Source organism: Zingiber officinale, chromosome 1A, assembly GCF_018446385.1.
Source record: "Zingiber officinale cultivar Zhangliang chromosome 1A, Zo_v1.1, whole genome shotgun sequence".
NCBI lineage: Eukaryota > Viridiplantae > Streptophyta > Magnoliopsida > Zingiberales > Zingiberaceae > Zingiber > Zingiber officinale.
The window spans coordinates 125,830,041-125,974,219 of record NC_055987.1 but is presented as its reverse complement, the minus strand read 5'-3'; the positions used below and the strand labels follow the sequence as shown (position 1 = coordinate 125,974,219).

At 38.9% G+C, this 144,179-nt stretch overlaps 6 protein-coding genes and 1 pseudogene across 14 annotated transcripts; 3 read left to right on the top strand and 4 right to left on the bottom strand.

The window, feature by feature from the left end:
- Nucleotides 1-29,142: 29,142 nt before the first annotated feature.
- Nucleotides 29,143-37,941, bottom strand: LOC122002589 (zinc finger AN1 domain-containing stress-associated protein 15-like). Its single transcript, XM_042557812.1, has 2 exons — nucleotides 37,893-37,941; nucleotides 29,143-29,537 (listed from the first exon to the last, which is right to left on the bottom strand). The coding sequence occupies exons 1-2, from the start codon at nucleotides 37,939-37,941 to the stop codon at nucleotides 29,143-29,145; spliced, it is 444 nt and encodes a 147-aa protein (XP_042413746.1).
- A 20,813-nt stretch (nucleotides 37,942-58,754) lies between these two features.
- On the top strand, nucleotides 58,755-65,119 carry LOC122031127 (PP2A regulatory subunit TAP46-like). The gene is made up of 9 exons (XM_042590211.1): nucleotides 58,755-58,951; nucleotides 59,106-59,228; nucleotides 60,367-60,453; nucleotides 60,598-60,702; nucleotides 61,418-61,579; nucleotides 63,057-63,092; nucleotides 63,222-63,293; nucleotides 64,268-64,545; nucleotides 64,701-65,119. Exons 1-9 carry the CDS (start codon nucleotides 58,856-58,858, stop codon nucleotides 64,936-64,938), a joined length of 1,197 nt encoding a protein of 398 aa, XP_042446145.1. The 5' UTR covers nucleotides 58,755-58,855; the 3' UTR covers nucleotides 64,939-65,119.
- Nucleotides 65,120-65,376: 257 nt separating this feature from the next.
- LOC122031135 (nucleolin-like) lies at nucleotides 65,377-67,674 on the top strand. 2 transcript variants are annotated; one of them, XM_042590234.1, is made up of 4 exons: nucleotides 65,377-65,536; nucleotides 65,647-65,771; nucleotides 66,967-67,016; nucleotides 67,085-67,674. In XM_042590234.1, the coding sequence occupies exons 2-4, from the start codon at nucleotides 65,649-65,651 to the stop codon at nucleotides 67,410-67,412; spliced, it is 501 nt and encodes a 166-aa protein (XP_042446168.1). In that variant the 5' UTR covers nucleotides 65,377-65,536; nucleotides 65,647-65,648; the 3' UTR covers nucleotides 67,413-67,674. The 2 variants fall into 2 exon arrangements, with proteins under 2 accessions (XP_042446168.1, XP_042446158.1); XM_042590224.1 differs by lacking the exons at nucleotides 65,377-65,536; nucleotides 65,647-65,771 and adding an exon at nucleotides 66,147-66,341.
- A 930-nt stretch (nucleotides 67,675-68,604) lies between these two features.
- Nucleotides 68,605-71,544, bottom strand: LOC122002581 (annotated as a pseudogene).
- LOC122031089 (pentatricopeptide repeat-containing protein At3g24000, mitochondrial-like) lies at nucleotides 68,605-74,864 on the bottom strand. 7 transcript variants are annotated; one of them, XM_042590193.1, is made up of 3 exons: nucleotides 70,938-74,864; nucleotides 70,777-70,852; nucleotides 68,605-70,700 (listed from the first exon to the last, which is right to left on the bottom strand). In XM_042590193.1, exon 1 carries the CDS (start codon nucleotides 74,822-74,824, stop codon nucleotides 72,230-72,232), a length of 2,595 nt encoding a protein of 864 aa, XP_042446127.1. In that variant the 5' UTR covers nucleotides 74,825-74,864; the 3' UTR covers nucleotides 68,605-70,700; nucleotides 70,777-70,852; nucleotides 70,938-72,229. The 7 variants fall into 7 exon arrangements, with proteins under 7 accessions (XP_042446127.1, XP_042446135.1, XP_042446111.1 ...); XM_042590201.1 differs by having other exon boundaries at nucleotides 68,605-70,697; XM_042590177.1 differs by having other exon boundaries at nucleotides 68,605-70,002; nucleotides 70,268-70,852; nucleotides 70,943-74,864.
- Nucleotides 74,865-102,990: 28,126 nt separating this feature from the next.
- Nucleotides 102,991-105,644, bottom strand: LOC122031083 (protein EDS1L-like). The gene is made up of 3 exons (XM_042590146.1): nucleotides 105,215-105,644; nucleotides 104,097-104,891; nucleotides 102,991-103,903 (listed from the first exon to the last, which is right to left on the bottom strand). Exons 1-3 carry the CDS (start codon nucleotides 105,566-105,568, stop codon nucleotides 103,160-103,162), a joined length of 1,893 nt encoding a protein of 630 aa, XP_042446080.1. The 5' UTR covers nucleotides 105,569-105,644; the 3' UTR covers nucleotides 102,991-103,159.
- Nucleotides 105,645-110,092: 4,448 nt separating this feature from the next.
- On the top strand, nucleotides 110,093-114,360 carry LOC122031069 (probable serine/threonine-protein kinase DDB_G0291350). 2 transcript variants are annotated; one of them, XM_042590136.1, is made up of 6 exons: nucleotides 110,093-110,359; nucleotides 110,633-110,775; nucleotides 111,716-111,850; nucleotides 112,776-112,961; nucleotides 113,356-113,480; nucleotides 113,933-114,360. In XM_042590136.1, exons 1-6 carry the CDS (start codon nucleotides 110,155-110,157, stop codon nucleotides 114,156-114,158), a joined length of 1,020 nt encoding a protein of 339 aa, XP_042446070.1. In that variant the 5' UTR covers nucleotides 110,093-110,154; the 3' UTR covers nucleotides 114,159-114,360. The 2 variants fall into 2 exon arrangements, with proteins under 2 accessions (XP_042446070.1, XP_042446064.1); XM_042590130.1 differs by having other exon boundaries at nucleotides 111,707-111,850.
- The last annotated feature ends 29,819 nt before the right edge of the window (nucleotides 114,361-144,179 follow it).

Genomic DNA, 144,179 nt, shown 5'->3' with positions numbered 1-144,179 from the left:
ATCTGTTTTGAAATATTTTGAAATAAGAATTACTTTGGTCAAATGTTTGTATTTTATATTTATATATATGTCAATGCAGTTGTCCATTTAATTTATATTGTAGATAACATGGTGGGTGGTGTCACACAGAAGATCATGTTATCAGTTCCTTATAAATTATAAGTAGTAGCTCACAACCAAGATGAATTGGGATAAACTATTGAAACGGTTGTAGTGTAATTTGGTATTAGTCTGTCTTGACTATAAAATTACACTAGTACATTATGTGTGTATTGAGCAGGACCATTTGAGGTTGTTCGATTTGTACTGACTACATAAAAGAACAGAACCTCTGTTATTATGGATGTGTGTCCTCTTAATCCCTATATAATAACAAGCACGTATACTTAATTTTTATTTCTTTAACTTATCAATGGGTGAGATTTATTTGTTAAATCAATATGCCCGATTAGTTGGGAAATAGTACTGTTTATATGGTGTGTTGTTAATTATAGAAGGAATTTGTGTCCTAATTATTTAGGTTGATGATGCCCCCTTGAGGAGCTCATAAAGATTATCATGTAAACCCTGCAGGTAGACCTAGTCCGGCATGATAATAAAGTTGAGTGGTACTATTCTTGGAATCAGATGTTAATTAATTGAGTTGTCAGTAACTCATTTAATTAACAGACATACGATATCTTAAACACAAGGAGATTAATGCACTCATGATAAGAAGGAACCTATATTGTAATATGGGATTGGTGCGGTAGTTCAATAATAACCCTTTAGTGGTATGGATTATTATTGATGAACTTGAGTTGAGTGTTTGGGTCGAACACAGGAAGCCCAAGCCCATCAGGAGGCCTAAACCAATTCCTCCTCTAGGTCCCTGTTGTAACCTCTATATAAAGCCTCGCATCCACCCATCCAAATTTTTGTTGGTTTTGGTTTTCGGCGCCACCTCCTCCTCCCTTGCTAGGGTCGGCTCCTCTTCTCTTTGCTAAGGGCCAGCACCACCTCTTCTCCTTGCTAAGGGTCGGCACCACATCTTCTCCTTGCTAAAGGTCGACGCCACCTCTTCTCCTTGCTAAGGGTCGACGCCACCTCCTTGTTAGGGCTGGCGCCTCCTCTTGCATCCTTTGTGGACGACGGCTTAGAAAAGAAGAAGAAGAGAATAAGGTGCCCCATCTTAGCTATTCTCTTGGTGGTTGGTGGTTTGGAAACAACGAAAGGAAGGGTGTTTGTTGTCTTGGTAGATCATCGCCCACACGACGTCCAAGAAGAGGAGAGGAATACAACAGAAGATCAAGAGGTCTTTAGCTATAAAGGAAAGGTACAACTAGTTCTTTAATTCTGCTGCGTAATTAGTTTAGTTTTCTTTGTATCGATTTTGAATACCAACACAAAAGGTCAGGGATCTTGTACTTCGATCAAGGTGTGCTTTGATCTGTCAAGAACTTGCTTGATTGATCAAACACATATCTGATCGAACATGCGGGTTGCTAGGAAAAAGTTTTGTACTTGTACAATTTTTGTACAGGGAAATTGAAACAGAATGGAATTCCAACGCCTTCAGGCAGGTGATTACAACAAGTTCGTGCGAGCCAACAAACAGCTTGTAATTCCATTTTTGACACCTATAACTGGATTGCAGGTTGTGGAGAAGCTTCCCAAATCCGTCCCTTGCTCTAAAATGGCAAGGAGAAAGCTGATCATTGATGTAGACAGGCCCCCAAACCAATCAACATCACAAATTGGCCCCTACTCTGCTGGCGTGGTGCAAGAAACATTAGGTGGTACTGTTGATGACATTTGGCAAGGGTGTGACAATTTTTCCTAATGTGGTTGCTAACTTGAATACTGAGGTGTTACGACAACTGAGGTGGCTATGCCCGCTGCGCCGGATAATGAGTTGGTGCAAGTAGTTGACCCAACAAGGCAAGAGGGTGCAGAGCCTACTGAACAAAGCGAAAATGCAGTGTCGGTGTCGGGTGCAACTGCGAATATGGGCAATAAGGTAAGGGGCAGGCTGCACAAGCGGATCATGGCAAATCACGGGCTAATCCATTCAAAGACAATCGAAATATAAGCTTGGCAACCCTGCTACATCAGTTTGAACAATCGGATTAGCGAATTTAAATTGAGGCTAATGATATTGATATCGTGGACCATTTGATTGGTTATTTGGTAGGATTTTTCATGGGAAGGTTCGTTATAGAGAGCATCAAACGATCGACCCTGTGTTTTGATAATAGTAAAGGGGTTATAAGTTAAGCTGTCTTGTGATCTAACAAGTGTGAATGAGTTTACAAAAAAATTTTAAATAATCTTAGGTAAAGGAAAATTCCAAATTGAGGCTAGACAGGTGAAAAATTCTAGCTATGGTTAGGCAACAAAATTCTGGTCCAGGGGACTAGGTAAAGTCTTGGAGGGTCGAGGACATTGGGTGAAATCCTATAGTCGAGAACGATAGGTGAAAATCCTAGGGGTCGTAGACACCATGTGGAAGACTGGATGGATCAGGGATCGAACGTCCAACATGAAGTCTTGACGTTTCGGATGCTCAGCAAAAGTCCTGACGGTCTGGAGAACCGGTCTGACAAAAGGTAATTTCTCCTGAGAAGAATAGGTGAGGACAAGTTCCCCGAAGAGGGAACAGTAGGCATCGGTCTGACTTAGAATTTTAGCAAAACTCAAAGTCAGGACCGGGCAGTCTAGCGACTATTAAAATCATACTTTATATATATTGTTTATTGTCTGAACTAACTCTTTCTGGTAGGAAAACTTACCTGGACTAACTATGTTTTTGCAGGAAAAGAGTTGTTGGAAAAAGTGGTTCGAGCACCCAGACTTCAGGCGCCTAGGAGTGGTCCGGGCACCTGGGATCGAATCGATCAAGCACCCTTGAGTGGTGAGCTGGCGCACTCCAATTAGTCAGGCTACGTCATAGTCCAAGCGCCCAGAGGTGGTCCGAGCGCTCGGAGGTGGATAAGTTTTGCAGATCAAGTTTTGACTAGAGCATGTCACATCAGCCTTGTGGGGACACCCAGGGGAGGTTCCAGGTGCCCCGAGTGAGCTATAAAAGGAGGATTCTATAGGATTGTTGCGTGCTAGAGGGGGTGAATAGCGCTCATGTTTTTCACGTTTGTTTTAAACCAATCAAAAAGAGATAAAGGCAACATAATAAAGACAGAAAGAAAACAAGACAATGCTAATACTTTGATTTACTTAGTTCGGAGTCTATAACGACTCCTACTCCAAAGCTCGTACATGAGAGTACTTTCGATGGGCAAATACTATCAATTTGAATAAGTTACAAATGTGAATAAGTAATTAAGAGCAAGTAACTTAACAATTAAACAATACCAATGACTTTAGAAACAGATCTTGAATGTAGTCATCGTCGGAGCAGCTTTCAGGCGTCAAACATGCATTTTCTAAGCAGCACGCAGAAGCGAAAGTTATTCAGAATGTTGTGTTTTAGCCTCTGGTTGAAACTTCTATATATAGCCCATTCCGGACGCCTGGACCACCCCCGGGCGCTTGGACCACCCTCGGGCGCTCGGACCACCCTCGGGCGCCCGGACCATGACATAGGCCCTTCCAATCAACACGCTCCAACTTGGCAACCAGATAAACTTCGGCGTTCTAGGCTCCCGGACCAGCTTCGGGTGCCTGGACAACGAAGGCGCCTTCCTAGGCACCTCGCCCAAGCGAAAGCTTCCCGAGTGCTCGGACCACCAATTTCTAACACTTCAATTTCCTGCAAAACAATGTTAGTCCAGGCAATAATATATAACCAAATATAAGTTTTGACAGTCTTCAGACTGTCTAATCCTAACTTTGAGTTTTGCTGAAACTCTAGGTCAGGCCGACGCCTACTGTTCCCTCTTCGGGGAATGCATCCTCACCTACCCCTCTCAGGAGAAATCACCTTTTGTCAGACCGGTCCTCCATATCGTTTAGACTTTTTCTCAGCGTCCAAGACTTCAGGACTTTATGCTGGAAGTCTGCTTCACGACCCGTCCAGTCTTCCACCTGGTGTCCGCGACCACCAGGATTTTCACCTAGAGTCCTCGACTCTAGAATTTCGTCCAAAGTCCTCGATCCGCCAAGACTTCACTCAGTCCCCCGGACTAGGACTTCGTTGCCTAACCGCAACTAGGACTTTCCACCTATCTAACCATAACTAGGGCTTTTCTTTACCTAAAATCACTTAGGAATTTTCTGCACACTTAGTTCAACTTGTTAAATAATAAGATAACTTAACTCTAAACCCCTTTATCATTATCAAAATATAGGTTCGATGGTCTAGTGCACCCTACACCAACAATCTCCCCCTATTTGAATATAACAATCTGGTTCAAAAGTTAAGTAAAATCATACAAAATAGTAAGGCATGAAGAACAAGTAAATTTTCAAATAACATTTTTCAAGGCAAAAATAAAATGTTACTTACTCCTCCTTAAATATTACTTTTTCTCAACATATAGTTTTTAACTTTACTTTTAATACTTTTCTCCTCGTTTGACATATATTAACAATTATTAAGTATAAAGAAAAGTTGCAAAAAAAGCTTTGATTTTGAAAAGTTAACTTTTTAATCCTTTTCTTTTAAGCTCCCCCTAAAAGTAACACTTATTTTTTTTTAAAAAAAAAATATGTTTAGTTTATAAAATCTTAGCTTTAAAAAAATTTATATAAAATTTAGCTAAATACTTAGTTTTGAACATAATTTCTTTAAAAAATAATTGCCTAATTACTTAGCTTTAAAAAGAGTTTTAAAAACTTAGCTAAATAATTAACTTTTGAAGAAGATTTTTTGAAGAATACTTAGCTAAATACTTAGTCTGAAAGGATTTTTCTTATAAAAAAAACTTAATTAAAAACATAGCTAAAAGAATTCTTTTCAAATTTTCAGGAAGCAATTGATTTTGAAAATGCTTAACTTATAAATCTTTTGAAATATCAACCCAAAAGGGAAAAAAAATTAACTCTCTATTCTCTATCTTAAAAAGTTTAAGTAATTTGTAGGGGATAATGAGCTTAAATATTTCAATTAATACCTTGATTAATGACTATGATCTTAACAGTCCAAGTATGAAAAACTTAAGTTTAAAAGTATGAGAGTAATTATCTATTTTCCTAATTTTCCATTTTCCCCATTGTATGTTATCAAACAATTAAGCTTATGAGTTTGTGTGAGATGGAGTTCAGTTAATTTTGAAGTTGAATTTTTAAAAATATATAAGTTTGAAATTTGAAAAAATATTTAAATTTGAATTTTAAAATATCTAAGTTTGAATTTCAAAAATATTTAAATTTGAATAGAATATTAAAGTTTGAATTTCAAAAATATAAGTTTGAATTTTAACATATTTAAGTTTGAATTTTAAAAATATTTAAGTTTGAATAGAATATTTAAGTTTAAATTTGAAAAATATTTAAGTTTGAATAGAATATTTTTAATTTGAATTTCAAAAATATTTAAGTTTAAATTTAAAAAATTATTTAAGTTTGAATAAAATATTTAAGTTTGAGTTTTAAAATATCTAAATTTAAATTTTATTTAAGATTTTAAAATTAAAATTTAAAAATTAATTGTGATTTGAAAAATAATTAACCTTTGAAAATATTTAAGATTTTAAAATTAAAATGTAAAAATTGATTAAGATTCGGTTTAAGTTTGGTTAAGTTTTATTATGTTTAATTTAATTTGAATTATATTTTCGTTGATTAAGGTAGGTTAAAGTTTTAATTAACTAATTTTAAACATAAATCCATCTCTCCCTTCTTCTAGATTGTCAATCAAGGAATCTTATCTGTTTTATGAGATGATTAATTTTATCTTCAATTTAGATTCAAATATAAAGATTGATTTACACATGAGTTAGATTTGTTGGTGCAATATTTCCTAGGTCAAGGTTGACCTGGTTGACCGAGCTTGAATTGGTTCAAGCTCGAGTCTTGATGTTTGGGTTTCGATGTTTGACAATACATGGAGATTGCAGGTGCAATTGTTCATGTGGTTAGTGTTGGTGCAACCTTAGGTCAAGGTTGACCTGGTTGACCTGACTCGAGTTGACCTGATTCGAGTTGTATTTTGATGTTTGACGAGAATAGAAAAGTTGTATTCTGATGTTTGACGAGAATAGAAGAGTTGTATCTTGATGTTTGACAAGAATTATGGAAAACTTGGGAGGTTGTGGGTGCAACCCTTGGTCAAGGTTGACCTGGTTGACCCGACTTGAGTTGATCTATTTCAAGAAGTCCAGGCAGGGAGCTTGGCACGGGAAAAGTCCAAGTATGGAGATTTGGCACGGAAAAGTCCAAGCAGGGAGCTTGACATGGGAAAAGTCCAAGCAGGGACTTGGCACGGAGAAGTCCAAGTATGGAAGCTTGGCATGTGGAAGGGAGAGGTCGTTGGCTTGGCTCGCGAAGTGGGAGAGGGCTTGGTAGCTCGTTCTGGACCGGAAGAAGTCGGAGAGGGCTCGGTTGCTCGCTGATGAAGTCGGAGAGGGCTCGGTGGCTCGTTCTCTAGACCGGAGGAAGAAATCTTGGTGAGTGAAGCCAGTGAAAGTCCCGGTGAGTGAAGCTAGGCGGGAGAAATCCTGGTGAGTGAAGCCGGTGAAAGTCCCGGTGAGTGAAGCCGAGCAAGGAAAAATCCAGATGGATCAAGGATGATCGGACATCACGTGTTGAGAAGTAGGTCAAGGAGTGACCGGATACTTGGCACGAAGAGAAAATCCAAGTGGGTCAAAGGGTTGGACCGGACACTTGGTGGGGAGTCTTAGCAGTCAAGGGTGGCCGGATGCTAAGCATGATGTACCAACAGTCAAGGTTGACCGGATGGTGGGAAACTTGGGACTTGGTATTGGGAAAAACTAAGCTCGGATCGGTCCGGTGACCGATCGGATACAGAATTTGCTGGATTTCGACATGGTCTGCACCGATCGTGAAGCAAAGAGAGAAGAAGGAGAAAGGTCGATCGGTCGGGGACCGATCAGACTCCTCTGGACCGATCAGGACATAGCCCGATCGGTCAAGCTTGATCGGTCCCCAAGACCGATCAAGGATAGGTGGACCGATCGGGTTGGAGCTCGACGGTCGACTCAGCCGCTGAGTGACAACGCAGATCTCGATCGTCTGTGTCTTCTTCGCCTTCACGGGTTTGCGTGTTTAGCTATATAAAGAGTCGGCGACTCTGGGATCTTCTTCTTGCTCGCAAGTTCTTCCGAGTTCCTTTTGCGAGCTTTCGAGCTCATACTTGAAGCTTCGCGCGTGAGCTTCCCTGCCTTGGCATCCGTGAAGCCGCTTCATCAACGGACTCCAGACGAGAAGGCAAGCAAGTGTGTTTACAATTTCTATTGTTCTTGTTTGCTTCCTCTATTGTTGTACTCCTCTGTTTTGCTGTTGCAAAGACTTTGTGGTGAGGTTTCTCCACCCAGAAGGAGTTCATATTAGCCGGTTATCCGGGGTTTCATCCACCGACGGATTGATAGGCTTCGTCCACCTTACGGACACGCCGAGGAATAGGAGTATCATCTCTGAACCTAGTTACATCGCTGCGTCTAAGGTTTGATCTTCTCGTTCTCGTTTCTATTATTTTATTTCCGTTGCACTAACCTAATTCGTAGGAAGAAACGAAAAATTGGGGTCGGCTATTCACACCCCCCCCTCTCTAGCCATCCAAAGGATCCCAACAAGTGGTATCAGAGCGAGGTTGCTCTTTGTCGGATTAACACCCAAGGGAGCACAAGCTAGAGAATGGATGGACTTGGAGAAGACGTCACGATTCCACCCTTCTACGATCGCGAAGACTTCGCGTTTTGGAAGGTAAGAATGAAGTACTTTCTTATGACTAACTTAGTTAATTGGAATTGTGTACAAGTAGGTTTTGTTCCTCCAAGGGATGGAGAAGGAGAAATTCTTGAGAAGAAGAGGTGGACGAAGCAACAAATCCATCAATCCGTAATCAACGACGAGGTAATGAAAATTTTTGAATTCTCATTACCTAACGATATCTTGTGTAAGATAGGTGGTTACAACAATGCCAAGGAATTGTGGAACAACTTGGCCAAGCTCCATGAGGGAAGCTCCAATTCAAGTCATGAAGAGGAGTCAAGTGAGTCAAGTAGCTCACTTCATAGAGGTAAGGAATTAGAAGTTGAGGGCTACTCAACATCTAAGGAAGAGGAGGAGGAGAGTTCTTCTTCAAGATTGGAGCAAGAAGAAGAAGCCTCTACTTCCGGAAGGGATGAAGAAGAAAGCATACAACCATCCTCAACCCTAGGTAACTCAAGCAATTTACTTTCAAGTAAATTACATATAATGTGCTTTGAGTGTAGGGAATTTGGGCATTACAAGAGTAAATGTCCAAGGAGGATTAGGAAGACTCCACCGGCGCCAAAGGTCAAGAAAGCCGGAGTCCCGATACGCAAGGGTAAGGAGCACGTGGTGTGCTTCCAATGCAAGCGAAGGGGACACTATAGGAGCCAATGTCCGAGGGGGAGGCAATCTCACAAGGACAAGAGACCGAGCACGTCTATAGGGGGAGCTAAGGCAAACCCTAAGGTACCCTTTAAGGCACATTATTGCAATTCTAATAAGAAACATGCTAGTAGCTTTATTGCAATTGCTAATGATGATAAGCATGATAACTATAGTAACCGATACACGTGCTTAGGTGCTAAACATGTTAGTCTAGATAAGGACAATACTAGAAAAACCAACCCTAGAATTGACTCATCTAAGGTTAAGGAAAACCTAGGTAGGAATCCCAAAACAACTAGACATATGCCTAGGTATACCTCAAAGAAAAATGACAAATTAAAACTTGAGGTATTAGAAAAGGAAAATCAAGTCTTGAGGTCAAGACTTGACAATTTAGAAAAACCCCTTAAGAATTTGGAGAAGTCAACTCTAGGGTCTAAGGGTCAAAAGCAAAAGCCCAAGGACATGAGAGGTTTGAGTCACAAACCTAAGTCTCAAGTGGTCAAGCCCACTTATCATAATGTTCCATTCGATTATGGAACAAGACCTAGGGCTAAGAAGATCATCACCAAGGTCACAAGGGGAGTCACCCCTAGAGTTGATCTTGATGAGTCCCAAATGGCCAAGGCTTTAAAGCCTAAGAGGGTCATTAGGAGGGTTGCTAGGGAAGTCATCCCTAGTGAATATTTAGTGAACCCAATGAGCTCAAATAGGTATTGGGTTCCTAAGAGCATGATTCCATCACGCTAGATGGATTAGAGTGTGCCAACCTTAATTGAATAGGTAGTTAATCTATTCATGACAAAAGGTGGCACTTTAGGAATTTTCAAGGTGTAATCAAGCCTTGAAGATGAAATTAAAAGTTATTCCTAAGGTGATTAGGATGTGCCAATCATATTTGAGGAATTCTCTAGGGTCAATCTAATTGGCACATAGTGATCTAAAAATCTTTAGTATATGATTTTAGGTCTATTACACTTAGGAATATGGAATTTATGGCAAAATGATCAAAATTATCAAAAATGGCAACTAAGGCTAGAATTAGGTATTTTCTATACCTTTATATATTATTTGCCATGTATTGTTTGCCATATGGCATGTCATGACATCATATTTAATTTATTATCATTTGAAATGTTATGATAATACTTAGGCTAGCTATATGTCATGCTTTATTTAAGTTTCATACTTTATGACATAACATCATGACATTGGCACATGTTTTCACTTATGATATTATTGTATGTCATGTCATCATCTTTTGCATTTATAATCAATTAATTTGATTTAAGGACAAAAACACAATTTGATATGGAGATCAAATTGTTGTTTAGAAAATGCATGAGAACTTAGCCTAAGATGACCTAAACACATATCTCACATCAAAATTGACTTGGATGTGTTTGATACACCTTAGATGTGTGTGAGATATTAGGATCATGAGTTAGGATCAAGGTGCATAGTTCTTGTACCTAGATGAGCCTAATTCGAAATTGAGGATCATAGGGAAAGCTTGTGTACAAGTCATGTACATTTAGCCCTAAGATTGTGGTCCTAAATTAAATGGTTTAAAATCATTTCAAATTTGATTTGAAAAACCTTGATGAAGCTTTTCTAGTGATAGCATTCATCATTGAGTAAGTTGATACAAAGATTGATTAACTTTGAGTTATTTCAAAATCTTTTGAACTTTGTATCAATATTTGAAAATGGAAGTTATTTTCATATAAAACTATTTTTTCTTGATAGTATATGTTATGAGGAATGTATCCTCAAAGTTTTACAATTTTTTGAATTTTCTGGAATTTTCTAGGAGTTTCTGAATTTCGGGAGGAAAATCAGAAATTCTGATATCAGTCTTGTGGACCGATCAGAAAGGATTCTGATCGGTCCAGGTCTGTGTGGATCGGTCACTAGGACCGATCCAGGAGAGTGTGGATCGGTCTGGTGACCGATCCAGTGAAGGCTGATCGGTCTGGTGACCGATCAGAGCGTGCCAAATGCTGATTTTTCGACTGTTGACTGAAATTTCAGCTATGGAAGTTGGTGGTTTAGATTTCTAAAGGTTTGAAACTCTCCAAGACATTGTTGGTGCAATGGTCAAGGGGGAGTTGACCTTTAGGAGGAGTTTTTACTCCTAAAAACTTGAGTGATATGAGATTATCACTAAGTTAATTGTTGACCTTAGTATCAAGGGGGAAATTAAGAGTTTCAATGAAAGGTATGGGACTCTCATTAGGAAGAAACTCTTGACCTTGATTCACTCTTTTTGATGTGTGTCAAAAAGGGGGAGAATGGGAGAATGTCCAAAGAATGTTCAAGGAAGAACATTGGAAAACCTAAGTTAGGTTATCGGTTTAACCTAACTTAATTATGGTTTTGTCAAACATCAAAAAGGGGGAGATTGTTGGTGCAACCTTAGGTCAAGGTTGACCTGGTTGACCTGACTCGAGTTGACCTGACTCGAGTTGTATTTTGATGTTTGACGAGGATAGAAAAGTTGTATTCTGATGTTTGACGAGAATAGAAGAGTTGTATCTTGATGTTTGACAAGAATTATGGAAAACTTGGGAGGTTGTGGGTGCAACCCTTGGTCAAGGTTGACCTGGTTGACCCGACTTGAGTTGATCTATTTCAAGAAGTCCAGGCAGGGAGCTTGGCACGGGAAAAGTCCAAGTATGGAGATTTGGCACGGAAAAGTCCAAGCAGGGAGCTTGACATGGGAAAAGTCCAAGCAGGGACTTGGCACGGAGAAGTCCAAGTATGGAAGCTTGGCATGTGGAAGTCGGAGAGGGCTCGGTAGCTCGTTCTCTGGACTAGGTCAGAGAGGGCTTGGTAGCTCGTTCTCTGGACCGGAAGAAGTCGGAGAGGGCTCGGTAGCTCGTTCTCCGGACTAGGTCAGAGAGGGCTCGGTAGCTCGTTCTCTAGACCAGGAAGGCAGATAGAAAATTCTGGTGAGTGAAGCCAGGTGAAAGTCCTGGTGAGTGAAGCCAGGCAGACGGAGAAATCCTGGTGAGTGAAGCCAGGTGAAAGTCATGGTGAGTGAAGCCGGGCAAGGAAAAATCCAGATGGATCAAGGATGATCGGACATCTGGTGTTGAGAAGGTCAAGTAGGTCAAGGGAGTGACCGGATACTTGGCACGAAGAGAAAAGTCCAAGTGGGTCAAAGGGATTGACCGGACACTTGGTGGGGAGTCTTAGCAGGTCAAGGGAGTGACCGGATGCTAAGCATGATGTATCAACAGGTCAAGGTTGACCAGATGGTGTGGGAAACTTGGGACTTGGTATTGGGAAAAATCAAGCTCTGGATCGGTCTGGTGACCGATCAGTAACCAAACAGAATGCTTCTGTGGATTATCTGATCGGTCTCCAGACCGATCAGGAAGCAAACAGAAGAGAAGAAGGAGAAAGGCTGATCGGTCGTGGGGACCGATCAGACTCCTCCCAAGACTGATCAAGGACAGTGTGGACCGATCAGGTTGGAGCCTGATCGGTCCAGACCTAGCCGTTGTGAGTGACAACGGCTAGATCTCGGTCTTCTGTGTCTTCTTCTGCCTTCACAGGTTTGCAGGTTTAGCTATATAAAGAGTCGAGCGACTCTACAGGATCTTCTTCTTGCTTCTGCAAGTTCTTCCAGGTTCCTTTTGCGAGCTTTGCTGAGCTCATACTTCTTGAAGCTTCGCGTGAGCTTCCCTGCTGCTGGCATCCGTGAAGCTGCTGCTTCATCAACGGACTCCAGACGAGAAGGCAAGCAAGTGTGTTTACAATTTCTATTGTTCTTGTTTGCTTCCTCTATTGTTGTACTCCTCTGTTTTGCTGTTGCAAAGACTTTGTGGTGAGGTTTCTCCACCCAGAAGGAGTTCATATTAACCGGTTATCCGGGGTTTCATCCACCGACGGATTGATAGGCTTCGTCCACCTTACGGACACGCCGAGGAGTAGGAGTATCATCTCCGAACCTCGTTACATCGCTGCGTCTAAGGTTTGATCTTCTCGTTCTCATTTCTATTATTTTATTTCCGCTGCGCTAACCTAATTCGTAGGAAGAAACGAAAAATTAGGGTCGGCTATTCACACCCCCCCTCTCTAGCCATCCAAAGGATCCCAACAGTTAGATTATGAAAGAGAGTCAAGTAGATCAAGGTTGACTGGATACTTGACTGGAAAAACCTAGTGAGTGAAGCTAGGTGAAAGTCCTGGTGAGTGAAGTCATGTAGATAGAAAATCTTAGTGAGTGGAGCTAGGTGAAAGTCCTGGTGAGTGAAGCCAGGCAGAAGGAAAAACCCTAGTAAGTGAAGCTAGGTGAAAGTCCCGGTGAGTGAAGCCTGGCAGCTGGAGAATCCTGGTGAGTGAAGCTAGGTGAAAGACCTAGTGAGTGAAGCTAGGCAGTATGAAAAGTCCTGGTGAGTGAAGCCAGGCACAGGAAATCCAGATGGATCAAGTTTGATCAGACATCTGGTGTTGGGAAGCCCAAGTAGGTCAAAGGGATTGACCGGATACTTGGCACGGGAAATCCAGGTGGATCAAGGTTGATTGTGTTAGAGTGTATACTAAAAGCCTAGCTTTTGGTATAAACATTTATCTAGAAATAAGAATCACATTGGTCAAATGTCTACATTTATGATAAATGTAGTTGTTCAATTAATTTATATTGTAAATAACATGGTATGTGGTGTCACACACAGAGGATCATGTTATCAGTACCTTATAAATTATAAACAGTAGCTCACGACCATAATGGAAAGGAACAAACCATTGGAAGGTCGTAGTGTAATTAGGTGTTAGTTTATCTTAACTATATAATTACACTAGTACACTTAGAGTGTATTGAGTAGGACCATTTGAAGTCGTTCCTTTTATACTGACTTTATAAAGGAACAAAGACCTCAATTATTATGGAAGTGTGTGCTCTTAATCCTAATATAATAACAAGCACATATATTTGATATTTATTTCTTTAATTTATCAATGGGTGAGATTTAGTTCGATAAATCAATAAGCCCGATAAGTTGGGAAATGGTATCACTTATAGTGTGTGTTGTTGATTATAAAAGGAAACTGTGCCCTAGAGATACTAGGTTGATAATGTCATCAAGAGGAGCTCATAAGGATTGTCATGTTAAACCCTGCAGGTGGACTTAGTCCGACATGATAATAAGGTTGAGTGGTACTACTCTTGGACTAAGATATTAATTAAATGAGTTGTCAGTAACTCACTTAATTAGTGGACATTCGATATCTTAAACACAGGGAGACTAACACACTCATAATAAGAAGGAGCCCAAAAATGTAATTTGGGATTGGTGCGGTAGTTCAATAATAGTTCTCTAGTGGAATGAATTATTATTGATAAAATTAAGTTGTGTGTTCGGGGCGAACACGGGATGCTTAATTTTATCGGGAGACCAAAACCAATTCCTCCTCTCGGTCCCTATCGTAGCCTCTTATTTATAGAGTTCTATACCCACCTATACCCACCTTCTATACCCACCAATTGGGGGCCGGCCAAGCTAGCTTGGGAACCAAGCTAGGGCCGGCCTAGGTATAAAATTGGGTGGCCGGCCCTAGCTTGAACCCAAGCTAGTGGGGCCGACCAAATTAAATTAAAAAGGAATTTTAATTTTAATTTTTATTATGTGGAAGAAATAATTTATTAAAGAGAATTAAAATTAAAATATCTCTCTTGTAAAAGATCTACAAAAGATTAAAGAAAGAGATTAGATCTCTTTCCTTATTTGTAGATTGGTGAGATATTTTATTTTCTCTTTAAAATTATCCACATGTTGATAAAATTAAAATTATAGAAATTTCCTTTTATCAACCATGAAGAGATTTTTAAAGAGAAATTTTATTTCCGGAAACAAATTAGGAAGTTTTAATTTGTTGATTAAAACTTGTCTAATTTATTTCCTCTTGATGTGGCCGGCCATTAGAGATTAATTGGGGAAATATTATTTTATTTTTCTCAATTAAATCATGTCAAGGGAATTAAGGAAATTTTATTGTAATTAAATTTCCTAATTTGCCTAGGCCAAGGAATATAAAAGAAGGGGTGAGGGTGCCTTCACAAGATACAACCTCTATTATTCTCCCTCTCCTATTCTTTGGTGTGGCCGGCCAACATCTTCTCCCTTTCTTCCTCTTTGTGGTGGCCGAAATTCTCTATTGCTTGGAGCTCTTGTGGAGGCCGGATACTACTTGGAGAAGAAGAAGAAGGAGAGAAAGCTTGCATCTCTTGAGCTTGGTTGGTGTTTTTCTTCTTCCTTGGTGAAGCTTTTTTGTGGCCGAACCTAGCTAGGAGGAGAAGAAGGTGGTTGGTGGTTTCTCATCTCGGAAGATCGTTGCCCACACAACGTCCGAGGTTAGAAGAGGAATACGGTAGAAGATCAAGAGGTTTTTCTACAAGGTATAACTAGTAATTTTTCTTTCCGCATCATACTAGTTATTTATGGAAATAATACCAAATACAAGAGGCTTACGATTCTAGAATTTCGAATATGTTTTTCGATGTTGTGTTCTTTTGTTTTTTCTTTTCCTTGTGATTTGATTGTTCTTTTCGGTTAACCTAAAGTTATTTTAGGAAATTAAATATTAGCTTTCTATAAAAGGTTTTGTCTAGTCGGTGGTGGTTGCTCCCATATCCAAGAAGGCCATGTGCCTCGCCACGTCAGTACTGGGAACCGATTATGGAAATTAATATTTAATGGAATTAATAACTTAAGGCGATTTGGGTCGAACGTGTTAAGTTCCGCAGGAGACCCAAGTCAAAACCTAAAAGAACGAATAGATTAAGTTTTGGATCAAACGTGTTAAGTTCTGCAGGCAATCCAAAATTTAATTTAAAAGAACACATGGTAGCTAGGAAAAGGTTCAGACCTTTGTACAAAATTTTTGTACAGTGGAACCTCTAGGTTTTCCGAGTAGCAACCAACAGATTGGACATCTGGTGAAGATAAGTCCAAGTGGGTCAAAGATGACCGGACACTTGGCACGAGGAGAAAAGTCCAAGTGGGTCAAAGGGATTCACCGGACACTTGGTGAGAGAGTTCTAGCAGGTCAAGGATGACTAGATGCTAGGCGTGATGTATCAACAAGTCATGGTTGACCGGATGTTGGTTTAGGGGACTTTGAACTTGTTTTTGGGAAAAAAAAACAAAGGCTGGATCGATCAACCGATCGATTGGTTCATGCCTAATCGATCGGCCGATCGATTGGGAGAGTTCCCATGACAAGCCTCCTCCCAATCGATCAGTGGATCGATTGGGGAGAAGTGTCGCACGAACAGAAAGCCTCCCAATCGATCAGCCGATTGATTGGGAGCCTCCGACCGATCAGCCGATGATTGGGAGGTGTGATTCACACGATAAGCCCTGGATCGATCAGCCGATCGATCCAGGCAATTCCTGAGAGCACAGAGGTGCTCTGGATCGATCGACCGATTGATCCAAAGCCTCCTCGATCGATTGGGAGCAATCCAATCGATCGGGATTTGACCGTTGGCACAGGATATAGCTGTTGGCGAGTATTTCTCTCGGTAGAACTTCCACGGTTTCGATTCACTTCTACACAGCAGTTCTCCACAGCCTTCCTCTTCACTCTCATGCCAGTTCTTGAAGGATCTTAGAGGCACGTCCAAGTTAAGAGGCAAGTTACAGCAAGAAGAAAAAGCTAGGGTTAGGGTTTTCATTGCATATCTTGTAAGATATTTCTTGTATTTATTTTCCCTTGCTTTCTTCTTGTATTGAGAGTGTTGTAAGGCTTCTCCGCCTTCGGTAGTTACCGAAAAGGAGTATTTTATTAGTGGAGGGTGCGTGAGTGTGTGGATCCTTGGATTAGTCACCTCTTGTGAGGTGGATACCAAGTAAATCCTCTTGTTAGCGTTGTGTGTATGTTTCTTCGTATTCTCCGCTGCATATCCTTGAAGAAACAAGCAACGACGAGCACGGAATCGCACCGAGCTATTCACCCCCCCCCTCTAGCTACATATTTGGTCCCAACAAGTGGTATCAGAGCGAGACCGCTCTTCACCGGAATCATCGCCAGAAGGGGCAACAAAGCTAGAGGGTGTAGAAGTTGGAGCAAATTCTATCAAGTCAAAGACTTCATCATCAAGCTCAACTTTAAATGGAATTCCAAGATGATTTTGGATTCGATACAAGGGTGTCTCCACCATTCACAATGATGGGCTTCGAGCTTTGGAGATCAAGGATCGAGAATTTCTTAATGGTGGAGATAGAGCAATGGTTTGCTCTAATGGAAGGCTTCGAAGCTCCAAAGAATTCAAAGGGCAAAACTCTCTAGAGGAGCAAGTGGAGCTAAGAACAAATCCAAAGATGTGAGGCCAATGACAAAGTGACCAAGCTTTTGGTCAATTTATTGCCGAGCAACATCTTGGAGCAAATTGGAGAGTTTGAAGATGCCAAAGAGCTATGGAGAAAATTGGTGAATATTCATGAGATCCCCTCCACTATACCATTCCAAGAAAAATCCAAAGAGGGTGACTCATTGGAGCAAGACCAAGAGGAGGAGAATTCCGAAGGTGAGAGATGCTTATCTTCCGAAGAAGAAGTCCGAGAAGCTTCATCTTCAAAGGAATGCAATGAAGAGGGCAAGGAGAGGGCATACTCCTTGTTCCATATACAAGATGAAGATGAAGAAGCCTCCACCTCTAGGATTGAGGGGGAGTGTAGATCATTGACACCGGAGCAAGAAGAAGCTTCCACCTCCACAAGTCAAGCTAAATCAAATGGAGGATCAAGTGTCATCCCTACACATGAAGGTATAAATGTTCCAATTAACAATAAAAATCATATTATATGTTTTGAGTGTAGGGAACATGGGCACTACAAGAGCAAGTGCCCCAAATTGGCCAAGAAGAAGGGCCAAGTGGCACTAAAGGGCAAGGTGAAGCCCAAAGAGACCGCTCCCGGAACAAAGAAGAGCAAGGAGCACATTGTGTGCTTCTCTTGAAATCAAAAAGGACATTACCGGAGCCAATGTCCTAAGGGGAAGAAAGCGGTCAAGGCTCAAGGAGGAGGCATGAGTAAAGGGGGAGCCTCCAAGGTAAAACAAAAGGTATCATTTGTTTAGCCTACTCCTTTAAATAATGATAAAAAGCATGTTAATTCTAATTTTTATCATTTTAATGCTATTTACCACAAAAATAGGGAGCATAATAGTGTTAAAGAAAAACATATGACTCTCCATGCTAAGACTACCACATCTAGGGCTAAAAAGGTAGATAACCAACTAGGAAGTAATCCTAAGGATTTTAGGTATTTACCTAAGAAAAAGAAAAATCAAGGCTTTAGTGAAAAATCCAAGGTTGATGGATTATGGAGAGAAAATCAAGTCAAGGTCAAGACTTGATAAATTGGAGAGGACTCTTAGGAAAATCACAAATGATACACAAGGTTTTAAGAGTCAAAACCTAGGTTTAGGACAACAAAAGTCATCCAATGGTCATAGAGGTTTGGGATATAAACCAAAGGCTAAGAAGGATGTAATTTCTTACCATAGGATTCCATATAGCTATGGAACAGAGTCTAGGTCAAATGGTCAAGTCAAAAATACTAGGAAGGTTATTCCTAAGAGTATTTTTACAACAAAAGTGGCTAAAACTTCTAAGAAGTCCAAGAAAGTCACAAAGAAGGTCACAAGGGAAGAAATCCCTAGAGTTGACCTAGAAAATGTGACCAAGGTTTCTAAGAAGCCTAACAAGGTCACTAGGAAGGTATCTAGGGAAGTTATCCCTAGTGAATACCTAGAGCATCCAAGGAGCACCAATAGGTTTTGGGTTCCTAGGAGCATTTTCTCTACCCCTTAGATGGGTTAGAGAGTGTCAACTCTAATTGAAAGGATAGTTAACCCAATCATGATAAAGTTGACACTCTAAGAGCATTTTCAAGGTTATTGGGAAGTTGAAAATGAAGTGGATTTTCATCTACTCTTGGAAAGAGTAAGATGTGTCATAATTTGAGGATTTGGATATAATTTTAATTGGCACAAGAAATCAAGTGTAAAGAAATGTCAAGTTGGGATGTTGGCATTTTATTGGGAAGTTAAAGGCAAGTCTAAGCCTTATTTCAATTTGTTACTCTTCAAAAGAGTAAAATGTGTCAAAAATTTGAGGAATATGCTAAATTTAAATTGGCACAAATTAGGAAAAGCAAAAGAAATGTCAAAATTGGGTTTTGGCATTCCTTGGGACATTTTGGGCAATTTAGGGTTAAACTTTAATTTAGCTAAGGGTTAAGGATACTTAGAGATATAATCTAGGTATTACTTTTATGCTAATTTGCCATGCTTTATTTGCCCATCATATGTCATGACATCATATTTATTTTTGCATTCATGTCTTATTATGAAAAACACAAAAATACCATGTTATGTCACACATACATCATGTAGTTATAGGAAACTTTCTTTTGAAAAGTATTTCTTTTTGATGTATGCCATAACATATCATGTATTATTTTAATTCCTTGCAATTTAAGAACAAATAACATTTATTAATAAATAACATCCTTGGTGGATGTTCATAACCTCAAAATGCCTAGGTAGATATGCATGATCCCTAGATTAGGGCAAAACCAAACTTTACATCTCACTATGAACTATAAGGTGACTTGTATGTGGTTTAGTACACATTAAATACAAGTGAGATGTTAGGATGATGAACAAAACTCAAGATGTTAATTTTGTTGGGGTTGCAAGGTTACAAACATAGTCCCATATTGGAAACACATGGAAAAGATCATGGGTTTATAAGAGAAAAGATATCTCCATTGACATGAGGCCTTTTGGGGAGAGCCCAAGAGAAAAGCCATGAGGGTCTAGGCCCAAAGTGGACAATATCGTGTCATTGTGGAGATATCTAAATTCTTTTCGATCCAACAATTGGTATCAGAGACTAGACTGTCAGAAGGTTTAATCGCCGACTGTGCACAAGAGCTATGGTCTGATTGAGCCATGTGGGTACAATATTGACCTCGAACAAAGAAAGTAGGGGCTCCTATGTTCGGATCAAGAGGACCAGACATCAGGCAGGAAGTCCTAGTTGCGACTAGGCAAGGAAGTCCTAGTAGGTCGAGTGGACCGAGGGGCAGGAAGACCTGGTGGGTCAAGGATCGGACGTGGGAAGCCTATGGTCCTTTGTTTGAGGGGGGGATTGTTGGGGTTGCAAGGTTGCAAACATAGTCCCATATTGGAAACACATGGAAAAGATCATGGGTTTATAAGAGAAAAGATATCTCCATTGGCATGAGGCCTTTTGGGGAGAGCCCAAGAGCAAAGCCATGAGGGCCTAGGCCTAAAGTGGACAATATCATATCATTGTGGAGATATCTAAATTCTTTTCGATCCTATAAATTTAGTACATTTTTGTGAGTTTTAAGTTCATCGAACACATAGTTATGTGTTTTCCAATCATTGGGAAAGCTAATGTACAAGTCATGTGCATTGAGCCCAAAGAACATGGTTGGAAATTGGTTTTGAAAATGATTTCAAATATGTTTTGGAAAACTTTGGTGAAGACTATCTTTTGATAGTACTCATCATTGAAAAGTTAGACACAAACTAGAAGAAAACACTAAAGTTTTTACAAGTTTTCTAGTTTGTGTCAATCTTGGAAAATATGAAGTATTTTCTTATAAAACTATTTTTCAATGATAATATATGCCCTAAGGAATGTTTACATGAATTTTCATAATTTTTCAAATTTTGTAGAATTTTTGGGGAGTTTCTGAAATTGACTGAAATTGAATTTTAGCCTTTTCAGAGCTTCAATCGATCAACCGATCGATTGGAGTGCCTCAATCGATCGGGCGATCGATTGAGAAGGCATTTCTCGCGAGCAGAAGCTCGCTGGATCGATCAGCCGATCGATCCATGCAGTCTGAATCGATCAGTGGATCGATTCAGCAGAGTTCAATCGATTGTGACCCAACTTCAATCGATTGAGGATGTTGATTTTGGCTGGGAAAGCCTAATTTCAGCATATTAAACCACCTTTAGTCTAGGTAACCACTCCTAACCCCTCAAAATATATTTGTATACATTTAGGGGGAGTTTTCATGATGAAAATAAGGATTGATTGGTTAAGGAAGACTAAGTAGAAGTTTAGGTTGAGGTTTGGCTTCAATATTAAATCTTTGAACCTCAAAACTTCTAAATTTGGGTTTCTTAAAGGTTTAGGGATTCCAAGTCATTGTTGGTATAATGATAAAAGTTACGTGCATGTCTTTAGGGGGAGTTACTCTTTAAGGACATGAAAATTTATTTTTCATACACCTTGGAAGGTGGTTAACCTTCTTTAGCGAAAATGCTCAAGGTTGGGCATTTGAATGTAATGAAGAGTGGATATCTTCATTATTCAGGTGATGTTTGTTCACGGATGAGCGATTGATGACAATGAAGGGTATGAGATCTTCATTTGAATCGTGTGTAAATATACCAAGTGGTATATGCTCAAGGATGAGCGTTTAGAATAATGAAGGGTATGAGACCTTCGTTATTGTGTTGTGAACAACGAGTGAAGTTGTCAACAACGTAGGGTAACTCTTCAGGGGGAGAGTTTTTGATGTGTGCCAATAGGGGGAGAATGTGTGGTTAAGTTAGGTTTTCATTACCTAAGAGGGAGTTTGCCCTCTAGAAAAGGAGGAGAATGAAGGAAACCATCATTCTCATATTGGCATGAAAGGAGTTGAGGCTATGGGATTAGCCTAACTTACAAGTGGTATTGTCAAACATCAAAAAGGGGGAGATTGTTGGTGCAATATTTCCTAGGTCAAGGTTGACCTAGTTGACTGAGCTTGAATTGGTTCAAGCTCGAGTCTTGATGTTTGAGTTTCGATGTTTGACAATACATGGAGACAAGACATGGAGATTGCAGGTGCAATTGTTCATGTGGTTAGATTGTGAAGGAGAGTTAAGTAGGTCAAGGTTGACTGGATACTTGACTGAAAAAACCTAGTGAGTGAAGCTAAGTGAAAGTCCTGGTGAGTGAAGCCAGGCAGATGGAAAATCCTAGTGAGTGAAGCTAGGTGAAAGTCCTGGTGAGTGAAGTCGGGCAGAAGGAAAAACCCTAGTGAGTGAAGCTAGGTGAAGTCCCAGTAAGTGAAGCCGGGCAGCTGGAGAATCCTGGTGAGTGAAACCAGGTGAAAGACCTAGTGAGTGAAGTTAGGCAGTATGGAAAGTCCTGGTGAGTGAAGCCAGGCACAGGAAATCCAGATGGATCAAGTTTGATTAGACATCTGGAGTTAGAAAGCCCAAGTAGGTCAAAGGGATTGACTGGATACTTGGCACGAGAAATCCAGGTGGATCAAGGTTGATCGGACATCTGGTGAAGATAAGTCCAAGTGGGTCAAAGATGACCGGACACTTGGCACGAGGAGAAAAGTCCAAGTGGGTCAAAGGGATTGACCAGACACTTGGTGAGGGAGTTCTAGCAGGTCAAGGATGACTGGATGCTAGGCGTGGTGTACCAACAAGTCATGGTTGACCGGATGTTGGTTTAGGGGACTTTGGACTTATTTTTGGGCAAAAACAAGGGCTGGATCGATCAGCTGATCGATTGGCTCATGCCTAATCGATCGGCCGATCGATTGGGAGAGTCCCCGCGACAAGCCTCCTCCCAATCGATTAGTGGGTTGATTGGGGAGAAGTGTCGCGTGAACAAAAAGCCTCCCAATCGATCAGTCGATCGATTGGGAGCCTCCGATCGATCAGTCGATCGATTGGGAGGTGCGATTCACACGATAAACCCTAGATCGATCAGCCGATCGATCTAGGCAATTCCCGAGAGCACAGAGGCGCTTTGGGTCAATCGACCGATCGATCCAAAGCCTCCCCGATCGATTGGGAGAAATCTAATCGATCAGGATTTGACTGTTGGCGCAGGATATAGCTGTTGGCGAGTATTTCTCTCGGTAGAACTTCCACGGTTTCGATTCACTTCTACACAGCAGTTCTCCACAGCCTTCCTCTTCACTCTCACGCCAGTTCTTGAAGGATCTTGGAGGCACGTCCAAGTCAAGAGGCAAGTTATAGCAAGAAGAAAAAGCTAGGGTTAGGGTTTTCATTACATATCTTGTAAGATATTTCTTGTATTGAGAGTGTTGTAAGGCTTCTCCGCCTTCGGTAGTTATCGAAAAGGAGTGTTTTATTAGTGGAGGGTGCGTAAGTGTGTGGATCCTTGGATTAGTCACCTCTTGTGAGGTGGATACCAAGTAAATCCTCTTGTTAGCGTTGTGTGTATGTTTCTTCGTATTCTCCGCTGCATATCCTTGAAGAAACAAGCAACGACGAGCACGGAATTGCACCGAGCTATTCACCCCCCCCCCCCCTCTAGCTACACATTTGGTCCCAACAAGATTAAGGTTTAATAATTAGTCAATTAAACATTCATTTCAATAATTGACTTTCAGGATGTGGCGAGACACTATGCTTTCTTGGATATTGAAACAACAACCACTTCTAAACAAAATCTTTTAAAGAAATTGAATGTTTAATTTTCTTTCTGAAAATCCTTGGTCTAACTAAACAAGTATCGATCAAGCCTAAGTCTTTATTTATCCTAATCTAAGCATGTATAAGGAAAAACAATAAATCAAGCATAAATAAGGTTTATTTATAAACACTACAACAAAAACTGCAAACGACAACGGATATTATCCGTTGTCGTAGGGTCAAAAAACCGTTGTAACTGAGGGTGTTGTAGAATGTATTGCCCTACGACAATGATTTTGAATCCGTTGTCTTTGTAGACATTTGACAACGGTTTTTATCCGTTGTTGTTTATATGCCCAAAATTTTGCTACGAAGGATACGACAACGTTTTAAAACCGTTGTGGTAGATAATTTCAACAACAGAAATAAACCGTTGTGGTAGACATTTTTTACAACAAATATAAACTGTTGTAGTAGATAATATTTGACACGTTTTGTTTTTTTTACAACAGTTTTAATATATTTTACAACGGATAAAACCGTTGTCTTTTATCACTTTTTACAAAAAAATTCTGTTGTGGTTTACCTAGTTTTTACAACATTTTTAACTGTTGTCTTTAATGTTCATTAATACCAAACTGTTGGTGCAATCGACTTCAAAATTTTTAATGTCAGACAAATATGTTTAAGTATGCTTAAGTATGTTTAAGTATGGAGTTTGATTTAGGGAAGTCCTAGTTGTAGGCTAGGCAAGGGAAGTCCTAGTTGGAGGCTAGGCAAGGTGAGAAATCTCGGTATATCGTGGAAGCCAGGTGGATAGGTCTGGAGGACTTGATCCCTGGGTAGCCGAATACTGAGTCCTAGTTGTAGGCTAGGTAAGGGAAATCTCGGTATGTCGTGGAAGTCAAGTGGATAGGTCTGGAGGACTTGATCCCTGGGTAGCCGAATACTGAGTCTTGGTGAGTGAAGGCAAGTTGAGAAAACCCTAGGGTGTGGTAACCTTAGGTAACGAGAAGTCTTGGAGTAATGAACTCCAAGCAAGGTTGATCGGATGATTTCTGGTCGACCGCGCGCGGTCGACCGGACCAGCAGATCTCGGTAAATCTAGGTTTAGGTTTACCATTGTTTTCTATATTACTATTATTGTTGTTGGCTAATATGGTATTGCAGGAAAAGTCTTAGTGGATCAGGCGATCAGACACTGAGCAGACAAAAGACCAAACATGTCTGGAGAATCATGTTTGGCAGCTAAGTTGAGGTATGCAACTGGAAGAGCGATAGTGAGGTCGGGTTCCTAAAGGGAACAACCTAAGGTCGCTGATCCAACTAAAGAAACGGGGAAGGTTTCCAAGTTGATATCAAGACAGTCCTAACTGTCATACTCATGCATTATATATTACTGTGCTAACCTTTGTGTTGCAGGGATACTTTGCTTAATACTGTGTTGCAGGTTTGGCCGGATCGGTCGACCGAACCAGAGGATCGGTCGACCGAACCAAGATGGCTCAGCACATATCAGTTTAATCAGCAACGATCAGATGCCGAAGGAAACTACAATGATCGGTCGACCGAACCCGAGGATCGGTCGACGAAACCATCAATATTAAAGGCACAGTAAATGCATATCACGATAAATCTCGACGAACAGGGAAGGAGCCAATTCGGTCGACCGAACAGAGGGATCGGTCGACCGAACCATTAAAGATCAGTAAATGCAAAAGATCGAGCCAGCTTCGGACTTCAGCCAGAATGGAAGGGAGCAGGTTCGGTCGACCGAACGTCCAAGATTCTTATAAAATGTGCTCGAAGTCAGAATCTAAAGAACAATGATCTGATCAGAAATTCCTGCTCTGCGAACAACTCGTCTTCATTAGCTCAGCAAGCTACTGCATCCTAAAGCGCCGACCTAAGCTCCATCTACAATTTCGTTGTCGGTATATTTTAATTAAAGCTTGCATTGTAATTTCTTTTAAAGCAAGATAGTAGTGTGTCACTATCTTGCTCCATTGTACGATTCACTTCTTTCCGAGAATTTCGGAAAAAAGGATTATAGTGCCTTGCTCACTTGTGCAGTCAAGGACCGCGAGCCTTCGAGTAGGAGTCGAGCTAAACTCCGAACGAAGTAAATAACCTTGTCTCATTTATTATTTCCGCTGCACGACTTTGATATAAAAGAAAAGAAATAGTTTTTAAAAGGAGCGATATTCACCCCCCCCCTCTATCGCTTCAAACGATCTATCACAAACAACCAATCTTATTTTACTATGAGCAAACCACCATTACAAAACTAAATATTTACTACATTAAATCCAAAATAAACATCCATATATAATTCATCTTGTAGCCACATATACAAAAATATACAAAATGAGTTGTTACTCATCAAAATACACATGTTTTCCATTACTCTCCATATACATTAAATCACATGTTTTCCATTTGTTGTTCTCCATATGGCTTTTAATTTACAAATTAGCAAGGCAAGCTACATCCTAACAAATCTCACTTCTTGCATCAAAAAAACTCAAGCCTCACGAATTGTCAGACCTGCAAGAGAAAAATTTAACAAAATTTATCAAATTCCAGAATTCCAAAAGGAGAATGTAATTAACCAATTTGTAGTGCATAGAAGGCAAAAACAAACCAAATGAAGGAAACAAAAAGAGGTGTTTATTAGAGAATAACAGTACATGGAATCTACTAGGAGCAGTGATACCTAGCTTAGCATAGTTTACTAAATAATTAGCACTGCATGCAGCTAACATTATTTAAGTGAACTATCATCCAAGATCAATAGAATCCATGCAAAGCGTATTACATCCATTAACATCTTGAAACAAAATATTCATGTAATTTTCTGTGCCATTTTCCAGACTACATTACCATTGAGACCTGGTAGGCACAATATGCTTTTCCATTTTGCAAGTAACAAGTTGCCAGGAGCTGCAAATTGATCTGCAATAAACAGACCCATCACAAAAGCATAAGTGAAAGTAAAAAAACATGGGTTCAAAATCTTCCAATTAAAACTTGAACCAAAAGAATTGGATCATCATGATGAGTTATGGTAGGGTGAATTGTTTGTAGAGCTAAAAACAATTCCACAAATTTCTCAAAATAGAAATCGCATACGCACAGCTTTAATAATTACATAGGACACCTAAAAGAATCAAAGTGTCAATCAAATAAGTGTAGATTAAGAGCTATAACATTCACTACATTCCAGCTGGAAAAATAGATTTTTCATTCCCATTTCATCAATACAAAGAGAAAATCTAACAAATTTAGCTGCAATGCACGTGCAATTCACAAGTAATTTACACTGCTCATCCAAGCAAAAGTATATAGAGCAAACTATTAAGAAATCAAACTGCAGTATATAGATGTTTTGTATATCAATATATTATGGATCATACACGAAATGCCTTTACAAGCTCTTCATTTCATTATTCTCAAGCAATCACTAACATGCATATAGATTAACATAGTTGTGCTTGCAGAAGCATCATAATTGTCATTCGCGATGTTACTTGCAAGGTCCAACAAGATGGAAGTAGGAAATAAAAATTTGTCATCAACAATGAATTTCGAATGTACTTTTGCCACAGTAGTATTATGCTCAAGGAGTCATCAACAAAGTATGTAGTTCAACATAGTAAAAATTTAAATGTGATTGTAAAAAGAAAAAAAAAATTATAAGAGGAAAAATAAGATTAAGTCATGGCATATACACGAAAACCATAAGGAGAGTACAAACAAGAAATTTGTAGAGCAACTCATAAGATACAAAAGGTCATCATCTAACAATTCACAAAGAGATAACTTCCACATTGTCAGTCCTTGCATAATTCGGAAACAACTAAATAAGCTACTCACACAACCCAGCCATTATTAATTTTGGACCACAAAGAGAGGCAATAAATAAGGGAAATGTCAGCTAATTCTGCTCATGGTAGAAATGCAAGAATAAAGTATTGAGCAAAGGAGATAGCTAGCTGTGAATAAACAAATTATTGGCAGTAAGGAATCAAAATCAATAAGTCATGGAGTCACAAACAAAGTGTTTAACCATCTTTTGAAGTCTAGTAATTTATACCTAGTAATGAATATAGTCTAGTACGCAATCCGCCCATTCGGATCGCACTTCGTCTATTTCTTCGTTGGAGTAAATTGTTTTCTTGAACGGTTAACATACCCAAATTAATTTAGTAAAAAAAATCAGTAATGAAGAAGCAAAGTCAAATAAAAGAAATTATTTGAGAAAATTGAGAATATGTCAAATATTACCATTGAGATAAGTGAATCCTTCGCGCTGGTAATATTTCCTTCAATAATTTCTCTCCTAAATTTCATCACATAAAATTCTCTAGCTTTCATCGTGGAAATTATATAAAAAAAACATTAAAAAGTAATTTGGCACTTGGGTCATAACTAGGCCTATTGGGTTTAACAGATGGCTCAATCCATCTTTTATATATTTCATTCATTTTATCAACAATTTATCAATTCAGGCACTTAACTTTAAGAAATACTCAAACAGTGCACCTAATTTCCATATTTATTAAAAAGTACACTTAATTTTCAAAATTCCTTTTAACCCATTACAGTCGTAAACCAAAGTAAACAAATTTAATTTTCTTACTTGAACTAAACCAAACCAAGGCAAAAAAAAAAATTTAATTATTTTATCAATCACTTTCATCTAAAAGTCATTAATGATCCTAAAAATAATTATAAATGCGACCCTAAAAATTTTATATTCACGTCATATTAACACTGTTACACTCCTAGTGATACCCTTAATCTATCCATTTTTTTCCTTCAAAATTTTGTGTCTTTTAAGTTCACTAACTTTTGACCAAAAAGTCATATATGACCTTAAAAAGCTCATATTTATTTTAAATTTACACCATTGCACTCCTAGTGGTCTCATGGACCCATCTATATATAAAGAAATGAGGCTTCTTTTGTGTTAATAATGAGTAGACAGTGTGGTGCCCGAATGAGTAGGAAATTTACCTCATTTTTCATCACTACCTAATGTGTAGGCCAAACAACACGGGTCCCTATAACGTCACCAATAGTATCACATTCATCACATAAAATCCTCATTTGGACTTGGATCAAAAGGGAACAAAGAGAGCATTGGTGTGGGGTTGTGAGCTTTCTCTACTAACCATTGAGCTAAGTTACCAATTGATAGCACTGAGGGGTAATCTGGAGATCACTGACACAATGAAGGATTTCTTACACTTGGGGGGTTTTGGAGTTTGGTAGTAGCCCTACTATCCCAACTAAAATTTAACTGCTCCAAAAATGAAAGAGATAAAACAATTATACATGGCACGTACCACATCCATTAGTAGCAGTTAGTAGTTGGTCAGAATGATTGGAGTTTGTCCTCAAGGTCACAGTATCACCAGTGGAGTCTATTCTGTAAATGAGACTACTATTAGCCACATTTCAGAAAAGAACAACAATATTTCCTGCATTTTATAACCGATTGTTGACTGTCAGAGTGAAACTACAATGTGTATTGAAAAGAAAGGTTATATGATGAATTACTTTCATTGGCAAGACCATTGATGTAGGTTTGCTTTATGCTTTACAACTTGGACAATAGATCTTTCGATGTACTATTTGGGTTGGAGAGATTCATCCAGCTTTTGCTCATTAGATAAGATGTCGATGACTGATTTTATTGAAGCAACTCAAGGTGGAAAACATGCACATTAGATTGGGATGAGCTTGAAATGGTGGAAGTTTATCAACCTTAACATCATCTCCACTCTGATAAAGACCAACCATGGATCAGCTCAGTGTAGTAGCATTAGGTCTTCAATCTCAAATTCAACAGTAGGGAAATAAAAACAAACCCCTTCAAATTGCAGCTTCCCCTCTCTTTTTTGTTGCACGTAATCATCCTGAAATGCCCAAACAAACAAAATAGTTACTAACAACAAAATTAGTCAATAAAAAATAACTATTCTTTCATGTATCACATACAATCTTTTTTGTTATCATTTTGAGAAAAAAAACAGTAGGTGCTTTCATGTATCTCAAGCACCCGTGGGTCCGTGTATCTGATGACACATATAAAGTTGGACAAATCTCTAAAAAAAAAATTCAGAGACAATGCAATTCAATCAGACTACAAGATGAAGTAGCTAGACCCAGTTAACTTCAAGAAATGTTGAGTAAAAGCAGGAAAAGAAACACTCATATTTTAATGATCTTCGCAGCTCTTATGAGAGGATTGGCCTTGGCGATTTGTTCTCTTCCAACCGCCTTGTAATCGAATGAGCAGTCATGGGAATTGGAGTACCGGTGAAGTTTGCAGAAGAGATCGCCGCAGCGGCACTGGAAGCCGGTCAAGCCCACCCTTTTCCTGCAGATCAAGCAACGCTTAATGGACTGAATGGTCGGGGATGGACGACAGTCTTCCTCGTTCTTCGGCGGGCAGGAAATCGGAACAGTAGGTGCCTGGAATCTCTCAGGCCTCTCCGGAGCTTCAAATCCTTGAGGGGGAAGCTGCGGCAAAATAGAAGGGGAAGAGGAAGAAGGTTTGAGAATCTCCGCTTTGTCCTTGTTAAGATCACACCTTTCCCCTGCATCTGTTTCAATTTCGGGACCAAATCGAAACAAAAATCAACAAAATCTTTTGATTAATTCAACGAAAAAGAAACCATCTTTGCAAGGGTAACAAACAGACTCAATAAGTAGGGAGATGATGAGATCGACGAGCTGAAATAGAACAAATCCGAGATTTTTCTCCAGTAAATCAGAAAAATAAAAAAAAAACTATACTTGGGGCACAAATAAATCGAGAGACGGCGGGCGGCTTTGTACGATCAAAGGGCCTCGTCGAGCTCAGAAATCCGCTCACCAAGAAATGAGAGGAGAGCACACCGCGCGTCGTGGAGGAAGATCCAGCGGAGGTGGACGGTCGGTCGACAAGATGGCGTGAAGAGATTGTATGAGGAGAGGGAAAGAAATATGGCTAGGGTTCGGGAACGTGAAGGGGAAGACACGACGCCGAAAAGATATTCAGAGAGAGGGAAAGCAAAAACTGCGCGCGAGGGGAAAAAAGACCAAAGTCAAATACAACGGTTTTATCAAAACTGTTGTTGTAACCCCTAAAAACGCGGATAAAGACAACGGTTTATAAAATCATTGTAAAAAGTGTTGTCGTTTTAAAAAGAAGTCTCTCAATGACAACAGTTTTCACAAAACCGTTGTCTTTTATATTTAATGGGGAGTTCAAAGACAATGATTTTGGCAAAAATCGTTGTCTTTGAGCAAATACGCAACGCTTTCTCTTAAAACCGTTGTCATAGGGGTGTTGTCTTTTAACATTTTTGTTGTAGTGAAAGATGGTCTTTCTATTGGCTCCGCCTGGATCATATCCTCGATAAGGTCTATCAAGGTAGTGGATTTGATCCTTGGGGATCAAATATTGATCAAGTCCAACTTGATTAGTTAGATTAGACTTGAGGGTCATGCTTAGACTAGGATCTTAGTTGATCGATTCACTAAAGACAAGTAAGATTTGAATCAATTTCTAGCCTTGTACTCAAGTTCAGTTGTATACGACCTTTGTTTTTCAAAAATCAGATCAAGATTCTTGGAACCCAAGGTGAACCGTTCTAACGTGTCCTTAAGTCCTTTGATTTAAGTTTTCAAATTGAAATTTTCTTCCTCAAGTTGTTGGACTTGTGTTAATTTCCACTTTGAACTAGCTCAGTCAAAGGACTTGGGTTAGCGTTCTCCTTAAGGGGTTCAATCTCCTTTTAGAGGATCTTAACTTGAATATTAGACTTAGCTAATTTTCTTAATAAGTAAGAAATTAAATTATGAGATTTAGAAAACTAGGCTTTTGAGACAAATATTTTAAGACAGTGACAAAATTCATCTCAAATACTACGTAATTAAGACATTAATAATAGATGTCTCAAAATTTTACATGGGGGCATTAAATTTAAGACATTATTTAAGATTTTGTCTCAAATTCAACTAAATAAGACACTTAATAAAGACGGTTGAAAATATAATTATATAAGATAAGACGGTAAAAAAAATATTTGTCTCAAATTATCTTGATTATGATTCGTCGGAACGGTCGCAGTATCTGTCACGGACTTTACTGTTCTAGGTCCAATATCATTTCACAGAATGGTCATAGCTCGGATTTATATATATATAATATATAATTATTATACAATAATAACATAGAAAAATATATTTTCAAATTTAACTTAATGAAAATTTTTAATTTATAATTTGTGTTTAGGTACCATTGATAATTTATGAATAATGAAAAACAAACATATTAAATATTTAATTTATTACTTACTGATATAATAAAACATATTGATAATTTAAGAATTATGAGCATATGCCTAAACACTAAATAACATAATAATAAGAATAAATAATAAATTTATTATATCTAGAGAGAGAGGATGATATTAATTAAAACTAATTAAAATTTAATTAAATTAAATTTATTTAGGAAAATAAAAATAATATAATTAATAGTTAATATGAAAATAAATTTATATGATTATATAGAATTTTTTAGTTTTTTTAAACATTTAAAATGAATTTTTATTATATATTATATATTATATATTTAAATCAGTATATTTTAGAAAATTAATTTTATTATCAAAACTAAGTTATAAGTTCTAAATTTGTATAAATTAAATTAAATTAAATTTATTTAGGAAAAAATAATATAATTAATAGTTAATAAGAAAATAAATTTATATGATTATATATAATTTTTTAGATTTTTTAAAAATTTAAAATGAATTTTTATTATATTTTATTATATTATGTATTTAAATCAGTATATTTTAGAAAATTAATTTTATTATCAAAACTAAGGTATAAGTTCTAAATTTGTATAATTAAATTTATTTAGGAAAATAAAAATAATATAATTAATGGTTAATAAGAAAATAAATTTATATGATTATATAGAATTTTTTAGATTTTTAAAAAATTTAAAATGACTTTTTATTATATTTTATTATATTATATATTTAAATCAGTATATTTTAGAAAATTAATTTTATTTATCAAAACTAAGTTATACGTTCTAAATTTGTATAAATTTAATTTAATTAAATTTATTTAGGAAAATAAAAATAATCTAATTAATAGTTAATATGAAAATAAATTTATATGATTATATAGAACTTTTTTTTTTAATTTTAAAAAATTTAAAATGAATTTTTATTATATTTTATTATATTATATATTTAAATTAGTATATTTTAGAAAATTGATTTTATTTATAAACTAAGTTATAAGTTGTAAATTTTTATTAACGTTGTTTTCTAATTTCTCTTCTCTTCTCAACTTCTTTTCTCACGCACCTGAGCCCTAAATCACATCGTCGTTGCTCTTGTCGCTGTCATCGCTGCCGCCGCCGTCGCCGTCGTCGTTGATTTCGCCGCCACTTCCGTCTTCTTCGTCTTCTTCTTCTCACCCTGTCGTGCCCGCCCTGTGATCTGCCCGATCAGGCCACGCCGGTAAATCAATTTACATGGTATATCTCTTATTGCCTTTGATTTGATTTTAGGAGTATTTTGTCACGACGCTAGTTGAAAAAATTTCTGGATGCGGTGGTGAAATTAACCTAATTTTAATTGCGATAAATTACAAGTCATAAAAAGAAAATTATCTGTTGGTGATGCTGGGAGTGATAGGAAATTAATCACACCACTCCAAAATTTGACAAGTTTTAGCGTGTTGTTCGAGTTTTGCTTCTATTTTGGGTTCCCCATCCTATTGAAATTAAGATGTTCAATAAAAGGTTAATATAATTACTTTTAGAACTCAACAATTTTAAGATTATTACTTACTGTATACCAAACAAATCAAGCATACTTTTACAAGATTCACTCATACACTCACTTCTATAATCTATTCATAAGGTTTTAGATTTGGTGATGATTTTTTGTGTTATAATTGAAGATGGGTGGTCAATCCTTTGATGTCATGATGCACATTTAATTTTTTTACAATTTCGTTTGTAGGCATTGAATATCGACAGTTCTGAAGTTAGAGCTTTATCACATTGAAGAGAACTTCTAGAAAAGGTGTTGTTCTTTTCTAAATGATTGTCAAATAGATTATTTTTCATAAATATATAAATTTGACGAGCTACTTTTTCTTTTATAAATGATTGTTTTTATCAGTAAACTATAAATGATTATTTTTATCGTGTTGAACCTGAGCAATGGAGGATTCTTATCGAGTACTGGAGTACAAACAAATTTCAAGTAATTTCTTGTCTCAAGTAACATTGTTTATGATTTTTTTATTATCGTCATTATAACCTGTTCAAAAAATCTCTATTTTTTTCTTCTTCTGTTTTAAAGGAAATTTTAAAGAAAAATGCACTTAATAGAGAACTTGTGGGGCCAATACATAGGACTGGAAGGACTTCGATGCCTAACTTCAAAATAAAAGTATGTATAATTATAATATGCTTTGTTTTTTTTTTTGTAACAAATGTATAAGGATTTGTCATTTTTATATAGTTGCCAGCTGATGGACGGTCAACCGATCCCTTAACAACGTACATTGAGGCTCGTTGCAAAAATGGAGTTCCAGCTCATGTCGAGGTTGCAAATTTAATAGTAAACACATGCATTTATAATTCTTATATTGTTAAGATATTATCATTCTGTTTACTTGTGAAAGATCTATATTTATTGATGTTAATAAACATCTAGGGTCAAATGCAAGAAAAATTATCAGCGATACCTGTTGAGGATCAAACACCTGAGTTGCGACAGAAGATTTTCAATAGTTTCACGGGAAATGAAAGTCATGGTTATGTTCGCACTATGGGTTTAGGTCCTAGTCCTTCTGACATGCGTACTCACCCCTTGTCATCCAATGAACATTCAAATGCGTTAATCAAAATGACTACGGAGAAAGTTGTAGCAGAGTGTATGAAAGTAATGACTCCTATTCTAAATCAAATGAAATCTCAAATAGATGCACTTCAATCAAAGTTAGAGAATCATGAATCCCCATTGACTCATCTTCGCATGGAATCTAGTGACTTTAGTAATCAAAAGGTATCTTGACTTTATTTAAATAACTACTTTTTTGATGAATTTTGATAGTTTTGTGATACATACATTATTTTTATTTAGACTGCAAATAATACTATTTCACATGTATAAGGATTGGGTAACCAACAAGTACAAATATCTAAAATTATTCATGTTACTTCATTCTATTCCTCCATCGTTCTTTTTGTCCATGTACAACCTTAACATCTAGGAGTGTAATACATTTTCAGTCAGCTCTTTTTGTCTTCTTAATTGTAAAGGTTAAAAAAAACTCAGTTCAACTTATATTAGATGGTTAACATGTAATACATGTAATATCAATGCTTAGAAATTAGTATTAATTTTTCAACTTTTAAAGTTTGTTTGGTGTTTTCTAAAATAAAACATGAGCAATCGTGCATACCGTACATACTTTTGTCATGCTTCATATTTCCTTTTCTTCCTCCCATCTTAAATTTTTGTGCATTCCAGGACTAGACTACTTCATGCAAACTTGTTGTAGCATCTGAAAGATGCAGAAACTATAAATGCTCAATTAGATTGCTTGGGTTATTTGTTTTATTTATATACATAGTTGCAAGAAAAAGGATTACGTGTTAGATGATGAGATTTCTTATTGAAAAGTTTTGTTTATTAATTTTTTTTAACAGTGTATATTATAAATCATTTTTATGATATCTAATAAGAGATTTTTTATGTTCAGGATTCTGATGAAGAAGGATTATAGAAGTTATTTCCAGATCACGAGGAGTTGTTCTTTAGGCTTTCTTTTGTGTAACTTTCATGGGAATAGTAATTTTTTTTCTTATCAAATTAATGATGAATATATAGATATTTCTATTATTGGATGAATGTTGGCATGGAACTTATGTACTGACTAGCTTGTAAGTTAAAAAATATTTGAATTTTATATTATGTATATCACTTTTAATTTTTAAAGAGAGTTTTTCCTTTTGTTTTGAAATGACAATTCAATTAATCTGATCTAGATTAATTTGTATAGTAAATGTTCTTTTAAGGTTATTAATTTTTGTCACAAATGGTGCATTAACAAATCAAAACATTAGGGGCAGTAATTTACTGTCTTCACTTTTATTTGAGATGTCACATTACCATCTTAATTTAGTGTCTTTAATTTTTCACAAGATAAGACATAACATTTGTGACAAAAAAATAACTGTCTTAAATATTTTTGAGACAATTGAACAACCGTCTCATCATCGTCTTAAATAGCATTTGAGACAGTATAACTATCTCAATATTTTTTTGAGACGCTTGTATTAGAGACGGCTACATTATTGTCTCATCACCGTCTCAAAAATATTTTGAGACACCAAATTTACAATTTAAAACATATTTTGTTGTGTCTCAAAAGGTTTTTTTATCTAGTAGTGACTGGTTCAGTTAAAGAACTTGGGTTAGCCTTCTCCTTAAGGGATTCAATCTCCTTTTGGAGTATCTTAACCCGAATATTAGACTTAGCAAATTTTCTTAATAAGTAAGAAATTAAATTATGAGATCTAATTAAGGAAATACTTACAGTGGATTTAGAACCTTCTGAACCGAACACAGATTCGTAGCTTTGCTCGGACTCAGATTTCGATTCTGTCTTAAACTCAAATTCAGTCTCGGTAATATGAACTTGTACGGGTAGAGCAAGGAAGTTTGCTTCAGTTTGTTCTTTTTCGTCTGACTCTTCCGATGACTCAGACCACGTTGCCTTCAACGCCTTCCTTCTTCCTCGCTTCTAGTTTGGACATTCCGGCTTGTAGTGTCCCTTCTGGTTGCAGCAATAGTAGGTAACTTCGAATTTAGCCTTTGTGTTCGATTGAGTCACCTTCTTGATCTTGTTTGGTGAAGCCCTTCTTCTTCTTGTATAGTTTTTGTACCATTTTCACTAACTCGGTGGTGATTTCATCATCATCTTCTGAGTCTAATTTGTCTTTGGGCCCAGGTTCGATTCTATTGGAACCTTGTGGTAGTTTTGATGTGATTAACCAAGTTAAGTTAGGTCCTGTTGTATTTGACCCTTGTATCTAAGTGTGCAGGAGCTTAGGAATACAAGAAGTCGAGCATAAGACGCAACTAGCAAGAAGAATGGCACGAGAGGAGAGCCGACGGGCTCGGTGCATCCGAGGGACGAGATGCTGCGAAAGAGTACACTGGTGGACGAGAAGGACATGCACGACATTCCGAGGGATAAGAAGCCGAAGCGGAAGCCTACTCTAGGAGAAAGCCAGAAAATGGGTCCAGGTGAGTCCTATTTCGGACGGTCGCGATCACCCAGGTGATCAAAGCAATAGAAGAGCGAAAGGAGGTTAGAATTGCCGCTAGAGGCGCCTTCAAAGTGAATTGAAGGTGTCCTCGCACCTTCACTGTGGAAGGCGCCTTCCATGGCTGGAAGGCGCATTCGATGAGCAGTACAAAGGTGCCTTCCAGCCCTATGGAAGGAGCCTTCGACCAAGTTGATTTTAGCCATTGCCAATAGATAAAACTTTATCCTTTAACGCCTCACTGGAGACGCCTTCCAGCCCTATGGAAGGCGCCTTCAAGCCACCGATAAGATTTTCTAAGGGCTATAAAAAGACCCCTGGATCTAGGAAATAAACAACAACTCCTATATTCTTTTCCTAGCAATAATCTGAGCAATTAACGAGTATAAGAGGCTTCTCCGCCTTCACCGAAGGAGACTTTTAGAGCTTTCATTTATCCTTGGATTAACAACCACCTAGGTTGTAACCAAGTAAACCCTACGCCTCTTCTTTCATTTTCTTGTTGTTTATTTTAATTATACTATTGTTGCTAATTTGAGTTGAACGGTCGAGAAAGATGTTTGTTTTACTTTTTGATAGATAAACTCAACCCCCTCTTGTCGGCCCTAACTGGTCCAACAAGTGGTTCAGAGCCAGGACGCCTAAGAAGGACTAACCGTCGACTGAAACAATGAGACGATGGCCGGTGCAAGCATTCACCCACCAAAATTTGAGGGAGACTTCGTGTAATGGATACGTCGGATGGAGGTATTCTTTAAAACGAATTTTGAAATTTTATTAATCATGAAATATGGTTTTGCAGTTCTGAAAGACAAAGAAGAATATCAGTGGACGAAGAAGGAGCAAGTCGACTTCGTGACGAATGGTAAAGCAGAATTCCATCTACTCAGTGTTCTTCCGCCCCAGGAAGTCGATCGAATCGGCAGTTATGACTTCGCCAAAGAGCTCTGGGAGAAGTTCCTAGAACTCTATGAAGGCACTTCGGAAGCAAAGTTAGCAAGGCGAGACATCCTCCGAACCCAGCTAACAAACCTGCGGATGAACAATGGAGAAAATGTAGCGCAATTCCAAGCACGAATCAAAGAACTCATCACTCAGCTCAACAATCTCAGAGAATCAGCAACGAACAGAGATTCAATTTGGTATGTGCTCAACGCCTTCCCAAGAATTCCAAAATGGTCATCCTTAGTAGATGCATATTACATCTCTAATGACTTCGAGGTAAGTACATTAGAAAATTTGTTTTCCACTTTTGAATTTCACGAACTCGATGTGCAGATTCTAAAGAAATTGAAAAGTCAAACAACAATCTTGCCTTGAGAGCCAAGAAGAAAGGTCCTGACTCCGAAGCGTCGATCGACGAAGATGAAGCGATGCTACTAGTAAGAAAATTTAATAAATTTATTAAATCTAATAAATTTAAATCGCAGATGAGAAAGCATTATCAAAACAAAAAGGACGGTCCAATGCTACAACGAGCTCTGAGAGATTAGAGTCCGTTGAGGATGCCCTTGATCCTTGTGTGTAGTTGACTTGCAGTCTTCCTTCCTGTATTTTGATATTAAATGTCCTATTTGAAAAAAAAATCTCTTTTAGTTACCTTTTGCATCGTTGGTCCCTTCGAGTAGTTCTATGAGCTTGTCCCACATCTCCTCTGCATTCTTGTGTGGTCCGACACAGTTCGGCTCCTCCTTCGTTAGACCACATTGAATTATGTTGAGGGCCTTAAAGTCGATTTGGGTATTCTTCTTTATCTCCGGATTCTAATTTTTCAGATCAATTGAAATTCCGGTGTTGTGGTCAACTGGCCCCTTATATCCTTTGGTGACACTGAACCATTGATCAAAGTCGGTCTTCATATATACTTTCATTCGTCTCTTCCAGTAGGTAAAGTCATCTCCTTTGAATAGCGAGGGATGAACAGTGCTAGATCCCTTGGTTTGTGTAAGTACCCCATGTTAGTTTTGATGTGATCAATCAAGTCAAGTTAGATTATGTTATGTTTTGATGCCCTGTGTCTAAGTGTGCAGGAGCTTAGGAGCACAGGAGCGAAAGACGCAGCTAGTGAGAAGGATGGTATGGGAGAGAATTGATGGGCTCGGTGAGTCCGAGGGACTAGGTGCTGTTAAAGAGTACACTGGTGGAAGAGAAGGAAGCACGCCGTAATTCTAAGGAACGAGAAGATGAAGCGGAAGGTTGCTCGGGAAGACTAGAAAATGGATTTGGGTGAGCCCTATTCTGGATGGCTGAAATCACCCAAGCGAGAGCCAGATCGAAGAGTCAATAGGGAAGTTGACTTCGGTCCAGGCGCCCGGATCACCTAGGCGCCTTGCCCAGCTAGGGTTGTATCGATACCATCCGGGTGCCTTTAACTGTTGTAAGGGCTATAACAATATAGAAGTAAGTACAGTAGAAGAATTATTTTCTACATTTGAAGTGCATGAAACTAGATGTGCAGATTTGAAGAAGGAGCCTAAGCATAACGTTGCCTTAAGGGCAAAAATGGATGAATCGGAATCTGAAATGACTCTCGATGATGATGAAACAATCTTTATGGTAAGAAAATTCAAAAAATTTATTAAAACTAATAAGTTTAATCAATTGCAGGGTAATAGAAGGAAAAGAAAGGTAAGATGCTACAATTGCAATGAAGAAGTGCATGCCAAGAACAAATGTCCAAAACTAAAGAACAAGAACAAGGATAAGGAAAAAGACAAAGGCGACCCAGGCAACCTAGAAAAGGCACAAGAACTTAAAGGCGACATGGGACGAAACTTCATCAGAATCAGAAATCGAAGCCTACGCCGGACTTGCACTGATGGCAAGCCACGAAGAAGGTGATAAAGCAAACTCATCAGAAATGAACATCGAGAGTATCGATAAAGGGGAAGCAATGTCAGAGGAAAGCAGTTCATTAAGGGGAGTGTCTGAGATCGACAAGGTAAGTCAGGTACGATCTCTACCTCCGGGTAAATTGTTTAAATTTATAAAAATGTTGTCAAAAAGTTCTTGCAAATTAGAAATAAAAAATAAAAAATTATTAAAAGAAAATAATGAGTTAAAAGGAACTTTAGAAACATCTTATCGATTAGAGGATTTTGACCAGATAAAAATAAAAAATAGAAACAAAAAATGTTGCATGCTCGCATATTCAACAAGCTCGAATTTATAATAGATTAAATTGGCATTTTATATATCATCAGGCCAAATTAGAAAATTGTCAATAAAGTATACTCCTAAAAATTTTTTAATTAACTCAGTTGGAAGAAACCTATTTTGGGTTCCAAAATCATGTATAAATTATTTTTTTTGTGCATATCGTACTTTTTATTTGCTTAAAATTATCAAATAAATTTCTTTGCATGATTTCTGTTAGAAATTAATTATAATTTAATTTTTTCTGAGAAAAAAAATTATTACTCATCTATGAAAAAATTTTCAATTTTTTTTTTTACTGTTGTATTATTTTTCTATGATTTTTTTTAACAAAATTGGTATTTTTCAATTTAAAAATATCTTGTAGTGCGATTTTTTTGTAAAATTTCTTTCTATGTAACTTTATTATTTTCTCTATTAAGAAAATATTTTCAAAATTTTTTTACTTTGGTAAATTTTCTATGAATTATTTATTCAAATATAAATTTTTAATATTAAAAATTCTTAAAAATTAAATTTTTGAAAGTTCATTTTTTTTGTAAAAATACTTACTCTATTCCATTATTAGAAAATTCTTTATGATTTTTTTAGCTCAGAAACCATTTTAAAGAAAATTTTAGCGAAAATAAATCTTTATATAGAAAAGAATTTATTATAGCTTAAATTTAATTCAATTTTTCTTGAAAACTTTTCAACTTTGGATATTTAAGCTTAACAATTAGAAAAATTCTCAGAATTTTTTAATAATTAAAAAAAAATGTTTTTTTTATAAATAGTTGTAAAAAATTGAGATTTTTGAAATTTAAATGTTTATGATTTTTCTGGATAAAATCGCCTTATTTTTATCCCTTAGACACTGATTTAAATTTGTTTACAAGTTATTTTCATGAAATATTCTATTTTTTTATGTGATTAAAAGAGGAGAACTAGAGGTTAAGTCTAGGGGGAGGGTACATTAATTTTTACATATTATTTTCTTAAATGCAAAATATATACTTGTCATTTCTATTTGTTTTTGGTTTACTCTAACTTAACTTGGGGTTATTCACATCAAAAAGGGAGAGATTGTAAGTTCTTTGTGGTAGTTTTGATGTGATCAACCAAGTCAAGTTAAATCCTATTATGTTTTGATGCACTGTGTCTAAGTGTGTAGGAACTTAGGAGCACATGAAGTCGAGCGAAAGACGCATTTGGCGAGAAGGACGGCCTGGGAGAGAGTCGACAGGCTCGGTACGTCCGAGGGACGAGGTGCTGTGGAAGAGTATGATGGCCGACGAGAATGAAGCGTGTGGCGGTTCTGAGGGACAAGAAGTCGGAGCTGAAGGTTGCTCAAGAAGGCCGAAAAATGAGTTCGGGTGAGTCATATTCTGGATGGCTGAAATCACTCAAGCGAGTGGAGACGGAGCAAGAGTCTAAACCAAAAAGTCAACAGGGAAGTTGACTTCGGTCTGGGCACCCAGATCACCTGGGTGCCCCTGAGGTGCCTCGCCCAATGGGGGTTGTATCGACACTGTTCGGGTGCCTGAAACCCTTCTGGGCACCCAAAACTCTTTCGGGTCCCCGGACCAGAAAGTTTATCGAAACTCAACGTGTCGGAATCCGTTGCAACCTGGATATAACCAGGCACCCCGATAAGAGATATAAATACAACCATGATCCTAGAAGCTAAAAACAACACTTATAAACGATCTATTTTCAATTTAGCTTTGTAATTATGTGTGTTAACTGCTATAAGAGGCTTCTCCACCTAAAGTAGACTTTAGTGTGTTTTTTCAACATCTTGGATTAGTAATCTTCTAATTGTAAACTAAGTAAAATCTATGTGTCCCTCTTTTTTTAATTTACTTACTATTTTTGTACAAGTATTTATGTTAATTAAGCTGTAAAGTTCAAGAAAGGCATTTACTTTTTATTTTAGGCTATTCACCCTCTTTTAATTACTAGTAGCTAAGGGAGCAACAAGTGGTATTAGAGTGAGGACGCTTCAGAAGGACTAACCGTCAATCGAAGTATAAAAGATGACCAGACCAAATATATACCCACCGAAGTGTTAGTTAGAGCCCTAGAGCCAATCATTTGATGATTGTATGGACTCATGTATATCATATTCTTGTATAGTAATAAAGGCATTTGTTTGGTTATTATACTTATTTATATTAGTGCCAAATAGACTAAGTATAATAGCGTCCTTGAGTAGAAGGTTCATACCTATATCAATCGATTAGTTGAATCGATAGTGAGATGATATAGGGAACACTACTCTAAATCATTCCTAGTCGAGTATTAGCATTCAGGGACAATGTTAATACAATAAGACTAGCATGTAGGTCAGCTCGATGACTTGATCTCACAAGTCATGGATATAGAGATATCAAGCTGACACAAGGGTATGCATTAGAGAATGTATACTGAATGACCTGCCATGAGAAAGTATCATGGATCGTTATATGAGTGTCATATACTTTCTCATGTGGCTATTAGTATGACTATTAGTCCTTAGACCTGAAGTCACCATGGATCCCTACATAAGGAGTTATGTACTTTAGTTTCGTCAAACGTCACCCGTAACTGGGTGGACTATAAAGGCGATTACTGGGTATGTAACGAATTATGCAGAGGGATGTGAGTGATGTAGATGGGATCTATCCCTCCCATATGACGGGAGCGACATCGCTATTCTTGATAGAATGAGACCACTAAGCGCATGGTCATGCTCAAATGAGTCAACATTAGATGTTGAGCTCATTTGATCGAGTGAGTCTACTTGGAGTTCAAGATTTAGATTGATTAGAGGATGACACGGTCTATGCCTCACATTGATCAATCTAGATGTCTAGGATAGAAGGACACTTGTCATTATTTTGTGAGTAGTCACAATTGGTAGTCACAAGGTGATGTCGGATCTCGACATTCTTGTAACTTGGGTAGTAATGATGTGTTGCTAGATACCGCTCATTACTTATGCTCCTAAATGGGTTTAGGGCATTGCCAACGTTACAAGAACATATAGGGTCACACACTTAGGACAAATAGATGGAGATTAGGTTCATATGATGAACCAAGAGGATTAGATTTATTTGATAAATCAAATTGGATTAAGAGTAATCCTAATTGGGCTAACTTGGGTTCGACTCAAGTTGATTCATGTATTTAATGAGTCTAATTTAGATTATGACTTATTAAATCAATTTAATTTAATGAATTAGATTCATTATATTAAGTTGGCTTGAATCAAATGGTTGGATTAGATCAACCATGGTAGAGATTGGGTCAAGTTTGACTTGACTAGAGATGGAAGACCAAAGGTCAATTTTGACTTGACCTTTTGCCACCTCATTGGTGAGTTGGCATTAGGTGGACCAATGATGATGTTCCACATCATCATGGTGTGCCACCTCATGGAAGTTACAAAGCCGTTTTCTTATTAACTCCACATTAATTGCATTTAATGGGGAGTTATTCTTGTGAAGAAAGTGGTCGGCCACTTTGTGATTGTGTGAGAATTCAATTTCATTCAAGTGTGGTTTTTCTTCCTCCTTCTTCCTCTCAAGCTCTCCCTCTCCCTCTCCTCCTTGCTTGGCCGAATCTCACCAAGGTGCTAGCACACCTTTGTGTGAGGTTTTCTCCACCTACGTGTCCGTGTGGATACTTCTAGAGGACCGGCGCTTGACGGTCTTGAGATCCGGCAACACCTTGGAAGAGCGGGATTCGCGTAGGGCGCGCATCAAGGGTAAACACTTTTTCCTCATAGATCTAAGTAGTAGATCAGTTTTGAACTCGTACAAGAAATAGTTTTTTGAATTTTATATACGAATCTTTGCACGGATCTACGGCTTTTGGGTCCTTCGGGGTTTCCGCGACGCGAAAAAGCGGTTTTCGCGGCTCGAAGAACCCAACAGTGGTATCAGAGCCACGTGCAAAGACTTGTACGAGTTAGTTTTGGTTTTTGGAAAACAAAAAGCTTCTGTAATTTTCTGTAAAAATTCAATTTTTATGTTTTTATGTGTAATTTTTCCTTATAGGCGAAGCACAAGTGTCTCGGCACTTGTAGGCTTCGGCTATCGGGAAGAATTTTCCCAAACGGCTTGGTTTCGACCCAAAATCTTTTGGGACAGCGGACTCGGGTGCCTTTAGATCACAACGGAGCAACTCACGATGGTTAGATCGTGGGTAGGGGCGCTGCCCCTAACCCCGCAAGGGGATTTGCTCCACGATCGCACCCGAAATCGTTAAAAACGAATCCGTCGGGAAGATTTTTCCGAAACGGTAATGTCTCGGCCCAAATCGTTTTGGGACAGCGGGTTTAGGCACTGTTGGATCGCAATGGAACCCTCGCGATGGTTAGATCGCGGGTAGGGGCGCTGCCTCCGTTCCGCGATTGCGCCCGAAACCGCTAAACGGGACCGCCGGAAAATTTTACTCGTAAAAATTTTAAAAATTAATTTTAAAATTATAGAAAATTATGAAAATATATAATTTTGGATTATATATTAAATTTGTGATAGTCATGGCCCAAAGACCCAATTTGATTGGACAATGTGTTGTAATTCATAATACGGTTATGTGATGTGCGTGCTTGTAATTTTATTTTATTTTCACGACCTGCGAGTCGTGCCTCTCTCTTATATTCTAGTTGTAAATTAGATTTAGACTCGAATGTAACTCGAGTTTCAAATTGTAATGTACAAATTGGAGCGGTGGAGGGTCCACACGAGACGGAGTACCGAGGCGGGCACGAGCAACACAAGGTGGTCAAAGGGAGGAGCTTGGAGAAGCTGTTGACCCTAGGTTGACCATTCGATCTTCTCATTGGCTTGAGAAGATCGTAGTAGGGCCATGACTAAATCACAAATAGATTAATTAATTAATTATTATGTATCTGATGCATGTTTAATAGTTAATTAATTAATAAGTGCCTTAACGTTTAGATTAGATCTAAGTCGTGCACATGATGCACCCTTGCGATTAGATTAGATCTAAGTCGTGCACAAGATGCATCCTTCTCGATTAGATTAGATCTAGATCGAACCAACTCTAAAATGTCTAACCGTGCCGTGATACCTATCACTACCTCGATCACATGTATTGTTGAATCTGCCAAAGCAGAGCAATACATATTATCTTGGTAGGGTACGGAGGGACAATCTTGGTCCCGTCTATCAACGCATGGGTGAATAAAAACTCAATTAGATTGAGTATTCATAGTTACTCGGTTGGATCGAGTCAACTATAGGCATTCTTCCAATAGTTGGAAAGATAGGTCAATATCACATCTATATTAACTCTCGGGCGTATTAGCCAAAGCTAACTCGAGTTTTAATATAAATGCGGATATTGATTCTATAAACAAGAGTTGCATAGAGATGTAATTGGTAATTGTTACCTACCGATCATACTAAGCCTTGGTATAGCCAAAGCTAACTCAAGGGTTAGTATGATGTGGATCTTGTCCCACAAGAATTATAGAATTCAGGAGCATCATTTAATTAAAAGGCCTAATTAAATGATTTTTAAAGAATATGATATTTATTTCGCAAATTTTCTGTTGTAGATAACCATGACGTCGAACACGAATTCCTTCTCCTGCGATCCGTCCTTGAGAAGGACAAGCTCAATGGAGCGAATTTCCTGGACTACGGGAACTTGAGAATAGTTCTCACCCGGAGCGTAAGTACGTCCTGGAGCAGCCCATTCGAGGCTCCTCCTGCCAATGCCCCGTGAGCCGACAAAGATGCTTACAAGAAGCATCAAGACGACGATTAGATGTGTCCTGTCTAATGCTCGCGACCATGAACTCGAGCTTGGAAGCAACATGAGTTGATGGGCGCTTTTGATATGGTTGAGCATCTTCGCTAACTATATCGGGGACAAGCGAGGCATGAGAGATTTGAGATCTCGAAGTCATATCATTGCATGTCAAGATCATGTGAGGTCCTTATGTACTCAAGATGATTGGGTACATAGAGAACCTACAAAGACTGGGTTCCCACTTGGCCAAGAGCTGGCCACTAACTTGATCTTGCAATCCTTGCCGGATAGCTATAGTCAATTCGTTCTCAACTATAACATGAACGAGATTGACAAGCCACCGCCGAGCTCCTTAGTATGTTATGAACTGCTGAGATTAACCTTGAGAAGGTTAAGCCCATTCGATGGTCCGAAGCATAAGGGCAAAGGCAAGCCCAAAGGCAAAGGAAAGTCCCAAGCCAAGGGCAAAGGCAAGGCATTGAAGCCTAAAGGAGGGGTCGCCAGGATGATACCTGCTTCCACTGCGGCCGGGCACTGGAAGAGGAACCGCAAGGTATACTTGAAGATCTTAAGAAGAAGCGAAGTGAGACTTCCACTTCGTATATATGTCATGAAGTCAATCTATCTATTTCTACATCATGGGTATTAGATAATCGGATGTGCTTCTCACATTTGTCTTGATGGGCGCCGAGAAATAGCAGAGCATTGGCAAAGGGCGAGGTGGACCTACGAGTAGGCAATGGAGCACGGTGTTATTGCTGTAGGAACTTATCAGCTATCTCGCCCTCTGGGCTTGTACTAGATTTAGATGATTGTTGTTATGTGCCCGCTCTTACTAAGAACATAGTTTCGGTTTCTTGTTTAGACAAGAAAGGATACTTTATAATAAAAGACAAATGTTGTTACATTTATTTGAAAGATATGTTCTATTGTAGTGCACCACTAATAAGCGGACTCTATATTCTAGATCTTGAGAGCCCTATCTATAACATTAGTACCAAGAGGTTCAAGTCAAATGACATAAACCAAACATACCTCTGGCACTGTCGCTTAGGTCATATAAATGACAAGCGCTTATCCCAGCTCCATAAGGATGGTTTGCTGGACTCATTTGATTTAGAATCATATGAGATATGCGAGTCATGCCTACGAGGCAAGATGACCAAGACTCCCTTTAGTGGGCACAGCGAGAGAGCGACTGATTTGTTAGGACTCATACATAGTGATGTATGTGGCCCTTTCAATGTCGCTGCTAGAGGCGGTTATAGGTACTTCATCACATTTACTGATGATTTCAGTAGATATGGTTATGTGTACTTGATGACACATAAGTCTGAATCCTTTGAAAAGTTCAAAGAATTCAAGAATGAAGTACAGAACCAGCTTGGCAAGAGTATTAAGGTACTTCGATCAGATCGAGGTGGTGAATACTTAAGCCATGAGTTTCGTGACTACTTAGCTGAGTGTGGGATTTTATCTCAACTCACTCCTCCTGGAACACCACAGTGGAATGGTGTATCCGAAAGGAGGAATCATACCTTATTAGATATGGTGCGATCTATGATGAGTCACACAGATCTTCCGACATATCTATGGGGATATGCTCTAGACACGGCAGCTTTCATACTCAACCGAGTTCCATCAAAGGCCGTGATAAAGACACCATATAGGATATGGACTGGGAGAAATGCCCAGGTGTCTTTCATGAGGATTTGGGGTTGTGAGGCTTACGTATGACGTCAAGTCTCAGACAAATTAGGACCCAAATCCGACAAGTGCTATTTCATCGGATATCCCAAGGAAACTAAGGGATATTACTTCTACATTCCCAGTCAGCACAAGGTAGTTGTGGCAAAGACTGGGGTCTTTCTAGAAAGAGACTTTGTTTCTAGAAAGACTAGTGGGAGCACGTTCAATCTTGAAGAAGTTCAAGATGCGAACAATAGCACTAATGCTCGATGGAAATTGAACTGGAACCACAAAGTGTTGTGGATGATGTTGTTCCACAAGGAGTTGAGGAACAACAACTGGTTCAAGTAGACATACCTCTTCGCAGGTCTGATAGGGTACGTCGTCAGCCTGAGAGATACTCTTTTCTCTTGTCTGACCATGATGACATTGTGCTCATAGAGGATGAGCCTACCACCTATCAAGAAGCTGTGATGAGACCAGATTCTGAGAAATGGCTAGAAGCCATGAGATCCGAGATGGAATCCATGTACACCAACCAAGTATGGACTTTGGTTGATCCACCAAGGGTAAAACTCATTGGGTGCAAGTGGGTCTTTAAGAGAAAGACCGACATGGATGGACTTATCTATAAGGGCCACTTGGTAGCTAAAGGTTTCAAGCGATTCATGGTATTGACTATGATGAAACTTTTCTCCAATGGCGATGTTTAAGTCCATTCGGATCATGCTTGCTATTACACCATACCATGAGATATGACAGATGGATGTCAAAACCGCTTTCGAATGGAAACCTACTCGAGAATGTGTACATGACACAACCCGAGAGTTTTGTAGATCCACACATACTAGTAGTAAGTAGCATAGGTCCATTTATGGACTAAAGCAAGCTTCTCGGAGTGGAATCTTCGATTTGATGATGCGATCAAACATTTTGGTTTCATCAAGAACGAAGATGAGCCTTGTGTCTACAAGAAGGTTGTAGGGATATAGTTGTCTTCCTCATATTGTATGTGGATGACATACTACTCATTGGGAAGGACATCCCTATGCTTCATCTGTCAAGACCTGGCTAGGTAGTTGCTTCTCAATGAAGGACTTAGGTGAGGCATCTCGCATTCTTGGGATACAGATCTATAGAGATAGATCTAAGAGATTGCTTGGCCTAAGTCGAGTACATATATTGATAAGGTACTCCTTCGGTTTGCCATGCAGAACTCCAAGAAGGATTTACCGATGTCACATGGCGTGAGTCTTCGAAGACTCAAGGTCCCTCTTCTAGAGAGAGAGACCGCATGGATCGATCCCTTATGCCTCGGCCATAGGATCGATCATGTACGCCATGTTATGTACTCGACCGATGTCTCGTATGCTTTGAGCATGACGAGCAGATACGATCAGATCAAAGTCATCGATAGCGGTCAAGAATATTCTTAAGTACTTACGAAGGACTAAAGAATATTTCTTGATATATGGAGGCAATGATGAGCTAACTGTAAAGGGTTACGGTGATGCGAGCTTCCAAACCGATCGGGATGATTACCGATCGCAGTCAAGGTTCGTGTTTTGCTTAAATGGTGGTGTGATGGAAGGTAGAGCAGGACATGATGTCGATTCTACAACAGAGGTGAGTATATTGCTCGCAGCAAAGGAGGCGTTTGGATCCGCAAGTTTATCACCGAACTTGGGGTGGTTCCTAGCATACGACCCGGTTGAGCTCTATTGTGACAACAATGGAGCTATAGCACAGGCGAAGGAACCTCACGATCAAGACCATATACTACTCCATCTCATTCAAGAGATTATCGAGAGGAGATGTGAAGATTTGCAGATACCTATAGAGGCTAACATCGCAGATCCCTCGACCAAGGCTTTGGCACGGAGGAAGCATGATGGTCACACTAGGTCTTTAGGCCTTAGAGCCTATCTGATTGGCACTAGTGCTAGTGGAGATTGTTAGTTAGAGCCCTAGAGCCAATCATTTGATGATTGTATGGACTCATGTATATCATATTCATGTATATTAATAAAGGCATTTGTTTGGTTATTATACTTATTTATATTAGTGCCAAATAGACTAAGTATAATAGCGTCCTTGAGTAGAAGGTTCATACCTATATCAATCGATTAGTTGAATCGATAGTGAGATGATATAGGGAACACTACTCTAAATCATTCCTAGTCGAGTATTAGCATTCGTGACAATGTTAATACAATAAGACTAGCATGTAGGTCAGCTCGATGACTTGATCTCACAAGTCATGGATATAGAGATATCAGTTGACACATGGGTATGCATTAGAGAATGTATATCGAATGACCCGCCATGAGAAAGTATCATGGATCGTTATATGAGTGTCATATACTTTCTCATGTGGCTATTAGTATGACTATTAGTCCTTAGACCTGAAGTCACCATGGATCCCTACATAAGGAGTTATGTACTTTAGTTTCGTCAAACGTCACCCGTAACTGGGTGGACTATAAAGGCGATTACTGGGTATGTAACGAATTATGCAGAGGGATGTGAGTGATGTAGATGGGATCTATCCCTCCCATATGACGGGAGCGACATCGCTATTCTTGATAGAGTGAGACCACTAAGCGCATGACCATGCTCAAATGAGTCAACATTAGATGTTGAGCTCATTTGATCGAGTGAGTCTACTTGGAGTTCAAGATTTAGATTGATTAGAGGATGACACGGTCTATGCCTCACATTGATCAATCTAGATGTCTAGGATAGAAGGACACTTGTCATTATTTTGTAAGTAGTCACAATTGGTAGTCACAAGGTGATGTCGGATCTCGACATTCTTGTAACTTGGGTAGTAATGATGTGTTGCTAGATACCGCTCATTACTTATGCTCCTAAATGGGTTTAGGGCATTGCCAACGTTACAAGAACCTATAGGGTCACACACTTAGGACAAATAGATGGAGATTAGGTTCATATGATGAACCAAGAGGATTAGATTTATTTGATAAATCAAATTGGATTAAAAGTAATCCTAATTGGGCTAACTTGGGTTCGACTCAAGTTGATTCATGTATTTAATGAGTCTAATTTAGATTATGACTTATTAAATCAATTTAATTTAATGAATTAGATTCATTATATTAAGTTGGCTTGAATCAAATGGTTGGATCAGATCAACCATGGTAGAGATTGGGTCAAGTTTGACTTGACTAGAGATGGAAGACCAAAGGTCAATTTTGACTTGACCTTTTGCCACCTCATTGGTGAGTTGGCATTAGGTGGACCAATGATGATGTTCCACATCATCATGGTGTGCCACCTCATGGAAGTTACAAAGCCGTTTTCTTATTAACTCCACATTAATTGCATTTAATGGGGAGTTATTCTTGTGAAGAAAGTGGTCGGCCACTTTGTGATTGTGTGAGAATTCAATTTCATTCAAGTGTGGTTTTTCTTCCTCCTTCTTCCTCTCAAGCTCTCCCTCTCCCTCTCCTCCTTGCTTGGCCGAATCTCACCAAGGTGCTAGCACACCTTTGTGTGAGGTTTTCTCCACCTACGTGTCCGTGTGGATACTTCTAGAGGACCGGCGCTTGACGGTCTTGAGATCCGGCAACACCTTGGAAGAGCGGGATTCGCGTAGGGCGCGCATCAAGGGTAAACACTTTTTCCTCGTAGATCTAAGTAGTAGATCAGTTTCGAACTCGTACAAGAAATAGTTTTTCGAATTTTGTATACGAATCTTTGCACGGATCTACGGCTTTTGGGTCCTTCGGGGTTTCCGCGACGCGAAAAAGCGGTTTTCGCGGCTCGAAGAACCCAACACGAAGTTCAAGGGGGAGTTCGTGATTTGGAAAAGAAAGATGAAGGTATTCTTCAAAACGGATTTTGATTTATTACTAATATTAAAATATGATTTTGTAGATTTAAAAGACAAAGAAGAATATCAATGGACCAAGAAGGAGCAAGCAGATTTCGTAGCAAATAGACAAGTCGAATTCCATCTACTAAGCGTGCTACCTCGGCAGGAAGTCAACAGAATTGACGCCTATGAATCAGTAAAAGAGCTTTGGGATAAGTTCCTGGAGCTACACGAAGGTACGTCCGAAGCCAAACTCGTGAGATAAGACCTACTTCAGAACCAAATTAGCAACCTTTGGCTAGAAGAAGGCGAAATCATCGCACACCTTCACTCAAGGATCAAGGAACTCATAACTGGATTCATGAATCTCGGAGAAAAGGTAACTAACTGATATTCACTAAGGTACGTGCTTAACGCATTTCCTAGGAATCCCGAATGGTCAACCTTAGTAGATGTTTATTACATCTCTAACGATCTAGAAGTAAGTATAGTAGAAGAATTATTTTCTACACTTGAAGTGCATGAAACTAAATGTACAGATTTAAAGAAGGAGTCCAAGCACAACATTACTTTAAGGGTAAAAATGGATGAATCAAAATCTGAAATGATTCTCGATGATGATGGAACGATCTTTATGGTAAGAAAATTCAAAAAATTTATTAAAACTAATAAGTTTAATAAAGTGCAGGGTAATAGAAGGAAAAGAAAGGTAAGATGCTATAATTGCAATGAAGAAGGGCACGTCAAGAACAAATGTCCAAAATTGAAGAACAAGAACAAGGGCACGGAAAAAGACAAGGGCGACAACCTAGAAAAGGCACAAGAACCTAAAGGCGGCATGGGATGAAACTTCATCAGAATCAGAAATCGAAGCATACGCCGGACTCGCACTGATGGCAAGTCACGAAGAAGGTGATGAAGCAAGCTCATCAGAAATGAGCATCGAGAGTATCGATAAAAGAGAAGCAATGTCAGAGGAAAGTAGATCTTTAAGGGGAGCATCTGAGATTGACAAGGTAAGTCAGATACGATCTCTACCTCTAGATAAATTGTTTAAATTTATAAAAATGTTGTCAAAAAGTTCTTGCAAATTATAAATAAAAAATTAAAAATTATTAAAAGAAAATAATGAGTTAAAAAGAATTTTAGAAACATCTTGTCGATTAGAGGATTTCGACAAGATAAAATAAAAACTAAAAAAATAAAAAATAGAAATAAAAAATCTTGCATGCTTATATATTCAACAAGCTTGAATTTATAATAGACTAAATTAGCATTTTAGATATCATCAGGGTCAAATTAGAAAATTGTCATTAAAGTATATTCCTAAAAAAATTTTAATTAACCCAGTTGGAAGAAACCCATTTTGGGTTCCAAAATCATGAATAAATTATTTTTTTGCATATCGTACTTTTTATTTGATTAGAATTATCAAATAAATTTCTTTGCATGATTTTTGTTATAAATTAATTATAATTTATTTTTTTAAAAAAAAATCATTACTCAACTATTAAAAAACTTTCATAACTTTTGACCGTTGTACTATTTTTCTATGATTTTTTTTAATAAAATTCATATTTTTCAATTTAAAAATATCTTGTAGTGCTATTTTTTTATAAAATTTATTTTTCTATGTAACTTTATTATTTTCTCTATTAAGAAAATAATTTTAAAATTTTTCGACTGTTGGTGAATTTTCTATGAATTATTTATCTAAATATAAATTTTAATATTAAAAATTCTTGAAAATTTAATTTTTGAAAGTTCATTTTTAAAAAAAAAAACACTTCCTCTATTCCATTATTAGAAAATTCCTTATGATTTTTTAGCTCAGAAACCATTTTAAAGAAAATATTAGCGAAAATAAATCTTTATATAAAAAAGAATTTATTATAGCTTAAATTTAATTCAATTTTTCTTGAAATTTTTTAGCTTTAGATATTTAAGCTTAACAGTTAGAAAAATTCTCAGAATTTTTTAAAAATTAAAAATAATTTTTAAAATAATTTTAAAATTAATTTTAATTTTTTATAAATGGTAGTAAAAAATCCAAATATTTAAAATTTAAAAGTTCATGATTTTGCTGGATAATAATCACCTTATTTTTATCCCTTACACTTTGATTTAAATTTGTTTAAAAGTTATTTTCATGGAATATTCCATTTTTTATGTGATTAAAGGAGGAAAACTAGAGGTTAAGTCTAGGCGGAGGTTACATTAATTTTTACACCTTTTTTTCTTAAATGCAAAATATGTACTTATCATTTCTATTTATTTTTTGTTTACCCTAACTTAACTTGGGGTTGTCACATCAAAAAGGGAGATATTGTAAATTTCTCGTGGTAGTTTTGATGTGATCAATCAAGTCAAGTTAAACCCTATTATATTTTGATACCTTGTGTCTAAGTGTGCAGGAACTTAGGAGCACATGAAGTCGAGCGAAAGACGCAGCTGGCGAGAAGGACGGCATGGGAGAGACTCGATAGGCTCAGTGTATCTGATGGACGAGGTGCTGTGGAAGAGTACGCTGACCGACGAGAAAGAAGTGCGCGACGGTTCTGAGGGACAAGAAGCCGGAGTAGAAGGTTGTTCGAGAAGGTCGGAAAATGGGTTCGAGTGAGCCCTATTTTGGATGGCTGAAATCACCCAAGTGAGTGGAGTTGGAGCAAGAGAATGAACCGAAAAGTCAATAGGCAAGTTGACTTCGGTCTAGGCACCCAGATCACCTGGGCGCCCTCGAGGCGCCTCGCCCAATGGGGGTCGTATCGACACTGTTCGTGTGTCCGAAACCCTTTCTGGGTGTCTGGATCAGAAAGTTTATCGAAACTCAATGTGTCGTAATCCGTTGCGACCTAAATAAAATTTTATTTAGGTGGGTGGAACCCTTCCAAGTGCTCCGATCAGGGCTATAAATATAGCTCTGATCCTAGAAGTTAGAAACAACAACTGTAAACAATCTATTTTTAGTTTAGCTTTGAAATTGAGTGCGTTAACTGCTGTAAGAGACTTCTCCGCCTGAAGGAGACTTTAGTGGGGTTTTCAACGTCTTGGATTAGCAATCTTCTGATTGTAAACCAAGTAAAATCTCTGCGCCTCTCTTCTTTTAATTTGCTTACTATTTTTTTGTACAAGTGTTTATATTAATTAAGCTGTAAAGTTTGAGAAAGATATTTGTTTTTGATTTCAAGCTATTCACCCCCTCTTTTCGGTCTCCAAGGGACCAACAGTTTGGGCCATTAATTTTCTGAAAGGAGAACTTAAGATAGATACCAAAACTTGGTCTTGAGGTAAGTAGTGTGGGAACAAGACAGAGATTGTAGTTATAAGTAAGTGACAGAAATCGAAAAATAAAAAAAACAATGATCCCCTTGCTCGATCGGTGGTTGCACCAATGCAGAGTTAACTAGACTCTAATACCACTTGTTAGATCGAGACACACATGAGGAGGGGGGAGGGGGTGAATCACATGGTTTTTAAAAACTTCAATTTTTTTTATTTTGAAAAGTGAGTATGCAGCGGAATTAAAATATAGAACAAAAAGCCAAAACACAAGTACGCAAGCAGTTTATTTGGTTCGGAGCCTTCAGCGGCTCCTACTCCAAAATTCAGGTCCCGCAGACCTATCAATGGGTAATTCACTAATAACCTCTTACAAAACTTTCAGAAGAGGGATCGAACACAAAAAAGAATAGGAACAAGTGTAACATGTTACATTTTTCCTTTTGCTATAATGAAATACAAAACTGAATTTCATTACCCAACACTTTCGAAGTTGATCAACTTAGGCTTGGTGTTAGACAACTTCTCAGTAGTAGTCGGATACAACAACGTCGTAGCGGAGCAATAGCAGGAAACCAGAGCAGCTGGAACGTCAAACGAATGCATAAAAGCTTGTAGAAGAATTGATGATAAAGCCTTGGTCGAGCAGCTCTTTTATAGAGTGTGGAAGGCGTTTTCTATCGCGCTAAAAGCACTTTCCATATGCAACCTTTTATCCTAACAAAACTATTCCTTATCAACAATGAAGCCTTCTACCTTATCTTACTGAAGGCGCCTTCTAAGCTCCCAAAGGTGTCTTTTATGAACAGTACTCAAAGCTCCTAAAGCCACCTTGGATATTGTTCACTCGAGGTACTTTGTGCTTCTTTTTCCCTATAAAATGTGTTAGTCCAGTACAAAAATATTTAACCTACAAAATAATATTAGCACAATAATAATAAGCAGTAATAATTAGTTCCTATCCTTTTAAGATCAGGAACTAGTCAATGTCTCAGTTCAGAGATCCAAAATTAACCTAAACTGGACCAGCGACTAAAGTCCAAACATGGACTCGTCCTCACTGGAACTCTTTCCTTCAATGACTTACCTTCACTTACCAAATTGTAGTATATTGACTAGCCTCTCGACCCACCAGGTCTTCTCACCAGTTGTCAAGTCTGTAGACCTAACTGGACTTCAGTCAGTTGTCAGGCCCGCGAGCCGGACTTCCTGCCAGATATCAGGTCGACCGTTTGATCTATCTGAGCTTCGCGCCAACTATCGGATTCTTAAATCTAGTTGGGTTTCATCCTAGTGTCAGGTCCCCTAGATCCGTCAATCCTTGCACGCTCGGTAAATACATTAGATTATAAAAATACCTAACTTAACTCATTTGTCATTCATCAAAGTCTGAATTAAACCGTTAGTGCAAATTGCACCAAACATGCATGAAATAGTGATTTACTATGCCAAACTTTGTGGAACATTCAAACCAAGAAGGATTCTGTTGGTCCCTTACAACCTGCAAGAGGAGATGAATTGCCTTGCATAATATAAAATAGTAAACACCTTTCTCAAACAATCAAGCTTTATCAATTACACACTTAAACAAAATATAAAGGAATTAAATAAAGGTATGAGACATAAATTTTTACTTGATTTGTAATTAGAGGATTGCTATTCCAAGGAAAGTTGACTCGATAGAAAAATCTCTTTCTTGAACAAAACATCGAAGGTGGAGAAGCCTCATACACGAAAATGACGCTCAGAAATGAAAGACAGAAAGAATACTTAAAGTATAAAGTGTGTTGTCGAAAAGGAGAAGATCAGGGCTCTATTTATAACCCACTGGTCAAAAAGGACTGTTTGCTGATGTGGCATAGTCCGGACGCCCCCAGCGTGGCAAATTTTATCTTCTCAAAATGGCTACACAACGGGTGCAGGATAAAACTTTATCTCGCTTTGGCCGCTAGGAACCGCTCCAGGCGCCCAGACTCTAGGCGCTCGGACTCCAGGCAGCTCTGAGTTAACTTTTGTGTTCGGGCTTCTGCTCTAGTTCCTCTCGCTTGAGTGATTTCGGCCATCCGGAATAGGGCTCGCCCGAACCTATTTTCCGGCCTTCTCCTCGAGCAAGCTTCTGCTCCGGCTTCTCATCCTTAGGAAACGTCGTGCGCATCCTTCTCATTCACCAGCGTACTCTTCCACAGCACCTTGTCTCTCGGATGCACCGAGCCCGTAGACTCTCTCCCATGTCATCCTTCTCGCTAGTTGCATCTTTCGCTCGACTTCCTGTGCTCCTAAGTTTCATGTACACTAGATACAAGGATTAAAACACGACATGACCTAACTTGACTTGATTGATTACATCAAAACTACCATAGGGTACTTACATATTCACTTTGGGTTCGTTGGGTGCTCAACAATTACCTAGGGGATCAAAATTTTGGCAATAACAATGCAAAGTTTCGAACTCACCTTTGATCAAGCGGTTGGTCCACACCCATGGCCAACTTGTATAGCGAGTAGGAGGTCATGAGGTAGCCAATATAAACTTGTTGGAGTGGTTTGCAGCAGAAAAGCATGGCACAACTAATGCTTACATGTTTTTCCAGACACGAGGAGTTTCTATACCTTGGCTACCGGTTGTCTTGAAGGCCGACCTACTTGTTGATACAATCAGGCTCCAGGATTTTGATACGGGTCGAGATTTACCCTCTCTCAACAGCACTGATCCTACCACTACTATCCAAGCATTGGTTTACCTTTTGTTTGCTTGCTCATCGACGATTACAGATAGTGAACAAGTTGCCTTATGTCCCTCACAACCAGTGCTCACTGTGCTAGCAAGCTATGGAGTCAAATAATCACATATTCTTTCAATACCCCATCACAAAGGTTGTTTGGGATAAAGTTTGGGACTGACTAAGTATTCGATCAGCTATCTACATGATAGGTAGCTTGATTCGAGCCTTCTAGAGGAAATTCCGAGGCAAAGAAAGGTTGATGAAGTCTGCTACTTAGCAACGACTTGTGTGATTTTTCTTGTATGCCAAGCTCGAAACCGATCTTGCTTTGAGGGTGAGGTGTCTTATATTAAGAGGATGTTTCTCAAAGTCTGGATCATGTTTATCATTTTGTAGATATTTAGTACTCATAAGTTTCTTTGATCTATATATTATTTTACCATTCCAAAAAAAAAAAAAAACTATAGAAAATGATGATCATTTAAAAAGAGATTTCCTCACTCTCATAGAATCAATTATTCTTTAATTTTTTTCAAGCATACTAAGAGTTTTACTAAGAGAAAACTAGTAGCATCCTGCCTTGACTTTAAATAGAAAATCATTTTGGATATGATGAATATTAAATATGGCAAAAGACGATTCAATCACCTAATATCTCTGTTAATTTATCTTTGGGTTAATCCAGAGATAAATTATTAATGACTATTAGCTATTGGTATAGTGGCTAAGGTAAAAAAAAGACATGCTCAAATACGCCAAGTTGATATGATGAATATAAAAGCACTTGGCAGTGATAGACATTCTAATTCTATCATGTATACATGTCATCCCTCTATATACATAGAAGTGTTATGGTGTTTGACTCATTTTCACATCTTATTTTCGTGATTCAAATGAATCAGGGAGTTTAAAAATCACTCGGGCTCTTGAAAGTTACTTGGAGTGTCTGAATTATTTTTGGGAGCTTCGATTTATTTCAGTTGAAAAAATTGAGGTGCGGAAGTGAATCTGACATCATAATAATTTCTTTTATATATCTTGTTATTTTATTAAAATATTAAACCCTTTATTACCTAATTTTAGTGAATCTTAAAATGAAATTACTTTAATATATTTTTTTTCTTTTACACTAATAATCATTATTTTAAGACTTATTAATAATTTTTTCTAATTATTTTTTATGTAAACATATGTATTGTCAAGATTCTTTTTATGTTACATCTTAGAACACGAATAAATTTTTTTTTATAAATATATTGACACAACATTAGAAAACATACTTATATGTTCTTATCCGTTTAACATTTAATATAAAAAATTAACTTATTTTTTAATAAGGAAGAGTATGTTACAATGAGTTGTAGTTGGAAAGTGTGAAGAAGACTTTGTTTTCTTAGTTTTGTCCAGATAAATCTTTACCATATGATAGTAATTCTGTCCCACACTAGCTAATTTAATCCTTTCTTAGAGTGAGATATGTCTATAAAAAAAAATAAACTCAGTCTCATTGAATTGTTTTGGGAGTGACTAATTCAATCCTATAAAATTTTTTTTATCGATCATCAGGATAAATCGAAAAGTACGAATGATGAACAACCTAAAAGTTCAATACCTTTTTATTATGCATTATATTTGAAGGAAAAATTTCTATAAATAAATTATAACTGAAGATTAAATTGAAAGTGATACGTGATAACTTAAATATAGGACGAGATATGCTTATAAATATTATATAAAATAGATATTAAATTTTTTTATTGAGAAATATTATTTTTATTTCGACCGACTTCCGCTTCCGGTCAAGTTGCCAGGTCATCAATCGACTTCCAACCGGTTATAGCTCTTCCGAAATCCGTCTCGGGAATTCTAGTCCATGGGCCATTGCTCCAAATTAACTAATCTATATATTTTCCACCCTTAAAATTCGACTTATTGGCGCGTTAAAGACTAATCAGGCCATTGCATGCTATTCTTGAACATTCAAGGTGAAATACGCAAAAGTCGCATCCACCGCCTCGCTCGCTTTCTCTTTTCCTCCTTGTTGTCGGCTCCTTCCAATCGATCGAGTCTAGCTCTCTTTCTTCTCGTGGTTACCTAGGGTTTGCAGCAAGCATAGTTGGATTTGATCCGATGGGTGAATGGAAGGTGGATGACATACCTCTGCCGGCTCTGTTCGAAGAGGCCTCGAAGATCCATTCCGTGGCATCGGGATCTTCTGTCGATCAGGTTCCTCTTCTGTTTCCCTGCCTGAGGCATTTTTTATTTGGTCCGGAGGACTCTCCGATTTGTTTTTGTTGTTATGAGTTCTCTGTTCTCTTTGAGATTAAGCACTTGTGATGTATGTCTTTTTTGGTTAAAAGTTTGCAGTTTTGATTTGCAGGATGTTGTACGGAAGGGAATCCAGGCGCTGCGGCGCTGCGATGAGATGATAAGTAAACTGGGGTTGTTCTCGTCGAATGAGACGAAGGACGATGTTAGCACGGTCAATTTGAAGTATTTGTTGGTTAGTGTTTCTTTTCTTCGTGCTATGTCTTCGTTATTCGATGCTTTCTTTCTTTAGTATGGGTGCGTCCTAGTGATGTCTCAGGGCCTATGATTTGCAAATCCTTGTACGTTTTGCAATATTGACGGTTATGTAAGATTTGAATAAATATGTTTCTTTTTGACAATTGGTAGGTTGCTGAGATTTAATGCTTTCATGTGTATATATATATATATATATATATATATACTTCTTTGCGCATTTCTTGTTTTTAATATTGATCTCCAACTCTGATTTTTGTACCTTCTTAATACTTATGCATACTGGATTTTTGACTTTGTGGTGAACAATGTACACTGTAGTAGGAGCTTAAAAAGAAAAATTTGAACTCTGGAATTCCATGTTATCCAGGAAACATAGTGTAAATCATATACATTGATATGCTTATTATTGCTTCTCCTCCTTGCTTGGTTGACTTGTATATGTTCTTTTTTTTGTCATCTTCTTTCATTTTAAGTTATTCTCTATCTATTCTTGAAACCAGTTGTAAATATCTCTTTTTTTTGTCGCCATATATTTATGATTATTACTGTAGGGAGCTGTAGCTGGTTGCCATAACCAGCAATAGATTTACTTGCATTATGAATTTGACTGTGTTGGCTATAGTCAGGGGTGCTTTACTGAGATCATATAGAATGGTGAGTTGCAAGTTGGTGGACCCTGCAAACCTGCTTGTATTTTCTACTTTGTTTTTCTTCCAACAGTTATTATCTCAATTAGTGATCGTTTTGAAATTATAGTCTGAAACTCCTTACTGAATCATGCATCTAATGCAATTTGAGTCACTATGCTTTCCCCAATTTATGGTTCTCTAAGAATCACGTCCTGCAGCCTAAGCATAGCAAGAGCATGTGGGTTACATGTGGGGAGTGACAGTATGCCAACTAAGGTGGCTGATGTTGTGATGCAACCATTTTCACTCACGTTGAAAATGTGTGTTTTGATTTAATTTTAGTTGTCATCCTTCAAGATCAAAATATTTATAATGCTTCTTCCTCTCCATCATCTGCTGCATGTGATTTTGCTTGTAGATATTATTTTACTATTTTCCTTTATAGCTAATTTATCTCATGCTGCATGAACTTTGTATATTCTCTAGGTTCCGTATTATATTGGGGAATTAACAGAAAAGGCTGTTGAAGATGACAGAATAAAAGTTCTTAAAATTTCTCAGGATCACCTGAAGGTAAAATGTAATTCACTGATTCTATAGAATTTATCAGCAAACATTAAGCCAAAGTATCAATTTCCTATGCTTCTCTGTAATCTGCTAGTCGAGTACTTGTATGGTTTGATCTTCTGACTCTCATTTTCTTGCAATGTGTAAAAGGAGTTCATTTCAATTTGTGAAACTTTGGAGCTTGTTCCTGAAGCGGAGTTGGAAAGTTCTAGCCAAGGAGGGCCAGATAATTTTGCAACACGAAGAGCAAGAAAGGTGGATCTTCACTATTTCAATAAAGAGATAAACACACTCTTAACTGTTGCATACAGGAAACTATGATCTGTCAGCCTTGGGTTTCATATTTCTTATCTTCTTGCCAGTCATTTGCTTTTGCAGTGTTGCTTTCACTTATCATTTTATTGACTTTGAACTTTTGAAGCTTTGTGAAGTTTATTCTTTTGTTGAGTCTTGTTTTCTTTATTTTGTAGGTAAACAATGAAATTTTGATAATTACAGAATACAGGTTTTTTCATTTTATTCTTTCACAGCCACTTGTGCATGGTTTTGACAAGCCTCAACTTGGCCTGTAACTCTTAAACCACCCATACTTCATGTTGCGCATAAGTTTAGTTGGAGCTGTTTTCTCTTTGTATTTGTTGTTGATTTGGCCTTTCAATCAGCAAATAATTCTAAAATATTTATACCATATTGCTATTAAAGGTAGAGATATATAAGGGATATGCCAAACCGGTTGATATTCTTGGCCAGTTTGCCTCTCATCTTGCTAGTGATGTAACACTATTGATTAGTGTTAGAAGTCGTCTCCATCCATCAACTCAAGCTTTTGGGATAAGAAGTTGACTAATCAACTTTAACAATCTTTGTATTGGTGTATTAATTTGTTTATACATGGATGAAGAGACCCTCTATTTCCTCCAGTTTGTCTGATGTTACTTTTTTTTTTCTATGTTGATCAAATTATTACTAGATTGCCAGATTCAAGTGGCAGAGAGCTGCAGAAGCGAAGCTGCAAGAGATTAAAGAAAAAAAAGAAAGGCGTCATCGGTCATTGAGGGCAGCCGCTCTCTCTTCACCAGTTGAAGTTGGGGAGGAAGATGTACTTGATGATGATGGAGAGGAAGAAAGAGAGGTTTGGAAAATGAAACATCAAATGATCTCTTTAATTCTATCTTAAGCCACTTCGCTCTTTTGTTATTCTGGGTGTTGAATCACTATTGCACAGGTTTTAGCAAGATCAAGATTGTCTCCTTTCAGTCATCACTGGCTGCACACTCTTCCTCAAAAACTGATTGAATTGATTGTTAAATTGTTTTTATGATATCTTTTATGGTTTGTTGGACAGTTTTGTATCATGTTGTACTTTGAACCGCTTCATTGGCAATGCATCTGCAATGTTGGTACAGAAACAAGTCTCAAGTGGTAGCGACAAGTTGCTATAGATTTAGAGATCTAATGGATTGGTTCTTTTTGTTTAATTTGTTCAACCAGTTTTAGAACAGAATCTTGGCATACAAAGAAATAATATAGCTAGATGAAATTTAAAATGAAAATTCTACTCTTAGGAGCAACTAAGTCTAGCTTCAAGAGATGATAAAATGATTGATAATAGATTTGAGATGATTTATAGTTACAGGAATTTAATCAATTGAAGGTATAAAGGATAGAGGGCAACCAAAAAAACTATAGTTTCATGGATTTCTCCAGTCAAGCTAAGGTTTAAAGTTTCAGCGTTGGAACTTCATTCAGTTTCAAAATTAAATAAACGTAGAGGGTGAAAGAAACTCTGGTTAGATAATGGAAATGATTTAATTTATTTGGATATTACTAGTGATGGAACCATGGTATAAAGTTTGGCGTTAACAAGAAGCGGCAGTTGACTGAGCAAGTGACAAAAGCAACAGTAGGGAGAGGAGGAAAAGGCCAGAGGATACTAAAGATGTTAGAGAAGAGCCAGAGAAAACTTAACTAGGGAAGATGCTAGAGATGTTCTGATGTATTCCTTTGTCAATGCTGCTGCAACTGTGGAATCCATGTAGCCAACCGTAAGTAGATGGGTTGGCTTGATGATGGTGGTGCTTTTAAGAAAATTACATGTCGACCCTTCTGTGACTAAAATTACTAACTGCAATTTAGTTCGCATCATCTTTAACTTTGGAGGTGGAATCAAACTGGATCTTCTTCTCCCAGGATTCATTCACATTTATCAAAATGGTCACGCTTACCAAGGATTTATAGTTGTCATTGTTGATCAGCTCTTAGCAGTATTTAAATTATGTTTATTTATTTTACCATAGAATTTCTTAGCATTTTACTCTGTAGCAATCCCTACTAATGGTGAACAGATTTAGATTTATCATTATATAGTGTTGATTCTGTGTATTTATATTGTATAGCTCTCTTTAGTTATTCTATTGCAGCCAGCATTTGCCTATGTCATACTCAACCACTTTCATTTTCAAAATTGTACTAGTAAATAAACTCTTTTCCAAAGCATTTTTGTTAATTTGTTTTATCATTTTACATCAGTGTAAGAAAAATTGCATGACTTTGGTTGTACTATTGTGGCCGAAACTTGCAATAATTCATTTTTTGGCTATATATTACAGGCATGGCTTACAACAATTTCCTTATCTATTTGTAAGGTCAGTTTGTCCATATCTGAAACTTGTTTATCTATGTTCAGATTCATTCCAGTGCATATTTATGGGAATTTTCTTTTGTATTTGTATTAGATAGCTGATCTTGTATTTATTTTTCCCCTTCTCTGTCAGGCATTTGATCTCTTGGACATGCTAAAGAAAGAAGAAGAAATGCTCATTGCTGTGAAGGACAGACAGTCAAAGGTAAAATCATTCAATGTCCTCGTCATTTAAGGCAGCATTTTAGTGACATTCTTTGTATTTGCATAGATCGCATAGATCATAATTTTACATGTAACATGAACAGTATAGATCTTGGTGCCATCTTTATTGTGCAACACACCACGCATTTCTATTTTGGAAAACTTATTTTCTCCATCTTTTGAAATGGCTGATTTTGATTAGTTTTCAAACAAAAAAAAAAGTTGATTTTTGATATCGAATCTCAGAGTCGTTTTGTGTTTTTGGGTTTCACATATCAACAAACCATTACTATCACAAACACTAACATCATGCACGCCAATGCCATGACAAAGCTCTTCATTTAACTAGGTGTTCTTCTAGTGTTTCTAAAATTGTGTGTTTTACTAAAAAAAATCTGCTATTAAATTTGAGGCCGCTCATTTACTGATTAAATGACATAGAAGCTCTCTCCCTTAGAGCCAAGCATGGCAGGCACTGCTCCATCTTTCAAGTAAATTACTAAATCAGAATTTAAATTTTCAAAATGAAACTGCACCAAAACCTGAAATTGCTAAGCTTTCAAATCAAACCAAAATGACCCATTTGGTTTTGGATTTGTTTGGTTCAGATTGTTCTCATCATTTTTATAAGTGTATGAATATGTACATATATCCTTATTGGTCTATTGGTGTGGTTTTTGTGTCGGTTTTAGATGCTGCCCACTTCTACAAATCTTGTTTCTCTTTGTCCTCTAAATTCTGTCCGCTGCATAACTAATCTTCCACTCATACTCTCAACAGCTGCACTACTATCTTTAAGTATATTGTTTCTCATCAGGCATATATGTCTGTACAGCTGCACTACTATCTTTAAGTATATTGTTTCTCATCAGGCATATATGTCTGTTACTTATCGGTACTAAGTTCACCAGTCTATTTTGTTATTTCTCCTCCTTTAATAACTGATTATTCAAAGCTTTGGATGTAACTGTGCAGGAAGGAGAAGATTTTACTCAAGAGATGCTTGATGAGCGAGCCAACCGGGCTGAAACTTGGCATAGAAATGCAGCGAGTCGAGCAGTTTTCTCCAAGCCAGCAGAGCCTATCACTTGCGCCACCTTTGCTCAGGATGTCATCGAAGGCAGGGCAAAAGTTTCACAAGCGCATGAACACAAGCACCAACCAATGATATTTGGACCGGCAAGCCTCGTTGGTGGAAGGATAACAAGTGAGAGGGAAAGAATACAGGCACAAGTCTTCCAACCTGGTCACAGGTTAAACATATTTTTAAATTTCTGCTACTGATCTTTTTTATATATTTTTATTTACTCATTCTTTTATCTGAAGCTAAATCAATTTTTTTGGGCATATTAGTCGAGCTCCATGTCTAGTCTGGAACACTAATCATGCAATTCTGTTTGGAATATAGACTGCCTACGATGAGTATAGAGGAAGCTGGATTGCGCGAAATGGAAATAATGCAGAAATGGCAGGAGAGGAACGCTAAGATGATGGAGGAAGCAAGCTCTTCTTGGCACAAGGACATCACTGCATCAACAACTGACGACGACGACGATGCTGAGGTGGAGAAGGCAAGAGCATGGGATGATTGGAAAGACGAAAATCCTCGCGGTGCCGGCAACAAGAAATTAACACCTTGCGGCTAATGGATTTCAGGCCTTGCATTGTATCCCAGAAGCCAACTTATAGTTATGTTTCAGTGAGATTTTGAAGCCCAAAACCTCTCTAAGAAGCCATTAGATTCTATCATCACCTTATTTGCTCAATTAGTATATTTAAAGTTTATATGTTAATATTTTCGATAGTTTTAAAATATTTGTTCAATAAGTGGTTTAATTTAATTTAAAGAAAATTTTATATTAACCTACGAATATAAATTTGGAATATCGTAGATGCGCAAGCATTTCAACTAGATTCCGATTGGATTCAACGCGAGTTCAGTTGTTGGACGATCGTATAGCGAGGATCTTGTTCAAGATTACGTTTCTTTCATCTCTTGCAATACCCAGTGGAAGCCGTAAAAGAATAGATTCCTCGTGATGAAATCCTAAGTGCACAGATCGCTCAAACGACTGCTTGGACAGGATCCATACTGGGACTCGTATCCCTCAAAACCCTAAATCGGAAGCATCGAATCCATACGCAAACGGTGAGAAGGAGGGCAACGAGAGATCTCACGCTGTTGCATTGAAGCTGAATCGAAGGTGCTCTCTTTTCCACCGTTCCTCATCGTCTTCGACCACGGTACGAATCTTTAGTACTGGGCTGGTGTTTTGCCGCAATTAGGGTTGCAGATTGTTTCTTATCCCCGCTTTTGTCTCTTCTCCTTATGGATTTAACTGCTTGGTCGGTAGATATGGAGGCATTATGTCGAATCAAGAGTGATGGAGCTACTGCCTTTTTCTCCATGGTGGAGTTGCTGGTGGCGAGGTCCGTATTGGTAACAGAACGGCTTTTTCTCCTTTGGCTTCTTCTGACGGTAGGGTTTCTTCCCCTCTTCTCTCTTTTCTTCGGTTTTAATTGAAGTTGGGTATTTGATGACGGACGAAGCTGAAATTTTGCTTGTCCTTGGTCGAGCTACATAAAGATGTGAAATTTAGCTTCTCGCGCATTTTTTTTCACGGCGATCTAGGGTTTCTTTTAATCGTGTCGGCGTCACTCAGGAGGATGTGGAGCTTATCAGGATGTATTTTGTTGACGGATTAGGAATGCGATTTTGACTACCTCCAGTTAGATTGATCGTCTCTTTTGAAAGCTTTCTAGATCATTGTTCCCCTTTTCAAGTTGTTTGCTCAATGTACCAAAGTAGAATGCCTTATTGCTCAACGGATGAAGTGAACTAGGTTAATCTCTTCTTTATAAGCTGTTTTATCTGTGATGGATTAGCTTTTGTAGGTGGGCGCACTTTTATCTGAGCATGAGAATAGTTTTGTTCTCGGAGTTATCGGTTGTAGTGTCTCAGCTTGAAGGCTACCTTCTCATCGCCATGTTGCATTGTTGCACTATCGTGGAGTTTGCTGCTTACCCAGCTTGTGGTCACATGATATGTGTATGCCTAACTTGCTACAAGTACCTTGTCTCTGATTAGTATATTAGTACAGCTTGTAGGGCTAAATGTAGGATTCATATGATATTGGTCCTCCGTCCTCATAAGTTAGATTGCTATCTCCTGAAATAAGCTGGAAATGATTTGTCTTGGGTGTTTAGTTTTCAATCCTGAGCATATCACTAATGATTTTTTCTTCTTCTTTTGTGGTTTCATGTTTCATGATTACGAGTGTCCGATGTTCAACTTTCTTAGGTAAGAATTCTTAGGATCCCCATGTTTCCTTCCTAGGCACAACGAATTTATTCCTAGAAGCCTGATTGAAGTGTTTATTCTCTTCTTTTTGATGTTTTAAAATTCTATACTGTTTTTCTTTTTTTCAGATAAATACTCTCTCGGTACCATTCAATCATGTTCACTGAGCATATCAATGAAAATGGATGCTACTGATATGATCATCTGCTGAACTTCTCGATAATGATGTGCACTTTTTAGAGTTTAATCTGAGAACTATGGATCTATAATTCTAGATGTTTCTTCTGCATAGAAGACAGTGTTTTTAGTTTCCATTTCCTTGACATTGTGGATCATATTCCTTCTGCTGCACTTAAAATTGGACCTGTTTCAGGTATCAGTTGAAGCTGCCCCCGTCAGTGAAGAGGTGAAAGCTATTTTTGGGTAGGTCCTCCTAACATACTCTAGTCTTTTAGTTATAGTGCCACTTACTGTGTGTTTTTCCCATGAAGAATGATTCGAAGAGGCAAACATGAAGCTGTCCTGGAGAACAAGGATGACGATTATTCAGATGTCAATGACGATGAGGATGAGAATGATGAGGATGGAGATGATCCAGAAGACGATGGAGGCGACGATGATTTCTCCGGAGAAGAGAACGACAATGAAGGAGATGGGGAAGATGGACCCGAGGCCAAAGGTGGAGGAAGTGAAGAGGAAGATGCCGACGATGATGATAATGACGATGATGAAGAAGAGGAAGACGATGAAGACGAAGAAGAGGAAGACGATGAAGAAGACGAGGAGCTGCAGCAGCCACCGACAAAGAAGAGGAAGTGAGGTGCCTTGCTGCATTTTTTGGGAGGTATCTGGTGATTCTGGTCCTTGTAGGGGTTTTCTTTCTTTCTTTCTTTCTATTTTTGCTAATGTTGACATGGAAGAAGATTTAGTGTTTGGGTGGGAGTAGATGCAGTTGGATATTAGGTAGATAGGGATGACCTCCTGTGTACTAAATTTGATCTTATTCTGTCTTTTATGGTAAACATGCTACTTACTACCTGTAGACATTTGTGATTCTTGGCGTTTGGTTTGTGTTTTTTGACCTCCCTTGCCATTTTTTTTTTTTTGATAATTTAGGCGTTCAAGTGTAGGCCTCTAAAATATTGGTCATAAAATTTAAATCTCTATGGAATATGACAGTAAACAATGCATTCCAACAAATACCTTGTCATTAAAAAGCAATCAAGATCAATCGAGCAACAAGAGCATACAATGCGTGATTCCAGGGCCTAAAAAAACAAAAATCTATTTATCATTTTCTTCCACGATCACTCACTGCAGGGTGAACACATCTGAAGCTCACAAGGCATTAACATAAGATGGAGGTGCGACAAGTCTACACACATGGCAAAATGACAATCCTAATAACAATGTTGTGGTTGATTTGCTAAAACTAGCTCTATTGTGATTCTTTTGCACTCGATCACTCCCTGCAATTATTAACACATCTCAAACAAATTTGTATAAGAAATTAACTAAAATGATATTCTTGTATACATTTAACTCAAGATTGTTAAAGTGCCTTTACACTCGTATAACTTGGTGAAGGTTATTGTGGGATGAAATGATTGACAAACATGAACAGGTCGCTATCAAAGATAGTGATGCTTTGGGGTTGAGAAATGAGAAATGAGAAATGAGAAATTTTTAAGGTAAGTTTTCAATATAAAGCTGTAAAAATAAAGGGAATATAATTTTTTACAACTCAGCAAAAGAATTGCAACTAATACTAACAAAAAAAAACAAGAAAATGTTTGCTCAAATAACCAAATAGAATCAAGAAATTTCAGCAGTAAGAAGATGGTATATTATAAATTTTATACCAACCCACATAAATATAAAATAGCTTACACCAGGACCAGTTAGCCCAGCTCAATAGGCATGCTAAAATAACACTGGGTTCGCATGGTTGCACCAAAAATGTTCAATAACTAATGAAAAAATTCAATTGCCAATGCTAAGTTCCTTCAAATAAATGGAAACTCAATAACATATAGGTTAGATAAACACATGAAAGTTCTGAAACATATATTGCAATTTTAGACATTACAAAATCTTACAAAGTACCAGTTAAATCAAAAGAGATTACGCTTGACGTCGTTCAGGCAGCAGAGTGTGCTGTTGACTTGATTGCTCAAGTTTCTGCCTAGTAAGGGCTTTGAGTTGCTTAAAAACCTGAAGATCTTGCCACTTTTGCCCATCAATTGTCTGGGCCGGTTTACTGGAATCCTGTTTCCTCAGAAATGGAAAACTAGAAACATTTGTAAACGCAGTAGTAATGTTGATCAAGTGAGTTTACAGTCCCTATGCTCTTAAAAGATGAAGATTGATAGCCATCTAGCCAGCTGTAATCATCAAGCTCTGGCTGCTGTTCCCTTGGATAAGAATTAGCAATTGCTTCCTCCTGCTGCTTTGAAGGAATATGGCCAAATCCAGGAGGTGGCCCCAACTGACTAACTGGACGATTTACATAATCTTTTCTAAGTGATGGTAAGGGTGCCGAATGTTTTAAGGTCCTTCCATCGGATGCTGCTCCTGAATGCAAGAGAGCATCAAGTGGGGACGAAAAGAAAATCTCTGATGATTTAGTTTGACTAGAGTGTGCGCTGTTAGCATTTAGAATGGCAGGAAAACAAACTCCGGGTAAAAGTGTATTTTGCTGTAAGTTACTTGAACATTCTTGCAACATCTGGCTATTCATATATAAATTTCCATTCGTGTTCATATTTCTTAGTCCATCTGAAAGGAATTCATCTTGCTTTGCAAACCATCTCAAAGAAGGGTTAAAATGCTGCAAAGGAAGCTGCATGATAGGATCGATAGATGGATGCAGATTCAAACTCACATTTGAAACAGTTGATGTTGGTGCACCATCAAAAGGAACAGAAAATGGATGAGCATGTGTCATCCAACCACCTGCAGATGATACATGTTGGGGGTTGAATATATCAAAAGTACTCAATCTGAAAGCATTCAGATCTTCGTATTTGTCAGAAACTGTAGGAATGAAAACAATTTCTTCTTCCTCTTCTTCTCCTTCCACACAAGATCATGTCTTAGTTTGTGAAAACCCTAGACCAGATGGATTTGGCACTATCCCAATATCACCAATGCTCTCAATTTGACTTCCCTCCTCTTCCATAACAGTTGGATGAGACGAGCTTGAAAGGGTAGAGTCAATACGGCCACCATCGCTCTTTGCACATTACAAATTTCCTCAGGCTTGGATCAATATTTATTCTCTGCTGATTAACTGCAACAATATTTGCAATAGCTCTACCAGCAGCTAGAATCCTCTGGACACGAGATAATTTGTCCTTGCCCCCATCATTTCCATAGGCATGTTTCCTTGAGAATTCCATAGTTGTAACTTGCAAGAAGTAAAAAAAAAAAACTTCTCAAAAGCGATGATCATGTTATCTCGGGCTGTTGAAAATGGAATATCAATGGACAGACTTCTAAAGTAATGGTAGATTGCCAATAACTCATCACCCGAGTAGGAAGCAAGTATTGCCAACTGGTGTAAGTTTACAAGATCCAAAAAAATTAATTGCTCTATGCAATGATAAGCCAAGGGCGACGATAATAAAAGTGCTCACGAATTAACAATGATCTTAACTTGGTATGTGGATTACCATTTGAAGGACGCATGCAAGTTGCCTGCATATAATAACTAGCAGCAGCTGCAAAATCACAACCAACGGAGTCTCCCTCCCCATATAGTCCTTTGTAACGTGCAAGGTCTCCTAAGTATATCAGACAACGGTGACAAGACATAAGTCCTTTCTTCATCTCAGCCAATTTCTTCTCATCTTTTGTCAAAACAATTTCGCTGTCAGTTCTCTCATTAAAAAAGCTCAAAGGTAGGTCATATTTTACCCTGATTTTCAATATCAGATCATGGTAAAATCCAGTTGCTTCCATCAGGAAGCTTTTGAAGACAACATGGATTTTCTTCACTTTATCAGAACAAACAATAGGTTTTGCACTGGAAGAGGTAGTAGATCCAGCAGATTCTGCAGCATTTATGTGGTGCCTAAACTCTTCAATCCTTTTGTAGTGAAGCTGCTAAAGGATATACTCAATATCACGCTTTTCCGAAAAATCATGATCTTCAAAAATTATAGTTTCATAGTTCTCTCACATTAGAAGCCATGCATTGGGGTTTGAAGGAACATTGACTGAACTGATCTTTGCAATCCTTTCTCTAGCTCAATATTCTGCATGGAGAATTTGCACAAAAAAAAAATTGTAACATATATACAAAGAACATTAATTTGATACTAGCAACAATTTAGTAAGGACCTGACTTTGAGAGTCTTGGTGCAACCGTAAAGTTGTTGCTATGTGACTTAGACGTCACGGGTTCGAATCAAGGACATAGCCTCTTGCAAATAGAGGTAAGACTGCATACAATATACTCTTCCCTGGACCCTGCATCGACAGTAGCTTCATTCACCGGGCTGCCCTTTTTATACTTGTATATTTGATGTTCAACTTAAGATGTCAAAGAATCTAATGTAAATGGTCAAATATAGAGATGACGAGGTACATAAATACAAGTCAACGTAAGATCATACCTGGAAGGGGGCTATGTGAAGAATCTTAACAAGCATGCATGATCAAAGAGAAAATTAGAACAAGGTATTACTTAGGTCAGATGAAGAGAAAGAACAGACATTCAGCAACATAGACAATGCAGTAAGACTAGATAAATTTTAGCATGCTTCATTTTGAAAACTATCGAGATTGATAACAGTAGCAGCTGGAGCAAATATTAGTGCAATTGCTAAACCTAAAAACCACGAGCCAAACAAGGTATCGAGATGCAAGTTTATAGCTTTTTAAGAAGCCATTGTGCAAGCTCCCAAGATGAGGGAGCCGATGGCCTGTCCATTGGAACAATTATCATCCATCAAATATGTACACTATGTTCTTCCTGCAGCAGTAATAATAATAATGAAAAAAATAAAGATCTAGTACACATGAAATTTTAAGTCACTAAATTCATCAAAGAAGATACGTTTATAGGAGTCGATTAAAAGTCGTAATTTCTTGGCATTTGCCCCCTATTCAAAATAAAAAACTAAGGACATGCCACCCAATTTTGAAATCCCAAATCTACGTTTGACCCCCTAATAAAATGCACTAAACTCTAACTCTACATCTATGAACACAACTCCAAGAAATTCCCCAACACCGTAAGTTTTCGCAAAACCAAAACCCGGAAAGGGATTCGCAGCAAGGAAGATCCCATCCGAAGTTCCCGACACAGATTCGACCCCTTCCCTTGCGCATTGTAGTAATATATACTTGCAGTAGCAATACAATATTCGGATGGCCCAATAACAATCAAGTACACCGGATCTCACCCTCAGATACTATTGGGCCGACCTAATAATTGTATCATATAAGCTGCATTGATGCAAAAACAAAATAATAATAAATAAATAAATTAATTAATTAAAATATTTTCAAAAATCAATAGTTGATTTAAGTTCTTCTCCTTCCCTCTTTTTTCTTTGGTATGACCACAAAGGCTGGATTTCTATTGTTGTTGCACTTCCTTGAATACTATGAAAGCTCAATCCGCATAGTTACCAATAATTGCCACAAGAACATTTTCCTTCTATGAAAGAATGAAACCTTCTCGAATCTCTTAGGACTATCTCTACGCCCTCAACTTTGCTAGCAAACTTCATCCAATTATGGCAATCCTCACACACGCGGAGATTCTTAATCACACGGACGACTCCTTTCGTCTTTGCTGAGGATAGCAATGCAAACGATACAGCCAATCTCTCGCTATGGTTTCTTAGGATTGCCTCTTTCTGAAGCTTGTCGACATCATGGAGAACATATTTCGTTGCGGGGACATACCCGATTCTTCTACACTTATTGTCCAACTCGTCAAGCTTCTCATAGATCTCCTTCCTGTTCTCATGGAAATCATCAGCAGCTACGAAAACATGCTTCCTGTTTCCGGTCTCTACCCAACTACATCCGGCCTCCTTCTTTAGCCCTTTTTCCTTCATCAGCCTCCGTATCGATATTGCATCGTGCCACAAGCCAAACGCGGCATACAGATTGGAAAGAAGAACATGAGTAGTTTCATCGTCCGGGTTGGAATCCAAAATCCTTGATCCAATGCTAATGCCAAGATCAAGTTGCCTATGCGAGTGGCAAGCCCCAAGCAACACTTTCCATAGTCGTAAACAAGATTCGCTATTTTGCTTCATACGAGAAGTTGCCAACTGAACCATAGCTTCACTTTGCTGAAACTGGCCGGATCGACCAAACAAATCCACCATACAAGCATAATGTTCGATGCTAGGTTGGCATTTACATTCTTTTATCAGCAAACCAAAATATTGCTTCCCTTCTTCGACTAGGCCAGCATGTGCACAAGCAGTAAGTAAACCGAGATAAGTGATTGAATTGGGATAAATGCCACTGTTTCTCATTTCACCAAAGAATTCAAATGACCCATTAGCCGCTCCATGTTGCGCACATCCTGTGATCATGGCTGTCCAAGAGACCACATCCCTTTTCTCCATCCTTTGAAACACTCGAATTGCATCATTCAAGCTACCACACTTCGAATACATGGAGACGAGTGCATTGTCAACGGACAAGGAGCCACTTTGTGAAACAATTGAGGCATGGAGACATTGCTTTACCGCAAATGCATGAAGCTGTTTTCCTAATTCGACGGAGACCATTTTGCTGCAAACTGTAAGAACAATCGACAAGGTTGAGGACTCTAATGGAAATCCTTGCCTGTGCATCTCCACAAAGAGTGCCATAGCATCATGACACAAGTCATTGTTAGAGAGCCCATCAATCATGGAATTGAAAGTGAAGGAATCCAGTTCATTCAAACCCTTAAAGACCTTCTCTGCATCACAAATCCGACCGAAATTCGAATACATAGTTAGCAATGCATTGCACACAGACAACGAAACTGGCAGCTCAGCTTCTCGTCTCAGCAGATAGCCATGAATTTCTCTTCCAAGCTTACAAGACACCAATGAATCGGGTGACAGTGCACATAGTAGAATGGTCAGAGTATGCAAGTCAGGGCTTGATCCTGAGCTCTGCATTTCTTCAAACACTTTGTAGAAGCTAATGAACTCACCGTTTTGAGCATAACCAGAGAGCATAGAGTTCCAGCTAATAACATCAGGACAAGGCAGCATCTCAAAAATCAACCTTCCTTTCTGGACGTCGTCGCTGCACTTCCCGTACATCGCGATCAGTGAATTGCCTATAGCTGTTTCCGAATTGAGGCCTGATCTGATTAACCAAGCATGAACCTCCTTCCCCAACCTCAGAGACGGGACAGAAGCTATTGCGCTGAGCAAGCTGAGACAGGTAATCCTGTTTGGACTCACAGACATTCTGCGGAAAATCGAGATTGCCGCCTCGAATTCACCATTTTGTTCAAGGCCTGAGATGATGGCGTTCCAGGAAACAACATCCTTGGGACACATTGCATCGAAAACTTTCATGGCATCTCCCCAAAAGCCCAATTTTGCGTACATGGAGATGAGAGAATTGAGTGTCTTGGTCGCATCGAGCGACTGGTTCTTGAGGGCCATCGCATGTATCACCTTTCCGATCGCAACCTGTTGGCTCGCCACGCACGCGCTGATGAGGATCGCGAAGGTCGCATCGGTAGGCACCAAGTGAGCCAGCTCGAGCATGGCTCGGAACAAGAGGAAGCAATCTAGGAACGAACCATGGAAGGCGTAGGCGGAGATGACGGCGTTCCACGTCGGGACATCGGCCTCCTCGATCATGGGAACTTCGTCGAACACCTGGCGGGCGTCGACCAATCGGCCGGCGGCGGAGTACATCGCGACGAGGGAAGTGCGGACGCCGCGCTCGGAAGAGAGACCGGCGCGCACGGACTTAGCATGGAGCTGCTCCCCGAGTCGCCGCACGCCAGGGAGAGCGGAGCATGAGTTGAGGAGGCTAGCGAGGGCAAACTCATCGGCCGACCAACCAGAGCGCTGGAGCTGGAGGAAGAGCTCGAGCGCCTGCGGGAGCTCGCCGCGCCTGGTTCTATCGAGAACGAGATACGAGAGGTAAGAGCGGCCTCTGAGTTCGCCGGCTTCCGGTCGCGCATTTCGTCGAACAGGTGGAGGGGAATAACCCGCCGGCGAGAGGAGGGATCGGATTACAGTCATGCGGCAGCGGCGCCGGCTTCAAGGAAAAAAAATGTGAACTTTATCTACAAATTAACGGACGGACGTTTGCTAGTTAACAACGGACAGGCAGAGCGTGGCCGTTGATCACATGATCAACGCCCCAGTTTTATTTTGTACATTCATGTGATAAAAAGTGATTCGCTCGCCTCCAAAAAGAAGGTTATGCTTGGTTATGATCCTAAGATCTCGTATGATAATACCCCATGTCTTAACCATCACACCTTCCCGAGGAGGCTATTTTGTATATTCATGAAATTATATTATAGAAAAAATTTTATTTATCGATACGCTTCTTCAAAATAATGATGTCACAAATTGGATCACCAAAATGTTTTCAATTAATTGTACAGTGCATTAGGAGAACGTTCAATGACCTAACACGACTAGTTCCTGGTCGAATTCAAAGGCCTCATCATCTTCCTCTTGGCTGGCGGCTTCAGACACGAGCTCCGCAGTCACTCCATGGTTCTCCGGCACAGCCTCGACGGCCATCCTCGCCGTCCCTGCAGTGGCAGGCACGGGGCGAGCCTCTGCCGGAACAGAGCTTAATTCGATGAATACCGTGCAGACGAGAAGCACAAGGACGACGGCCGCTTTGAGGGAGGCAGCCATCGTCGTCGGCTTAACGTTTGCAGCGGCCCAGAGTTATTTCTTGACCACCGGAGAGTATAATACGTGGGATGAGGTGGGTGAGGGAGGGAAAGGGTGGAGGCTACTTAAAGGGAGGAGGAATGGTTAAGTTTGGAGTTTGGCCGAGTCTTTTGCTCCGGATCAGTGAATATCTCTAGAGAGAGGGAGGAAAAAAAAGCAGAAGAAAATATATTAATGGACAAAATAAATTTAATTCATTTTTTCTAATATAATCCTAATCAAGTTGCTAAAATATTAATAAAACATGTCTCTATGCCAAGAACTAGAGTAAGAAAATGGTTATTTTGTGACATTAACATATAATTAATTAACACTAACATTAATTTCTCTTAAAATAAAATAAGTACTTTATATTAAAATTGAGTATATTTTTTATTAAATTGAGCACTATTTTTTTCCTGCTTAATATAATTTCTCTTAAATTCAACACAATTTAAAGAAAATCTAGTATATTTTCCATCTAATTGAGTACCATTTAAGAAAAATCTAATATATTTTTCATTCAATTGAGGTGGAAAAATATATTAAAATGAGTATAATTCCTCTTAAAATCAGCACTTTATACTAGAATCGAGTATATTTTCTATCTAAATTGTCCCTTATATTTTTTAGGTACAAATAGTCTAAAAACGAGTATAATTTCTATTAAATTCAACACTTTAAACTAAAATCGAGTATATTTTATATTAAATTGAGCACGGCTTTTTTCCTGTTTAATATAATTCCTACTAAATTAAGCACTATTTAAAGAAAATCTAATATATTTTCCATCCAATTGAGTATCATTTAAATAAAATCAAGTATATTTTCCATCCAATTGAGGTAGAAAAAGAATCGTGCTCAATTTAATAGAAAATATGCTAGATTCTTGTTTAATGTACTAAATTTAAGAAGAATTATACTTATTTTTTGACTTTTTATAAATAAAAATATCAGGAGAAATTAGATAAATATGTTTGATTAGGGAGTGGAAACAAAGATTTTTACCAATGAGACTGCATGCAAAGTTTTATTTGCTAATATGGACTATATGTAAATTTTTCCTTATTTTAACATGAAGTATTTTATGTTAAAATAAAATACTTCATGCTAATCATGCAAAAACAACCCACCAATAGGTATTTATCTGTCATACACATGATCCATATCTCTAAAACTACATAATATCTCAAAGGTCTACTCGGAATAAAGAGAAATATAATATTTATTTTCCTAGTAATCTAACTGTGTCTCAAAAGGATAAATTATTAGTTTTCACTCATGACAACTGTTTATATCTCTTATTCAAATGATTAACATCTCAAACCTCGATATATACCCACATGACTATCCAAGTATAATATCTACAACTCACATAGCTGGAAGCATATATATATATATATATATATATAATCATGTAGGATGATAAGTAGCCCACATGATTAAAATAAAAATACAATGAAAGATAATAACAATAGACAACCTAACTACACGACTCACTCAAGTAGCCAAAGTCGCCGATATATATTTCAATAATCTTAACCATGAAAAAATATCTGAAACTATATATCAAAAGATAGGAGATCCATCAATAAGTTTCATGGATCGGATCAACTAACTACAAGCAGACTTTTTTTTTTTTTTTTGTTAAACCTTATCATCTAGGATAATGGTGTCAACTCTTCTTTTGAAGCATAGTTCATGAATATATGAGAATATCAAGAGGGAAAATTATACGCCAGTTTTTGAAGGTAATGAAAACTTCCATTTAATTACATGATAATAGAGAATTTAGAATAATGCAATTCCAATCCAACAACAGCCAAACATTTATCCAATGCAATATAGAAATGACACCTAATTCATTGGCATTGGATGGCCATTAACTCGTACCATTATTGTATCAGGACTCATCAACCCAGCTACAGCTTGAACAGCTTTTCTTGCATCCTTGGCATTTAAGAGAGTTCCAACCTGCATACAAAATGTAGAAATGGTTGCCTTAAGCAGAAGCAAATAATTAATTGTAATTATATTATTAACCAATCAATAATACATTTTAAATAATCATCAAAATAGAGCAACTTCATATATGATTTTTACATAATATGATAGTGAAAATCATGTGTACGTGCCGTCAATTGTTATCATTATTTACAATTAATAGGATATCTCATAATCCACCAAGATGAGAGATCAGCTGACTCATTAGTTTTGCTCAGTCGAACTACTATTCCAAAATGCTTTAGACAGAGTTAATGGTAGCTACCCATCAATTAAAGCTTATACACTCCCATTTTTGGCTCACAGTTCACCATGTAAAATGAACGTAAGAAGTGACGATCCCCTCTCCTCAATTAAGGATTAGTTTGCTTATGAAGGATAAAATTCCAACCCAAAATCATCCCTAATTGATCTATGCAAAATCTTACGAAGCATTATCTTGGAGCAGCTAAAAGAATTCTACACTATTTGAACGGTTTAAAAAAGAATTTTATAATATTTTACATGATTTATAAAATTATTTAATATGATATTAAAAATAAAATAAATATATGATCAATGAAGGATAAGCACTCTAATTCCCTTATATAAAAACAAGGGAGACATATAAAATTATGTAAACTATATGAGTATTAAACTAATGAGTCATGTTAGAACCCCGTGGTAGTTTTGATGTGATCAACCAGGTTAAATTAGGTCCTATTGTGTTTAACCCTTGTGTCTAAGTGTGCAGGAACTTAGGAATACAAGAAGTCGAGCGGAAGACGCAGCTAGCGAGAAGGGAGCCGACGAACATGGTTCATCCGAGAGACGAGGTGCTACTGAAGAGTACACCGGCGGACGAGAAGGACGTGTGCGACGCTCCAAGGGACGAGAAGCCAGAGCGGAAGCATGCTCGAGGAGAAGACCGAAAAATGAGTTCGGGTGAGCCCTATTTCGGATGGTCGCGATCACCCAGGCGATCAGAGCAGCAGAAGAGCGAAAGGAGACTGGAATTGTTGCTGGAGGCCCCTGGAGCTAGGGGTGTAAACAAATCGAATCGAGCTGAATATGCAGAAAAATTTAAGGCTCGAAATAGATATATTCGAGTTTGAGCTCGATTCGAAGCTCGAAAAATTCAAAATATTTTGTTCGAGTTTGTTTCGAATTAGGGCTCGAGTTCGAGTTCGGCTCGAAATATTCGAACATGTTCGCGAACTATTCGAATTATTGCTCGAAAATAAGTTCGAAAGACTCGAAATTTATTTATTTAATATATATTTAAATTATATTAATAAATATTAAAGCTCGCGAGCGACTCAAACAATATAATTTGGGCTCGAGTTCGGCTCGAAAAAAAGTTCGAACATGTTCGAGTTCGGCTCGAATTCGATAAATTCGAATACGAATCGAATATTTTTTGAGCCGGCTCGAAAAGCTCGCAAGCCGGCTCGATTCATTTGAAGTCCTACCTGGAGCTATAAAAAGGCCCCTGGAGTTAGAAAATAGATAACAACTTTAGTATCAACTTTTGTAATCATTTCCTAGCAACTGTCTGAGTTTTTTAACGAGTGTAAGAAACTTCTCCGCCTTCAACGAAGGAGGTTTTTATTGCGTCTTCACTTGCCTTGGATTAACAACCATCTAGGTTGTAACCAAGTAAACCTTGTGTCTCTTCTTTCTAGCTAGTTGTTATTTTAATTTATCATTATTGTTGCTTTTAATTAGAGTTAAAAGAACGAGAAAGATATTGTTTTCTTTTTCAGGTTATTCACATCTCTCTCTTACCGATCTCTAAGGGTCCCAACAAGTGATATCAGAGTCAGGACGCCTCAGAAGGACTAACTGCCAATTGAAGCAATGAGATGATGGCCAGTGCAAGCATTCACCCACAAAAATTCGAGGGAGACTTAACGCAATGGAAACGTCGGATGGAGGTGTTCTTTAAAATGGATTTTGAAATTTTGTTAATCATGAAATATGGTTTTGCAGTTTCGAAAGACAAAGAAGAATATAAGTGAATGAAGAAGAAGCAAGCTGACTTCGTGGCGAATGGTAGAATTCCATCTACTTAGTGTCCTTCCGCCCTAGGAAGTCAATCGAATCAATAGCTACGACTCCATCAAAGAGCTATGAGAGAAGTTCCTGGAACTCCATGAAGGCACTTCTAAAGTAAAATTGGTAAGGCGAGACATCCTCCGAACCCAGCTGACAAACCTACGAATGAACAATGGAGAAAAGGTAGCACAACTCCAAGCACGGATCAAAGAGCTCATCACTCAGCTCAACAATCTCAGAAAAACAGTAACAAACCGAGATTCAATTCGGTACGCGTTCAACGCCTTCCCGAGAACTCCAGAGTGGTCATTTTTAGTAGATGCATTCTACATCTCTAAGGACTTCGAGGTAAGTACACTAGAGAATTTATTTTCTACCTTTGAATTTCACGAAACTCGATGTGCAGATTCAAAAGAAATTGAAAAGTCGAACAACGATCTTGTCTTGAAAGACAAGATGGAAGATCCTGATTCCGAAGCGTCAATCGACGAAGATGAAGCGGCGCTACTAGTAAGAAAGTTTAATAAATTTATTAAAACTAATAAATTTAAATCGCAGTCAAGAAAATATTATCGGAACAAAAGGGAGGTTTGATGTTACAACTGCAACGAAGAAGGTCACATCAAGGATGATTGTCCAAAATTGAAGAACATGTACAAGGAGAAAGACAAAGGCAACAGACCAAAGTAATAATAACTTGAAGGTCACATGGGACGAATCATCATTCTCTGAGTCCAAGATCGAGGCATTCTCCGTACTAGCCCTAATGGCAAGCCATCAAGAAGATGAAAACAGCTCAGAAATGAGCATCGACATTGGGGGAGAATCCTCAGAGGAAGCTGCGACGAAGGGAGAGCGTCAGATCACGAGGTAAGTGAGATCGTGCACTATCTCCCGAACAGTCTTTTAATTTTATCAAAATACTTTCTAAAAATTTGTGCAAATTAGAAAAAGAAAATACTAACTTAAAATTAAACTTAGCAAATTCATGTCCCTTAGAAATGTATGATAATTTGAAATTAGAAAACGATAAATTAAAAACTCAAGTCAAAAGTTTGAAGAATGACCATGTATGCTTGAATTTGAATAATTGTCAAAAAAACCAAAATCTATAAAATATGGTAGACTAAACTGATATATTAGACATCACCAGGGGTAGGAATATTCCTAAAAATTATGTACCCCCCCCCCCCCCCCCCCCCTCCCATTTTTAATTAACTAGTAGGTAGGAACTTATATTGGGTTCCAAAAACATACTTAGAGTAAAATTCTTTTTAAAAGGGTTGAATGCAAGAAAGAAAATTAAATATTAATTTCTTTAAAAGACTTTGTCTAAAAAAGTGGTTGTTGCTCCAATATCTATGAAAGTTTAGTGTCTCACCACAGCTTGGAAGCCAATTATTGAAACAAATATTTAATTGACTAACTGTTAAAACGATTTACTATTATAATTTGTTAACAAGTTAGATTTTTTTTTACAAAATATTTTTTTCGTTTTTATAAAGTATGGATTTATGAAAATTTTTAACCATTCTATTTACTATTTTATTAAGTACCCCTCAAAATTAATTTCAAAATATTCTAATTTCTTATGTTATTTTTCCTATTTTTTAATATGATCAAAGGAGAAGGAATATGTACAAGTAGGAGATTTTAAAATTTTGGAGATTTTAGGGTGAGATTTTAAAATTTTGAATTTTACAACATTATGCTTAATGTTCCTAAAATGTTATTATTGTAATTTCTTTACAATACTTTATTGCATTATTTTTACTCTAACTTGAACCTGGGTTGATGCACATCAAAAAGGGGGAGATTGTTGAAACCCCGTGGTAGTTTTGATGTGATCAACCAGATTAAGTTAGGTCCTATTGTATTTGACCCTTATGTCTAAGTGTGCAAGAGCTTAGGAACACAAGAAGTCAAGTGGAAGACGCAACTAACGAGAACGATGACATGAGAAGGAAGTCAACGGGCTCGGTGCATTCGAGGGACGAGATGCTGCGAAAGAGTACACAGGTGGACGAAAAGGATGTGTGCGATGTTCCGAGGGACGAGAAGTCAGAGCAGAAGCCTACTCGAGGAGAAGATCGCAAAATGGGTCCGGGTGAGCCCTATTTCCGATGGTCGCGATCACCTAGACGATCGGAGCAGTAGAAGAGTGAAAGGATGTCGGAATTGCTACTGGAGGAGCCTTCAAAGTGAATTGAAGGCACCTCCACACCTTCACCGTGGAAGGCACCTTCGATGAACAGTATGAAGGCGCCTTCCAGTCCTATGAAAGGCGCCTTCGATCAGGATAATTTTACCGTTGCCAAGGGATAAAGCTTTATCCCTTGGCGCTTCACTGGAGGCGCCTTCTAGCTTGTTGGAGGCGCCTTCCACCCACAGATAGAGTTTCCCAAGAGCTATAAAAACGCTCCTGGAGCTAGGAAATAGATAACAACTTTAGTATCAACTCTTGTAATCATTTCCTAGCAACTGTTTGAGATTTTCAATGAGTGTAAGAGGCTTCTTGACCTTCATCAAAGGAGATTTTTATTATGCCTTCACTTGCCTTGGATTAACAACCATCTAAATTATAACCAAGTAAACCTTGTGCCTCTTCTTTATAGTCGTTATTTTAATTTATCATTATTATTACTTTTAATTAGAGTTGAAAGAACGAGAAAGGTATTGTTTTCTTTTTCAGGTTATTCACATATCTCTCTTACCGCCCTCCAAGGATCCCAACAAGTCTTACAATGAAATTTTGAAAAAAAAAGTAATAGAAAAAAAGATTAAGAAAAGAGACTATGATGACTAAAAATCAATTTGGATTTATACCTGGAAAGTCGATAATAGAAGATATACATCTTCTTAGATAATTAATTGAAAACTATCGGGAGCAAAAATAAGATCTATAGAAGATATTCATTAACTTAAAAAAAACTTATGATAAGAGTCCTAAGAGAAATTATATGGAGAATTCTAGAAAAGAGAGGTGTTAGCGTAGCATATATTGAACTAATTAAGGATATGTATGAGGATGTAATGACTAGAGAAAACACTTCAGGCAGAATAGCTGAAGCATTTCCAATAAAGATAGAGTTATATCAAGAATCAGCTCTAAGCCCCTATCTCTTTATACTAATTATGAACGAACTCACTGCACACATTTAAGACACAGTGTTGTGGTATATGTTGTTTATAGATAATATTATTTTGGTAGATCAAACATGAGAAAGAGTAAACGCTAAACTAGAATCTTGGCGAGAAACACTAGAAGAGAAAGGTTTTAGGTTTAGTAGAATAAAGACAAAATATATAGAATTTAAGTTTAGTAAAATTAGGCATAATGAGACAATTGTTAAAATAAGAGATGATGAGTTATCTGGAACTGAGAGCTTTAGATATTTAGGATCATTTTTGTAAAATGATGGAGAGATTGAGAGAGATGTCTTACATAAAATATAAACAAGACGGTTAAAATAGAGGAGAGTGTCGGGTGTTTTATGTGACTGTAAAGTACTTTTAAAACTTAAAGAAAATTCTACAAAACTACACTTATACCTATTATGTTATATGTAACTGAATGTTAAGCTATAACTCGAGCACATGAGTAGAAGATGAGAGTTATAGAGATGAGGATATTAAGATGGATGTGTAGACATACGAGAATTTACAGAATAAGAAATGAGAGCATTAGAGAGAAAGTTGGAGTTGCATCTATTGAGGAAAAACTTTAAGAGACATGTTTAAGATAGTACGGGCATGTACTTAGACGACCAATAAATACTCCAGTTAGGCCATGTGAAACTATGACAAGTACAAATATCAAACGAGGAAGAGGAATACTAAAAAAGACTTGGTTACCAACAATAAAATAAGATAAATTTATTTAAGTATAGATAATAATATAGTAGGAGATAAAGTTCAATGGCATAAAAGGATCCATATAGCCGACCCTACCTAGTGGGATAAGGCTTGGTGTTGTTGTTGTTGTTGTATTGCTGGAACCGTGAATTTTTTTATCATTGTAATTGTTGGCTTGCTATTACAAAAAATAATAGTTGCATCTTTTTGTTGTCGGTGAAGATCTATAAGTAATTTTCTAACCCAAATTGCTTGACATGCTGTTAAAGTTGCTACTACATATTCTGCTTCTGAGAGGATAAGGTTATAGTAGCTTGCTTTTTTGAACTCCATGAAATTGCTCCCGATTCAAGATTAAAAATACTAGTTGAGGTACTCTTTCGATAATCCACTGAACTTGCCTAATTACTATCAGTGAATCAACAAAGATTAAATTTTGAAACTCTAGTATACCAAATTCCATAATTCATAGTTCTAGTAATATAGCATAAAATCCTTTTAGCTTCTCCAAGATGATACTTTATAGGATTTTACATAAACTTGGAAATTACACCGATAGAAAAAGATGCAACTATTATTTTAGGTTATTTTAGGATTAAAAATACTCACTCACACTCACTCTCTCTCTCTCTCTCTCGACGAGCTCGATGGCACTGATCTAGGGTTAGCTCGTGAGCCAAAGTCCATTCTCTCTCTCTCTCTTTCTCTCTGTCGACGAGATCAACCACACCGATCTAGGATTTAGCTCACGAGCCAAAGCCCTTTCTCACTCTCTCCAAGCTCACCGACACCGATTAGGGTTTAACTCGCGAGCCCATGGTCGGTAGGGATGGCACTGGAGACTCCTCTCGAGGACAATGATAAGACCACACTGATAGCTTATATAACAAAACTAGAAACCGAGGTGATTCCTCTCACTCTTTTGTCTTGACTTGTACACTAGGTTTCTGACGAATAACAATATTTCCTAGAGATTGAATAATTTAATAAGTTTGGAGTTAGGTTATTACCTTTCTATCACTGTTTCATGTTTTCAAGTTGTCTATTTTCTTTTATGAGAACACCCTGAATAAGCTGCCGATCAATTCATTTCCATTTGCAATTTGATCATCTTGGTTGAATCAGATTAAATTCATATATAACTGTAGGATACCATAACCTAACAAAATAATACATATGAAAAATGTCTTTTGATTTGAGAATAATGTGTCAATCTAAAGTTCCGTCCACAGTTTGTCTAAAGCAGATAATGAATTTACATGATAACTAAGAGGACTCTATTGTCACTAATATGAATTAGTTCAATAAGAAATTTTAGATTGTTTGTATCAGTACCTCAAAATAGTTTTGATGTGATCAATCAAGTCAGGTTAGGTCCTGTTATGGTTTAACTCTTGTGTCTAAGTGTACAGGAACTTAGGGAAGTCGAGCGAAAGACGCAACTAGCGAGAAAGGACGGCACGGGAGAGAGTCGACGGGCTCGGTGTGTCCGAGGGACGAGGTGCTGAGGAAGAGTATGTAGGTAGATGAGAAGGAGGCGCGCGACGTTTTCGAGGGACAAAAAGCTGGAGCGAAAGGTTGTTCGAGAAGGTCGGAAAATGGATTTGGGTGAGCCTTATCCCGGATGGTCGAAATTACCCAAGTGAGCAGAACCAAAGCGGAAGACCCGGACCCAAGCGAGCAGAACCAGAACAGAGGACCCGGACTAAAAAGACAACTAGAAGTTGACTTTACTGGTTCGGGCGCCCGGACCTAGTCCAGGTGCTTGGATCTCCGGGTACCCGAAACCCTTCCGAGCACCTGGACCAGCAATTTTATCCAAACACAACATGGCACATTCTGTTATTACAGGGATAAAAGTTTATCCCCTTTCAGTCACCTGGAACCCTTCCAGGTTCCCTGACCAGGGTTATAAATACAACCCTGATTCCAGAAGGTTAGAACAACACTTGTAATTGATTCCTCTTTAGTTTTGTTCTGTAATTGTTGTGTTTTAACTGTTGTAAGAGACTTCTCCGCCTAAAGGAGATTGTTAGTGAGTTTCAACTTCCTTGGATTAGCAATCCCCTAATTACAAACCAAGTAACCCTTTTATATCTCTTCTTTTTCAGTCTCTTTTTTTTTGTATGTAAGTGTTAGACTAATAAAGCTATAAAATTTGAGAAGAGATTTTGTTTGTTTTTATTGTGCAAGCTATTCACCCCCTTTAGCTGATTGCCAAGGGACCAACAAGTGGTATTAGAGCCCAACAGCTTCAGGAGGACTAACCGTCGAACGAAGCATAAGAGATGGTCGGACCGAGCATCAACCCATCGAAGTTCGAGGGGGAATTCGCAAGTTGGAAGAAAAAGATAGAGGTATTCTTTAAGACAAATTCCGATTTACTTTTAATAATGAATTTTGGTTTTGTAGCACCTGAAGATAAAAAAGAATACCAATGAACGAAGGAGCAAGCCGACTTGGTGGCAAACGACAAAGTACAGTTCCATCTGTTGTGCGTTTTATCACCACAAGAAGTCAACCGGATCAGAGCCTACAAGTCTGCTAAGGAGCTGTGGGAGAAATTTCTGGAACTACACGAAGGAACCTCTGAGGCAAAACTCAAGAGACAGGATCTGCTCAGGAACCATATCAGCAACATCAAATTAGAAGAAGGAGAAACCATTGCACACTTCACTCAAGAATAAAGGAACTCATCACCGGACTCACGAATCTCAGAGAAAAGGTAAGCAACCGAGATTCGTTAAGGTACGCGCTGAACATATTTCCTACGACTACTGAATGGGTATCATTAGTAGATGTTTATTATATATCTAAGGATATAGAATTAAGTACTTTAGAAGAATTATTTTCAACATTTGAAGCCCATAAAATAAGATGTGCATATTTGAAGGAGTCAAAGCACAACATTGCCTTAAAGGCAAAAATGGATGAACAAGATTCTGAATTTTCTCTCGATGACGACGAAATGACACTCATGGTAAGAAAATTTAAAATTTTATTTAAAACTAAAAAAATTTAATCAAGCGTAGAGTACAAGAAGAAAAAGAAAAGGAAGATGCTACCACTGCAATGAAGAAGGGCACGTGAAAGATAACTGTCCAAAATTGAAGAGCAAGGATAAGGACAAGGAAAACAACAAGAAGCCAGCTCAAATCGACAAGTATAGAAATCTAAAGGTAACGTGGGATGAAACGTTGTCCGAATCGGAGATAGAAGCTCTCGCCGGACTTGCGCTAGTGGCAAGTCACCATGAAGATGAAGCAAGCTCGTCCGAAATAAGCATCGAGAGCATCGATGAAGGGGAGCAATATTAGAAGAAAGCAGCACTTCAGGGGGAGTTTCAGATTACGGGATCGACAAGGTAAGTCAGGTATGGTCTCTTCCTCCTGACAACTTATTTTAGTTCATAAGAAGATCTCAACAAAATAAAAATAGAAAAATATTTGAAAGATCATGCATGCTCACATATTCAAAGTATGAGAAGATATAATTGTTAACTAATACTTTGAATGTCAAAATTTCTATTAGAAATTAATTAGAAGTTTATTTTTCTGAGAAAGATAACTTTATCATTTATTTGTAGGAAAATTTTTAAATTTTTCTGAATGTTAAATTGTTTATTATTTAGCAAAGTTTATTTTTCTTTGAAAGTATATCATATTCTCTATTAAAGGAAAATTTTCAAATTTTTTTAATGAATTATTACTCTATGTTTTTTCATACTTTTGAATTTAGAAATTATCTTGAGAGCTATTTCTCTCTATTCAATTTTTTTAAGCAATTTTTTTAAAGTTTTTTTTTTTAAAAAAAACTTTATAGATCTAGTTTTTTTTAGTGTTCCCTTAGACTTTTCACCACAAGAAGTCAACCGGATCAGAGCCTACGAGTCTGCTAAGGAGTTGTGGGAGAAATTCCTGGAACTACACGAAGGAACATCTGAGGCAAAACTCAAGAGACAGGATTTACTCAGGAACCATATCAGCAACATCAAATTAGAAGAAGGAGAAACCATTGCACACTTCACTCAAGAATAATGGAATTTATCACCAGACTCACGAATCTCAGAGAAAAGGTAAGCAACCGAGATTCGCTAAGGTGCGCGCTTAACATATTTCCTACGACTACTGAATGAGTATCATTAGTAGATGCTTATTATATATCTAAGGATATAGAATTAAGTACTTTAGAAGAATTATTTTCAACATTTGAAGCTCATAAAATAAGATGTGCATATTTGAAGGAGTCAAAGCACAACATTGCTTTAAAGGCAAAAATGGATGAACAAGATTCTGAATTTTCTCTCGATGACGACAAAATGACACTCATGGTAAGAAAATTAAAAAGTTATTTAAAACTAAAAAATTTAATCAAGTGTAGAGTACAAGAAGAAAAAGAAAAGGAAGATGCTACCACTGCAATGAAGAAGGACACATGAAAGATAGCTGTCCAAAATTGAAGAGCAAGGATAAGGACAAGGAAAAGAACAAGAAGCCAGCTCAAACTGACAAGTATAGAAATCTAAAGGTGACGTGGGATGAAACGTCGTCCGAATCGGAGATAGAAGCTCTCGTCGGACTTACGCTAGTGGCAAGTCACTAAGAAGATGAAGATGAAGCAAGCTCGCCCGAAATAAGCATCGAGAGCATCGATGAAGGGGGAGCAATATCAGAAGAAAGCAACACTTCAGGGGGAGCTTCAGATTACGGGATCGACAAGGTAAGTCAGGTACGGTCTCTTCCTCCTGACAACTTATTTTAGTTCATAAGAAGATCTCAACAAATAAAAATAGAAAATAAAAAATAAAAATAAAATATTTGAAAGATCATGCATGCTCACATATTCAAAGTATTAGAAGATACAATTGTTAACTAATGCTTTGAATGTCAAAATTTCTATTAGAAATTAATTAGAAGTTAATTTTTCTGAGAAATATAACTTTATCACTTTTGTAGGAAAAATTTTAAATTTTTCTGAATGTTAAATTTTTTTATTATTTAGCAAAGTTTATTTTTCTTTGAAAGTATATCATATTCTCTGTTAAAGGAAATTTTCCAAATTTTTTTAATGAATTATTACTCTATGTTTTTTTCATACTTTTGAATTTAGAAATTATCTTGAGAGCTATTTCTCTCTATTCAATTTTTTTAAGCAATTTTTTTAAAGTTTTTTTTTTTAAAAAAACTTTATAGATCTAGTTTTTTTTAGTGTTCCCTTAGACTTTTCAGTTTAGACTTTTTAAGTAGCATTTTAAAGTACCCAAGTTTTAATGTGATCAAAGGTGGAGTAGTGAAGATTAAGTCTAGGGGGAGGGTAGTCTAATTTTTTTATAATTTTTGTACTTGCAAATATTTATAACTATTATTTGTTTGTAATTTATCTTAACTTAACTTGGGGTTGCTCACATCAAAAAGGGGAGATTGTTAGTACCCCAAGGTAGTTTTGATGTGATCAACCAAGTCAGGTTACGTCTTGTTGTGGTTTAACTCTTGTGTCTAAGTGTGCAGGAACTTAGGAGCATAGGAAGTCGAGCAAAAGACGCAGCTAGCAAGAAGGGTGGCACGAGAGAGAGCCGACGAGCTCGGTGCGTCCGAGAGACGAGGTGCTGTGAAAGAGTACACGAGCAGATAAGAAGGAGGCGCACGACATTTCCAAGGGGCGAAAAGTCGGAGCGAAAGGTTGCTCGAGAAGGCTAGAAAATGGGTTCGGGTGAACCTTATTCCGGATGACTGAAATCATCCAAGTGAGCGGAACCGGAGTGGAATATCTGGACCCAAGCGAACAGAACCGGAGCCGAAGACTCGGACAAAAAAGTCAACTAGAAGTTGACTTTGCTGGTCCGGGCGCTCGGACCAGCAATTTTATCCAAATGCGGCGTGGCGTGTTCCGTTGTGATGGGAATAAAAGTTTATCCCCCTCCAGACACCTAGAACCCTTCAGGCACCTCGACCAGGACTATAAATACAGCTCTAGTTCCAGAAGATCAGAACAATACTTGTAATTGATTCCTCTTTAGTTTTGTTCTGTAATTGAGTGTTTCAACTATTGTAAGAGGCTTCTCCACCTGAAACAGTGAGCTTCAATTTCCTTGGATTAACAATCCCTTAATTGCAAATCAAATAATCCTTTTGTGTCTTTTCTTTTTCAATCTCTTTTTTTTTTATATGCAAGTGTTAGACTAATAAATCTGTAAAATTTTAAAAAATATTTTATTTATTTTTATTATATAGGTTATTCATCTCTCTTTAGTTGATCGCTAAGAAATCAACAATTTCTATATACTTTATTACTGTGGTACTTGCCCCCAGGGCGTAGCGCAGACGGATGGCGCATGGTATCTCTGGCGTAATGGCTGGGGGTCGATTCTCAAGAACTGACGACCTGAGATTTATCCCGCCATGTTCCTATGGTCTGTGTACCTGCATGAACATCCCTCTATATTCATGGGGCCGACACTAGGGAGGCCGCTAAGGTAACGGATCTACCTTTTTATTACTGCGGTACTTTTGTTTAGTATGTTAGAGTTCTTATTGGGTAAAATTGATTTGGTTTGTTCTTATTGGGTCTTTTTTCTCCACATGCCAGGATTTATAAATCCTAAATTGTTCGATATCTTAGTAAAAAATGCTAAATTATTTTTATTTAATACAACATAATATTTAGTGATCGAACATAAATTGGACCGCTAAAATAGTAATAAAAATTTAAATCATTAGTTATCGAATTTAAATTCAACCATTTTTTCCTAAATTCTAGATACAGGTTTTATTTATTTCATTTATTTGTCTTATTTAAAAAAAAAATAGTTGCCCTACTAAATAATATATTTAAAAGGTAATTTAAATATTTTCTAATTTAGAAACATTTTATTATTATTTATTCAAATTAATAACTATATTATTGATTCTGTCAGATAAGAAGGGTTGAGAGGAAGGCAAAGAGTGTGAGCAGCAAAGAATGAAAATAAAGTAATTTTATGTTTGAAAATTAATTTAACGATTGATTTTAAAATTTAATAGATTGCTAATTTAATGATCCATTTTAAAATTTATCATTAATTTACGATACGATGAAAAATTTAATCAGATTGGCAATTTAACGGTTAATTTTAATTGATAATGACCGAAAATTTAAACAATCTTTAATTTAACAATCAAAATTTATTATATTGTTAATTTATGACAAAATTTTTTATTAAATCGCTATGTAGCGATGAGTATTATTTTGATCGTTAATTATGACATTAATTCGGAGTTTAAATACGATCGTGAACTAGGACGTTAATCTGAATTGTCTTGTAGTGATTTTTTTTTGATAACTTAATTGTCTTCTCTTAATTAGCTATCAGATAAATCTAAAACTATGCTTATGCACACTTTCATGTGCTTCAGCTCGATAAATTCTCATGCTTTACTGATTTGGTAAAAACATGTCGGTCTCCAAATTTACAATCTTCTGTTTGTAAACTTGATCTATAAGGAAATGAAAGTCTAAGAAGCTAATTTGATCTCTTATTGTGAACTTAATCGGTAAGGAAATAGGAGTGATCATCAATATTCTTGCATCAAATTTGGAATCTGACCTTTTAAACTTTGTCTAGGCCCTTTGAATGGCGTCATCAATATATCTCTATCTTGAAGATGCTCCAAAGTAAGAAGTTTTTTATCGCTACATTATACCACGAAATATATGTTTTGAGAGAGTAAGGAACAATAGCCTGCAGGGGTATTCCCCAAGGGTCACATGGCTAAGAAAGTCTATAATTGAACTAGGATGGAAGGCAGGATCAATAAGGGTCGACTTCCTGCTGCATCCGATTCCCGAGTACGCCTAACTCTCGCTCGACTCTCGGCTACTCCTGATGTCGGACTTCAAACTCTCAGCTACGCCTGACTCCTAGCTAAGCCTGATCACCCGCTCTAGGGCGCCATCGATTTCGGGTGATCCTCAGACGAACAGTTGTGTACGCAGGCGTCATGACGAAAGTGAGGGAAATAAATGGGCAATGATGACCCTTTATGTTAGAGAACATGATAATGCCCATCAGTAATGGGGGAAATGTGGTAATGTTTGCAGATAATGTAGAGGATGTGGCAAAGTCATCCAGCCCTATAAAAAGTAGGTGAATTCCATGGAAAAAGTAAGCGCACATAACTTTTCAAACTCTAATTTCTAGCAATTACTTTATTCTTCATTGAGAGCTTACTGTTGGTGCAAGGAGCACCAGATGATAGAATCTGAGTTTAATTATGACAAAGGGTTTAAAAGTTAAGTTGTCTTATTATCTAACAAGTGTGGATAAACTTGCAGGAAAGTCCTAAGTGCTCTTAGGTAAAAGTCCTAGTGGATTCTAGGTAGGTGGAAAACCTTAGGGCGAGGTAACCCTAGGCCCTAGAGGGTTTGGTAACCCTAAGTTATGGAAACCCCTAGGAAGAGGTAACCCTAGGTCCTAGGGAGTGGTAATCCTAGGTTATGGAAAACCCTAGGGGGAGGTAACCCTAATTCTTAGGAGGTGGTAACCCTAGGTCATCAAAGTTTTGGTGGGTTGAGCACTTTGGGTGAAATCCTAGAGTCGAGGACTCTAGATGAAAATCCTGGTGGTCGCGAACCAAGTGAAAGTCTGGACGGGCCATGGAGCGAACGTCTGGCATGAAGACCTGAAGTATCAAGCGCTGAGCAAAAGTCCAGTCGGTTTGAGGATCGGTCTGGCAAAAGGTAACTCTCCTGAGTGGAGTAGGTGATGATGCGTTCCCCGTTGAGGAAAAACAAATGTCAGTTAGACCTAAGGTCTCCAGAGGGAATTCAAAAGTCATAAATGGGCAGTTCGAAGGCTATCAAAAGTTATATATTATTTTACTATTATTTGTTATTTGTCTAACTCTGTTTTGCAGGGGAACTAATATTTTATAGGTTGAAGTTTCGGCCATGATCGGTCGACCGAACCGAGGATCGATTCAGATTGGAACTTTAAGAGGTGACTAATCCAAGCTCCTTGATTAAATCGGTTCAGATTGGAACTTTAACTCAAGTCCAACAATTTGAGGAAGAAAATTCTAACATGAAAAGTCAAGTAAAGGAATTTAAGGACATGTTGGAACGGTTCACCTTAAGTTCCAATAATCTTGATTTAATTCTTGGAAAATAAAGGGTCATATACAACTGAACTAGACTTGAATTTAAGGTTAAACATAAATTTAAATCTTATCTATCTCTGGTTAACCAAACAAATAGAAAAACAGTCCAAGCATAGGTCCTCAAGTCTAACTTGATTAATCAAGTTGGACTTGGTGAATATTGAATCCTCAAGGGTCAAATCCATTACCTTGATAGACCTTATCGAGACTATGATCCCGGAGGAGCCAATAGGAAGACCATATTCATTAGATAAATTTGTGTGATGTTTGCATTATTGCTTTTTATTATACATGTTTAGACTAGGGTAGATAAGGACTTGGGCTTGATTCACACTTGACTAGTTAGACCTAGGATTTTCAGAAAGAAAATTAAATATTTAATTTCTTTAAAAGGCTTTGTTTAGAAATGGTTGATGATTCAATACCCAAGAAGGTTCAGCGCCTACCCATAGCCTAAAAGTCAATTATTGAAATGAATATTTAATTAATTAACTGTTAAACCTTAGTCTAACTCAAATGTAAATCAATCCTTAGATTTAAATTTAAACTAAAAATAAAATTAATCATCTCACAAAAACCTTATAAGTCTCCCTAATTGACAATCTAAAAAAGGATGAGATTGACTGAGGTAAAAAATTAGTTAAACTCAATTTAATAACTCAAACTAAACTTAATCACTTAATCAATTAACTTAAACTCAATTCAATTAAGTTAACTAAAATTAATTCAATTTAATTAATCTAAAAACTATAATTAATTTAAAAAATATAACTAATTTCAAAATATTAATTAATTTTAAAATCTAATTAATTTCAAAAATTTAATTAATTTCAAAATATTAATTAATTTTAAAATATAATTAATTTATAAAATATAATTAATTTCAAAATAAAATTTTAAAATATAATTAATTTTAAAAATATAATGAATTAATTTCAAAATCTAATTAATTTCAAAATCTAATTAATTTCAAAATCTAATTAATTTCAAAAGTCTAATTAATAATTAATTTCAAATATATAATTAAATTTAAATTTCAAACTTAATTATTTTCAAATCTTAATATTTAAATTCAAATTTCAAACACAATTATTTTTCAAATGTAAATTGATATTCAAATTGTAAACCTAATTATTTTTCAAATGTTCAAATTTCAAACATAATTATTTTCAAATGTCCATATTTAAATTTAAATTTTAAACTTAATTATTTTCAAATATTAATTAACCTTCAAAATTTTAATTATCTTTAAATGTTGCCCCATGGCGTAGCACAGACAGTGGGCGCATGACATATCTGGCGTAATGGCCAGGGGTCGATTCTCATGAACTGACAATTTAGGATTTACCCCACCATGTGGTTGACGCATGTGTACCTACATGTACCTCCCTCTATATCCGTAGTGCCGACACTAGGGGGATCGTTAATGTAGCGGATCTACATTTAATTATTTTCAAATGTTCAAATCTAATTAATCTTCAAATTCTAATTCATTTCGAAGTCCAAAACTTAATATTTTTGAAATCTAAATTTAACATAACTTATTACAAACTTAAATATTCTTCAATATCATAAATATCTTTCAAAGTCATAGATAAAATCAACTTAAAAATTAACTTAACTCCATCTCACACAAACTCATAAGTTCATAAGTTGAACATGTTTGATAATATAGAATGGATGAGATGAAATTAAGAAAATAAATAATTAGTTTTACTTTAAACTTGTGTTTTAACTTTGAACTCTCGTCCTTGGACTCTAAGACTCAAAAAAAAAGCATCCATTTTTTTGATATTAATTAAGAGGGAGTGAAAGGAAGTTTAAGGCGTTAAAATTAAAGGATTGTTTTCAAGATTTCAAAGTTAATTTTGTAGATCTTTAAAAAAAAGTTTAGTGTTATTTTTTGTTTAACTATTTTTGAAGAAAATTTAATTATTTTTTTTAAAAGATAATTTTTCAAAAAGAAAGTTCAAATAGTTTTTGAAAAAGTATTTTTAACTAAGTTTTTATGTACTTAACTAAGTTTTTCGAAAAGCTAAGTCATTTTCAAAACTAAAATTTAACTAAGTTTTTTTAGAAAAACTAGGTCATTTTCAAAACTTAAATTTAGCCAAGAATTTCAAAAAAGCTAAATCATTTTCAAAGCTTAAATTTAGCTAAGTTTTTGGTAAAAGCTAAGTACTTGATAAAATATTTTTTTGCTAAGCTTTTGCTTAAAAGAAAAAACTAAGTTCTTTATCAAAACCTTACATATTCCTTCAAAGCTTTAGAAAAAGGCTAACATGTTTAAATTAAAAGCTATAAATTTTTGAAAAATTATGTTTTTAGCCTTCTAAAACTTAAGTATTTTTCAAAATATTTTTCACAGTTTTTAGCTATGTTAAACTCCCTACTTGGAATTTATTTTTCTCATTACCAAAATATTAGATTTTGAAATTAAGTATTTTTCCTCCCTAAATTAGTTTTTGAATATGGCAAAGGGGGAAAGAATGGTCAAAAGTTAAGAGGGAGTGATAAATAAAGGAGGAGCTAAAATTGCTTTAGTGTAAAATTACTTTAGTAAGAAAATTGCTATGTTTTTCCTTTAAAATACTATATGTGCTTACTTAACTTTTGAACCGGGTTGTTATAATCAAAAAGGGGGAGATTGTTGGTGCAGGAAGCATCAGACAATCAAACATGAGTTTTGATTATGACAAAAAATTTAAAAGTTAAGTTGTCTTGTTATCTAACAAGTGTGGATGAGCTTACAGGAAAGCCCCAAGTGCTCTTAGGTAAAAGTCCTAGTGGATTCTAGGTAGGTGGAAAACCCTAGAAGGAGATAACCCTAGGTACTAGGGGGTGGTAACTCTATGTTATGGAAAAACCTAGGGGTGGCAACCCTAGGTCATCGAAATCTTGGCGGGTCGAGAATTTTGGGTGAAATCCTAGAGTCGGAGACTCTAGGTGAAAATCCTGGTGGTCGCGGACCAGATGAAAGTCTAGACGGATCGTGGAGCGGACGTCTAGCATGAAGACCTGAAGTCTCGGGCATTGAGCAAAAGTCCAGTCGATCTGGAGGACTGTTCTAGCAAAAGGTAACTCTCTCAAGAGGCGTAGGCGAGGATGCGTTCCTCGTTGAGGGAACAGTAGGCGTCAATTCGACCTAGGATTTTCGGAGAAAATTTGAAAGTCAGAATCGGACAGGTTGAAGGCTGTCAAAAGTTATATATTGCTTTACTATTATTTGCTATTTGTCTAACTCTGTTTTGCAGGGAAACTAACATTTTGTAGGTTGAAGTTTCGGCCTTGATCGGTCAATCGAACCGAGGATCGATCGACCAAACCTCCAAGCAAGTAGAGTAGATTTCCAGCCAGCTGATAGGGTTCGATTGAAGGATTAGTCGACCGAACCTCGGGTTCAGTTGACCGAACCGAGGATAGGGATCAACATGATCAGATCGGCTCAGCCAGTGAGGTCAATGGAATCGATCGATCGAACGACGTGATCAGTCGACTGAATGCAAACTCATTCGAAGCTAAATCTGGACGGGAAGATGGACTAATTCAGGTAGGATTAGTCGACCGAACGGTGGGATCGGTCGACTGATCAGCGATGAGTCAAACCTGATCCCAAGATCAGTGGATCTGGATCAGGTCTGGGTTGGATATTTAAGGAGGGTTCGACCAATTGATTTAACAATAATTCCAAGATCAAGAACGAACAACTGCTACTCTCTCCTATGCTACTCCGATAATCGATTAACGACTTTTATTTCTAGTATTGTACGTTACTTTATTATATTGCAATTGTACTTAATATCTGTACTTATTTTCAAATCTATAGTGATTGTCCAACAAAAATGATCAATGATCGCGGGCCTTGGAGTAGGAGTCATCACAGGCTCCAAACCAAGTAAAACCAAAGGTGTTAGCTTTGTTTACTTGTTCTTTATTCCGCTGCATTATTTTGTGTTTTCTAAAATGAGTGAAAAAGTCACGAGTGCTATTCACCCACCCCCCTAGTACGTATCGATCCTACACTTACTTGACCGTCGGAGTGGCCTCACTGGGGGCATCCCTAGCCATCACTCTAACCCACCTTCTTTGAGTGGCCTTCCTCTCATGCCGAGAGCCACGCTACCATCCTAACAACCACTAAAAGCAGCGCGTTACTAGTAAGTCAAACATCTTCATTCTCAGACAGGATTAAATTAACGTCGTCTGTGAGAATTTCTGAGTTAAGTACTAGATTGAGACACAATAATATGGATGACACCGGAAGATCTAGTGCGGAAACTAATGAAAAATCAAATGTTATTACCATAACAATAGAAGAATTCAACAAACTTGTGACGACTACCATACAAGTAGTGTTGTAGGGGCAACCCTAATGGTCAACAGTCCTAGGGATCGTCCTCCCAAATGAGCAGCCGCCCCAACCCGTTGAGGCGGCACCCACACTACAGTAAAGGTCGAAGTGTCCAGGAGAAACCCCCAAGGATGCGTTCCAGGCCCTGGCTGGTATTTCTACTATGAGAGAGGAATCTTTGGGATCTTCAGGGAAAATTTCCCATCGGAGTCCCCCAAGAGAAATGGTGTCATATTGAGTAAAGTTCCTGATTCTGAATGCCCCCCCCCCCCCCTCTCACCAGGAGTCCTTATATATGAATTGCTAAGACATTTTCGAGCCCTGTAAATTGGAGAATATAATGGTGCAATGGATCCCAAGGATCACCTTTGCAAATTCGAGAATGCCACCTTATTACATCAATACACAGATGGGTCAATTGTCGAGTTTTTCTAACGATGCTATCGGGCTCGGCACAAAGGTGGTTTAATCGCCTTCTAGCATCCTACATACGGTCTTTCAAGGACTTTAAGGTAGTGTTTATGATGTGTTTTGCTATGAGTTGAAGGTATCAAAAGACTCCTCATGATTCGTTCACCCTCAGGCAAAAGCCCAAAGGGTCCTTAAAAGACTATCTACAAAGGTTCAATTAAGTGGTCATGGATGCACCCTTGGTTACTCTAAAAGTACAGGCCAATGCATTTTCTCAAGGCTTAATCAATGGGGATTTCTTTAGATCCCTGGTGAAAAATCCCCTAGCCGATTTCGATGGGTTACAAGCTTGGGCTATTAAATATGTCCAAGTTGAAGAAGCTCAATTTGTCAAAAGGAATGAAGTACTAGCTCAAACCTCAATGCCCACTCAAGCAGATTGAAAGATGCTTCTTCCTCCCTTGCAGAATTAGGATTTCATGAATTGCAAAGGGAGAGAACTATGTAGGCAGTGGAAACTAACTAGACTAGAGGGCCTAATCGAGAGTTTATAACAGAACCCTACTGTGACTTTCATCTGTTGAACACTCATTCTACTCGAGAATGCCAATAGTATGCTCGGAAACTATGACTTGTGGCCGATCAAAGGAAGGTGGTTCGTAATCCATCAGCCAAAAGATTTGTTAGAACCTTACCATCGCCCACAGCACGGTGGACCAAAGACGGATGTGGGGCGGGGATTGCAGCATTGTTCTCGTTCTTCATAGCAAAGTCATGACGACGTTCGACTACAGTGAACTTCCATGAACCAGGAGAAAAATAATAACAAGAGCAAGGGTAAGGTCGATCCTCTAGGGATGATTAATATAATTTTTGGAGGACCAACAAATGGTGATTCTAATCGGGCCAAGAAGGTCCACACATGTTGATTGGAAAATTATAAGTCAATTCGAGTTGGGATATTGGTCTTAGTCCCATGATTAACTTCGGCCCTAATGATCTAGAGAGAGTAGAGGTCCCTTATGAAGATGTCCTCGTGATTCAAGCCCTTATAGCCAATTACATAGTCAAATGGGTATTCATAGATACAAACAACTCTGTCAATATCCTTTTCAAAGATGTCTTTGATCAATTGTCGCTAGACAGGGAAGAATTACATCATGTGAATACCTCTTTATTCAGGTTTATCGGGCATCAGGTATAGCCTATGGGGTAGATCGAACTTTCCTTTTCTTTAGAGGAAGAACTGAGGAGAGCCATATACCATCCTTCCTGGTGGTGAATACTGAGTCAGCTTATAATGCTATACTAGGGAGACCAGCGCTAAATGCTTTTTAGGCTATATGGTCTTCACCTTCCATAAAAAAAAACAAATTTCCAGTGGATGGCCAGGTCAGGGAGGTGAAACAGAGTCAATTGGCAGCTTCAAAATGCTATGTGGATGTAATCCAAGCAGATTCTCGGAAATTTCACCGCACTCAATATACTTGATAGCTAATTTAATAACTGATTTTAATTCAATCATTAAAATTAACAACCAAATATTATATATCGATCACTAATTTAGCGATTAATTTTAATTCGATCGTCAAAAACTAATGATAGAATATAATACAACAATTTACCAGATGGCGCACCTAAATTTCTAAATTGACCAAACGGCACATGCTACTTTTATATTTATAAAAGGGCACACATTTTCATGTGCACTTCTAGTTCTACCCTTCTTATAAATATGACTTTTTCTATTTTTTTTTCTCTATCATTTTTCTCTCTTTTCTTTCCTCTCTCCTATGCATGCAACTTTCCTCTTATTTTTCCTCTCCTTTCTTCTCTTTCTTCCTTCTTTGCATAGATGTATAATGTATGAATAACATTTTATAAGATTTAATTGATTTTTTTATAATATGTTAATATATTTGGAGAAATCGAAATAAATAATGGATAGTATATTTGAATCCTTGCAACCCCAGAAATCTATAGGAACTGAAATGAATGCAATTTGAGATCTCTAAATCCATAAATGAGTTTTGACTGAAACTCACTTATGAACCTAGAGAGTTTTACATGCACCCATTTTAGTTCCTATAGATTTTTAGGGGTGCAAGGAGTTCAAATATAATATCCATTATTTATTTTGATTTCTCAGAGGTATTAAAATGTAATAAGAAAGAATCATCAAAATTCTCCATGTTGGGCTTGATATGATTCTATATTAGGCCCAACATGGAGAATTTTAGAGATCCTTCCTTATTACATTTTAATATCTCAGAGAAGGTAAAATAAATAATGGATAGCATATTTGAACTCCTTGCAACCCAAGAAAACCACAGAAACTGAAATTGGTGTAATCGGAACTTTCTATGTCTATTAGTAGGTTTCAGTAAAAATCAACTGATGGACATAAAGATCTCATATTATATCCATTTCAGTTCCTATGGATTTTTGGAGTTGGAAGGAGTTTAAATATACTATCCATTATTTATTTTAACTTCTTGGAGTTGTTAAAATATAATACAAAAGAAACGTCAAAAATTTCCATGTTGGACCTTATATGTATCATATCAGGCTCAACATGGCCCTGATATAGAATGATATCACCAGTTACCACTGAAACAACTCTATACAAAGTTAAATATCAATAGAAAAGTAATATACTACTTGAAAAATAAAAACCAAGATCAAACAAGGAAACAATTTTTGGAGTTGACTGACAACAAAAAAGAAGCAAATTAAAGGATATTTTAAGTCCAACATTCTCATTGACTGCCTCTAAATTCCTGTGTGACATCTCCCTATTTGTAGCTTCATAATATTGGAGTCTATCCCATTGCCTAGTAATCTCAAAATTCTTTAATGCAATCTGAGGTTCCATTTCTATCAAAACTTCAGCACGAGCAGAACCTCGTATGACAGCATCAGCAACACATTGTGCAACAACATGAGCCTAATAGTGACAGCTAATGAGACAGTCTCTACCAAAGATTTCGAAAGTTTTGCAGTGATTCTTTAGCCTGTGTCTACTTCTGTATCTCTATCAAGAGATGAAGCTTCATCTCACGAAATTCGGCTTCAAGGTTACGTTGCTATAGGAAGATGGCGATGGTGATGTGCCATTGTTAGAAATCTCTACAATAAATGATAAACATAAGCTAACTTCTTGTATAAGTTTAAAACTAGAGCATCAACTAACTTGGATAAAAATTAAGAAAAAGATTATAAGTTACCATGTTTCTATAACTAGTTTTATTACCACTTTGCATATATAAGAGCTGAAATTGAAATTCAAGAAACAGTCTGAACCAACCAAAAAAAGAGTTGGTTTTATTTATGAGTAGCAACCTATTGCTAAATAACCTATCTGTTAGAGATGTGAACCAAAATTAAAATGTATTTTAATATCAGAAAACTAGAACTATAAAATAATCTACCCTTGAATTAATATGATAGAAACATAGTAGGCTCCGTGGTGTTTTTTTGTTCTTCTTTCCTTGATAACTGCTTAAAAATTTATATTATTCTATTATATCTTGCTGAAAATATAAAATAGTGTTTCTGACAAATGTTAATATTTGTATATCCCATACAAAAAAAATATAAGTCATGTTGCTATGGTTGTTAGAATTATACTCACTAATAGAGTAACAGACCTAACAGAGTAAGGTAGTCAATATCCAGAAATGCATAAAGGAATAACTATTGAATTTAACATGGAACTTAGATATTGAGCTTAAGTTACTATTAGATTTCCAGATATTAAGCTTGTAAAAGTAACCAAATTAATAAATGCGTAAGAGTTATTATTTCTACACCTTGTGTACTATTTTGAGTTTTCTTGAATGGAAATTGATCTTTGGGCATGATATGTATCATATCAGGCCCAAAGTGAGCATAATATAGAACTATATTAGATCCAATGTGGAGATTTTTGGTGATTATTTCTTATGATATTTTAATATCCCCGAGAAGCTAAATAAATAATGGATAGCATATTTGAACTCTTTGCAACCCTAGAAATCCACAGGAACTGAAATAGATGCAATCTGATATCTCTAAATCCATTAGTGGATTTTAACTGAAACTCACTCATGGACTTAGAGAGTTCCGATTGCACTCATTTCAATTTCTATGGATTTCTGAGGTTACAAGGAGTTCAAATATGATATTTATTATTTATTTCGACTTCTCAGAAATGTTAAAATGAAATAAGGAATAATTATCAAAATTTTCCACGTTAGACCTGATATGATATATATCAGACTAATGTGGAGACTTTTGACTCCCCTAGTCATTTCAACTTGGAGAAGAGGATTATAATTCAACTGGTTCACTCAATTGGCTCACCGGATTAATTTAATCCGGATGAGGGAGGAGATTATGTTTTTTCCATCAAACATAAAATTATTCTTTTTTTAAGTAAATTTTGATATCACAATCAAGTAAAAGATATCTAAATGGTAAGATTAGACCAAACAGCTAAACCATGCAGACTATATGACTTTGTCTTTGAATTTTGTTGTATAAGTTAAACAAGAATGGCATGGTAGCAAGCATCCGAGATTGGTAAGATGGAGTGCAGACTTATTTTCCTTCTCTTCCTACTTGCTTGTATAGTAGTTTCTCCAGATTCCAGAGTCATTCATCTTCCAAACTCTCATGGTATTTAATTTTTTTTATCTTTATTTTACTGTATAAAAAATACCATAATCTTTGTGAGGAACAAAATTATTCATTAACATCTTAAACAGTAACTCTATTTTTGAAGTATATTTATCATTTGATTTTCAGGGGAGAAAATAATAACTCAAAGACACACAAGATTCAAACTTGACTCTAACCCAAAAACATTCAAATCGAACCAGACTCTAACCCAAAAACATTCAAATTGAATTGATAAATTGGATTCATTTTTACATCTAGATTAAACAAAAAGAAAGTAAAAGAAAAGAAAAAAGAAATCATACTTTGCCATATTATGCTTCTTTGTTTGTTTTTTTATATTAATTAATCTTTTGTATATTATTGAATAAATACCTACTGATGCAAAGAGAATAAAATTTATATCAACATTCATCTCCCTAAATTGACTAGTGAAAAGAAAAATTGAAATTGCCCTCACATATTAGTACAGTTGGTATCTACATAGGTATTTGTTGGAATAAATGTTGAAATCAAATCTTAACGGATTGTATTAGGGTCAAATATTCTATGATTTACTTATCTGTATCTTATCTTGGGGCCGATAATACTGGATCATTTGGAATGAGCGTTCTAAAAGTAATGGAAAATTGAAATAAAAAAAAAATATGAACTCTCTTTTATGAAGATTTTTCTATAATAACTCTTTTGTTAGATGATCATTGGCAAATTAATTAACAGTTTGATAATCGTATAAAAATTTATTTCTTGCCTTGTGATTTATTAAATAAAAAAAATTCCTCAACAAGAACAAAGAAATCCACACCAAAAATTCACTTTGATGCGTTAAACAAGAGTTACTTTTAACTATTAATTGTTAATTAGTTTGCTTAAACAGTGATGGTTTATATAGATTAACATATGTTTTAATTTCTTATAGCAAAAAACTAAAATTAAACATGATCAAAGTGTTATTTCCTACCCAAGACTCAAAATAGATGCATTTGTGCGTATCCATGCTGAGATAGAACAAGTGTATCTTGCTATTGCCGCGAAAAAGGTCGGTTACAATGCTAACATACAAATTAAACTAGACATTTAAGATATTTCTCTGTATGATTAACTCGATATCAGTGGAGTTTAAAACATATACATTGTTCTTTTAACTTAAATATCAAATTTCTCACAACTACTACTGAAGTCATGGTAACTGCCTATGAGCTTTAAATCTATTACATACAGAGGCATCGAATGTCACTGGTTTGACTTCCCCAGCATGTCTTCGACATTCATGAACTTGGCAATGCAGGACCCTAACCTGTGCTGCAATGGAAGAGTCATCCACCACTTTGCGAAGGTGGAGTCACTAAGGAACACATCTCGGCCCAATTTGCCTTCATTTACCCACCGAAGCACTTCTTGTTCGAGTTCCAGCACCCTTGTTTTCACTTCCGGGAAAGGCTTGTTATCCCCGGTTTCAATACAGAGCTCTTCGACAGATGCCCAGAAGCATGACTCTACGCTGGAGCTGGCAGGCGCCCGTTCAGCATGCTCGAGCCATCTCTGTGTGTATCGGTAACGTTTTGGCCTGCCTTTCACCATGTATGGCCCTGTATCCTCGTTCTTAGAGTGCCGGTAGTAATTGGCAATGTCAAGTGGTTCAACCAGACGGCGGTACTGAGTGCCCAAGTTCACCCATTCCTTTCTCCCATCAAATCCATCCGGGAGTTCATACCTTCGCAACATCTCGACTATCTCATCCCACAGTCCAGCCAGCTCAAGTCTCTTCACATTGGTGTTGAAATCTTCCACATCCTTCTGAAGTTTGAAGGTGTCGTAGTAACCTCGCCCTCGAAGCTCGCAAGTTGCTCGGTATTCTTTAAGGAAGTTTAGAGATTCTTGTATTTTGTTATAGTTGGAATCGACTTTGGCCTGGTTCTTGAGTCTCTGGTTCTCCCATTCTGCGGCGGCATGTAAATGCAGCCTAGCTTCTGAACTCTAAAATTTATACAAAACACACCGGTTAGGCGATTCACATACGATGTTAACATGTAGAAAGTTTGTACAAACAAAGTTGAAGCTTGATTCATTTAAAGATGGCACATTGCCCTATTAATAATTTCTTTCGACTTGGTAAAACAAATTCAACAATAACGACAACTCAAAAGAGAAGAATGGACAAGAAACTCACCAAATCAATCTCTTTGAGCAGTGTTTCGAGCGATTGAGCCTCTTCGTTAAGAGCATCACTAAAGGAGAGAGGAATCGCATCTAGAGAGTGCATGGACACAGTGTTCTGCAAATCAAAGAGCCTTTTGATCCTTACTTCATAGAGAAGATGCTCCTCTAAACTCCTCTGAGCAATCTCTTCTACATCCTGTTCTGGGTCTCTTTGGAAAAAGTAAAAAAGCAAATGCAAAATGGAGTTAGAGTTCTTCAGATAGATTAGTTTGTCATCATCACTGCTATGAAAAGCATAGGTTCCGAAAGGTCGATAAGGAGTAAACTTGACGAAGCCAGTTAGAACTTCTAGCAAAGGGTTTGTGCATCCCATTAGGAAACAGGCCTGATGGTTTGATATGGAAAGAGCATTCCTCAGCACTGTTCTGTAGAAGGTGACCAGGGAGCTCACAGCAGGCTTTGAACTGAAGTGCATTGGTTTTGGGCACAGGAAATGCAGAATCCCTTGGAATTCTTCATCCAAATTCGACAAAGGTGACATCAAACAGCGCGGAACAATGTCACCTAACATGACAAAGTGCAAGAACAAGCGAGCCCAATCCTCGCGCTGGAGAGCATGAACAAAAACACCATCTCCAACAAGGGGAGTCCCAAATGTGATACAGAAAGGATCAGCCTGACCATGTGAGATGTTGAATTTTCGATTTTGTTCGAGGAACCAGATGGTTGCAAGGACTGCAATTGAGCCTCCAGAAGAATGCCCAGTGAACATGATCTGCTTTTTTTCAGAAGCAGCTCGTTGCACCTGTAGGTTAAAAATTCAATCCAGTGATTCCATGTTGCGCAAGAAAAAAAAAATGAAATTTTCACTGTGGCAAAGGAATAAACAGGTAATGGGCAAGTAAACCAAACAGACTAGCTTACAATCGCAGCAAGTGATTATTCGCTACCAGAATCTGTAAAAAGTTGGGATTTTTATTCTCGCTTACAATCACAGAGAGTAAGATCTTTTCAAATTATTAGCCTGAAAAGTTCGGAAAAGATGAGAAAAACTCGAGGCAATTACTTCTAGACAAAAATCTGGACAAAAGTTGGGTTTTTTTTTTTAAAAACTCAGAAATAGGTCACCTCGGTTGAAAGCGGAGAAATCTCGAGCAGATTTTTGAAGAAGCGGAGAAAGGCTCCGTTGACGGCGGCGGCGGCGTCGTTCCCGACGCTCTTGATGGAGGGGAAGAGGGCGGCATCGACGTCGGTTTCGCCGAAGTGGGAGCGGGCGCCGGGGAGGATCCAGTCGTCGGAGGACCAGGAGGCGGGAAAGGCGAAGACGGAGGAGTCAGCGGAGTGATGGCGGAGGAAAGGGGAGGAAGGGGAGTGGTTGGCGGCCATGGAGAGGGAGCAGCAGAGGGGGATTAGGGCTCGCCATCTGGAGTCGCTTAGCATGGTGTCGACGAGGCCGTGACGAGAGCTGTCCTTCTTCGCCATTTCTTACCTGATCCGACTCATTCGAAGTCCGACGCCAACGGAGAGGGAGAGGAAGAGGGAGAGGGGGAGAGAGGATGAGGAAGAAGACGGTTACTGCGTTTCTTCCAACAAGTGGGGCCGCAGGAGTTGACTAACGCGTGTCCCGACGTTGACTAACGTTTACTGTTATATATTAAATTATATAAATTTTAATTATTAAATTTATTTTTTAAATTTAAATTAAAAAATATAAATTTCATATATTAAATAAAAAAATTAATATCGATAAAAAAAATTCAAATAAATAATAGTGTTTTTTTGGATCCTTTAATGTCACATTTTTAATTTATTTACATTTTTACCCTTCATATTTTAAGATTTATACATCAACTTTGATAAAATTATCAAATTTTATAAACAATCACCCATTTATATTTTATTTGGCACTAATTTAATTTTTAGATAATTTAAAACCACACAACATTTTCCGATAAAAAATCAACGTTAAAACCAAAATACATTTAATATTTATTTGTTTATTTGACTTAAATAGGTGGTAAAAGATGAAATCATTATCCGTTTGGTTCAAGTTATCACATATAATCTTGATTATATGATTATCAAATATCAAGTAATCACATAACTAAAATAATGAAAAATAAAATATAACCAAATATTATTTGGTTCAAGTAAGTAATGTAACAAAACTTGTTTGTTTAAAAATTTTAATAAATAATTTAGTTTAATATTTTATTATATTACCCTTAATTACAAAATCAATCATATATTATTATTATTATTAAACTCTACAAAGTTTTTTATTTTTTAAAATTTTATGTGCATTTTGTAAAAAAAAATTTATTTTTTTACATTTTTTTATTTTTTTCTATTTTTTTATATTTTTAAACTTTTTTATGTTTTTCTATTTTTCTATTTTTTTATATATTTTTTTATATTTTTTAAATTTTTTTTTACATTTTTTCTATTTCCCTATTTTTTATGTTTTTTTATTTTTTCCACATTTTTTTTATTTTTAAATTTTTTTAATGTTTTTCCTTCTTTTAAAAAAAAATTATGTTTTTTACAATTTTTTTTTATTTTTTTTTAAGTTTTTAATTTTATTTTTTATATTTTTTATTCTTTTCTTTACATTTCTCTTTTTTATCATATTTTTCTCTTATTCGAGGGTATTTTGGATAAAAAAAAATTTATCAACCCCGTAATCAATAAAAACCTCAATTTTTCGAGGTTTTCCGATTCCAGATTGCATGTCCCTTTTGCTGACGTGTCGGATATGGAATATTACTCGAGAATTATCGATTACCTAAACCAAATATGATTTTCATTGATAATCTTGGATGGATAACTAAGGTTATCAAGGATAACCCCCAACCAAATGTATCTATTAGTACATTTGGTTCAAGTTATCAAATATAACATTGGTTATGTGATTATCAAGTAATCACATAACCAAAGTTATGGGGAATAAAACATAACCAAATGTTGTTTGGTTCAACTAAGATAATGTAACAAAAACTTATTTATTTGAAAATTTTAATAAATAACCTAGTTTAATATTTTATTATATTACCCTTAATTACAAAATCAACCATATATTATTATTATTATTATTATTTTTAAACTCTACATTTTTTTTAAAATTTTTTATGTGCATTTTGTAAAGTTTTTTTATTTTTTACTTTTTTTTTTATTTTCCCTATTTTTTTTATATATTTTTAAACTTTTTATGTTTTTCTATTTTTCTATTTTTATATATTTTTTTACATTTTTTATTTTTTTTACATTTTTTCTATTTTTATGTTTTTTTTTATTTTTCCCATTTTTTATTATTTTTAATTTTTTTTATGTTTTTTAATTTTTTTATGTTTTTTTACAATCTTTTTTTATTTTTTGATTTTTTTTAAGTTTTAAATTTTAATTTTAATTTTTATATTTTAATTTTTTCTTTACATTTCTCTTTTTTATCGTATTTTTCTCTTATTCGAAGGTATTTTGGGTTAAAAAATTTCGTTAATCCCATAATCAAGAAAAACCTCAGTTTTTCGAGATTTTCCGATTCTATATTGCATGCCCCTTTTGCTGACGTGTCGGACATGGAACATTACTCGGGAATCATCGATTACCTAAATCAAACATGATTTTCGTTGATAACCTTGAATGGATAATCAAAATTATCAAGGATAACCCCCAACCAAACGCCTCTATGCTTTTAAAACATATATGTAAATTGCTTTTCCCCTTCCCTCCCTTCCAAATGACACTTCTATCATTCTCTTTATTTTTTTTCCATTTTAATTTAATTTAATTTTTTAATCAATTTTATTTATTAAATTTTCTCATCAATACTTATATATTTTAAAATTTTATTTAATTTTTATTTAGTTTTATTTTTTAATCAATTTTATTTATTATGTTATTTTCTATTTTATTTAATTTTTATTTAGTTTATTTTTTAATCAATTTTGTTTATTATTTTTTTATCATTTTTTTATTTTATATCAAGGTATAATTTTGTAGTATATACATTTGGTGAGAATGTTGAGAATTATTTTACTCGCTTGCTATTAGGGGTGACAATTTTTGACCCGACACGAAAACACGACCCGAACCAAACACGAAAAAATCAGGTTAGGGTTGGTTAGTTTCGGGTTCGGGTGGAAATTGGGTCGACCAAATTGATCCAATTAATAAACAGGTCAGGTTCGGGTCAACCTGAAATGACCCAATTATAACCTACGAACCCGTTTATAATTATAAATTTAAACTTAAATTATAAATTTAAAAAAGTTAAAAACCCTAAACATAGAGATGTGCTATTGATTTCAATGTTGCTATGGTTTATCATTTATGATATGGATTTTCAATTTATGTAGATAAATATTATTTTTAATTTTTAATTTAATATACAAAATTTCTTTATTGAATTCAGGTCATGTTCAGGTCAAACGGGTTAAATGAGTCAAACGGGTCAACGGGTCAAACGGGTCAAACGGGTTAAACGGGTCGGGTTCGGGTCAAGTGCAAATAAACAGATCAGGTTCAGGTTGAATAGTTTGACCCGAATTCATAATTAGATCGGGTTAAGGTTGTCATTTTCCAACCCGCAACCCGTCAACCCGAACCCGAACCGAATTGTCATCCTTACTTGCTATTAAGAACTCCTCCAATTCCAAACTAAGAGCGTTGAGAAATAGCTATTACCTATATTGACAATCACTTCGTGCAAATTTTCTTGCACCCTCATTACCCTGTACCACCCATTCTAACGTGGTGGTTGCAACATTCATCGAACGCCACTAAAGGATGGGTCACTCATTATAAGACACGTGTTCATTTATAGTATAAAATAATAGGCACACCACTACCAAACAAGTCAGGAGCATAATTCGAAGACAATATTAATTAAAATTTTTATTTTTATATATATTTATATATTTTTTATGCATTAATACATTACTCTTCATTTGAAAAAATATTTATTCATAAGATATAAATGTGTTACTATTAATTGTTAGTATTTTTATTAGTTTCATTTATATAATTTTTATTTTGATCCTTATTTTTATATTTTTTAAATTTTTTACAAATAATAACTCCTGAAATCTATAATAAAAAATAAACAAAAAAAATTATAAACATATAATAAAAAATTATTTTTAAAAATAAATTGATAAAAAAACATGATTAACAAAAAAACAAAAACCAATAACAAAAAAAATCAAAACTTAAAAAAAAAAATCGTGGACTTAAGAATAAGGCAAAAGGATATAAAGGTAAACAATCAAGTGGGGATGGGAGGGGAGTGTGTAAGAGGGGTGGAAAAAGTAGTCCTCATCTTATATATAGGGTTATAAATGAATTAAACGTTCGTGAATAAGTTTAGTGTTCAGCTTAATAAGAGTTTATTTATATTCGTTCAATATACATAAGATTAATTAAACAAACAAGTTTAAACAGCTCGTTAAACTAAACAAACAAGTTTGAATATATATGTGTTCAACTCGTTAACGTTGTTCATGAACATTGTTCACGAACATTGTTCACGAACCATATTCATTAATAAAACTCTTTTTAATATGCTAAATAAATAATAAAATAAAATTATCAAGTTCAATAATCAATCAAATAATTAAAAATTTTAAATAATCAAACAAATTTGAATTGATATTTTGATAACATCTAAACAAATCAAGCTCGAACCAAGTTAAAATCAAGTTTACCAATTTCAAGCCAAGTTTTAAACAAAGCTTAAACTCATACAAAATAAATGAAACCAAACTTAAACATTCATTTTAAAAACTTAATTTATTTTAAACTCAACCCAACTCGATTTGATTATTTTATCAAACAAATCCTGAACACTCCAAGTTTGGACTCGGCTCCACTTCTTTACTGTCCTATTACACATTTTGAAAGTCAGTCAAATGACCTTCCTAAACACGGACATGAGATAATTAAAACATTATTTACATAAAATTAATTTCACAATGAATTTCTTATGATTAAGGATAATTTTAGGGTTTTAATAATAATTTCAAGGTTTAAGAGAGAGAGGGCAAGAGGAAAGAGAAGGAGGGGAGGAGGAGATGGGTTGCTCCTTCTCGGGACTCAATGCCCTCTACGACGCCGTCAACGGCGGCGGCGAGGTCTGGATCAACGACAACCGTTTTCGGATACTCAGGCAGCTCGGCGAGGGCGGTTTCGCCTTCGTCTTCCTCGTCAAAGAGGTCGTCGCCGATGGCAACTCCAGTCTCGCTAAAAAGAAGTCGATCAATCCATCCCACATCTCAGGTCCGCCCTACATGCCTTCACTCTTCACTTTCCTTCTTCAAAACCGAATCTTGATTTTAGCTTGCTGCGATTGGTATTCTGATCGGCTATTTCCCCCCCTGGTTTTGAAGTTATTACTTATACTCTATCGCATGCTCCATTTTCGGAATAGCTCGTTGGATCCGGTAAAAATTGCAACTCGTTGAACGATCTGGATGACTGAAGAATTTTGGGGCAGGTTATTTACTTGTAGTGTACAAAGCGGCAAATCTTATGATTTATTCTTTTCTTTAGATGATGGAACATACGCTATGAAGAAAGTCATCATCCAGACGGAGGAGCAGCTGGAGCTGGTTAAGCAGGAGATCCGCGTCTCATCCCTGTTCAGTCATCCTAGTTTGCTTCCTCTCATTGATCATGCCATCATTCCTGTTAAGGTGCTTACGTTTGATTTAGGTTAAATTTGTTCCATGATTGCTGCTATTTTTTTATATGTATAATTGAAAGTAAGCATTCATATTTATCACTTAGCTTCTTGATGAATCCATTTTAATGGTTTGAGCATCCACACCAGCTTCCCTATCCAAAATGCATAATTTAGGGTAAAAAAATTACTTTATTAAATTTAAATATCCACTTTTCAATACACCATATATCAGCTTCCTTATTTCTTCTCTCTTCTTTACAATATTTAGGGAATGAAATCCATTCCATAAATTTAGAGAAGTACTATTTATAAATACATAATTTAGGGAATGGATAGGGTAGCTAATGCAAAATATTTTTAGCTACCCTATCCAAAATTTAGGGTAAAACCTTTGAATAGGGTATCTGATATGGATGGAGGTCAGTTAAATGTATTTGTCATACTTTTGCATTAGTATTATTAGTTTCTAAGTATATTGCAATCAGATTCCTTTTCTGAGGTTGCAAACATGTGTATTACTTGTGGGGCTGGACTATGAAGTTTAAGTTTCTGTATACCAAATTCTTCTTCAAATGCTATAATACGATCTCTTGGCTTCTATGAATTTAAGAATATATTACAGTAAACTCTTGCTATAGTGCACTTAGGTTTCTTGCACGAGCAATCTGTAGATAGAAGTTCATTGACATATGGGTTATTATCCAATCATTAGTTGCAACATGCTTGCTAGTTATCAATTTAATTTTGTTTACTCTGTAGATAGAAGTTCATTGACAAATGGGTTTGTTGACATGTGGACTATTCCTGAGAATTTTTCTTATGAACTTGTAGTGCACTTTGTGCTAAAGAGGTTTCTCATGTTTTCTTTCATTATGCGCCTTTAAATGAAATATGCATTCAATGTGATAATTTGTAGTACTGCTCTATTGATTTGCATATAGGGTACACAGGATGGGTCACGAAAGCATGAAGCCTACTTATTGTTCCCTGTTCATCTGGATGGAACTTTACTAGACCTGGCTAAAATTATGCAATCAAAGAAGGAAACTTTTCCGACAATCACGGTTCTTCACATTTTCAGACAGGTAAATTTATCTTTTGTTCCTTGTTTTTGGTTCATTTATTCAATTATTCTCAATGCATGCAACCTACAACACTGCACTTCATCAAAATTGATTCAGTTGTCAAATGCATTTGGTTTTGATTGGACATAGTTCTCCTTGGCACCTTTTTAACTGCTTAGATTTGTAATTTTGTTCCTTTTATACTAAGTATAATATGTTTTGGTGATTTTTATCCATGTGTTAAATGTATCTGTTGTCTATTCTCCTTGTGTTTTGGTGATTTATCTTTTGTTCCTTCTATAGGACAAAATATGGACAGATTAGAACATGATCTATTGTCTATTCTCCTTATGTTTCTGTGATTTGTCTTCTGTTCTTCTAAAAGGACAAAATATGGACCAATGAGAACAGGATCTCTGTCTATTTTCTATCTTGCCTAAAAAATCTTAACAAAGAAGAATATGAAGTTAGAGCAGGGTGTTTCTAACAACCAGATTGAAATAAATCAAAATAAGTTGCTCAATAAAGGATTTCACTGAACCATTCACTTCTTCTGAAATGTACAACTGTGGATGGTGAACGTGCTAATAAGATAAGATAAAATAGCAAGAATTACTTGTTTTCATTACTTATTTTCTTTCTTGAGCTAATCAAATTTAGTCACTGAACTGCAACTCGTACTGGAAACTACAAAGTGGTGTACATTTCTTTGATCAAATTCTCATTGTTTTCATACACCAACAGCTTGCTTGCCAAACTTTTGGCATCTTTGCCTCTCTCACATAATATTCATAGTTGTTGAGGCATATAAAGGGGCTTGCAACGATTGCATAATTTAAACACGACTAGTTGTTTTCTCAAGCTTCTATTTTTATATAGTCTTCTGTTTTGGTAATTTTAGCATTCTATGAATTCCAGTGACATATTGTCTTTTATTTATGTGCAGCTTTGTGATGGCCTGAAGCACATGCACAGTTTTGATCCTCCATATGCTCACAATGATGTAAAACCAGGTAATGTTCTCATAACACATAGGAAAGGGCAACCACCTATTGCTATTTTAATGGATTTTGGAAGTGCACGACCAGCGAGAAAAGAAATTCGTTCAAGGTCTGAGTCATTGCAGTTGCAGGTATCAATAAATTAAATTTACCCTATAAGAAGTGTTTGGTTTGAACATTATACATGTTTTTTCACTAGTAATTACATTCTGTAAAGCATTGAAGTTTGAAATAATGAAGATCTGAAAGGACTAGGATTATTTTGTAGTGGCATTTTTCTTCTAGAGAATCATCATTTTCCGTGATTATCTCTAGGCTTCAGCGTGTTTCTTGGTGAAACTAATTTTAGTATGCTCAAAATAGTTTGGTAATCTTGCTTCAATTTATTTTTAGGATTTATGTTCTTGCTGCAATCACATTTTTTTATTTCCATCTTCTACTAACTTTGAGATGTAAGTTATGTTGCTAACAAAAGTTGACAGAGGGTTAAGCCTATTTTTTGTCTGTTCGATGAATTTCTGCTAGGAGTGGGCTAGTGAGCATTGTTCCGCACCTTTTCGGGCTCCTGAGCTGTGGGACTGCCCGAGCCATGCGAATATTGATGAAAGGACAGATATATGGTCTCTTGGATGTACGCTGTATGCAATAATGTGAGATATTTTACACCCTATGTTTTCCTTCTTTTTCATTGTGTCTTTATTATTATTATTATTATTATTTTACATTTCTTTCAACATAGTTCAAAATGTGTTCATTTAGTTGTCTATTGGCATTTACTTATCGGGATCTACTCCCCGGGAAAGCACAGCATTGGCACATATAGTTGCCAATTAAGCATTTGATAAACTAGATGTATAGTAGTATATAAATTAACTAATTGTAGTTCCTAAAGAAACCCTCTTATCAAACAAGAAGCCTTTCAAATATGATTTACTGGTTGAGTGGTAATACCTACCTGTCTCAGCTAGTCCTCTCTACATTAGTTTTTGCTCGAGTTCGATTTAATGTTGGCTTAAATTCAATCTTCATGGTCATATTCCACTGAATGGGACTAGATCTTTCTTTCTAAAGCCTATAACAGATCAGCTGTTGGTCCTTGTAGGTATGGCACCTCGCCTTTCGAGCATGTGCTCGGCGAATCAGGAGGAAGCTTGCAGTTAGCAGTCATGAACGCCCAGATCAAATGGCCATCTGAACCAAACCCCCCTTACCCTGAGAGCCTCCGCCAGTTTGTCGCATGGATGTTACAGCCCCAACCTGCAGTGCGGCCAAACATCGAAGATATAATCATCCATGTTGACAAGCTCATATCCAAGGACTCATCCTGAAGTATGAAGTATGGAAAATTTGTTTGTGGATTAGCCTTTTGTTTTAAAGTTGAATTAGATGGATTAAAAATCATAAAATTTGAAGTTGGTCATTTGTTCCTTAATTGCCTCTTGGAAGAAGAGGTTTAAACAATGATATATCACCATCTTCCATACATGCTCTCCACTCCTCAAGAGCATGGAAGAGATGAGTTTTGTGTTCTTTATGGTTTGGCTAATTATGATGAGGTAAAACAATGATGAGCATTTCCTAGGAGCCCCCATGTTCCTCTGGCTCTTCAATTCATGATCTTGTGTGCCGCCATGGCTGCTGCTACTGCACTCGATCGAGCATCAAAACCGTGCAAGGAAGCAAGATACGAGATTAGGGTTCTTCTAGTTGAAGACTGGCAGATTTTTAATGGAGTAAACTAAGAGTCTGATTCTTGTGTGGAAGTGTGCTGATTCTGCGCTTCTTCCCCTTCAAACTCGCCATAAACTAAGCTTTGTACATGACAAATTACCCTGTGATAGCTGGTTTTAAGTTTGCTAATTAATGTTAAATTAAGATAAATGTTCGGATTCATTAAATTATTAGTATTAAGGTTAAATTATTGTGCATTGTGCATAGTATTAAGGTTTAGAATTTTGAATCGTGTTGTAGTTTCAATTTTGATTAGAAAAATATTATTTTAGTATTATAGTATGGATGATAGATTGAAGATTGAAAGAGGTAGAAGATAAAGTAAAATGAGACACTTCGTACTAAATGATATTAATTTTGAATTAGAATGATATGTTTCAACAGTTTCATCCAATATGGAACAAGATTTAAAACTTATTTGGCATAGATTATTTTTTTCCCGTCTCCTTTCTTCAACTTTAATCCGTTATTGACATTATACATCCACATGTTATCAAAATAGTATCGTTTCAATAAAAAGATAGAAACTTCAGCCCAACTCAATATTTTAAATTTTGCCCTTAACTACTCTTTTAAGTCCCCATTGACCTAAGCAAAGCTTGCGAAAACGCAGTCCAAAGGAGTGAGGCACAAGCAAAAGTTATGGATCATGTTGTGGAGTTGGTGCTCCCTCTGGGAACAAAGCCCTATCAGCACTTAGGGGGCGTTTGGTTAAATGATGAGAATCACTATGGGTATGAATTTGATAGTAGGGTGGAATGGGAATAGGAATGGAAATAAAACTCATCAAGTTATATGAGTTTGGTTGATTCCCATAAATCTAATAATCATTCTCAAAATGTCATCCCAAACCCACAATCCAAATATTATTTTTTACTATCATTTTATTCTCTCATTCTCAAATCTATCAACCAAACACCTTCTTAGTTTAGTGTATCAACTCCCTTTGGTCGAAAAAAATCCTCGCACCTGCAATTTTGACCACCAACATCGTCGCATGCATGGCGGCATGCAAACGAAGATGTTGTAACCCCACCTAGCTTTGACCTCCTACGAGCTACGGTCCTATCTTATAAAGCTTGGATTTTTGAACTGTTTTCTTCTTCTTCCTCCTTTCCCGTTTGTGTCACATGACGGATGATCCTATTCGAGCGCTGAGTCGATGGACGCTGGGGACGTGGCGCTCTCCGCTGTCTCCGACTGGTGATGTGGATCTCCGGCGGACCTGCAAAGAAGCTAAACCGGGAGGAGTTTTCCGGTGACGACCCTCCGACGCTCAAATTAGGCAGCGAAGAAGAAGAGAAACGAAGTAACGCTACTGTGGCTACAGTAATCAAGATTGTATACCTTCGTCGAAGTCTAGAGATCCTTATATAGGACCCCGGGGAGGTGCGGGAATGCTTCTCGATGTGTGCATGCTTCCCCAAACATACCTCAGTAGGGTTATGTCAGAAAAGCATGTCTGACGCCATTCCGCAATCGTCCGAGCATATCCCGGATGTGACGGTGGAAACTTCCACCGTACGATACTCTGTCCGCTCCGGCCGCCGACCATGCTGTTTGTCGGCGGCAGGTGTCTCGAGGATGAAGTTACCAGCTGTCCTTTTTGTCTCCTAGCATTTTCACCTGCTCCCGGGTCGAGCGGGCCAGCCGCTTGACTCTCATGATCTCCGGGAATGCGCCTACCTTGACTTGGGCAGTGAAGCCCTGCTCCTGTGCTCGGATGGAATTGTGCCTTATTGTCATGCGGCTCGGCCGAGCGTTCCGCTCGGCCCATAGACTCTACTTGAGCATCGGAAACCCGACCCCTGGTCGGGCTGTCTTTCGTCCGGTCCGGGAGACCCCTGGTCGGAGGTTCGGTCGGCACGGCCTCTGTCCGTTCGGCACACCCTTGGGGTTGACTTTCTGTCCGGTCCGGGAGACCCCAAGTCGGATGTCCGGTCGGCACGACCTCTGTCCGTTCGGCACAACCTTAGGGTTGGCTTTCTTGACCGTTGACCTCCACGTGTCGTTGACCTCCCGCCAATGAGGGTTCCCCATCCTTACCACCGGATCACATGCCTCCCCCTCAAGTCTAGTCGAAGGAGGCGCTAAGTCCGACTGACTGGACTGCGTCTGGTTGGTGTGTCCGGCCGACTGGGGACTATGTAAGTAGGTAACGCTGCTCGGCATGTCCCCGGTTGGTACTTGGATGGTTTCGTTTGCCTGCCGCTGTCCCGCCGTTCCGGCATCGGTCGCGCTGATTATTCCTAGAAAACTCCTCGGCATTTGTGTAAATTACCGTCATTAATGCTGAGCACACGGCCACACTCGCATGATGGTGCTCATTAAATGCGACCTGTGAGCGAGCGCCACGTGGTCGCGCATTCGTCACCGTTCACTCGAGCCGTCAGGTCTGATGTGACCTTTAGCTTTTTCGAATTTGGCGGTCAGATCCCCTCCTTGGATCCCGTAAACTGGATCGGACGGCGCCGGTTGATCGCGCCCAATGTTTATAAACATCTTTCCTCTTCGGCCACTTCACGATATCACGTGCGCATCCGAAAGCTTCTCCTTCTTCTCGTCCAACGCTCCGGCGAGCTCGCTGCTTCGCTTTCTGGTGATCCATCACCGCCTCCTTCGGTCCTATCCTTTGTAAGGCCCTTTCGCTCTTTTCCTTTCAGTTCTTTCGTGCTTTTCTTTGTACTTCTCGCTGTTTTCGTGCTCGTTTGGCCACTGTTCCGACCATCTTGCTTGTCGAATTTTGGTTTCCTCTGTGTCGTTCTTTGTCTTCGATAATGGCCAGTTCTTCTCGTCCCTCCAACCTCGCCCCTAGCCTCTGGTATGCCACCATCGAGAGTCGATTCGATGAGAGGGATACGCTGAGCCTTACCAGAACCTTTGAACTTCCCTCTGACCACGAACTGATATTAGCCACACCTTCCGATCGGCCACACGACCCTCCTGTTGGGGTTGCAAGGTTACAAACATAGTCCCATATTAGAAATACATGGGAAAGATCATGCGTTTATAAGAGAAAAGATATCTCTATTGGTATGAGGCCTTTTGGGGAGAGCCCAAGAGTAAAACCATGAGGGCTTAGGCCCAAAGTGGACAATATCATGCTATTATGGAGATATCTAAATTCATTTTGATCCTACAATTGGTATCAGAGCCCGGACTGCCAGAAGGTTTAACCGCCGACTGCGCACAAGAGCTATGGTCTGATTGAGCAATGTGGGTACAATATTGTCTTCGAACAAAGAAAGTGGGGACTCCTATGTTCGGATCAAGAGAACCAGACACCAGGCAGGAAGTCCTAGTTGCGACTAGGCAAGGAAGTCCTAGTAGGTCGGGTGGACCGAGGGGGAGGAAGACCTGGTGGATCGAGAATCGGACGTGGGAAGCCTATGGCCCTTTGTTTGAGGGGGGGGGGGGATTGTTGGGGTTGCAAGGTTGCAAACATAGTCCCATATTAGAAATACATGGGAAAGATCATGGGTTTATAAGAGAAAAGATATCTCCATTGGCATGAGGCCTTTTGGGGAGAGCCCAAGAGTAAAACCATGAGGGCTTAGGCCCAAAGTGGACAATATCATGCTATTGTGGAGATATCTAAATTCTTTTCGATCCTACACCTCCGACCGACACTGTTTGTTTTTTCCGAGATCAATTCGTGGCCGGTCTACGCTTGCCAATTCATCTGTTCATCCTTGAGGTGTGTAACTATTTTCGCCTTCCGCTCGGCCAACTTGTCCCCAACTCCTTTAGGTTGCTGTGCGGGGTGGTTATCCTTTTTACGCTGCACGGCATCCCCTTAGTCCCTAAGACCTTCCACTACTTTTACTATCCCAAATAGTCCGAGTGGGGAACCTTTTGATAGGATCGAGTAGCGCGATAGAGGGGGGGGGGTGAATATGACGTTATTCTAAAATTATTCTTTTTCTTTTTAAGTCAGAATCGTGCAGCGGAAAATAAGAAAGGAGACACAATCGTTTTACTTCGTTCGGAGCCTAGCTCGACTCCTACTCGAAGGCCCGCGGTCCTTGACCGCATCGATGGGCAAAGCACTAAAACTCTTCTCTCCGAAGTCCTCGGAGAGAAGTAGATCGTACAAGTACAATGGAATAAGATAGTAACAAGCCTACTATCTTATTTACAATTAAGTGCAATATAAAATAAGTATACCGACAATAGTGTGCGTAGAATGTAGCTTGGTCGGTACTTCCGGACGGAGTGACTTACTGAGCTGTTGAAGATGTGTAGCACAATCCGTACGTGAAAAAGAACTTTTGAGATGATCAGAAGAGTTGTCACTGCCTCTGTCTTCGAGCCTGGTTTTATAGGGGTACTGAAGGTTCGGTCGACCGAACCAGCTCCGATCACCTCCAGCTGGCAATCTGACGCTGGCTCGTAATTGTGCTTTAATTTGCCTTCAATGGTTCGGTCGACCGATCCTTCTGTTCGATCGACCGAACATGCTCCTTCCCTGTTTGTCGAGATTTGCCTTGATCTGCAATTACTGCGCCTTTAATATTGATGGTTCGGTCGACCGATGCATGGGTTCGGTCGACCGATCAGCTTAACTTCCTTTTGCTTCTGATCGTTGCTGACATAACTGATCTGTGCTGAGTCAACTTGGTTCGGTCGACCGATCCCTCTGTTCGATCGACCGATCCGGCTATACCTGCAACACAGAGTTAAGCAAAGTATCCCTGGAACACAAAGGTTAGAACAGTAATATATAATGCATGAGTAATATAAAGACAGTAGGACTGTCTTGATCTCAACTTGGAAACCTTCCCGGTTTCTTCAGTTGGATCAACGACCTTAGGTTGTTCCCTTTGGGAACCCGACCTCATTGTCGCTCCTCCAGTTGTTTACCTCAACTTACCTGCCAAACATGCTCCTCCAGACATGTTTGGACTTTTGCCTGCTCAGTGTCGGATCGCCTGATCCACTAAGACTTTTCCTGCAATATCATATTAGCCAACAACAATAATAGTAATACAGAAAATAATAGTAAACCTAAACCTAGATTTACCGAGATCCGCTGGTTCGGTCATGCGGTCGACCGGAAACCATCCAATCAACCTTGCTTAGAGTTCACTCTTCCAAGATTTCTCGTTACCTAAGGTTACGACCCCTTAGGATTTTCTCCACTTGGCTTCACTCACCAAGACTCAGTATTCGGCTACCCAGGGATCAAGTCCTCCAGACCTATCCACCTGGCTTCCACGACATACCGAGATTTTCCTTACCTAGCCTACAACTAGGACTCAGTATTCGGCTACCCAGGGATCAAGTCCTCCAGACCTATCCACCTGGCTTCCACGATATACCGAGATTTCTCTCCTTGCCTAGCCTCTAACTAGGACTTCCCTTGCCTAGCCTACAACTAGGACTTCCCTAGATCAAGCTCCAAACTAAAACATTCTTACTTAAACATATTTGTCTGACATTAAAACCTAGGAGGTCGATTGCACCAACACCTTTCTCTTCCAATCTCGGACCGGTTTAGTCTTCTTCGACAAGATGCCGACCTCGAACAAGCATTGGAAAGAAAACTATTTTTATCTCCGTTTTCCCGAGCGCCCATCCTTTCGCACTAAATGGCAAACCACTGTGCCTAGCCCACCGGATCTTGGTAAATATAAGAGCCAGCCAGACTACCTTCACGCAGCCAATTTGCTAGCTGGGCAAAGATTCAGCATCAACAAGCTGCTCCACGAAGGGGTACTATATATATTCGGACTGAGCCCAATCAGAACGAAGCTCCCGAGCAGCATGGGTAAGCATTTTCCTTGTCCCCCTTCCTTTTGGTCTAACTGATTTATTCTTCTTTTATGCAGCTGACATCATGTGGCGCGCCAAGGTTGCCGATCAGCTAAAGTTGAAAGCTGCCGAGGTGGAGGCGACAGTCGTGAAGGAGATGGCCGATCTGGGTATTGAACCGGTCGGCTCACACGAAGGGGAAAGTACAGAAGCTTCACCTACTGTTGGAGAGTCGGCCGCTCGGACTTTTGCAACTACACCGGTCGGTGATGCTATCTCATCCGCCGGGCAACCGGTCTCGGAGGAAACGGGGCACTCGACCAAGGACTCCCCACTAGTAATACGCAAACGGCGCCGGACGGACCTCCACACACAGTCAGCCACATCTGTGGAGCCAGTGACTGAGTTGACCGATGCCCTTGTTGTAGCAATCGCCCCGGCCCCTGCTCCAGTCGAGGCCCTTTCTTCGGATCGAACTCCTTCCCAGCTCGACCTGCCGATGACTTCCCTTGGAGCGTCGCCTGTAAGTTCCCAGCCACAAGCTCCCGTTCGGCTCAGGCGGTCTGGTATAGTATCTGCCCCGCTCGGCGAGTCATCCGAGCGCGCAACTTCGGCTCAATCTGATCCGAGCGGCCGTCGAGTGGTTAAGGTCATCCTCCACCTCCCAACGGAAGAATTTCTTCTGGTGGCCGATCGACCAGTCGCCCTTGAGCAACAGATTACTATCCGCGGACCTCTTGCCAGGATATAGGAGGACGCGAGAGCCCGTGTCGCCATGATGACTCCCGGTCAGCTCGGCGACAGTCTTTTGCAGCAAGCTACCGGGGTATGCTTCTCGACACCAGATGTCCTTATTTGACTGGGTCCATGATATTATTTCCTTTGTGCGCAGACTTGGGTAGAGAACATCGCGGTTAGGCACCGCCTGGGTACACTGGAGGAAGAATTAAAAAGGCTTCAAATCTCCGGAGGGGCACCATCTCAGGGGCCCTCATATCCCACATTCTGAGCCGAGCTGAGCAAATCGGAGAAGTTACTAGCAGCCGAACGGCACAAGTCCTCTGGCCTGGAGACCAGGGTAGCGGGCCTTGAAGCCCAGGTCAAGTCTCACGACCGGGAAATGAAGCTGGCCACCAACAGAAAAAGCACAACCATCTCCGATTTAGAGGCCAAGAATGTGCAGGCCCGAGCGCTGGAGCAGCGCGTCAAGGAGTTAGCCAATCTACTTTCTGCTGAGCAGGCGGGCCGATCGGCCTCCGAAGCTAAACTACAACTAGACAAGAAAGATCTCCAAGATGCTCTTGATGCTGTTGATACAGTCTGACCTGGATGTTGTTTTGCTGTTGACACTGATTTAAGTTTGTATCAGATATTTAACTCAGATTAATTACTAATCTAGGTTGACTAGGTTGACCTGATTGAGAAAGTCCTAACTGGGATGTTAGGCAGTTGGAAAGTCTTGGTGAGTGAAGCCAGGCAGATTGGAAATCCTGGTGAGTGAAGCCAGGTGAAAACCCTAGTGAGTGAAGCTAGGTGCAAGTCCTGGTGAGTGAAGCCAGGCAAGGGAAAATCCAGATGGATCAAGGGTGATCGGACATCTGGTGTTGAAAAGTCCAAGAAGGAAACTTGGCATGCGAAGTCAGAGAGGGCTCGGTAGCTCGTTCTCTAGGACCAGATGAAGTCGGAGAGAGCCTAGAGAGCTCTTCTCGGACTAGGTCGAGAGGGCTCGACCCGGATCGAGTCAGAGGTCGGTCGGCAGCACCGATCGGTCTGACACCTGATCGGTCCGCCGACCGATCCAGGAAACTGGACACTGACGGTCCCGCCGACCGATCGAATCGACTGGTTACCGAGCGACATCGATCGGTCCGCACCGATCGAAATCGATCGATAGCTCATCAGGATTTTACCGATCGTCCGAGACCGATCGTGAGACCGTAAGCACTTGGGACGGCGACATCCGATCGGTCTCGGGACCGATCAGATTAGTGCCTCGATCGTCCGCGGATCGACCGAAGTCGCGCACATTCGGAAAGAGCGACATCCGATCGGTCCGGGACCGATCAGGAGGTTCCCGATCGGTCCGCAGACCGATCAGCGATGATCCAGAAAGAATGGATCGGTCTGCAGACCGACCCACGGTAGTGTTTGCTTTGCATGCACTTTTCCTGATTGCCGTATTTGTTTTCACCTATCTGTTTTTAACCATCTGCTGTGAGTCTTTCTAGCTTGCAGGTTGCATGTCACATTCTCATGTTTGGATTCAAATTAAGCTTCATTAAGAGAAGGAGACAAGTACTCTTTTCATTGTAATTTGCTGCAACAGATGCATTTGAGGCATCAACGTTCACTGGCGAAATCTGATTGCGATTGGGCTGCTCAGTTTGACCTCTACCTATTGGTTCGTATCCAGAGACGCCAGTGATTTCCATTGGCATGGGTTCAGAGAACCAGAAGAGGAGGAGAGGTGATTGGCTACGCCGTGTTGGCAGCAGCGATTCTACAGGCGTCGGTGATTCGAGCCAGTAAAGAAGAGAGACATAAGAAGGAAGAAGAGGAGTTCAGAAAGTATTCTGAACTCTCTGTCTTTTGTGATCAAGCCTTCGAGAAAGCAAGTTGGTGAAGCTGTGAGCTTTTTGCTGAGAAGGTTGTTGTGCGCTCTCTGCTCTGTTCTCTTCTCCGCGTGGCTGTAAGCTCATCTGATTATTCTTTTCAGCCACTGTAAGTCTTGTGCTTAAATCTATAATCAACTGAGACTTTGTTGAGAGGTTGCTCCACCGAGAAGGAGACATCTTTAGCCGGATCTTGTCCGGGGTGTGATCTACCGAAAGATCAAGGAGTCGTCCTCCTTACAGACACGCCGAGGAGTAGGGGCAAGTTATCCCCGAACCTCGTATATCCTTGTGTCTGCTGTGTGTGTTTGTTTTCTTTCGTTTTAGTTTTCTACTTCCGCTGTGCTGTGCTAACAAGTTTTCTTTGAGAAAGATTGTGTTTAAGTTTTCAAAGAGGCTATTCACCCCCCTCTAGCCATCTAAGATCCCAACAAGTGGTATCAGAGCCTGGGGCTCTTTGATTCGGTCTAACACCCAAAAGAGCAAACAAGGATGGCTATGAAGGAAGACTTTAGCACAAATCGACCACCCTACTTCGAAGGAGCAGATTTTCAATATTGGAAAGGCCGCATGGAGTATTACCTCAAGACCGACATTGCCATGTGGTTCTCAGTCAAGGAAGGTTTCACACCACCAAAGGATGAAGAAGGTAAGGAACTCGATTCGTCAAGGTGGTCTACCGAACAACTCCGCAAAGCACAAGCCGATGCCAAGGCTATGGTCACCTTGCAATGTGGAATCGCCAAGGACCAACTCGTCAAGGTAGGTCCGTTCTCGAGTGCAAGAGACCTATGGAACAAACTCATCGAGCTCCAAGAGGGAACTCGAGATTCTCGGATTGCCAAGAGGGACCTATTCTTGAATCAGCTCCAAAATCTAACCATGAAGGATAATGAAACGGTAAGTGAACTTCATGGGAGATTCAAGGAGATCATCAACGGTCTACACTCTGTGGACGAACGAGTGGAGAATCGCGATCTAGTAAGGTACGCTCTTAAATCTTTTCCTAGGAATGCCTTGTGGTCATCTATGGTAGATGCCTACAAGGTATCCAAGGATCTTTCCATTGTTAAACTAGATGAATTTTTCTGTGAAATGGAACTACATGAGCTTGCTAACAAAGGTCAAAAAGAGAAGGATATTGCTTTATTTGCAGGACCAAAGAGCAAGGATGGAAGAAGGAAGAAGGAAAAGAAGAAGGAAAAGGAGATTTCCTCATCCACCTCTTCCTCCGAATCCGATGATGAAAGTGGATCATCATCAAGTGAGATGGCGAACTTCGTAAGAAGGATTATGAGAAGAAGCCGAAGATACAAAGGAAAAGGTAAAACTAATGATCAAAATTTTGATAAATCTAATGTTATATGTTATGAGTGTAGCAAGAAAGGACACAATTGGAGCGAGTGTCCGAAATTAAAGAGGAAGGAGGAACGAGCCAAAAAGAAGGAGGAAAGAGCCAAGAAGAAGAAGGCTCTCAAGGCCACTTGGGATGAGTCCTCATCAAGCTCATCGGAGGAAGAAGAGAAGATGGAAAAGAGCACACGACAATTAGCACTCATGGCAAGGGAGGTTTCGGACTCCGAAAGTGAGGGAGATTCGAGCGACGCTTCAACCGCGGCTTCATCATCGTCGGATGATGAAGAGGTAACCTCTTCTCATATAGAAAAGTGTTATAAGACTATTACTCACTTATCTACATTGCTTAAAAAGTCAAAAACAGAAAATAAATTGTTAAAAGAAGAAGTAGAAAATTTGAGGGCCCTTAGGGAAGATGAGGTTGATGACCTACATCTAGAGGTCCTTGAGGATGAAAATAAGGCCCTGAAGGGTGAGGTTGAGAAGCTCAAGAAAATGCTTGAGAAATTCTCAACTAGCTCTAAGACCCTAGACATGATTCTAAATGCCCAAAGGGCGGTCTACAACAAGGCTGGATTAGGATACCAACCTAAGGAGTCTAGCTTTATCTCTTTAGTGTCAAGAACCCAATTTCATAGATCGCATGTTTCTAGGGTTCATGAGACTAGGAAGAAGGTAACAAAGGCATGGGTGCCTAAGTCTTTTATTGTAGATGCATTAGGTCCCAAGATTTGGGTACCTAAAACATCTATCTTTCGTGTCCTGTAGGCATTGGTCAAGAGGGAGCGTCTATCAACTTGGTTTGTTGATAGTGGATGCTCCAAGCACATGACCGGGGACAGATCACTGTTTACAACCATTCAAAACAAAAGTAGAGGTAATGTGTCTTTTGGTAATAATGGTAGCCTTAAGGTTGTAGGAGTTGGAGACATTCATATATCCGAATGTCTCCATATCAAAAATGTCCTTCTAGTCAAGGGGATGACTTTTAATCTCCTAAGTGTCAGTCAATTGTGTGATACGGGTTACACAATTGAATTTCATTCAAGTCAATGTTTGGTTAAACACATTGACACACTTGACACGGTACTAGTAGGCACAAGGGTTGATAATATTTATCAAGTATCGTTTAAAAGTGCTACTAATGCTTTGATTAAGTGTTTCATGTCGAAAGAAGAAGAGTCTTGGCTATGGCATAGAAGGTTGGCACATGTAAGCATGAAGAACATCCGGAAGTTGGCCAACCAAGGATTAGTGCGAGACTTACCCAGCATCAAGTACCAAAAGAACAAACTATGTGATGCATGTCAAATGGGTAAGCAAACAAAAGCATCTCATAAAGGTAAAAGCACTGTGAGTACATCTACTGCCCTAGATTTATTACATATGGACTTGTTTGATTGTAACAATGTTATTTTATTGAATGGTAGTAGATATTGTTTAGTAATAATTGATGATTTTACTAGATATACATGGACTTTCTTTTTGAAAACTAAGGATCAAACCATAGATATTTTTATTTCCTTTTGTAGAAGAACTGAAAATGAAAAATCAACAACAATTAAAACCATTAGAAGTGATCATGGTGGGGAATTTCAAAATCATAGGTTTTTAGAGTTTTGTCAAGAAAAGGGATATAGGCATGAGTTCTCTACTCCAAGGACCCCACAGCAAAATGGGGTTGTGGAGAGAAAGAACCGAGTCCTACAAGAGGCTGCACGAAGCATGCTCAATGAGTACTCTCTACCGAGTTACTTATGGGCTGAAGCTGTGAATACAACTTGCTATGTGCAAAACCGAATCCTGATACATAGGTTTTTAGGAAAGACTCCCCATGAACTTTGGTTTGGGAAACCACCTACAATTAAACATCTTAGGGTGTTTGGTTGTAAGGTGTTTATTTTGAACACCAAGGACCATCTTGGAAAGTTCACGACTAAGGCTGATGAAGGGATACTGGTTGGGTACTCGCTCACCAGCAAAGCCTATCGAGTCTACAACAATAGGACTAAATTGATTGAAGAGTCCTCTGATGTAGCTTTTGAAGAAATCCCTAACTTAAATGATCAATCAAGGGATGTAGGAGAAATTCAATTTGAACTTAGAAGACTAAGTTTGAACGATCGAAACATAGAAAGAGTCGAAGTTGACTCTGATGTTGATGAGCCAAGGCAACAAAGAACTCAATCTGACCCTTTGCCTGAAATTGAGTCCTTGCCTGTGCCTAGTGAGACCGTTCATGAGGCACCCCCAACACCAAGACATTCTAGGATAGCCACTAGTCATCCCCAAGACCAAATTGTGGGAGACATTCAACAAGGGGTTAGGACTAGGTCATTCTTTAGAAATGAGTCTAATGAAGTCGCATTGATTTCAGAGATTGAACCAAAATTAGTTGATGAGGCATTGCACGATCCTGATTGGATCTTAGCTATGCAAGATGAGTTAGGTCAATTTGAAAGGAGCCAAGTGTGGGACTTAGTTCCTAGACCTAAGAAGACCACCATTATTGGAACTAAATGGGTCTTCAAAAATAAGTTAAATCAAAAGGGAGAAGTTGTAAGAAACAAGGCAAGACTTGTAGCCAAGGGCTATAGTCAAGTCGAAGGTCTCGATTATGATGAGACTTATGCTCCCGTGGCCCGATTAGAGTCCATTCGTTTGATGCTAGCTTTTGCTGCACATAGAGGTTTCAAGCTCTATCAAATGGATGTTAAATCTGCCTTCTTAAATGGCTTTATTAAAGAAGAAGTATATGTTGAACAACCACCGGGGTTTGTGAGTACCAAAGCTCCAAACCACGTGTACAAGCTCAAGAAAACTCTTTATGGGCTTAAACAAGCACCTCGAGCTTGGTACGAAAGCTGTCAACTTATTTACTAGAGAAGGGATTTGTAAGAGGTCAAATAGACCCAACACTATTTCTACGTAGAGATGGTGAAAACATTTTTGTAGCCCAAGTATATGTCGATGACATAATTTGTGGATCAAATAACAAGGGCTATTTGAATGAATTCATTTCTCACATGGAAAGTGAGTTTGAGATGAGTCTAGTAGGAGAATTGACTTTCTTCCTTGGACTTGAAATCAAACAAACTCGAGATGGAATTTATGTCCATCAAGCGAAATACACTCAAGAGATGCTCAGAAAATTCAATATGAGTGACTCTAAGGAAGTGTCCACTCCTATGGCGACAAACACTCGTCTTGACAATGATGAGAGTGGGAAACCAGTTGATCTAACGCAATATAGAAGCATGATCGGTAGTCTTCTATATCTCACAGCTAGTTGACCAGACATACTTTTTGCTGTGGGTATGTGCGCTAGATATCAAGTTTGTGCCAAGGAATCTCATTTAACTGCAGTTAAGAGAATTCTAAGATACCTTAAGGGCACAATTAGAGTAGGTCTTTGGTACCCTCGTACGGAGTCTTTTGATTTGATAGGCTATACCGATTCCGATTATGCTGGATGCAAATTGAATCGGAAAAGCACTAGTGGGGGCTGCCAATTTTTAGGTTCATCTTTAGTTAGTTGGTCAAGTCGGAAGCAACATTGTGTTGCTCTCTCCATGACCGAGGCCGAATATATTGCCATGGGAGAGAGTGTATCACAGTTGTTGTGGATGATACACACCCTAGAGGATTATGGACTTTCTTATAAGGGTGTACAAGTGCTATGTGACAACATTAGCACGATCAACCTAACTAAAAATCCAGTCCATCATTCGAGGACCAAACACATTGAAGTGCGTCATCACTTCATAAGAGATCACGTAGCTAGGGGAGACATTGCACTCACATATGTTGAGTCAAAGTCAAACCTAGCTGATATTTTCACCAAACCCCTTCCGGAGAATGAATTTAGTCATTTAAGGAGGGAGTTGGGAATGTGTTTGGCTCCTTAGGTCATTAGAACTTCACCATGATCAATAAGGACTATTAAAATGACAAGAGTAATTGGACAATAATTTGGGCAACTTGGGAACATCTCACACAAACTATAAGGTTTAACAAAATATTTTTGTTTGCTAGAAATGGGGTGAGATGCTAGGAACAACTAAATTATTCAAAATGTATCATGCATCCCTTGAATAATTAGGTTGAAGAGACATTAATTGAGTATGGGGAACACCATTGCATAATTCATGTGTAATTGGTTCCTTGATCTTACTCATATATTCCAATCAAGGAACCTTGGTTGGACCTTTGTCTAACAAGTGTCTAACTATGGGTAATTTGTTGATTGATATTTTTGATTGATACTTAACATGCCTTGATTGAAAATTAGGACAAGTTGTTTATATTTTGACAAACTTGAACCTGATCATAGAGATGAGTTTAGCAAGAATATGTTTTGAACTCTTAAGGATCAAGAAGACAGAACTCTATATGGTTGGAGTTATTGTGAGGTTTTGTTTGATAAAAATCTGAAACTTTTGGATTATGAACAAGTTCAGGCCATAAGAAATCATATTTCGAATAGATTAGTGTTTGGTGATTCTTAAGTTCTAGGGTATGTCTTAGGGAAGTTCTGAATCCTTGAGTTCCGGATTCTTCAGACTTCATGGCTCAGTATTTCAGTTACTGAAATTACTGAAATCGGGTTATCAGACACTGATCGGTCCACAGACCGATCAGGAAAGTCTGGATCGGTCTGTCGACCGATCCAGAACAAAGCCACACATTCTGTTTGGTGACAGACCGATCCAGAACAAAGCCAAACATTCTGTTTGGTATCTGATCGGTCCAGTGACCGATCAGCGCACGAAGGAAGCCACCTGATCGGTCCGGGCACCGATCAGGATGATCCCTGATCGGTCTACTGACCGATCAGGTGTCGCCGATTGACTCGGATGGATCTGGTCGATCAGGATTTTTCCTGATCAAACAGCCGTCCGTTCAAGCGATACTGGATCGGTCTGTTGACCGATCCAGAACGAATCGATAACTCTTTGTTCACTAACTGATCGGTCCAAGGACCGATCAGCTCTCTATGGTTCACAGGAAGGCCCCCCCTGATCGGTCCGAGCACCGATCAGAGTGTTTCCTGATTGGTCCAGGGACCGATCAGGAGGCTTCTGATACTGTCTGATCGGACAACCGTCCGATCATTTCGTCACTGTACACCCTTCGAAACCCTTAAAACCTCTCGATCCCTTCTTTTCCTCATTCACGCAAAACCCTAGCCGACTCTTCCCACCAGCTCACCCTTTTCTCTTCTCTTTGCACGCCAAACCCTAGCCGAAGCTCTAGCCCTCGGAAGCCCTAGCCTAAAGTTCAAATGGCACCAAGGTACCTTCTTACCTCTCTAGAACTTGGCATTGTGTTTTCATTTCTCACTGAATCTTCTGTTGTTCTGTTGTCTCGGTTCTTGATTGTTGGTGGCTCCGGTGCTCACTCATTGCCCCATTTTACCACATTGCAAATACTTTAGGAAGCAACCAGTAGGTGAGGGTACTTCCAAGTCCAAAGATAAATCCAAGTCCAAAGAAACCTCCCGACCTCAACCATCCAGTTCGGGGAGATTCCCCAACCACCAGTTTGAAAAATCCTTTAAGGAAAGAACCTTCAAATTGCTCCCATGTAGATCAGTCGATAAAAACTACATGAATGAGTTTTGTCCAGCGATTACGGAGACCATAGCCTACTATAAACTTGATTCCTTGGTATATTTAGAGAGGGATATCAACTTTGACTTAGTGTCTGAATTCTATAACAACCTTCATCAGACTATTGATGGTAGTTATAGATCAAGAGTGGCTAAGCAAAATGTTGATTTCAGCTTAATTGCCTTCTTTGGTTATTTAGGCTGTCGTATGTGTTCGGGGACGGTGTTCTCATTCTATCCTGCTTTACCTGAACCCGTGCCTCATCCTCTTGATATCTCACCTGACTCGATTTATGAGTACTTCTTTGGACATCCGAGACCGGATGGATTAGATGAGTTAGATGTCGATTTTCCTACATTTGCAGCCCTTGGCCTTTCTGCTCCTGATTACATTCTTTTCAAAATTGTCACAAACTGTCTTCTACCTATTACCTCTAAACCATTGGCAGAGATTCGACCGTATCATTGTCTGATGCTTTATGGGTTGCGTAGGCGTCTTGACTTTGATATCATGTCGAGTGTCTATACTTCTATCATATCCCATAGCGAGCCAAGCGGTTACACCATCTATATGCCTTTTGGGCATGTGATTACTGACTGGCTTGAGACCCTGGGTATTGACATCTCTAAGGGGAGGATAGTAAAGATGGTTAGGCAGGATTGTCGACTTGGGAAACGTGCATTTTCCAAGTCTGGAATCTTAGGACAGGCTGGGGCGGTTAGGTGGAAGGATGGGAGGGCACTAGGTGAGTTACCTCGATGACAAGTTGCTGCTGCTGCTGCATATGGCGAGGCGGATCCTGATCTGCGCTGGCAGATCGCCGAGCTGGAGAGCCGCTTTGATCGCCACGAGGAGATGATGGCTGCTGAGTTCGATGGACTACGCATACGGATTGACCAAATTGTAACTACGATGATAATGCACGGTTACTATACGTCAATTGGCTTATGGAGTCCCTGCTATCCATCTTGAGGATCCTTTCCTCCCGCTGATATTGCTGATGCTCCTCCTGATGAGGAGGCTGACTGAGACACACTGCTCTATGATTTCATTTTGATGTTTTGGTTGTTGCTTGTTGATACTTATGTCTGACCAGACTTCATATATTTATGCTGTTCCTTTTCTTATTTTTCTCTATGTTTCATTTCCTATTTGTTTTCTTTATATAAATTTGCTGCTCATATGCAATGTCTGGTATGTCTCTTATGTTGTTATCACTGTCTCGTAATATACTTAGTAGGTATTCTAGGGGGATTAAGCAGAAGACAGTATGGATTAAGGGGGAGCTCTTTAAGTTATCTCACCTTGTTTGCTCCTTTTCGGTGTTTGACAAAGGGGGAGAAGATAACTAAGTTTAGTAATGAATGAAAGGTTGATTTAAGGGGAGAGGATGACGTTGAGTCTTTTTGAATCCTCTTACCTAATTCGCACATATTCGACTAAGTTAAGTGATGAATTGACTTCATCAAGTCAATATGAAAAAGGGGGGAGAAGATAACTAAGGTATATCCGTCTTAGGGGGAGGATCCTGATTTCCCTAAAATTATGGGTAAATGAGCATTTCTGATCTAAACTTAAATCGTGTTGTCAAACAACAAAAAGGGGGAGATTGTTGATACAGTCTGACCTGGATGTTGTTTTGCTGTTGACACTGATTTAAGTTTGTATCAGATATTTAACTCAGATTAATTACTAATCTAGGTTGACTAGGTTGACCTGATTGAGAAAGTCCTAACTGGGATGTTAGGCAGTTGGAAAGTCCTGGTGAGTGAAGCCAGGCAGATTGGAAATCCTGGTGAGTGAAGCCAGGTGAAAACCCTAGTGAGTGAAGCTAGGTGCAAGTCCGGTGAGTGAAGCTAGGCAGGAAAATCCAGATGGATCAAGGGTGATCGGACATCCGGTGTTGAAAGTCCAAGAAGAAAGCTTGGCATGCGAAGTCGAGAGGGCTCGGTGAGCTCGTTCTCTGGACCGGATGAAGTCGGAGAGAGCTAGGGAGCTCGTTTCCGGACTAGGTCAGAGGGCTCGACCCGGGGCGAGTCAAGAAGTGGATCGGTCGGCGGATCGATCGGGAAACCTGGACACGATCGGTCGACCGATCCGGGAAATTTGACCTGATCGGTCGCCGCCGATCAGAATCGATCGATGGCTCGAGCGACATTCGGTCGATCGACCGATCAAATCGATCGAGCCATCAGGATTTTACTGATCGGCCGGAGACCGATCGAGGGTAAGTGTTGGAGGATCGGTGGCGGCAAGGGGTTGGATAGCTAGGCCACCCCAAATCAATTTCTTCTCTACAATGTTAGTTACGTTAAAGCATAGAAATTAAAAACAAAGAAACACAAACGAGAATACAAACGCTAACACGTTCGATGTAACGTGGTTCGGAGATTGCTTGCTCCTACTCCACGACGTGTCCTTGAGGTGGACGAGCCCTTGATCCTTTGGTGGATCAGTCCCCGGCAATCTCCGGCTAAAGCTTCTCCTTCTCGGTGGAGCAAACCTCTCACAAGAGCACTCTGCCTCTTTACAAGATGGAGTTAGAATTAGGAGGAAGAGAATTGTCTTGGGCGCTTTGGGCACAGAATCGGAAGGTTTACAATGAGTATCGGAACCCTTCAATGCCCCAAAGCTCCCTTTAATAAGAGGAAAGAGTTGATCATCAATCAACTCAAACCCCGACACCAGTCGTCCATGCAGTCGACTGGTGCTAGCCGTTAGGCAACACCAACGGCTCTCTTTAGAGCCCGTTTCCGCTAGCGGTCATGTACCGATCGGTGGTCTTAGGACCAGATCGTCCTTAATCGAAAAGCACGAATGTTTCATGCGTTCCGTGAGTTGATCAGATCGGTGGTCCCATTACGTCGGTCCCAGACATCCTCCTCTCATCCTTTCCGAGTCGCCTGAAGTCCTCTTCCTCGGCCTTCGTCCCTCAGATGCACCCGAGCCCGCGGCTCCTCTCCGTGCCATCCTTCACGCTGCCTTGAAGTCCACTTCCTTCGGCTCCACTCCATTGCTCCTTGTCCGCGCGGTCCCTCGGATGTCTTCCACACCATCCTTCACCGACTCAACGATCCGAGCCCTTGGATGAGCTTCCCACACTTGGCCGCACCAAGTTCACATGTGTTCCACAAAGTCCTGCAAGACTCAAACACATATCAAATACATATGAAAGCCTAACTTAAACTCTTTGACATACACATCAAAACCTAGGTCGATTGCACCAACAATCTCCCCCTTTTTGATGTGTGGCAATATGTTTAAGTTAGGCATAAATAACATCTTTGAAAATTTTGAAGCAATATGTAAACATGAAGCATAAAACCCAAGCTCCCCCTTAACACATGCTCTCAACCTTAATTTTCAAAGATTTTTACACAAGTAGATTTCTAACTTAAACCTACCCAATTCTCCCCCTTTGACACCATCAAAAATATTGTACCAGACACGTACACATACTATGGTATCAGTTCCAACCAAATTTGAACTAAAAATTTGATTTTAAAAACCAACAGAATGCTGAAAGGCTGGTACCAGTCGACTGGTATCTGCACCAGTCGACTGGCACAAACTGAACATCAATTTCAGCCTACGACAGCCAACTTCAGAAATCCATAAAAAATTCTAGAAAATTCAAAAAATCATGAAATTTTGAACACATTTTTCTTATAATGTTCTTTAGCTAAGAAAAATATGTTTTCATGAAAAGTCAACCTATTTTCAAAAATTTTGACCAAGTTTCAAAAATATCGAAAACATGCAAGTTTGTATCAATTTCAAACTCAGTTTTGCAATCATATGTTTTAAGATAGCTAGACCACAGTAAATAAAACATAGAATTGTTTTCAAAACATTTGAAATGTCCAACTATGATCTATGGGCAAGATGTCCATTAATTAAACATTTACTTTCCCCATAGTTGGCCTATGATCACTAAACATTGATACACTTCATAACTCATCAAAATGCCATAAGCATAAGTGAATTACTTGTATCATCCTAATATCTCACATTTATGGTTAGAAAATAATACAAATCATGTGAGATAAAGGTAACCTCTACTTAGCCCTCTTGATCATAAATTTCTATCAAGGCTAAGTCCTCCCCCTTAAGGTCTCAAGTCAACCATATAGGAAAAATTTGAATTATTGACTTCCATGGTTGACTTGCCATAAAATCCTCTAACCCTTGAGGATTGATTTTGGCACCCAATAGAAATTCTTTCTAATTGGGTTGACCAAGTACTCTTTGGGGATCCATTTCCTATCTATGGTCTTTGTCTTGGATTGCCCCCTAGCAAGTAGACAATGATAGGTCTTCTCATTATTTTGTTCATTGTATCCTATCCCATTTTTCTTAAAACTTGCCCTTTGACTCCCAATGATCATATTTAGGGTTTTAGAGCCAATTTCAAATTTTCTAAGGGCATTGGTAAGGTATTCTACCTTTTCCCTTAATTTCCTATTTTCCTCTTCTAAACATGAATCATTTGAACTTGTAGAGGAAGCATGCAAATCATCATCCCTAATAGGCATGGATTCTAATTTTTCTTTAAGCATGCAAATGTCATGTTTCAAAGACTTGTTTTTCCTTTTTGCCTTGAACAAGTCATCATTTGTGCTTGAAATAATTTTAACTAAGATATGGGGAGGAAGATTATTTACCTCACTTACCGAGAAGTCCGAATCCGAAGTTTGACCTCCCCCTTCACTTGAGCTCCCCTCTTCATCTTCATTTGAGCTCCTTCCTTCTTTTTGTTCGGATGAGGTGGAGACTACATCATCAATCCCCATTAGAGCAAAATTGACTATGTGATGCTCTTCTTCCTCCGATGATGATGAAGGATCATCCCATGTTGCTTTTAGATTTTGAGCCTTCTTCCCCTTTTCTTTTGTCTTCTCCTTCTTCTTCTTCTTTCCTTCCTTCTTTTTTAAGAGAGGACAATCATCTCTTATGTGTCCTTCTCCTTGGCAATTGTAGCAAATTATCTTCCTTGTCCTACTTTTGCTTCTTGAGCTTTTCCTATCATGAGATTTGTTAGATGAAAAATTTCTAAAAGCTCTTCTCATTTTCCTTACCATATACGCCTCTTGGTCACTATCCATTGAGGCACTTGACTCCTCGGAATCGGAAGATGATGGAGATGGAGATTTCTTCTTCTTTCCCTTTCCCTTGTTTGCCACAAGGGCTACTCCTCTTGATTTATGAGCTTCTCCATCTAATCCTTCAACTCTTGTTTCGTGAAGCTCCATTGTTGAGAAGAGTTCATCTAGAGAGGATTTCTCTAGGTCCTTTGATATGTAGTATGAATCTACAATGGAGCTCCAAGTTGTGGTTCTTGGGAAAGCATTTAGGGCTTTTGTCATCATGTCTCGATTTGAGAGTGTCTCACCTACACTTGTTAGTCCATTAATAATTTCTTTAATTCTAGAATGTAAAGTTGATACCTTTTCTCCTTTCTCAAGTTTGATATTGTTGAGTTGAGTTCGAAGGAGGTCTCTTCTTGCCAATTTTGCTTCCGATGTCCCTTCGTGAAGCTCCACTAGCTTTTCCCATAATTCCTTGGCGCTTGAGTAGCTTCCAACCCTTGTTAATTCTTGTTGGGGAAGAACATTATGTAGATGATGGATTGCCTTGGCATTTGCTAGATGCTCTTCTTTTTGCCTTTTGGTCCATCTTGTTATGTCGATTGTCTCATTGTGTTCATCCTTGGGCTCTTCAAAACCACTCCTCATGATTAGCATAATGTCAAAATCGGTATTAAAGAATACCTCCATTCTCCTCTTCCACCAAGAGAAGTCTCCTTCGAATTTGGGTGGATGAATGTTTGAGCCGGCCATTTGATGATGTTGTTCTTCTTGGCGATTAGTCCGTTGAAGAGCTTCATTGCTCTGGTACCAATTGTTGGAGGATCGATGTCGGCTTGAAGGGGTTGGATAGCTAGGCCACCCCCAAATCAATTTCTTCTCTACAATACGTTAGTTTGCGCAAGCGGAAATATAGAAATTAAAAACAAAGAAACACAAACGAGAATACAAACGCTAACACGTTCGATGTAACGTGGTTCGGAGATTGCTTGCTCCTACTCCACGACGTGTCCTTGAGGTGGACGAGCCCTTGATCCTTTGGTGGATCAGTCCCCGGCAATCTCCGGCTAAAGCTTCTCCTTCTCGGTGGAGCAAACCTCTCACAAGAGCACTCTTCCTCTTTACAAGATGGAGTTAGAATTAGGAGGAAGAGAATTGTCTTGGGAGCTTTGGGCAAGATTCAGAAGGTTTACAATGAGTATCAGTAACCCCTTCAATGCCCCAAAGCTCCCCTTAAATAAGAGGAAAGAGTTGATCATCAATCAACTCAAACCCTGACACCAGTCGACTGGTCCATGCACCAGTCGACTGGTGCTAGCCGTTAGGCAACACCAACGGCTCTCTTTAGAGCCCGTTTTCTGCCAACGGTCATGTACCAGTCGACTGGTCTTAGGACCAGTCGACTGGTCCCCTTAGTCGAAAAACACGTAATGTTTCGTGCATTACGTGAAGTTGATCAGGATCATGGTCCCATTACGACCGGTTGGTCCAGACATCACTCCTCTCATCCTTTCCGAGTCGCCTTTGAAGTCCTCTTCCTCGGCCCTCGTCCCTCAGACCCGAGCCCGCGGCTCCTCTCCGTGCCATCCTTCACGCTTGAAGTCCACTTCCTTGGCTCCACTCCATTACTCCTCGTCCGCGCGGTCCCTCGGATGTCTTCCACACCATCCTTCACCGACTCAACGATCCGAGCCCTTGGATGAGCTTCCCACACTTGGCCGCACCAAGTTCACATGTGTTCCACAAAGTCCTGCAAGACTCAAACACATATCAAATACATATGAAAGCCTAACTTAAACTCTTTGACACACACATCAAAACCTAGGTCGATTGCACCAACAGTTCACTCCTGACTTAAGCGTCCTAACTGAGCTGGTAGTCAAGCTAGGTCCGCAGACCGATCAGAAGCTGCGCACATTCGAAAAGAGCGACATCTGATCGGTCTGGGGACCGATCAGATTAGTTCCTGATCGGTCCGCAGACCGATCAGCGATGATCCAGAAAGAATGGATCGGTCTGCAGACCGACCCACGGTAGTGTTTGCTTTGCATGCACTTTTCCTGATTGCCGTATTTGTTTTCACCTATCTGTTTTTAACCATCTGCTGTGAGTCTTTCTAGCTTGCAGGTTGCAGGTCACATTCGCATGTTTGGATTCAAATTAAGCTTCATTAATAGAAGGAGACAAGTACTCTTTTCACTGTAATTTGCTGCAACAGATACGTTTGGGGCATCAACGTTCACTAGCGAAATCCGATTACGATTGGGCTGCTCAGTTTGACTTCTACCCATTGGTTGGTATCCAGAGACGCCAGTGATTTCCATTGGCATGTGTTCAGAGAATCAGAAGAGGAGGAGAGGTGATTGGCTACGCCTTGCTGGCAGCAGCGATTCTGCAGACGGCGGTGATACGAGCAGAGAGACATAAGTAGGAAGAAGAGGAGTTCAGAAAGTTAATTCTGAATGCTCTGTCTTTTGTGATCAAGCCTTCGAGAAAGCAAGTTGGTGAAGCTGTGAGCTTTTTGCTGAGAAGGTTGTTGTGCTCTCTCTGCTCTGTTCTCTTCTCCGCGTGGCTGTAAGCTCATCTGATTATTCTTTTCAGCCACTGTAAGTCTTGTGCTTAAATCTATAATCAACTGAGACTTTGTTGAGAGGTTGCTCCACCGAGAAGGAGACATCTTTAGCCGGATCTTGTCCGGGGTGTGATCTACCGAAAGATTAAGGAGTCGTCCTCCTTACAGACACGCCGAGGAGTAGGGGCAAGTTATCCCCGAACCTCGTATATCCTTGTGTCTGCTGTGTGTGTTTGTTTTCTTTCGTTTTAGTTTTCTACTTCTGCTGTGCTGTGCTAACAAGTTTTCTTTGAGGAAGATTGTGTTTAAGTTTTCAAAGAGGCTATTCACCCCCCTCTAGCCATCTAAGATCCCAACAGATGCTTCTCGAGCCGCGCTAAAAGAATATCAAGATGGTGAATCAAGCCGCTTCGAGGCGATGAAGAAAAACTATCTCCGCTCGGACGAATTCGGCGAGAAGTTTAGCGATCGGCTGATTATATCCTTCGAAGAAGCCATCCGGACGACCACGACTTATCTGAAAGCTCAGGGCCACCTCCAGGAGACGACCTTCATACCTCCCAAAGACATGGCCAGCCTTTTATAGACCATTCCCGGGCCCATCTTTGATCCACTGGAGTGAGGAGCGTCTCTTACTTTTCTCTATCTATGTATTGAGGTTTTGTCTGTATGCTCGCCGTTCGGCGAGTTAACATTATCGTCTTTCAATTTGACTTTCAACTTACTTATCTACACATTTCTTGACGATGGGTCAATGAGACTTCGCTTCTGTTGACGTTACTTCTATGGCCGTATTCTTTCCAAGCGGCCTTCAGTATTCTTCGGATCTGCACGTTTATAGTGGCCGGTTTTTTAACTCAGTGATTTAACGTCGTCGCTCGACGGTCTTCGAGCCGGGGGGTTTATAGTCACTGGTTCGACTTTAGAGTTTAACGTCGCCGCTCGACGGTCTTCAAGCCGGGGGGTTTATAATCGCCAGTCCGACTCTAGAGTTTAACGTCACCGCTCGACGGTCTTCAAGCCGGGGGGTTTATAGTCGCAGTTCCGACTCTAGATTTTAACGTCGCCGCTTGACGGTCTTCAAGCCGGGGGGTTTATAGTTACCGGTCCGACTCTAGAGTTTAACGTCGCCGCTCGATGGTCTTCGAGCCAGGGGGTTTATAGTCATCGGTTCGACTCTAGAGTTTAACGTCGCCGCTCGACGGTCATCATATAGTTTACCGTTCGGCGAATGACGCTCAGACTCTTCACAATTTTTCTTATCTTCAATCATGCAGCCAAAGGATACAGACGAACGGAACATACATGAAATGAATTACACTTGTGCACCTTTTATCCAGCATGGTACGGCTGGAGGTGGTTTGCACTCCATGGTCGATCTAGCCGCCGTCTGTCCTCATCTTCCAGGTAGTAGGCACCCGATCGGAGCTTCTCGACGACTTTAAAGGGCCCCACCCAGGGAGTTGCCATTTTGCTCACATCGCCGACCGACTTCACCTTCTTCCATACAAGATCACCAACCTGAAATGCTCTGAGAATTACACGTCTGTTGTAATTCTGCTTCATTCTCTGCCTGTACGCCATCAGCCGGACGGCTGCTTTAGCTCTTACTTCATGCACCAGGTCCAACTCCAGCTGCCTCCGCTCGGCATTGTCCTCATCGTAGCTTTGGATCCGATCGAACTCCACTCCGACCTCGACTGGGACGATCGCCTCGCCGTCGTACACCAAGTGGAACGGTGTTACTCCCATTCCCTCCTTTGAAGTTGTGCGGATGGCCCATAGTACGCCGGACAGCTCGTCCACCCAGCTTCCTCCTATGTGATCGAGCCGAACCCGAAGTATTCGCAGGATCTCCCGATTGGCCACTTCGACTTGACCGTTGCTCTGAGGATACATCACGGAAGTGAAGTGTTGTTCGATGTCGTATCCTTTGCATCATTCTCCGAGCTCCTGACCAACGAATTGTCGGCCGTTATCCGAGATGAGTCGACAAGAGATACCGAACCGACAGATTATATGCTGTCAGAAGAACTTTTTGACCATCTGCTCGGTTATCTTGGCTAGTGGTTCGACTTCGACCCATTTGGAGAAGTAGTCGACTGCCATTAGTAGAAACCTCCGCTGACCGATCGTCATGGGGAAAGGCCCTACGATATCCATGCCCCATTGGTCGAACGGGCAGGATACTGTAGACGCATTCATTTCCATCGTAGGCCTATGGGAGAAATTGTGGTACCTCTGACAAGACAGGTAGGTAGCGACAGTCCGAATGGCGTCTTCCTGTAGAGTTGGCCAGAAGTAACCGGCCAGCAGGATCTTCTTAGCCAAACACCGGCCGCCCGGATGACCTCCGCATGATCCTTGGTGTACCTCTTGGAGAATGTACCCTGCGTCCTCCGAGCTGATGTACTTTAGCAGCGGCCGGGAGAACGCCTTCTTGTAGAGTTGATCCCTGATGAGCGTGAACCGGCTGGCTCTCCTCCTCAATAGCTGGGCTTCCTCCCGATCAGACGATGTGGCCTCTGATCGCAAAAATTCTATTATGGATGTTCTCCAATCGCACGGGAATGTGAGGCCTTCCATCCGGTCGATACGCGCCACCAGGGACACTTACTCGATTGGTTGCTGGAGGACGACCGACGAAATTGAACTAGCGAGTTTGGCTAGCTCGTCCGCAGACTAGTTCTCAGCTCGGGGGATCTTCTGTATGACAACCTCGACGAAGTTGGTCTTGAGCTTTTCAAAGGCCTCCGCGTAGAGCCTGAACCTCGCGTTGTTTATCTCGAAGGTCCCTGAGAGTTGTTGAGCAGCCAACTGGGAGTTTGAAAATAGTGTCACTCGGCTGGCTCCCACGTGCCGCGCGGCCTGCAGCCCGGCTATGAGGACCTCATACTCCACTTCATTATTGGTTGCTCAATAGTCCAGCCGGACGGACAGGTGCATCCGCTCTTCTTGAGGGGAAAGCAGTAGGATGCCAATTCCGCTTCCGAGCCGAGTGGACGATCCGTCCACAAATACTTTCCACATAGCTTCGGGCTCGGGATTTTACACTTTGGTCACAAAATCTGCCAAGAACTGTGCCTTAATCGCCGAGCAGGGTTAATACTAAATGTCGAACTCACTCAGCTCTGTTGTCCACTTGATGAGCCGCTCGGACGCTTCTGGATTCAGGAGCACCCTTCCTAGCAGGCTGTTCGTCATTACGATGATTATATGCGCCAAGAAATAAGGGCGTAATCTCCGCGCGGCGAGGATCAAGGCAAAAGCCAGTTTCTCGAGACCAGTGTAGCGAGATTCAACATCCTTTAGAATGTGGCTTAAGAAGTACACGGGCTGCTCTTCGACCGCACTAATGCCGAGCCCACAGCGTGCTCGGTAGAAGACTAGTAAATACGGAGTGGCTCTCCTACAACTGGTTTAGCCAGCACGGGCAAAGAGTTAAGATAAGTCTTCAGCTCCTCGAACGCCCGATCGCATTCCTCGTTCCATTAAAACTTGGTAGCTTTGCGCAGAATCTTGAAAAAAGGGAGGCTTCGGTCAGCCGTTCGGGAGATGAATCGTGATAGTGCCGTTATCCGACCGGTGAGGCGCTGTACTTCTCGAAGATTTCTGGGAGGAGGCATATCTTGCAATGCCTTCACTTTGCTGGGGTTCGCCTCTATGCCTCGCTCGGTCACAATGTAGTCCAAGAAACGCCCGCCTTTTGCTCCGAACAGGCACTTCTGGGGGTTCAGCTTGACCCCGTATCTCTTCAATGTTTGGAAAGTAATCCGCATAAAGGTCTGCCACTCGGAATGATTTGATAAGTATATCATCTACGTATACTTCCAAGTTGCGCCCGATTTGCTACCGGAATACTTTGTTCATCAGTCGTTGATAGGTATCCCCAGCGTTTTTGAGTCCGAACGACATTACGTTGTAACAGTAAGTGTCGTTTGCGGTGACGAAATTGACCTTTTCTTGGTCTTCTCGGGCGAGCAACACTTGATGGTAGCCTTGATAAGCATCCAACATAAATATCAGCTCACACCCGGTTGTGGAGTTTACTAGTTGATCTATCCGGGGCAGAGGGTAGAAATCCTTTGGGCAGACCTTGTTCAGATCCCGGAAGTCAATGCAAACTCTCCATTTGTTGCCTGGTTTGGAGACCAGCACCACGTTTGCGAGCCAGCTCGGGAACTGTACCTCCCTTATGTGGTCGGCCTCCAAGAGCTTCTCCACATCCACTCAGATGATGCTATTTTGTTCAGCACTGAAGTCTCTCTTCCTTTGCTTTACCGGCCGAACATCCAGTCGGACGTGAAGCTCGTGCCGCACTATGCTCGGCGAGACTCCTGGCAACTCGTGGGTCGACCAAGCGAAAACGTCGCAGTTTTTCTGGAGGCATCTGATCAGCTTCTCTTTCTGGCTTGCTTCCAGGTCGGACGCTATGAAAGTAGTGGTCTCCGGTCGGGCAGGGTGGATCTGTACCTCCTCCTTTTCTTCATAAACTAGAGAAGGTGACTTTTTGATTAAAGCGTTTACCTCGACTCGTGGCACTTTCCGAGCGGATTTAGCCTCGGCTCGGACCATCTCTACATAGCATTACCGAGCAGCAAGCTGATCTCCTCGGACCTCCCCAACTTGGTCTTCCACCGGGAATTTGATCTTCTGGCAGAAGGTGGAGACGACCGCTCGGAACTCGTTGAGAGCCGGTCGTCCCAGGATAACATTGTATGCCGAGGGAGCGCCGACCACGATGAAGTTGGCGGTCCATGTTCTTCTGAGTGGCTCCTCTCCCAACGAGATAGCCAGCCGGACCTGTCCGACTGGCAAAACTTCGTTACCCGTGAACCCGTAGAGGGGGGTGGTCATCGGCAGCAACTCAGCTCGGTCAATTTGCAATTGGTCGAAGGCCTTTCGGAAGATTATGTTGACCGAGCTGCCTGTATCAATAAAGATGCGGTGAATAGTATAGTTAGCTATTACCGCTCGGATGATGTGGGCGTCATCGTGCGGGACTTCGACTCCCTCGAGGTCCCTTGGCCCAAAGTTGATCTCGAGCCCGTTCGCCCGCTCCTAACTGTAGCCAACCGCATGGATCGTCAGCTGCCTGGCGTGCGCCTTCCTTGCCCTGTTGGAGTCGTCTCCGGTTGGCCCTCCGGCGATGATGTTAATTTCACCCCTCGACGTATTGCCTGTGTTCTCCTCCTCTCGAGCGGATGGTCGGAGTCGTTAATGCGATGCCCGAGGAATGGTTCTGTGCTGCTGGTTATGTTGCCGCTCGGGAGACCTCCTCTCTGTACACCGAGCGGGACTTTGGTGTTGATGTCGTCGATTTGGCGAAGGTGATCGACGGCGATAGCTCCTCGGTGTGGGATGAGTGATTGGGGGGAGGCTCCGACAGTCGCGGGTGTTGTGAGTAGCTGACTGATGGAGCGAACAAAACATGGGAGTCCATACCTTCCCTTTCGGTTTAGGTCGATCTACCGCTACTTGTTGAACGGCGTGCGACCTTATTTGCTGATGAGGCCTGGCGACTTCTGCGCGGGGTCCTCTTGGCGGTTGATAATTGGAAGGCGGCTTCCGTTCGGCTTGAGCTGGTGGCTCGGCTGGTGCTTCCTTTTTCCTCGCCATCTGTTCTTCCTCCACGTTGATATACTCGTTGGCCTTGTTCAACATGTGGTTGTAGCTGCGAGGTGGCTTTCTGATGAGCGAACGGAAAAACTCACCGTCCACAAACCCCTGTGTGAACGCGTTCATCATAGTTTCCGAGGTGACCGTCGGGATATCCATGGCCACCTGGTTGAAGCGTTGGATGTAAGCTCGGAGCGACTCCCTCGATCCTTGCTTGATGGCGAATAGACTGACGCTGGTTTTCTGATATCGTCTGCTGCTTGCGAAGTGGTGGAGAAATGCCGTGCGGAACTTTTTGAAGCTTGTTATTGATCCGTCCGGCAGCCTCTGGAACCACCGTTCTGCCGACCCCGAAAGGGTGGTGAGGAACACTCGGCACTTCACCCCATCTGTATATTGATGTAAAGTGGCGGTGTTGTCGAACTTACCCAGATGGTCGTCTGGGTCAGTGGTCCTGTTGTATTCCCCGATCGCGGGGGGCGTGTAGTGCCTTAGTAGTGGGTCGCGTAGGATGACCTTGGAGAATTGCCGGTTGATCCGCTCGTGAGACGAATCCGTCCGGGGCGCCTTACCTTTCCTCGCGTCACAGATGGGCGCCTCGTCAGACGAAGACCCTCGGTCGAGGTTGGCTTGCGCGACTTCTGACGGCGTTTGGAATAAAGCTCGGTGGAACGGTATCAGGGCGGGCGGAGCTTCCACCTGAGTGCCGGTCGGACCTTTATTCTGACCCCATATTGAGAGCTGCTCCGGCCGGTCGTCTGGTGCCGCCCGACCGCTTGATGCCGACGTTGCCTGTTGCGCTAACCGATCGGCTTGAGCCTTTTGCTGCTGCTCGACTATCTTGGCCGCTCGCGCTTGGATGAGCGCGTCTAATTCTTCGAGAGAGAGCGTCACCATGAGTTGGCGTCCAGCTTCTTCCATCGTCTCTGCTTGGATTCAGGTGCGTTCCCACATACGGCGCCAATTTGATCCTGTCCGAGCGCTGAGTCGATGGACGCTGGGGACG

Excerpts from the sequence above, each read along its gene's own strand:
- LOC122031089 (XM_042590167.1), bottom strand. The coding sequence starts at position 74,824 with ATGACTGTAATCCGATCCCTCCTCTCGCCGGCGGGTTATTCCCCTCCA.
- LOC122031083 (XM_042590146.1), bottom strand. The coding sequence starts at position 105,568 with ATGGCGAAGAAGGACAGCTCTCGTCACGGCCTCGTCGACACCATGCTA. Across the intron at positions 104,892-105,214 it reads TTTCTCCGCTTTCAACCGAG|GTGCAACGAGCTGCTTCTGA; the intron begins GTGACCTATTTC and ends TTTAACCTACAG. Across the intron at positions 103,904-104,096 it reads TGCTCAAAGAGATTGATTTG|AGTTCAGAAGCTAGGCTGCA; the intron begins GTGAGTTTCTTG and ends TATAAATTTTAG.
- LOC122031127 (XM_042590211.1), top strand. The coding sequence starts at position 58,856 with ATGGGTGAATGGAAGGTGGATGACATACCTCTGCCGGCTCTGTTCGAA. Across the intron at positions 58,952-59,105 it reads CGGGATCTTCTGTCGATCAG|GATGTTGTACGGAAGGGAAT; the intron begins GTTCCTCTTCTG and ends TTTGATTTGCAG. Across the intron at positions 61,580-63,056 it reads ATGGAGAGGAAGAAAGAGAG|GCATGGCTTACAACAATTTC; the intron begins GTTTGGAAAATG and ends TATATATTACAG.
- LOC122002589 (XM_042557812.1), bottom strand. The coding sequence starts at position 37,941 with ATGTGGGACAAGCTCATAGAACTACTCGAAGGGACCAACGATGCAAAA. Across the intron at positions 29,538-37,892 it reads AGGGACCAACGATGCAAAAG|ATGCAGGGGAAAGGTGTGAT; the intron begins GTAACTAAAAGA and ends AAATTGAAACAG.
- LOC122031135 (XM_042590224.1), top strand. The coding sequence starts at position 66,210 with ATGAGAATAGTTTTGTTCTCGGAGTTATCGGTTGTAGTGTCTCAGCTT. Across the intron at positions 66,342-66,966 it reads CTTGTGGTCACATGATATGT|GTATCAGTTGAAGCTGCCCC; the intron begins GTATGCCTAACT and ends GACCTGTTTCAG. Across the intron at positions 67,017-67,084 it reads GAGGTGAAAGCTATTTTTGG|AATGATTCGAAGAGGCAAAC; the intron begins GTAGGTCCTCCT and ends TTTCCCATGAAG.
- LOC122031069 (XM_042590130.1), top strand. The coding sequence starts at position 110,155 with ATGGGTTGCTCCTTCTCGGGACTCAATGCCCTCTACGACGCCGTCAAC. Across the intron at positions 110,360-110,632 it reads CAATCCATCCCACATCTCAG|ATGATGGAACATACGCTATG; the intron begins GTCCGCCCTACA and ends TCTTTTCTTTAG. Across the intron at positions 110,776-111,706 it reads ATGCCATCATTCCTGTTAAG|GGTACACAGGATGGGTCACG; the intron begins GTGCTTACGTTT and ends ATTTGCATATAG.